A 126,409-nucleotide genomic window follows, 5' to 3' on the forward strand; every position below is an offset into this window, starting at 1 on the left:
TGCTATTCTCCAGAGCATTTTCTCAATCTGTTGAGATTTTGCTTCCCAGCGTGGTCGTCAGTTTGGCTCAATAAACTGATAAAAATTCTCTACGGGTTTGGACATTTCTTACATCGACAGTCTTCTGAGATGCCTCATAATGACTTTCTTCTCCCAGTGCATCTGGGAGAAGTAGAAAGAAAAACATATTTGCAGGCTCCTGCGGGCTAAAAATGTGGTCCTCAGGCTTATTTCCCCTGCACTTCCTTCCAGGTTGCTCACGCGGAGTGGATGCACAGGGTGTCAGTGTCAACACAGACACCCTGGGGCGGCAAGCAAGAGGGGCTCTGTGTGGCACAGAGCAAGGGCCTGTAAGGGGCACAGGGGACTCTGGGCGCCCACCAACTGGGAATGGGGGTTCATGTTTTTACCCACCAGCTCCTGTCCAGCCCTGGGAGCTGCTGGGTCAGCGTTAACCCCCCGGCACTGCAGGTCTGCTGTGCTGCGGGCAGAACTGGCTCCGGCAGCCATAGAAAGCACTCAGGCAACAAGAAGCAAGTGCCAGCGGTTGGAAGATCACGCCTACAGCGCATATAATGGGGACGTGCGCGGGTTACAGGAATGGGGCCCTGACAGTGGCACCTAAGAGTGCCTGACACGCCCTCCCTCTTTCCCTCCCTCTTTTTTCCTTGTCTCCTTCCCTCTAGGATTGTCAGATTTTCAAGTTCATCTTTCTCTCTTCTGTGGAAAGCAAACCTCAAAACTGGCTCTTCTCAGGCACATCAAGGTACTGATCAGAACAAGAGGCTCCCTCTCGGAAGGCAGGTGTGGGTTTAAATTGTCCTTGTTTTCCCTTGATTACCCAAAAAGCAGCCCTCTTCTCTGTTTATTCCAGTAAATTCTTTTCTAGTCAGCTAATTCAGTCTGTTCTGCTCTTTCTGCTCTTGAAGTCAGACAAGGAGCCAAGCTTTGGGTGTCCCCTAGAAATTTCTCACCGCAAGTCCAAAATGGAGGTATTATCCTCACATAAGAAAGCAACCAGTTCAGAAAGACATGCACTACGTGCTTGGTAACTTCTTCCCCAACCAAATTTTGGAATGCTTCTCACTGCTTTTTGTGCCTCTTCCAGCTGCTTGAGACAGTCTGGAGAATGCTTTTGGAGACTGAGTTTTCTGGGATACTTGGATGGATTAGGGGAAAATGGAGCAGCCCATTAATTTAGCTGAGTCCTGAATGGGGACAGAGCTTTGTGTTTCCACACGTCCTGATCTCACAAACTGCACTGATCCTGCGGTAAACAATTTAGACCAGCCTGGGTATGACACGAAGCTTCCTCTTGGCTATTTCTACAGCTTCACATTGAATGGAAGGAAATCGCTTAAGCCCTCAAAAACAGTCTGACTAGAGGCAAAATGCCTGGTTTGGCATCCTGTTCCTACCCTTCCCACACCTGTGCTGGGACCATTTGGACCCCTTCCAGCTTATTGCCTGGACATCCTCTCTGGCCTCCAACGGTCTGAGGTTACAGTTGCCACCTCGAGGCCCAACTCCAAAATGAGAACCCTAATGCCTGTGAACATGACCTTACATCTCAGGTGAGGTTGGTGCAAAATTAACAGTATCAATGTGTATCCATTTCCAGCCATTCATAGGGGAGAAATGTGCTGTGGGGACTTTCATCTTTAGATTTCAACGAAGTGGATGTTATCAGACACTTACAGAGAACCAACAGGAAATGAAATGAACACACAAGATCTCCCTGCCAGCATAGTAAAGGAACCTGCTGCTTTATGCAGATGTATATTGGACTGATGAACTAGACTGCATTTAAACCCACCAATCAAAATGAAGTGATGCCTTCATCCTTCAGGTAACATGCATAACTAAGGGGGACCAGGTTTGTTTTATAATAGCACCTTAGCTTCATGTTTCAAGGTAGATAGGCTTCATTTGTATATTAAACATGTAGAAATATGTCCTTCCACATCTTGAAACATGGCTCTCATCTATCTATCATCTATCTATCTATCACCTATTTATCTATCTTTTACCCATTTCTAACAGAAACATGAGCACTCAATCTATTCCACTTTTCTATTTTTTCTAAGAATAGGCAGAATGCATGTGTGATAACATATGGCAAATGATTTTTAGCCTTGGTGTTGGGGAACAATAAGGTGTGGTGGGGACAATGGAAAATTGGAGACTATTGCTTTAACCAAAGGCAATAGCCCCTTTTTGATGCCAATCAATCACTGTTGCAGGGAATATAGGTCCATGTTGCTAGGTTTTCCATAAATTTAAAAAGAAGCCAGAAATCTGGATTTTGATGTAAAATGACCTGATTGTCAAATATTGCTAACTAATTTAATTTGGAGCTTGTCACTAGGCAAGCCAAACAAAACATATCTGGGAATCCATTGCCACCAGCTCACAATCCCTGGTTGTAATTGTCAAACACAATTATAGAACTATTATATAATCATGGTTGATGTGGCTCTTTCTAAGCAATATAGAAATATAGTTCTAAGAAAGTCAATTTTGTTTCCAGTTGGTAGAGTACTTTATAAACAACAGACAAATACAGAAGTAAGAAGGCAAATTCCCTATGGTTAATAATTAATAATAACATAAAGTATGTCCAGCACAGAATGACTGCAAATGGGAGAGAATTCATGTTCACAGAGAGTGTGAACAGATTAACAAACATGCCTGATGCGGACCATTCTGTTAGAATGGTCTTTGCCTGTGTGTAAATTCCAGGTGAGGCCATCCTAGCTCTAGGGCTGCTTTGGCTGCTAGTGCCTCAACTCCTCAAGGGCTGGCGCTGGGGTCTTGCCTCTTTCTTGCCAGTCATGTCCTCTGCCAGAATATCACCACTGCCACTAGCAGGAGTGAATAACCACTGAGCATTTTCTGGCACCAGATACTCCAATAAATTCTTTATAGCTCAGTAACACCTCGCATCCTCCCAACAACCTGGGAGGAAGGAACCATTGTCACCCTCATTTTACAGATTTTCCCATGTTTCATATAGCTCGTAAGTAACAGAGCCAGGACTCACCAAGGCAGTGTGACCCCAGAGCCCATGCTCAGAATTTCTCCCTTCTTTATGACTCTTGTTTGTTAAAGGTTCTTTCTCTGCAATGACAAGGAATTCACCCCCTTGAGGGTCTTCTTACTCTATATGAACTCTCCAGCATCTGAAGACCTTGCCCATTCTCTCCTTCTGTAATGTGTTTCCCTCCTTGGCTCTGGGATGCGTCAGTCTGTCACTCACCAGGTAGGTGACTTGGTAAATTGCATGTTCTCTCTAGGTCTGTTTCTTTATCAATAAAGTGGGGATAGAAGGGAGATGGCTGGATCAGATTTCTCAGGGCTTTTCCATAGTAAATGTTCTGGGATTCCAAAATGCGCAGAGAACACCAATGATTCCATATGGTCTTCACGGCCACGTGCATAGCCATCAATCAGTCCAGCATCTCCCTGCCTACTGGTCCCCTCTCCAGCCTAAGGAGTTCTTACCCATTTACTACTGGGGTGTATGTTTCTCTGGTATTGCTTCCCCCTTCTCCTCTTTGCCCCCCAAACTCTTGGCAAAACCCAGAGCCCGGGTTAACTTCACTCCCATCTTGAAGCCTCGCCTGTCTTCTCCAGGCCACACTGATTTCTTCCTTTTCCGAAGACTGCTTGCATGAATTCCAGACCCGGCCTCTCAGATCAGCACAGCACTTTGCAGGGGACAGAGCACTGTGACATGCAAGTTACCTCACAGAAACTCACAACCACCGGCCACGTCAGGGTCATCATGTCCATTATGTAGATGGAGAAATAAGAAAACCAGACAAGGGCAGAATTTTCCCAACTTCACTCTACAGCCAGGGCCAGCACTGGACTGGAATCCAGACTTCTGACCCCCAGGCCAGAGCTCCTTTCCAGTCCTCGCTGCCTGGGTTGGCATTAACTATTTCATGCCCGAGCATCCTGGGTCTCCAGTCCAGTTTTGTTCTTGGGGGTAGGGAGTGGGTTTAATCCTCTTGTTCATGGACAGGTAGTATGAGTAGCAAAGAGCGTGGGAGTTGACACTTGCCGTGCACTAGCCTGAGCACATTTTAAACCTAAGCTTCCTCATCTATGAAATGAGGATCACTGCAGTACCACCTTTCCAGGGCTGCTAGGATGAAATGAGATGACACAGGCAGTATCTAGCACAGAGTCTGGGACATAATCAGGGCTCAATAATTGTTAGCTACCATGCCCAGCCCATCTCCTCTGCGGGGCTAATTCAAATTACCTTTCACTTGGCAGGCAGTGACTCTCCCTCCAGGAAGGGGTGCCAAATGAAAACCAGAACTGACCACAGAGCCACACACAGCCTACGGTAGCTACTTGGTACATTCAGGAAGGCCCCTGGGGCTTGCCTGGCTTCAGCACTGTTGGGGTCTCAGCCCACCTCAGCAGTGCTTCCTCTCACTGAGAGATCTTATACTACTGTGCCTGGTGGTAATCATCAACATGAAAAACCACCGTTTGAGGGTTTTACCAGTGCCAGGCCTGTGCTAAGCTTTGGGCAAGTGGGATAGTGTACCCTGTGCCCTCCCTCCGGGCTGTGCACCCTGAAGGGCTTTGGGAGGCTGAGATTGGTTTGCTTCTCCAGCATCTCATCGCAGAGCCAGGAGTGATGTCTTATTTAATATTGTTTCTCTTTGTTCATCTAGTGTATTGGCCTCTCCTACTACCAGGGATTATTTTAGGCAGAGAAGGAAACAGATATAAACCCTTGCCCTCCTGTGAGGTTACACTTGGAGATGGGGGTACAGGCAAGGTATAGAGAGGAAAACCCTGGAATATTAGATACATTAAGATTTTTATTAGGATTAGTTTTACTGCATTTAGTTATATATTTCACTTATACCACCCAATCTGGATCACTCTGGGGCATCCGAGTAGGTTCCCGGGTCATGCACGCGGGGCAGGGCACAGCAACCAAGAGCTCAGTCCAGTTGTGTGATCCTGGGACATCAGAACCACTTCTCTGAGCCTGTTTCCTAAGGCAAAATCACAGTTATTCCAGCCTCCAGGGGCCTTTGAGAGGATTCCTCTGGCCGGTGAATGGAGAGTACTTTGTCCGCAGAACAACCCGGACAGAAGTGAGGGCGGGAGAGATTCGCGTCCGCTCCGCTCTGGGTGGAATTGGCGGCTGGGGAGAGCGAGTCAGCTGAGGGGGGAAAGGGGCGTGGGGAGATCCCGGGGTGGGAGTGCGCCACCGCTGCCCCGAGGTGGGGGCGTGGCGCGAGGGGGCGCGCAGGGCGCGGCGGAGTCGGGTTTCAGAGCGCGGGTGACTCAGGGCGCGGGCCGGGAGCCGGGAGCCTGCCCGGCGTGGCCGCTGCCCAGCACCGCCTTTGTTCCCTGCAGGAAGGGTGAGCGGCGGCCAGCGCGCAGCGCCCTTCGCCTCCGTGGAGCTCAGAGGCTCAGCTCCTTTGGGGCTCGACAGACCCGGGAGATGGCGCCAAGGTAGGACCTGCGTCCCAGTGCCCCAGCCCCTTCGGCCCCTCCCGCCCACCTCACCTTCTCTCACTCGGCCACTTCTTACAGGAGAAACGGGCAGTATTGGTGCATGCTGTGGCTGCTTTGGGTCTGTGCGCTTCTCTCCTCTGTCATCCGGACTCGCGCCGCGACAGGTAAGTGACCCACCCTGAGGGTGGCACCAGCAGCCTGCACCCTGGGCAAGCTGATTTTGGCGGCGGGCGCGGCTGCGGTGCGCGCCTCATTCCTGGACATAAAAGGGAGTCCTCACCGCTCCGTGCGCATTGGCGGTTCTGCCGTGGCTTCCCCGGGCAGTGCAAGGGGTTCCAGCGGTGGATGGGAGTCCTGGGCAGCCAGAGCGGGTGGAGCACTATCAGGGCACCCAAGATATCCAAGCTAAACGCGGCCCCTCCAATCTGGGGCAGAGAGGGAGTTTGGAAGCACAGCGACAGCACCAGAGGCTCCGCGGGGACAGTTAGCTGCAGCTCACCCAGCGCCCGTGCTCAGGTCGTGCGTGCTACCTTGCTCATTGTAAGGACAGGTCTGGTGCCCTCTCTGCACGCAGGTGCGGAGCAAGATGGCCAGCACAGACACCTGGAGCCTTTACCTCGAAAGAAATAACAGTCCTAAATTGCTCTGATGCCTAACTTGGTTCTGAGTTACCTACGAAGTCCCGTCCATGGGGTCAGTGGCGCCCCAGCGAGTTGGGTAGAGCTATGGGCTAGGAGCCAGGGGATCCGGTCCCTTCTGTTCCCCGAGGCTCATTTTCCCCACCAGGCTGTTGGATGAATAGTGGGGTCTTAATTAAAATAGATTTTGGTCTTGTCAGGTTGCGTGGGTTTGAATTGTGCCCAGGTTAGGTGACCTTGGGCAATGAATTTCACCTCTCTGGACCTGTTGCCTCATCTAAAAAGGGGGAATAATTGAACCACCTTACTCCTAGGGATGCTGTGAAGATGAAGAGAGATATTAGAAATAATATGCTTTCCACATGCTGGCACATACCAGGCAGAAAATAAGTGGTAGAAGTTATGACTTGATCCTTGCAATAGCTGTTAGAAAGCAGTGCAGGCATTTTTACAGGAGAGGACAGTGAGGGCGAGAGAGGCTTAAGAAGTGGCCAGTCCAAAGGCAAGACTTGAGCCCAGACCTGCAGGCTCCAGTCCTTCCTTGCTCATCCCTTTCTCCATGCAGTTTTGTGAAAGAACTCCGCTCTCCAGACGGTAGTGCCTGAGTAATTTTGGATTTAGGAGGTTAGTACACAGCCTCAGTAAAGGTGTGGGGAGAGGGAGGAACAACTTCTGTCCTTGAAGGAAACTGGGGATTGAGTGGGTGGCCTTGGTTAACTCTTTGTGTGCTGGAGGAAGCCTGGGACAGCGCAGACCATTGTCTTCTTGGAAGCCAGACCCAAACACGATGACAGCTTTTTCTGCCAGAGCACTTCCAGCCTGGCATTTCTTGCAGATCAAAGGGCAGCTGGAGCACAGTTTTGACTTCTCAGCGCCATTGCCCATGTCGGAACGTTGCAATTTTGCGTGTGACATAGGTTACTGCCAGCTCGGCAGCAGAGAGCAGCTTCAGGTTCTGTGGTCTTTGCTGAACTTTGCTGCAGCCCACACCCCTGAAAGGAAGAAGGTTCTGGAGAGAGACACTTTGTTGTTTCTTTCCTCCTCCTGTGTGTATAGGCTGGGTCCCTCAAGGTCCCTGGATGTCAGGGCTGTGATTTCTTAGACAGAGGAAGTCCTGTTCCCATCCATGATGTAAAAGGGGTGTGCTAGGGAACCCTTAGGAGCTGAAAGGGCCTAGGGAGGGCCATTTGCAACTAATGGGTATTCAGTGTCCCTCTGGGATTCTGAAGAGGATCTTCTTAGACATGTGACATATCCTCTTGCAAACCAAATTTTATGTGCAGTTTAAGTAGGTTAACACTTATGAGCCATTTCATATGGTCAGGCAGAGGTATGAAAACATTCCTATTTCATTCATCCAACCCTCACAATTACTCCAGGAGGTGGGGACAGGGACTGGTATTGTGTCTGTCCTTCAGATGAGGAAAGTGAATCCCAAAGTCCCAAGGCTTCTAGTTTCCTGGCCCACCTTGTTTAAAGAGACCCTTGTTAATGGAGTCCTTGCCCCCCACATCTATCCTTGTATCCCTAAGGGGTCACAGCTGAATAGTAAAGTTACAGTGTCATTGCAATACCTGCTATAAAAGAAAATGAGGGTGTTGTGGAGACAGAGATGGTAGTGTCACAAGGAATTTGTTCCAGATAATAAAATAGTGATATGTGCAAATTATTTACATTTCTATAAAGTATTTGATCGTGAACTATCACATCCATTCAGAAAAGTACACACAAAAAGTGTGGTCCAGTGGTTTCTCACTGTACAAACATCCATGTAACATAGGTCAAAAGATAGCATAGCCCCCAGATGCTCCTTTGTGCCCTTTGGCTGTGTCATCCCCTCCCTCCCCTCAGAGGCAACCATTACCTTGACTTACATAGTGACCACTTCCTTACTTTTTAAAAATGACTTTAGTACCTAAGCATCTATCCCCAAATTCTAAACTTCCATTTTACTTCCATTTTGAACTGTATACATGTAGGATGTCTTCTTTGATGTGTGGGTTTTTCCACTGAATATTAAGTTTTTGAGATTTATTTATGCTGTTGCATGTGGCTATAGTTAATGCATCTTCCTTGCTGTATAATATTTCATTGTATTAATATCATGTACATTATTTATCCATTTTTCTCCAACAGTAGGGTTTTTTTTTTCCCACTTTGTGCTAATATAGTAGGGTGCCTGTGAACATGTCTCTGGGTGCATGTGTACACACATTTCTGTTGGTTCTGTGCCTAAGAGTGGGGTGTGGGGTAACAGGGTATGAAATCCTCCAACTGAACAGACACCGCATCTTCCACTAGGGCTGTGCAGAGGTACACCACCACCAAGCTGGTATGAGGGTCCTCTTTTTTTAGCATTCTCTTCAGCACTTGGTCTCATCTGAGCTTAATTTCAGCCTTTCTAATGGGTACCTATTAGACTCTTACAGTAGTCTTAATTTCTATTTTCTTGATTATTAAATTGATTACCTTTTCATGTGTTTATTGGACATTTGGATATCCTGATTTACTTTTTTTGAGGTAAAATTCACATAACATACAATTAGCCATCTTCATGTGTACAATTCAGTGGTATTTAGTACATTTACAATGTTTTGCAGCCTTTGCTTTTATCTACTTCTAAGACGTTTTCATCGCTTTAGAAGAAAACCTTAATTCCATTAAGCAGTCACTCCCCATTTCCCTCATTTGCACCACACCAACCCCTCCACAACCACTGAGCTGCTTTCTATCTCTATGAATTTGCTTATTCTGGACATTTCACATTCATGGAATTGTATGATACATGACCCTTTGGGTATGGCTTCTTTTACTTATTGTAATGTTTTTGAGGTTCATCATGTTGTAGCATGTGTTAGTACTTCATTTTTTATGGCTGAATAATATTCCATTGTATGGATATACCACAACTGTTTTTTTCATTTTTCCACTCATGGGGATATTTGGGTTGTTTTCACCTTTCGACTATTATGAATAGCAGTATTATGAATATCTGTATACAAGGATTTGTTTGAGTACTTGTTTTTAATTATTTTGCATATGTAGCTAGGAGGGGGATTTCTGGGTCATAAGGTAATTCCATGTTTAAGTTTTTGAGGAACTCCCAACCTAGTTTCCACAGTGGCTGCACCATTTTATAGTCATACCAGTGGTGTAAAAGGGTTCTGCTTTTTCCATATTCTTGCCTGCACTTGTAACTTTCCATTTTTTAAATTATAGCCATTTTAGATTTTGTATCACTGGCCCCCTGCCTTGCCTATGCCCTGGTCCATCATGAGCTACTGTTGCTCACATACCATTAGAAATTGTGATGAATATAAATAGTTGTAGTGTTTTAATTACTGGCTGCATTTTTTGGTTTTGTCTGAAGTTGGAGATGCCTGTGGTAGCCTGAGGTCCCACTTGTGTGTTTTACAGCAGAGTGAAGGCTGGAAATGCTGCCACACTGAACCACTCACAACTTCCCACGTATAGTTGGGATTTTGCAGTCTTCTTGACTTGGCACAGGTGTGAACTGATCTCACTGTCTAAAGTGCACTATCTCACATTCCCTTTCCCTTTAAGATCTAATTCTACCTATCAGCTTAAATGGCACCTCTTCCAGGGTCCTTCCCTGGATCTCTCATCACTAAACTCCTATAGTCCTTCCTCTCTCTCTAGGCCCCAGCTGCTGTCCCCCTCACCGTACAAACTCAATTCATCTCAATTTACCATGGGAGCACCCTGAGGGTTTGGGTCATGCCTCATTTGTCCAGAGTTGGTCACTAGGACTTTGGTCATTTTGTTACTATGATAGCCGTACTGCTGGGAACATCGTCAGACAAATGGCCTTTGGTTTCTTTTTTGGGTTATTTCCTTTGACTAGATTCCCCCAAACAGACTTGCCCATTCCAGATAGAACTAGTTGGATTGTTCTTATCTAATTAGATCGATTTTTCTTAGAAGCACGTTTAATCATGCCATTCCCTAGTTTAATTGCTCTGGCTGGGTGCTCGTTGTACCTAGGATGGACTCATGCTCCTTACTGCAGCAGGCCCTTTGTGGTCTGACCTCTGCCTGCCTCCTGGTCTCTACTCACATGGAGCCCCTCTTGGCTTGGGCTCACACCAAACCACTGGTAGATTTCTGAATGAGGTATGCAATGTCCCACCTGTGTCTTTGCACAGACTGGCCCCTTTTTTGAGAATGCCTTTCCTCTCGCCCACCTGACAGACCCTATTCATCCCTTAAGGTTCCTTTCTGGGAAGCGCTCCTGCTCTGCCAGGTGTACTGGGCTTTCCTCTGGGCTAATACTGTATTCACCCACGTCTCAGTCACAGGGCTTTCCAAACTAGACCATGACCTTTGATTACTTGTCTGTCTCCCCTGCTATGCAGGAAGTTCTGTGAGGCAGGGACTGGGCTTTGTCCAACTCTGAATCCCAGGACCTAGTACATTGCCTGGCACAGAGTGGATCCTCGGCAAACTTTCTCAGTGAATCAAAGAAGGAATGAATGGATAGGTCAGACCTGTGGTCTAGAGATAGTGCTCCAGTTTATCACATCCTCCATGGTATGTAAGTCATCCCAATTTTCTACAGCTTTGCCGGCTTTGGGGTGACCATGACTGAATAATCAGGGTACATTATTGAACTTTTAGTTTATCTTGCCTTTAATAACCTTCATAAGTAGTTAGACTGGAGTTTACACTATTGTTACTTTACTCTTTTTTTATTCCATCTAATTGTATAAACAAGTTTTCTAGCTTATCCCTGCTTATCTTATTCCTGATAGCCTCTGTTTCGTCCAAAGTTGTATATTTATATTTGCTCTGCAGGCTAAATAGATGAGCTTATGTTCTCATTTTCTTTTAATGTCTGCAGCATGATCCATTTAAAACGGACCATAGATAGCGTATAATATGAAGTCAGTTCTTTTCCAAAGTGGTACACTGGACTCCCCAAAATACTAATTAAAATATGAGCTGTTTCCCCATCATTTTGTTTCCTCTGGTTATCATATAATTGTTTTTCTTTTAATGATATAGTTGTTTTTTTTTTTTCCTGGAATCTCTATATTACCGGTCACTTTCCTGTGCATATGTGTTTCTTAATCCACATGATCTTGATAATTGTTGCTTTGTAATATGTTTAAAATCTGGTAAGGGAACTCACCCCTGATTCCTTCATTAAGCCATAAATTCTTTAGTTTTGATTGATTTATCACATAATCTCCTCATAACATGCTTCGATACTGGGAGTGTTGTAGTGGTAATGGACAGGTAAGAATAATAAAAAGAAGGCAATCTTACAGTAAGATTCAGTTGAAGATATTAATGTGCAGTAAAGAAAACAAATGAGCAACAACAGCAACAAAAATTTAAAAATTAAAAAAAAAAAGGCTTCAAAGTCAGAGCAGCAGATCATGGGGTCTGAGCTATTGCTGTAGACACAGGGCAGCTGAGATGAGTCAGAGGTTGGGAGGAGCTGGGTTCATTGATTGATACCTTCCTCTACTCCACGGCAACTTGAGAGAAAAAAAATGTAGGGTTAGAATAGAACCTGGGAGAAGGTCCAGATGTCTTTCTGTGCAAGATCTAATGAGGGAGATAGGAGTCCTAAGTTACTTAGTGAGTGCAACCCAACCCTTATCCCCAACAGAACCCAACTCAACTCAACCCAACTCAACTCAACTTAACCCAATCCAACCCAATTTAATCCATTCCAAATCATTCACAGTTATTGCAGGCCATGGGACTGGAAAGGGCAGAAAACTGTTCAGAGGGTCCTGGTATCTCTCTCAGGTAACTGGGATCTCTGACCTCAAGTACTGGGGGAGTCCCTGCCCAGGTGTGGGGTGCTTGGCTGGAATCTGGCTTGCAGGGAACAGCCCTGCCTTAGGTCTCTCCAGAAGTCACTCACCCCATCACTGAAACCCAATTGGGGCCCAGCGTAGAAGTCCTTCCCACCACCAGGAGGGCTTACGCAGCTAGCTTCCTCCCAAAGTGCACATCTGTTGAAGTCATCAAAACTGTTTGCCATGTGTGTTTTGGCTACTACTATAGATTTTTGTCTTTTTACTGTATTTTCTGGCTGCCTACACTCTCTGAGGCCTTCTGGGGTAGGTGTTGGGTGGCTTAAGAGTTGCACTGGACCCAGTACCCATCCTGGAGGCACTCAGCACCAGTAGTAGAGACTAATGTGTGGCAGTGGCTTGAATGCTAAGGAGCTTATCCTGAGTGTCCTAATGCAGGTGCAGGCAAGCCTCTGTGCTACCAAAGAAGGGATGCCCATTTCCACTGGAAGATGGGGGTGGCAGAGGGAGGTAAGCAAGCTTTGATAGAGGACATTTATTTTTCAACAATATTTAAAATTTTTGGTAATAATAGTCATTGTAAAAAACCTGGGAAGGGAAAAGAAGTTTATAAAGATCACATGTTATCATGTCATGACTCAGAGATAAACTCTGCTAACATTTGGTGGGGTATCTTTCAAGCTCTTTTCCATGCTTAAATATGCATGTATATTATAAACAGATCATTCTGTACAAAGTATTTTGTTGCTTGGCTTTTTTTCTCCTTTAACAACCATCTAAGCACTTCCCCTGGAACATAAATGTTCTTCTCCATTGTAATTGAAATAGTATTTCATTATGTGGATGTCCCATAATTAAACTAGTCCCCTTTTAGGCCTTTAGGCTGTTTCCAGTTGTAGACTATTATGTTTACTAGGGGAAGGGTTTAGCAAAGGAACTAATATAAATAACCCATGGACATGGACAATGGGGTCAGGATGGACTGTGGGAGAAGGGGCGGGCTGGGTTGGGGGTAGCAATGAGGGAAAAAGTGGGACACTTGTAACAGAAAAAAAAATTAAATTAAAAAAAAACACTATTGTGAGGATCTTATTCTTATAGCTCTGTATTTGAACATTTCTGTGATTATTTCCTAGCCCAAATTACTAAAGCAAATTGTTGGGTCTAGTGCATGCTCATGTTTCAGGCTTTTGGTGCATTCTTCAGAAAGATAACAGTAATTCACACTCCCTACAGCAGCACATGAGAATGCATAGCTCACCCTGTCTTTGTCCATTGCTGCTATTTTTCTGATTTGAAATGAGAAAATAACAACTAGAGAGACCGTGCCCACACTACTGCTCCAAATTGTCCTTAGCGAGTGGAGCCGGGACTTCCTTCCTCCCTTCTCTCCTCCCCTCCCCACCCTCCAATTTATTAATCCTTTTTGCATGTGCCTTGTGGTAAGGGCAACAAGAGAAGAAGGTTTTTCAGGAGATTGGAAGGCAAGAGCTCAGGCCACAAGGATCTTGGTAGTTCTCAACCCTGACAGCACCTTGGAATCACTTCGGGTTCAAAAGGAACCTGATGCTCAGCCCTCCACCACTTCCAGGATTCTTAATTCATCCATCTGGGGTCAGGACAGGCTTTTAAAGCTCTCGATGTGCTTCTCAAGTTGCAGTCAGGGTTGAGAAGGCCAATAGCTTCCCCAAGAGAAAAGTCCCTATTCATGGTTGCAACAGGAGTGAGTGGCATTGGACTCCAGAGGAAGCTTTCAGAGGGTATATATAGCTCATATGCATGACTTCTGGGATCCCAGGTCTCCTTGGTTCAAATCTCAGCTCTGTTACTTCCCTTTGAGTGACTTGGGCCAGTTACCTTTCTTTTCCTTATTGTCTTTATCTCTAATGGAACAATAATCTCTACTGTGAAGAGTAATGGGAAAAGCATCCAGGCCTGTACTTGGTAACCAGTTCAATACCTCCTTCCCTCCCTGCTCCCTCATCACTGTGGGTTTCTTGAGGGCAGAAACCGTGTTTTATTTATCCGTGCTTCCTCAACATCTGACATGGTATTAAAGGGACACAATGAGTGTTTGAATACATTAATGAATGAGTCATTCAAAGCCTGAGATTGTGGAGATCTTAGTGAAAACCCAGCATTATGAACCCTTGACCATAGCAAAGTCTGTGTGTGCCTCCAGCTCTGCTGGAAGACCACCTACAGCCATCTGCTGTGATGGATGATGGAGGGGTCAGAGCAGGGGCTGGATATAACATACACATCGGGGATAGGATACATGTCATGAAAGAAAAAGGAAGGTATGCTTTTCAGTGTTGGAAAGTTATAATCATTCCATCCCATAGAACAGAGGTGCAGAGAGTTCAAAAGCTATGACAAACTGAACCTAAATTCATGCTGTTTTAGCAATGTCATGCCCAGAACTCTGTCTGAACTTGGATCAGCCAGCTGCTTCTCCCCTTCCAGTCACACACCTTAGTGGTAGCAAGTTCTATTTTCAGACAGACAGGTCTGTCTCCTGGTCTCCATTCTCACTTGGCCTCCATATTGCAGCCACAGTAATCTGCCAGCAGCATCAGCAGCACTTGGGAACATAGTAGAAATGAAAAATCTCCAGTCCCTCCCACAGACTCAATAAATCAGAGTCTGCATTTTAACAAGACCCATGCTCACTCACGTGCACATTAAAGTTTGAGCAGCACTGTAAAACCAACTCTGATGATGTCACCCCTTCTTAGAACTCTTTGTCATCCTCCCATACTTACTACCTATAGTAAACAGAGTAGTGGACCTCTAAAGTTGTCTACATCCTAAACTCCAGAAACTGTGACTATGTTAAGTTTCATGGGAAAAGGGAATTAGGGTTCAGGTGGAATTAATATTGATAATCAGCTCAATTTAGAAGAGGATCAGGATCCCAGAATACCCAGGTAGACCCAGTGTAATCACAGGAGTCTTTAAAAGTAGAAGAGGGAGACAGAAGAGGAAGTCACAGTGATGTAATGTGAGAAGGATTTGAGCAGCCTTCTTTGCTGGTGTTGAAGATGGAGGAAGGGGCCACAAGCCAAGAAATGTGGGCAGCCTCTAGAAGCTGAAAAAGGCAAGAAAATGGATTTTCCTTTAAAGCTTCCAGAAAGGAGCATAGTAAGACCTGTGTTGGATTTCTAACCAACAGAACTATAAGGTAATAAATTTGTGTTAATAGAAGTCACTAAATTTGTGGCCATCTGTTATAGCAGCCATAGAAAAATGATTATAACACTCCTTAGCATGATGTTTGAGACCCTCTGAAGACCACAATGTGCTGTTCTGGCTTCATCTCCCAGAATATTTCTCCTCACAGCCGGATCTCAAACCATACAACCTCCAAGTGGCTGGAGTATGGGGAGGGCCACCCCAAGAGTCCAGAATGGGGTTATTTTTTCACGTATCTAGCACCATGCCTGGCCCCTGGCAGGCACTCGAGCAAAGTTTGTTGAATGAATAACCTGGTGGAGATGCAGTTTTGACATTCCCCTGTTCCTTTTTTGTCTTGGACAAATCTCTGTCTCTCTCTGGGCTTCAGTTTCCCCATGTGGGACATGAAGAGGTTGGACCAGGTAAACTCCAAAAGCACTGTTAGCATGAACATTCTAGGACACCTGAGTTCAGTTTGGCCAAACTTTGTGGCAGTTGGGAGAAGTGATTCAATTCAGCAATGCTGAACCCTGTTCAGATCCTTCACTGACATTCCATTCCATGGTCAGGATACAAAACTGTCCAACAACTGTGTATACTTGGTATGAAACAGAGACCACAGAAGCTGTCTTCCTTGATTTAGTTAAAATGCCAAGTTGCTCATTCTCCCACAGAAATAAAAAAGAGGGAAAGAAAACCATTTCTCACTGCAGTTTTTCCATGTGACACATTTTCTAATTTTACTTCAGGCTTAACTGTCTAGAGTAGATGGCTCCATTTCAGGGTCTACCCTCTCCCCTTTTAGAATACGAGCTTCCAGTTTAAGATACAGAATGTTTTTTTTAAAAAAGAAATATAACAGTTTTGTTTGCTTAGTATTTGCAAGTGTGGACTGATATCAAATTATGCCTGCTGCCTTTATTTTCTCTGCTGGGGGAAGTTCTCTACAATGCACAGTGCTGACCTGGGTTAGTGTGCCATGGATAGGATTCCTTGGTTCTGGGCTCAGCCATGGGAGCTTGACCAAGTCACTTCCACTCTTAGACTCAGATACTTATTCTGCAAAGAAAGGAAATGCTGGCTCACCATGGAGGCTGTGGCTGGATTGGGAGAAGTGGTGGGTGGGTCCCATTTCTGAGCATCCATAGTTCCATCTGAGACGCCATTGGAATTGCATGTACCTAAGTGTGTATCTGCCATCAGCGTTTACAGTCTGCACTGCTGCTCTGCTGCATGGGGTGGCTGAGAAATGTTCAGCACCTGGAAAGAGTACTGTGGCTTTGTTTCAGAGAAATTGACTCTGCCCCTGCTAGGTCTATGGCATCCAGCCTGTCCCTTCCATCCCTCTGCCCCTCCTGGGTCATACTCACTAATGGATTGTCACAGCAACCCCTTGCCATTAGGACCTTCCCTCTCTCTCTGTCTCTAGCATATGTCACTGTAGAGTGCTTGTCAAAACGTGGTCCCCTCATATCATGGCCCCTCTTGAAACCCTTCTAGGCTCTCTATCATGGCTCAATAAATTCTACTCTCTTTGGGCTGGAGCTCAAGGCCTCCTTCCCCCTCACGTCGCTCCCCATGCCGTGGTTTTAGCCACACTGATTCCTTGCTGGTCTCTGAATTTAATGAGTGTGTCCTCTTCTCCCAGCCTTTGTTAGTGTTGTCCCACAGTCTGGAATACTCTCCTTTCTGTCTTGAAATCCTCTTCCACCTTTTCTCCCTTAGAGACTTGCTGCTTCAGGTATGGTCCCTGCACCAGCATCATCGGCATCACTCAGGAGCTTGTCAGACATGCAGGACTCCAGGTCCTGCCCCAGACCCGTTGCTTCAGAGTCTGCAAGTTTCCTAGGTTCCTGGTGAGGCATGTGCACACAGAAGAGGGGAACACAGGCCTTTGCGGCATGGTGGTGAAGTGCTGGGGCTTTGGGTCAGACAGAGCTGGTTCGATTCCAGGCTTTGCACCTATTAGCTGGTGAGCTTGAAAAATTTACTAGTCCTCTTCTCGCCTCAGTTTTCTCATCTGCAGAGATAATAATAGTACCTATTTCAGAGTTCTTGTGGTGAGGACATGAAATCACGTCCCCAAAGCTCTTAGCCCAGTGCCCGGTACACGATGAATCCTTGATAAAGGGTCATGGCCACAGTAACAAGGTTCAACCTCAATACTAATGGATGTGGTCCCTAAATCCCCCTGTGGCCTCTCTCAGCATTGCTTGTACCTGATTCATTCCATCAGTGGTGAGACTTCATTTGCAAGTGCATCTTGCCTAGGACAGGGAGCGCAGCACAATGCCATCTGTTTTTGGAGTTTAGAATCATTGACCTTCCAGTCAATGATCTCCTACAGACCTGGTTCATCAGAATCTGAACCTTACCCAGACCCCAGTGCTGTGTGCACATGCGGAACTGGGAGACGCAGGCCCTTGAGGCAGGTGGTTAGTGCTGGGGCTGTGGGGTCAGACAGAGCTGGAGGGAAATAAGCAGGCATATAATCTGATGTGGACAAAGGAAAATATAGCTAAGCAAGGACTTTGCAAATGTGGGCGGGCAGGACAAGATTAATCCCAAAGTTTCTGGCTCAAAAACATGGCCACCCTGCCTGTCATAGCCTGATAGGTTTCTCATGTGTTCGTTTGTTCACTCACTTGCACTCAAATATTTATTTAATCCCTGCCCTGTACGAGGCAATGCAGTATGTGCCAGGCATATGGTGATGGACCGATAGGCATGGTTCCCACCCTCGTGGAGCCTGCAGTCTAATGGGGAACACAGACACTAAATAAAGGATTGTACGAAAACTTTAAATATTTATAAATGGTAAAAAGTGTCACGAAGAAGTACAGGGAGCCGAGAAAGCACATACCTGGCCACTCGAATCTGTACTGGGGTGTCAGGAAAGTCTCCCTGAGCAGTGACATTTAAGATGAGATGTGGAGAGAGGTCAGATTCAGCCAGGAAAGGTGGTGGGGCTGGTGGGTTGTAAGAGCAGTGGAATATTCCAGATAGATATGCAGAATGAGAGGATAGAGGCAACAGACTGTGTGTGGTTGTGCATCATGGGGGCAGGGGGTGGTGACACTGGGATGGCGGGAATCGCCAGGATGGAAGCAAACTTTTGTTCAGTAGCAGCTTTCCCGAGCCTGGCCCTGGGTGATCATTCGGGTTTCCACGGTCCCTTGGGTCCAGCGCCATGTTCATAGCTCAGGGTTTGCTGGCTAAGGGCTCTGGGTCCTGTTTCCCGCCCTGTTCCTGCCTCTACTTATCTGAGAGTAAACTGCTTCAGGGTTGGGGTACAGGGTCTCCAGCTTTGTGTTGCACAAAGAAGTGTATTTAAGGGACTTGCAGCAAAATGTTAGGGAAGCCGAGCTGGAATGAGAGCCCTGAGCCAGCGCAGAGTCTCTGGTCCTTCCTCGGCCATCCTGAGCCTCCCAGGCCATCACAGTCACCTGGTTGAGAGATCGTGAGGGTCCCATGGAGAAAGGAGTCTAAGAATCGCCCTCCGCAGTTAGACTCCAGCTAGCCTTGGCTTTGAAAGGCTTCTTTCTGTCTATGCAGCAAGGAGGTTGGACCAGCGGCTTGTCCTTCTCTGATGTTAATTCTTTAGATGTTTGTCTCTGGATCTCTGTATTCCAGGGAGCACGTGTATCCATAAACACAATGCAAAATTCTCTTAACAAGGAATAGAAATGAGGTCATGGAGGGAACGACTCACATGGGAAGTTTGTAGATATCCCTATAGAGGAGCAACTCCTTAGAAATGGTGGGATACGGTGGCGCATTACCCTCTGTAGACAATGTGGCACGCAAAGCCACATCGTTTATTTCCTGTATCCATTTTACTCAGTGGTTGTGTGGGGGCATGGGGAGTCCAGTAATAATTGGGGAATAATTTAGAATTTTTATACTAAAAGAAACAGCACAAGGCCCTGGCTGCTGTGGCTCAGTGGATTGAGCGTCGGCCTGCGAACCAAGTATCAATGGCTCGATTCCCAGTCAGGGCACATGCTTGGGTTGCATGCCAGGTGCCCAGTTGGGGATGTGCGGGAGGCAACCACACATTGATGTTTCTCTCCCTCTCTTTCTCCCTTCCCCTCTCTATAAAAACAAATAAATAAAATCTTAAAAAAAAAAAAGAAACAGCACACATGTGTTATAGAGTGGAGTGCACAACTTAAGTGCTTTTAAAGATAAAGCAGGAAGCTTTAATTACATTTCCAAGTTCTGAGGGCTCTTTGGCTAGACTCAGGCCCTTGGATATAGGGTCCCCTCTCTCATATGGTAAGATGCTTCAGTGAAGATGATGTTATGTATAAATTTGAGGTCTTGAACTTGTAGGGGAGGCTCAAAATTATTGCAATGGATGGCAGAACCAATTCTTATATAAGCATTTTTTCTGTCTGCAAATATAGAACGCATATGTGTGTCAAAGGGTTAATTTTTTTTTTTTTTCCCCCATGGACAAGATGGAGGTTGCTCTCCAAAGCCTTGTACTAGAACTGTCCACTCCATCAGGGAAAAACCTCATCTGTCACTGCTGGGTCCTCCACACCTGGGTGGGACAGTGCCTTCCACACAGCAGGTGGTACTCCATAAACACTAGTTGAATGAATAGATGTGTGTGCTCATGACTGTAAGAAGCTTTCCTCGCTCAGTCTGCATTTACCTTTTCAGGAATAAGTGTTAACAAAGGAAGGTTGGGTGGAATGTGAAAAATGCTGCTCATGCATATGCATGTGGGAGACCGACTGGTCCCACTCAAGTTCAAGGTTTCTAAGGATTGCCCTTTGGAGGCAGCCTCCTACCCAGTGTGGTCCGTGCTGCATAGTGGCTGCTTGTGGGAGAAGGCACAGTTCACCATTCATGCTCCTTGGCCAGCTTGGGCTCCTAAGGCTCCCTTGTGAAAGGCTCAATACCTCACTTCCATCAAAGCCCACTGGGAACACTGAGGACCCTGAAAATGCTGGACTTTCGGGATCATCCACTCTAGCTCTCCTCAGTGACAGATGGGAAGACAGAGGCTCAGACAGAAGAGGGACATGATGAGAGTCACACAGCTAAAATATAGAAGAACTGGGTCTAGAACTGGGTCTTCTGATGTCCAGGTGGGTGGCATCGTACCACCCTGAAGTTCCCAAGCGCTGCTTGACCAGAGATGTGTTACCAGTCTTTTCCATCCTCAGGGATGTGGGAGGAAAGACAGGGGAAGAAATTCACCTATGCTAAGGGTTTCTTATGTGTTTAGAGCTGAGCTTTGGAAACATCAGATGGGCTTCAAATTCTAATTCCTCCAGTTATTGGCTAAATGACTTGGGAAAATTGTCCCTGAAGAGCACTTTTGTTTCCTCATCTGGATGGGGTTTGTAGAGGTCCTACCTCCTGGGCTGTGTAATGCTGGAGGGGTGCCTAGACCAGAGCAGAGACAGCAGGCATTCAGGGGCTGAGGGCTCACCCCTAGCCCACGAACCCCATCCTGCTGCACAGAAGCATCACTGGGGATGTTTAAAACATGCTGAGGCCTAGAGCCTCTGATTGGGCTGGGAGCCAGGCATCAGTATTCTAAAGCTCCCAGGTGATTCTTCAGCCCAGCCAGGGATGAGGAGCTCAGTATTAGACCATGCATTCCATGAAGGAAGGCGACATGTCTGTCCTCTCTTTCCATGAATTGCCAATGCTAATAGTGCCAGGCACGTGGCGGTTGGTGCTTGATAATATTTGAGAATGAATTATGAATGGATGAACGAGATGTGCTCAGCCCCTGATGTCACCCTGCACCCCAATGCTGAGAGCTGGGCATTGTCATCTCTATGTCCAGATAAGGATACTAAGGCTCAGAGAAGTTAAAGAGCTGGCCCAAAGTCATCGGCTAGTAAGTAGTGGAAGAAGGACTTGCACGCAGGTCTCTCTGGTGCCAAATCCCGCATCCTTCCCCTGCACCTGCTGGGTGAGGCTTGTCCTCTTTGGGTCCCCCCAAAGTCACGCTCAGTCTCAGGTCTCCAGTGAGGGGTGTCTCCTGGGTACTCATTCTGGAAGGTCCGATTCCCCCTCCACGGCTCTGGAAGTACAAAGGCTCTTCCTCCGGCAAACATTTGGAGACTGTCAAGTACTTTCATCTAGATTAAACAAGAGTTAGCCTGTTTCAAAATATGACTTCAGGGTCACCATCTGTCCTGGCTGTTCCTTAAACTCAAATCCCATTTCAGAGCCAAATGGTGCTCCAACATCCTGCAGAGGGCAGGTCTCTGCACAACTGAGAAGGAAAATTGGTAAAAAGAAGCAGTGTGTTCGGTAACAGCTGTAGGACACATTTTTTATGCCATCTGTTCTCCCTGCTCAACAGCATCCAAGTCATTATACAGGGCGGGGCAAGGGCATGTTTATAGTCGTCCATATGGAAAATAATACAATAATTAATAAATTATTACGGCTCACAGTCGTAAACCTACTTTTGCCCCGCACTGTATATGTGGACCATGCAGACTCACATGCATTCATTCCCATGTCGGGCACTTGCTGGGCACCCAGCACTTTCCCATGCCTCGACTTCTTCAGGGCAATGGGTGCGAGTGGTCTGGATAGTAGAAAGCTGAGGGAGCATGACATCACGTAGGTGCTTGAGCGAGTCACATCGTCAGGCTGGGCCTCTGTTTTCTCGTCTTGGGGACATGGGACTGGGTACTGCCTGAGGGCCTTCCCAGTTCTGATGGTCACCCTGACTCTCCAGGCCTCCATCAGCCTTGGTCAGGGCAGGCAAGATTTCTCGGTGCCTGCTGAAGCCATGAGCTCATTCTGTCCCCAGGCTGCTTCTCTGCCCTGACTGAAGTCACACGAACTCCTCTGTTGGGACGCCCCGGGCTGTTCCCAGGGCAGCTTGATTCTGCCCAGGGCATAATGTGCCAAGTGCTGAGAGGCTGCAGGAAAGTATGTCTCTCGCTGTTGCCAGACTGCCGCCTTCATTCCACATTCCAGATCGCCCAAGCCACCCTCTCCTTGGCAAGGCGAAGGAAGGGCGCCCGACTCCCAGGGCAGCAGCTCGAGGTGAAGTGGTGATGCCTCCTAAAATGGTCAGCTGCAGACTTCCTCAGAAACCTGCCGAGACACCCTCTTGTCTATTGGATAAATTTTACTCGCCTTGGCTTGACATTCAAGGCTCTCCACAGTCTGACTCCAGTCTCCTAAGTGAAAAAGTGATTATAAGTAAAAAGAGCTGGGAAGGACCCCAGATGACCCACGTGTGAGTCCCAACCATCTCAGTTACCAGCTCTGTGGCCTTGATCTCCTTCAGCATCAGTCTACTCATCTGCAAAGTGGGATAGCAATAGTGCCCAGCTTATCAAATTGTGCCGAGATTAAATGAGCTAATGCATGTTGGTTTAACACTTCCAAATCTGTTTGTCTAGATTCATACTTTTTTCTGCTCTAATTCTGAGGTTATCTAAGGGTTCCATTGCTCCATCCCCCAGAACCACGCCTCTACCCCTAGTTTTCCTACCTCCTCTCCTCCAGCCCTGTGGGTTTGCTTGTGCTCTGCCGGCTCCATCATCCCCACATGTGCAAAGTCTTCCAGTCCTATCTTAAGTGCCCTCTCCTTCAGTTCAGGTCACCTGTGTCAGGACTCCATGTGTTGGTGTCCTGTTCTTGTCTACGAGGCTGAGAGCTGCTCAGACACCAAAGTCTGAGTCCTCTTGATCTCGCAGAGTCCAGCCCGAGGTCAAGTCTGGATAAGGTTGGCCTCTGGACACTGCTTGTGGGCCAGGCCAGACCTCAGCTGGGACCAGGATAGACTGAAAGATGGAGCGGTCCACTCTGCCTTCCCTTCAGGGATTCTCTCCCCCCTGTGGCTGTGTTCGCTTGGGCTGGGATCATGTAAACTATGAGTGAATTAAGGCATGTGGTTAGCAACTCTTTAAGAGATTTTATTGACCATGTGGTTGTCAACCATGCCAGAGAATTCAAGAAACACCCAAGGACATGCCTCACTTGGAGAGGCTTAAAAATTGCCAGAAATACTCTTCCAAGCTCCTGCCACCATGATGGCCCTCCCACCCTTTGGGGCTGGGGGCGAGGGGGCGGGGGGGAGATGCACCAGGAGCAGGACTCTGATTGTTCTGTTCCTGGAACCACGAGGACTGGCCTGTCCCATCCCATCTTACCTTGTCCAGTGGCCCCAGCTCCACTCTAACACCCAGATAGGCTATGAGCAGCCTCCCTGAGGCCTCCAGCCAAACCTCAAGAACGTGAATGGTGTAAATGGAGAAGGGAAGCATATGTTGTTTCTCACCCATATCCTTGTTTCAGGGAGGGGGGAAAGTGGAGGCAGCTGGAATTTAGTCTGAAGTCTAAGAGGCCAGTGTGTTTACGAGTGACACTCCTAACGCAGTCAATGGGTGAGAGCCAAGAGCAGGCATTTTGCAGAAGGCTGGTCATTCAAAGCCCTTCTGATTAAGGGTCTGCCAAAAAGGATGGAGACAGATCTCAGCTTCGAGAAAGTGAGCATCGAGCCTCTGTGAGGTTGTGAATATGGGTTTCCCCCACTCTGCTCTCTGAAAGTAGAACATCCCTGTGCAACCTTTCGCAAGCTGAAATGGCGCAAAGTGAAGAAGCCATGACCTTAGCACACATCTTGCTAATGGACACATGAAATAAATCACGATAAAGCACAGATGCCCTCAAACACAGCTCCAAGCTACAGAGTGTAGCTTCTGGAAGGGGCTTGGTGGAGGCCACACTTGCCGCCTGGGTGCACACTGCTTCCATAACATTTGCTGCAAAACCAATGCTGGGTGCTAGTTTTGCCTATTGCCTTTTTTCATAAAAGCAAAATTCTCTTTGGATTTCCCTCAGTTAGTGTAAACAGGTACTCGTATAGGTCTTTGGCATTAGCGAGGTAGCGTAAAGCAAACTTTTGAAAAGCAGGGGATACCTGCATTACATTATACCAGAGTGAGGCTATTAAGTGCCTATGGAGTGAAATGGTGCTGGTGGGATTACTATGACAATAGCTGGTATTCATTGGAATTCTTTGTGATTGATGATAATAAATGTTATATACTGAGACAAGCATACAATCGCTCTTGTCCAGAATCCATTAAGCTCATTCATTCATTCATGTGTATACTTGTCATTCATTAATTCACCCATCAATGCTGAAGTTCTGCTCAGTCTGGGCAAGGCCCTGTGCTAGAGGGGAGAAGCATAGAAGTTGGGAGATACAGAGATGAAATAAAGATGATGCATCCTCACCTGGAGGGCTCACGGCCGGTGGGAGACACAAACAAGTAAACAGGTAACAACTGAATAGGGAGCGATTGGAACCCACTGGGAAACTCAGCCACTCAACCAAGGGAGGGTTTCTTGGCAAGATGGTGACTTATTTGTAGTCAGTCATCTAGAAGGATGCACCCTCAGGCTCAGCTTCCCAGTGTGGACTTTCCTGGATGTCTTCAGGTACCTTAAGCCCTTGTACAAGGCAGGGGAGCTGAGGAGACAGGGAAGTCGCTGTCACCGCCCTCCTGGAAGATGTGGGCTCCTCCTAGTCAGGACAGGCTTTCCCTGGGGACATGCTCCCCTTGAGACTACAAGCTTCATCCTGCTTCAGATCCCTAACCCACGTGCCCAGACGGTGGGATGCAGCTCCCAAGCCTCTTTTAGTCCTCCAGCCTGGGGCTACTTGGCTGCCTCACTCCAGGCCCTACGGCCCTCTTAGTGTCAATCAGTGGAATCTACTAACTAGGGGTCTCAGCCTCCCATCAGCCTGGCTGGGATGTCACTCATCTGCTATGCTATGAGCAGAAGGAAGCCTCATCTTGGCTGGGGCCTTGCATAAGTCTGTCCCAGCAGAGGCGTCTGGATTCCTGCCCAGTCCCGTGCAGGGGTCTTAGCCCTACTGCTTCTCCGCCTGTTCATGTCTCCTGCTCCATGATTCCCCATAGCTGGCCTCCCCATTCCAGTGTTAGGCTACTCCCTTACCCTCGGCGGCACAGTGCGAGGCAGTGGGTCTCACACTTGAGTGTGCCTCGTCACTGGGAGGGCTGGTGAAAGCACAGGCTGCCGGCCTCACTACGGCTTCTGATCCAGTAGGTCTGGAGTAGAGCCCCTGAGTGTGTAACTGATCACTTCCCAGGTTGTAACCAAACGCAGGTCCAGCTATTTGCCTCTTCGAAAGCCTCGAGAAGCAGGTGCTGATGTAAAGGAAAGTGGTTTTATTTCAGGTGCTGGCAACCCGAAAGATGGGGAACTCTTGTCTCAAAGCCCATCTCCACCTCTCAGTAGTGGCAATGGTTTTTATAAGGTGGAAGAGGGCAACAGAACAAAGAGGTCAAGGAGGCTGGTTGAAAAGCTCTCTACATGCAGATGAGCACAGTCCATTCTGATAAGGCAAGTGATGGTCTGGTGTGCATCATCCTGGTTTAACCATCCTGGCCTCACGTCGTCCTGTTCCCACTGTTGAAGGTCAGCAAATGTCCCAGAGTTGGGATGCCTGAAGGTCAGAGTCTGTACCTTTTGAAACTAATTCTTAGGATTATTGTACAAACATGTTGTTTATCTACAAGCCACATATTAGTCAGAGTCAGCACTTCCAGGAACAATATCAAAAGAACGGTGGGGTGGGTTACAATTTCCCACTGTTACAAGGTACTGCTGAGGCTGCTGGTCCAAAACCATACTTTGAGAACCAGCAGTGTCCTGGTTAAGCAGATGGGCTATGGAGCCTGACCCCAGGCTGTCTCAGTCCACATTTTGTCTCTAACACTTACTAGCCGTGCGATCAAATCTCTCTGCAGCTTGATCTCATCTAAAGAATAGATATAGTAACACCTTCCTCTCTAGGTTATTGAGAGTATTAAAATGACTGAGTCTAGGTCATACTTAGCCAACAGTAAGCATTCAGCAAATGTATTAGATTTGTGGCTGCTGTAACAAGTTACCATAAAGTAGTGTTTTAATACAACAGAAATTTGTTCTTGTAAAGTTCTGGAGGTCAGAAGCGCAAAATCAAGGTGTCAACAGGCTCTAGGGGAGAGTCCTTGTTGCCTCTTTCAGGTCCTGAGGGCTGCCACCATTCCTTGACTCATGGCTACATCACTCCCATTCCTGCCTCTATGGTCACAAGGTCTCCTCCTCTTCTGTCGAATCTCCCGTCTGTGTCTCTTATAAGGACACATGCAGTTGGATTACCCACCTGGATAATCCAGGATGATCTCTTCACCTCAAGATCCTTAATTTAATTGTATCTGCAAAAGACTCTTCTGCCAAATAAAGTCACATGAACAAGTTCCAAGGTTAGGACATGGACATAGTTTTTGGAGGGCCGTCATCCAGCCCACTATAGTCATCATAGACCATTGTTTTTATTGTTGTTTCTTCCAGAAGCTGTCAGGTGAGGCCTGACCCTAGCTTCTTGCCTCGAGTTGGGGGATGGTATGGGGTACCAAACCAGTTTCCAGGTTTCAGCTCCCCTGGGTTGGCCCCATTTTCCTTAAGCTATTAGGAAACTAGGACAGGAAATTCTGCTTAGGAAGTTATATTGGTCACATTGTAGCATTTCAGTCAGTTCACATTTCACTAACCTGAGAAAATCAGCACTCTCAGCCCCACGACACCTGTTCAGAGCTCTCCATCCACGTTGTTTCTCACTCTTGAGCAGGCTACGCCTAAGGAAGCATTTTCACATGAAGAACCACATTTGATCCTCACGGCAACCTAGGGAAGGAGGTTGTATCACTCCATTTTGCAGGTGAGAAAAACAGAGAGGGAAAATTACCCAAAGCTACCTTCCATGGCAATTATAAACAATGGTTCAGGGAAGAGAAAAGTAGTATGTCATTGCTAATAATCGCAATAACCACAACCATTGTGCTTTATTAAATGCATGCTTTGGCTGGGCCCTCTGCTCAGTATTTTATGCCTATCTCAGGTCATTTTCAAAACTCTGCTGAAGTAGGGGGCATTATTTCTATGTTACAGATGTAAAAATTGAGGCTCAGAGAGACGAAGTGTCTTATCCAAAGTGGCACAGCTTTTAAATGCTGAGCTGGAATTTGAAGCCAGAGCTGGTTGAGTCTTCCTCCCCAACACCATGCAGCTCAGAGATCCCTTCTCCAGCTCTGAAAAATATGTCAGGTCTGCCGAAGTGAGAGCAGTGGCTGCCCGGTGGTCAGCACGCCCAGAGTCTCCAGTCCTTCCAGATCTGCTCAGAAGACAAAGGCCGTGAGAGATGGTCCCATGCTGGCAGCAGAGCCCTGTTCCTGGTAGCTAAAGGAAGGTGCCGAGTGCTGACTCTGAGAGCGAGGGGAAGGGGTGATCAAGGCAATGGGAACAGAGTGGAAGATGTGCTCAAGGTCCCTGAGGGCTGGGACAGTCAGGGTGTGTTCCCAGGAGTGGGTCAGCCTTGGGTTGAAGCAGAGGGAGACTCAACTTTTTGCACTGGACAGCTGAGGGTGTAAATCACCAGTTCTGGGACCCTGTGGGCAAGTTATTCAACTTCTCTGTGCCTCTGTTCCCACGTCTGTGGTTAGGAACAGTAAGACTCGGGTTGTTGTAAAGAACTCGGGCTGTGAATTAGCATCACCTGGGAAGCTGTGCAAACTTGGCATGCCCCCGCTGCTCCTGGGCCAGCTGCATCAGCCTCTCTCGGGGTGGGCCTGGGCATGAGTAGTTTTTTGTTTTTTATTTTAATCTCCTGATTCTGTGCAGCCAGGGTTGGGAACCAGTGTTCTGCAGGTAAAGAAATTGGTGTTTGGGACACAGTAAGGGCTCAATACACAGGAACTATTATTATGTATTCAGTTGTACATTCATAAAACTAACATTTATTGGGCACCTATCTGTGCCAGGGTGTGTGCGAAGCCCAAGGTATCACCTGTATAGGTCAGCTGCTCACAATTATTAATCATCCATTTCTAGCATTGCTTCCAAGAAGATGAGTTAATTGGGTTCATCACTTTGTGAAGTCATGACCCAAATTTGATATTCTGAGAAGGTTTTATTGGCAAGAGGAAAATATAGAAAATGTACCCACATCAGAGAGGCTGGAACTCTGTGTGTAGGAAGTGAGATCAAAGCTCTGCAGACCTTTAATGAGGTATCTAGAAAAGAAAGAGTGGGCTGCGGACTCTCTGTGGGTCCCTAGGCAAATACCCTCCCCTATGGTGCCCCAAGTTCAGCATCAGTTGTGTGGAAGGGTTTCTGTGGGTACGTGTGTTGGTTGGTTGTTGGTTTCTTTTTAGCTGCAGATTTGTTTCTTCACCTGAGGCTGTCATTGGAATCCAATATATTAAACATGTTAAGCCTGAGTTGCTTTGGTGGGAGTATGTGTATGAGGGCAGGTAAGTGTGTATGAATGTCTAAGAGCATGAGACAACTTGGTGGCTGAGTGTGTGAGTGCGTGTGAGTAGGTATGAGGGTAAGCTTTGGAAGGGTCAGTGTGCATGAGTGTGGGATGAGTAAGGGTGAAGATATGTGTTTCTGTGGGGGGGGAGTATGACTGAATCAGTGTGTGAATGCGTTCATAAGTCTGTTGTGAATAGGTGAGACTATTGTATGAGTGTGTGTTTATGAGTGTGAATCTGTATTTGTGAGTGACTGTACATGTGACTGAATCTGCATGTGAGCATACATGTGACTCACATGTGTGTGTTAGGGGTCCGAGGGGCAGGCCTTCTTCTTAGCCTCCCATCCCCTTGCCAGTGGCCCCCTCTCTGCCATACCCCAACCCTAACCTTGGGGAATACAGTTCTAAACCCTCTGGCCTAGCTGTCTACACTGCCTGCCTTGCCAGCTTTTGGTTCCCTATCCCCTTCTAGTGCCAAGCCTGGCAGTTTTCAGGAGCTGCGGGTGGTTGGGTGCCCCCTTCCAGCAGGTCATTTTGCGTTCCTCTCTGGTGCCCCCCATGGGGCCCCTTCTCCTCCAGGCCCGTTTTCCATGCATTTTCCTCTATGCGCCCCAGAGTCCTCCAGAGCTGCCTGCCGGGATGATGACTCATTCCTGCTGATGTCATCGTCAGGATTCAAGGCCCTCATGGCACTCAAAGAGCCTTTGTTCCCCAAATGGAAAAGGAACTTCGATAAACTGGGAGCAGTTGACTACAAAGCTCTTCCCAGGTGCCCATGGCTGCTCACGCCTGCCTACACCTGTTGGTTTTGACCTGTGATGTGCCACACATGGTCCCCAAGGAGGTTCCATACTCAGGTGTCTGGATCAGAGGTTTGGGCGGGGAACAAAGAAGGGGTCTCAAGGCCCTCACTGCAGTAAGACAGCAAGACCCATCCCGCCCTTCCCCAGGCTTGTATGACTTGCACTGCAGCCAATTTCTGCCCAAGGGGTTAATGTATGCGTATGTGTGTCTATGTTTGAGGGCTGATGAGCAGAGCTGGGTCTCAGAATGAGGGAGTCTTACCATGCTCTCTCTGGGCTGACTCCCTCAGTCCCTAGTTGCCGGGGCTCCTTATTCAATGATATTATTGGTTATGTAACAGCTAAGAGTCAGAGGGTGGCTGTGAGGGGAACTGGCCCAGGGTCCACTGCAGTCCAGTCAGCTAGGGCTCACCAGGTGGTGAGCGCACCCGCCATGCAGGGTACTGGCTAGGTACAGCCCTCCCTGTGCTATCCACTCTCACAAGGAGGCTGTAGGCCCACTGGACAGGTTAATCTACAGCACAGAGGAGGGAAGTGACTTGCCCAAGGTCACACGCCAGTTAGTGGCTGGCCCAGGACTCAAGCCCAAGTATGTCTGACACCAGGTCTGCCTGACACCAAGGGGTGAACCCTTACCTGTGGCTTCCAACTGGGAGAGGGCACCAGACTCACCCAGGCCAGACCCTGGAAGACTCTGAGTCCACAGGGCCAGGTGGGAGGGACAGAGCTCTGTCTTTTTAAAATCTCCCCAGGTGGCTCTGACGTGTGGCCAGGGCTGTAGTATTCACACCATGCTATCCCACCTATTCAGATTTGACTCCTGACTTCAATCACTTATTACCCTTATGCCCTTGGAGCAGTAGTGAACTTCCCCAAGCCTCCATTTTCTAACATGTAAAATGGGGATAGTAAAGTTACCTGCCTCATAGAGAATCAGTAGTAAAGATGAAATGATGGGCAGAAAGCTCTTTGAATGGTGCCTGTCATACCGCAAGCCCACAGTAAACCTGAGCTGCTGATGTTATTGTTTCTTGTCACTCATCCATAGGTCACCCTTGGCTGGGGACTGAGAGGTGAGTCTCCAAGATCCGTGTTTAGGAGCCCATATCTCATCATGGCAGAGAAGGAAGGGAACTAACCGCCAGCATGAAGTGAGATGATCGTGTTTGCACAGAGGGATGGACAGGGACTATGGGGACCCAGAGATGTGCAACCTCTTCCCTCCCAGGTCTCAAGGGAAGCCTGGGAGGCAGTGGGTGGTAATAGGCAGAGCCCAGTGTCGAGTCTTCAGTGCTGGCTCCTGCCTTGGGACCTCAAGGGAGTTACTTTCCCTCTCTGGGGCTTGATTCCCTCCTCTGGAAATGAGAGAATGGTCCCTGCCTTGCCTTCCTTCTGGAGGAGAGAACAGGTGAAGGGATGCTTTGGAAAGCAGAAAAGGTGCTGGGTGGGTGCCTTCCTGCTGGGGCTCTCAGCTGGGCCCAGCTCCTTCCAGCTGCTGGGCAGGGCGGCCAAGCTTGCAGGGCCCACACCTTGCCGGCCTCTGCCCACCTCCAGCTCCCTTCAAAACCATCCTTTCTCAGTTTAGGCCAAAGGCCTGAGAGAGAGAGAGAGAGAGAGCGCGCTCACACAGTAAGTTTATTGAGCAGGAAAATTCTTATGCTATATATGAAAACCGGAAAAGGGAAGGAGGCGGCCGAAGTTTACATGTAGAAAAATGCTCTTCTGTAGTTCAGAAAAATGAGGTCTTTCATTGTTGGCAAGCCCAGGTCTCCCTTCTAAGTTGATCCAGGATTTTTTCCCTGGCAGGGAAACTGCTCTTTTTCTAAGAAATGCATTAGTGGTAGGTTTTTCTAAGAACCTCCTGCAGCTTTATGGGACACAGACGGATCTCATGCAGCATGAATTCTGTTGTGTTTGCTTTCTGCGAGCAGAGTCAGGTAGAGCCTGGAGCCTCTAGGGACTCCAGCCTGGGTGGAGTGATGTCTCCTTCTAAGCAGAGCGGTGACCTTTTCCTGGGCACATCATTCCCTGCCTCTGGCAAGGCTGCCCTGTCTAAAGAAGAGTGGGAAAGCCTGGGTTTGTCCTGCTCCCTGTTGGAGTCATTCCTTCCAGGTCTGAAGCCTGTGGGCTGACGAAACCACAGTTAAGGGTGGTTAGAGAGCTCAGAAAACAGACAGGAGATGAGGGAAATGCAGAATTGGAGACTCTCAGACCTGGCAAGGACCTTTGGAAACCATCTGGTCCAAGCCTCTCATTTCACAGTTGAGGAACACAAAGCTCAGGGAAGGGAGGGACTACTCAAACTCATACACTCAGCAGGTGGCCCTTTCCACCACTCTGTGCAGTTTCTGAGAGATCATGATGTGGAAGTTGAGGCCGAGTTGTGCGTGGTCCCAGAGGGCAGAGGTTGGCCTATCAAGGTGGGTGGGAACTACAGGGAGATATGCCTAAGCTCTCCAGGAGAAGGAGCTCCGAAGACTTAGAATTGTCCCACAGTGGTCAGAGTGGTGGTGGAGGGAGTGAGCTCCCCAGCAGTGGAAATGTACAAGCATAAACCAAGTGGCCTTTTGGTGGGTATACGGCAGAAGACACTCCTTCTCCAGATGGTCAGCTGCTCTTTGTCTATAGAGTCTGGGCTTGCTGAACTCCCAGCTTCCTATTTCTCCAGGGAAGTAAGAGGAAGGGAAGATGCAGTCCAGGAGGTCTGATTTTGGGGACACCACCCTATAGGGGTACCCAAAGGGAAGGGAAAGACAGCCCTGAGAGGATGCAGGAATGTTCCCCTCCCGGGCAGGACAGACTGAAAAGGAGCAAGGAGGAAGGATTCTATGAGGCTCCCCAGCTCATGCTGCAGGCAGAAAAGAGGGAGTAGGGACCCCCTCTCTCCTCAGGGGCTGAGGGCAGGAAAATCCAGGCCATAGGGGCCTGCTGGGGTCCCCAGGGCAGTCACCCCAACTTAACCTATAAACTCTTGCCCTGTTGACTTCAGCCCCTGGACATAGCAACACGGGGTCCTTTGGACCTCCTGAGCCAGTGGGAATACACCGGCCATTTGAAGCAGTCCATGTGTTCCCTAAAAGCTGACTGTTCTGTGGTTCTTCACAGCCACAGGTGGGAAAGAGAGTTGTTTTCCAGGCAGCTGGAGTAGGAAAAGGGCAGAGGATAGAAGGCAGGCATCTAGATTCTAGGATTCTAGTCCTGGCTTGGCCACAGCTCCCTGCGTGACCTCAGACCTGCTCTCCTGGGTCCCTTGCAGACCTCTGTCTCTGGTTCAGTTGTAGGGATCCCCGTCTCCCCATCTCCCCATCTCCCCGTCTCCCCGTCTCCTGGTCTCTGGGCTTCCTCAGGCACAGGCAGGGTCCCGGGCAGCTGCAGACAGAGAAGTCGACCTTGGGTTTGGTGGAGGTGCTGTTCTCCGTAGGGCCGCCAGGGGCTGCTGCCGTGCACGAGCCTGCGGTGTCCTCAGCCTCCCTGGTTCTGCCTGTGTCTGGCTTCTCTGCAGTTCTTGTTGACCCAGAGCCAGAGGAACGCTTCTTAGCCCATATTCTGGCCTTAAATGCTAACAAGTATGAGCACTGGGCTTAGATCCCAGATGTCATCCGTGAGATGGAGCTTTGCAAAGCCAGATACAGTTCCCTAGGGAGACAAGGCTCCAAAGCCCAGGCTAGCCCCTGGTATTCCTCAGGACCCCACAGGTGGATGGGCTGAACCAGCCCATTACACAGAAGGAGAAGCTGAGGCCCAACTTGGGAAGAGAGGCATTAGAAGTCCTGGAGTCCACAGCTGCAAGGAGGAAGAGAGAGGTGTTTGCATCTGTTACTTACCTCCTCTGGGCTGGTCGCTCTCATCTATGTGAAAGGAAAACCTGAACCCTACCATGTTTATTTCTTTGTTTCTGGGATCCTGTCCTAGTTCCCATGGAAACTGGCTTTGGACCCCTGGGAGGAAAGTCGCACCCTGTGGTGACTGCTCAGATTTTCCCCTTCCCGGTCCATCTCTAAAGCAGTCTGATGCCTCTTCTGTGCCCTGGGGTGGGGCCGCCCAGCCTGTTCTGGAGCCTGAGCCAAAGGCTCCAGGGGAGTGAAGCCACGTGGCATCTGTCTGTCCCCTTTCCTCAGGCCACATTGCTGAATGCCTGCTCTGGGGGGTTCCAGCATCTTGGGGTGCAGCTGAGTGAGCCTGAAAATTTTCAGCTGTGAGAACATGGGGAGGCTGTTACTAATAGAAGGAATAGCATGAGCCGAGACAGGAACAGGGAAAGGGAGGATGCAGAGATAAAGCAGGGGGTGTCTTGAATGGAATTTTGACTTCATCCTGAAGGTACTGGGAGCCACAAAGGCTTTAGAACTTGTGAGTTGCAGGAACAGATGGCTGCTGGGACACCTGGACCCTGAATTCCTCAGAGCCTGTGTTCCAGGTACAGTTCCATTATCCCAGCACCACACAAGGCACAGTGTGGGGGCTTTATAAAGGTTATCAAATTCAGGAACTGGAAATATGTTGAAGAACCCCCATTGTAAATAAAGTTACCCTCAATCCATTAATGAAATGAGAGATTGAGACTGAGGTCAGATTCAGCCCCAAGAGGTGTTTTGAAGGCAGTGAAGATACATAGACTATGTCAGAGTGGATCTTGTCTAACTCCCTCTTACACAGATGGGGAAACTGAGATCAGGGAGGGAGAGCAGTTTGCCCAAGGGCACAGAGAGATTTAATGGCAGAGCTGGGACTCCCCTCAGGAGCCCTGCCTCCCCTGACTGGGCCCTCTTGTTGCCCCATGGCTGTGGGCATCCTTGGGGACCTCCTGGGCTCCTGGCCCCAGCATCGTGGAGATGGCAGGGAGCTTGGACCTCCAGGTGATGAATGAGCATGCAGTGAGGTCCTTGTTGGATGTGAGACCTCAGGCCTGACCTCAGTAACTTTTACCAGGGCCTCCGCTTCTATGCCTGGCACTTCCTGTGTGCTATGCATTTTAGGAATATTATTTTATTCAAGTTACACCATGTCCTATGAAACAGGTACTATTATTGGGTGAGAAGTGTGGTGCCTTCCCATGAAGGGTCCCGAGGTTCCTGAGCCCAGAGTTCCATGATCAGCCCCCCAGCAGCATGCCCCTTCTGGTTTGCCCCTCCAGGATGGTAGGATGCCTTCCCATCACCTGTGATCTCTACCCCTCCACCCCCACCCCTTCCTGCCCAGCACAGAGCCATTCCAGGTCAAGCCAATGGACCAAATTGCTAGACCTGTTTGTCTTGGCTCCCTGTCTTCTCTCTGCTCTCCTCCCTGGTGGCTGCCTGAGCAGGTGGCCCTCTCGCCAGTGGCCAAAGGGAAATAATCCAGCAGGCCCAGATGCAGCCCTGAGCATGGGTCACTCCAGGCCAGGGGTCACCCCCACCACACTGCACCATGCCGTGTGGACAGTGTGTGTGGAGGGAGGCGGGGCCTCTGAGAGCAGGGCTGGCCTGACTTCTGACTTGAGCTTCCTCTAGATTTGTGGTTTGGTTCCCTCTGTGGCTGACCCAGCGGAAATGAAATTTTTCAGCTGGTGTCTGCACCCTTGTCCTCCCTTGCGTTGCCTGAGGCCTGGGAGGCACAGATTGTGGGGAGGGACACTGGCTCAGGAGACCTGTGATTCCAAGTCACCCCAAAGCAGAATCACACCTCCCGTCTGTCCCTCCTTGCCTAGATGCTCCATCCGCTGCTCCCTGGCTGCATCTTCTGGTGATGGAACTCTCTTCCGCATGTGTCTCCCTGTCTATTAAACAAGGAGATGGGGTAGATTTGTGATTATTTTTTTAACACAGCATCTCTCTGGGACTAAGAACTTCCAGAATGGCCATGTGGAAGCCTGGGCTGTACTAATGAACCAGGTGCCCTGGTGGGAATGTTTCATCCCCTGCCCCCACCTGTCCCTGGAGCCCCCTGGACACCACTGGGAAAGAAGTCACTGGATGGGAGTCTCTGGCCCATTGACTCCACGCTTTCTCCAGACCTGGAAAGGAGCTCCCCCTCCTGTTCTCAGTGGGAGAGAGAGAGGAACTGGAGGAAAAGCTTTTCACTGGCTTAAAGGAAGAAGAAAGCATGGCTGTCAGCAGGGTGCTCACAGTTTTGTTTTGTTTTTATCTTTAAACTGTGGAGGGGAGAAAAGAAATCTCAGTGGGGTGTTTGCTTTTATTTCTATTTCTTTTCACTCTTTTTTTTTTTTTTTCCTATACAAAGCTGGGCTATATCTGAGTGAGGAAAAGCAGGAAGAAAAGGTTTTGTCATGTCTAAAGGGGGGTGGAAGGACGGAATGTCTTTAAAAATACGTGAATGTCTTTATTTTTCACACCATATACATGGTGTAAGATTCAAAAAGTAGAAAAGAGTATCCAGTGAAAAGAAAATCTCTTGTCTTTCCCTTCCCTGGAGACAATCTCTCCTCCCAGTTTCTTGTCTATCCTTCTAGAGACATTCTAACCTATATTTTAAAATATATTGTATGTATTTAATATGTATTGATATTTGTATTTCCAACTGATAATGATTCTATTATGCACCTTTTTTTGTCTTTTTTTTTTTTTTACCTAATACATCTTGTGAATTGTTTCATATCAATAACTAAGGAACCACACCATTTAAAAGGTTGCATTGCATTTCACTGTACAGATAAATCAAAAAAAAGTATTCTTTATTTAAGCACTTCCAAAAATGGACATTTTGATATGTTTTAAACCATGCTGCAATGAATATTCTTGAACATGCTTTCCATTTCACATGTGTAACTTTATCTGTTAAAACAGTTCATAGAGGTGTAATATTACTGGCTGGAAGAGGTCCTACGCACTTGTAATTTGGGTAAATGTTGGCAAAGGGCCTCCCACAGACGGTCCCCCCAGCATATGAGGTGACCTGTTTCCTCAAACCCTTGCCAACACCACATATGTCCAATCTGATCCTTACCAAGCCACTGGGGAAAACGGTACATCTTTGTAGTCTTAATTTATATTTCTCTCATTCTGAGGGAGGTTGACTGTCTTCTCCTGTGTTTAAGAGCCATTTTTATTTCTTTTGCTGTGGAAAGAATTTCTTATTCTTTGCCCAGTTTTCCTCTTGGGCTGCTGCCCTGCTGCTTACTCATTTGCTTTGTGTTTCTGGGTAATTACTCTGTGGTCTGTAATATATGTAGCAAATATTTTTGTCCAGTGTGGGGATTTTATTTGACACTGTGAGAATTCTTATTTTGCTACTCAGAGCTTTTTAAAATTTCTATGTAGTTAAATTTAGCTAGATTCATCAATCATTTTATTTATGCCTTCTGAGGTTGGTTGTGCTTAAAATTAATTTCTGTTTTAATGTATTTTACAAACTGGAGAGGAAAAGCACTGGGTGGAGAATCAGATCTGAGTTCATAGCCAGCAAACCCCTTCCATCTTTTAATTTCTCTTATGCCTTCTGTAAAATGAGGGGGTGGAACTTCACTCATTCATTCATTCCCCAGCACTGGGTTGGGTCTGGGATCATAGAGATGAAGAGTGTGGTCCTTGTCTTCCTGGTCCAGTGGTAAGAGAGCCTGACACCCAAGAGTGAAATGCCTGGGGGCTGTGGTGGAGGACCCAGGGTGGATTGAGGGGCCATCTAATACAGCCTCAGGAAAGGGAGGAGGAGGGTGTGGGTACCAGAGGTGAAACAAGGGATTTCAAGGGAGGGTGGGGCCAGGGCTGAGTCTTGATGAAAAGGAGATATTCTGGCAAAATAATTGGGTAGTATGAGGCCAGGTAGAGTAGGTGACAGAGGAAAAGTATTCAAAGTGAAGGAAGAAGACCTGCAACAGCATGAGGCACTGGAGGGACTGTACTGGGGAGTAGAGAATAAGAAACAAGCATTATCACTAAGTTGAAAAACCCCATAGACCTCTCCCAAATCACATCGCTCTGCCTTCCCTAAATATTGGCAGAACACGTTGCTGGTGGGCATGTGAGGGCACCACTGCATCTTACATGTTCTCACCACCAAAAAGGAATGATAATTACCTGACGTGATGGGGGTATTAGTTAAAGCTAAGATGGAAAGCATATTGAAATATATAAATATATCAAATCAACACACTGTACACTTTAAAGATACACAATGTTATATGTCAATTATGTCTCCATTTAAAAAATGACACAGTTGCTTCAGACATTTTAGCAACATTGAGTGAAGTTGTGGGTGTGTATCCCCATGTCACCCAATAATTCTACCCTCAGATGGTGGAATTGCCTGCACAGGTAACCACGAGGAGACATGTATAAGAAAGTACATAAGCCCTGGCTGCTGTGGCTCAGTGGATTGATTGTCCTGAGAACCAAGTGTCGCTGGTTCGATTCCTAGTCAGGGCACATGACTAGGTTGCACGTCAGGTCCCCAGTTGGGGACACATGGGAGGCAACCGCACATTGATGTTTCTCTCCCTCTCTTTCTCCTTTCCCCCCTGTCTCTAAAAACAAATAAATAAAATAAAAAAATAAAAACAAAATAAAATAAAGTAACCTTGTAAAAAAAAAGAGAATAAAAGGAAATGTATTTTTTTAAAAAGTACATAGCAGCTGTATTTGTAATATGATGGAAACTTCACTTTCCATTAACAGAAAGGTGAAGCAATCCATTATGGCTTATTTGTACCATAGAGTACTGTCATGAAAATAAGACCTAGAACCATATGTCTCAACAAAGATAAATCCCCAAAATATAGTGTTGACTAGAGAAAAAAGTGCGTGCCAACATTTCGATGCGGTTAAGAGACATACACAGTGGTCCCGCATTGTGTTAGAGACACATCCTCTTGTAGTGAACATTCGGAGACGTGCATGGGAATGACAAACACCTCGCCCCCTAGTGGCTGCCTCTGCGGTGTGGGCAGGGGAAGACGATTGGAGAGTTCATGAGAGATTCAGCTAACCTGATGTTTTCTTTCTGAAGCAGAATGGGGGGCACATGCTTGTTCCTCATTTTATTCTTTTTTTAAAAAAGATTTTATTTCTTTATTTTTAGAGAGATGGGAAGGGAGGGAGAGAAACATCAGTGTGCAAGGAAAACATCAATTGGTTGCTCCTCTCACACCCCCAACTGGGGACCTGGCCAGCAACCCAGACATGTGTCCTGATCAGGAATCAGACCTATGACCTTTCAGTCTGCTGGATGATGCCAAACCCAGTGAGCCACACCAATCAGGGCCCTTATATCATTCTTTTAAAACATTTAAATAACATATCTAACCCAATATTTCCTCAAATTATTATTTCAACATGTAATCAATGTAAACATTATTAATGAAATATTCTACATTCCTTATTCCAAACTAAGTATTAGAAATTTGTATTTTATACTTACAGCACATCTCAATGGGGATGACCCACATTTCAGGTGCTCCCTAGCCACACTTGGCTAATGGCTATTATATTGTATGGTGCAGGGTTAACATATCTCAGGTAGAGGTTGTATCAGGTAACCTCTGAGATTTCTCATTTCCAAGCAAAGTAGAATACATGTGTGAAGCATGGCCTCTCTCTCCCTCCCTGCAGGATCGGCTTCCCAGGGCCATGTGGACCTCACGGAGCTCATTGGTGTCCCGCTGCCCTCATCTGTGTCCTTTGTCACAGGCTATGGTGGATTCCCAGCCTACAGCTTTGGGCCTGGAGCCAACGTGGGCCGCCCAGCCAGGATCCTCATCCCACCCACTTTCTTCCAGGACTTTGCCATCAGTGTCACGGTGAAGCCTAGCAGTGCCCAAGGTGGCGTGCTCTTTGCCATCACGGATGCCTTCCAGAAGGTCATCTACCTGGGCCTGCGGCTCTCAGGTGTGGAGGATGGCCAGCAGAGGATCATCCTCTACTACACTGAGCCCGGCTCCCACGTGTCCCAGGAGGCGGCTGCCTTCTCGGTGCCCGTGATGACCCACAGGTGGAACCGTTTTGCCATGATCATCCAGGGTGAGGAAGTGACCCTCTTGGTGGACTGCGAGGAGCACAGCCATGTCCCCTTCCAGCGGTCCTCCCGGGCCTTGGCTTTCGAGTCCAGCGCAGGGCTCTTTGTGGGCAGTGCAGGAGCCACGGGGCTGGAGAGATTCACCGTGAGTGCAATCCCTTCAGATCACTGGACACTGTATAGACAACGGGAGTGACTGCACTTATTATTTTATCCCTATGTCCTCAAAGAGGCTGCATAAGTGGTGGGGAAAACACTGGGCCTGGAACCCAGGACCTAGATTCCAGTCCGGAGTCCTCCGTGTAACCCAATGCTTTAGACAGTACCTGGATTTTCTGATCCTCTCTGTGCTTTCTTACCTGAAAGTGGTGAGAACAAAACCTATACCGTGGGGTCGTAGAGTGAAGCGCGATGGCCTGTGTGAAAGCACTTTGCGCATATTAGGCGTTATGAAGAGAGTAGGGTTTGTTAGATCCTTCAGTGATTTTTATCCCTGAATCAGTAGCAGATGCAGTACTTTCTACAGAGCTGCAACAGGTTAGAATGCCTGCGTGAGAGAGCTGCTCTCTCTCCATTTGGACAGCGTGCCCCGAAAAAGTATCAGCAAATGGGCTTTTATGTATAAGCCATTCTAAAGAAAATCCCGAAGTTATTGTGGTTATTCATTTAGTCAGTACGTGTGCTGACCTTGGGCTCACTGATACAGGGCAGTACTGTGGGGAGGAGTTTGGGTTTATTTGTAGCATGCAAGAAGACTGAGAACTTTAAGAAGTTACAATCCAATGAACAACTTTTAAATGCTCTGGGTTGGTCATGGAGAATGAGTTATTAAGTGTGGGGAGAGTAGTAAGAGTGGAGAGAGGGAAGCTGGCAGGCAGCTATTCTTGAGGTGGGGCCTTCCAGCCTAGAAGGCCCCAGCCACAAATAAAAGACATGTTCTGGGAGAGGGGAGATACGCATTTTAGGGGCTGCCCCTGAGATGCTGGAGACCTGGGGAGCAGTTGGGAGGCTGCTGTGTTAGTCCGTGCTTTGAACAAAATGCTTCCCAAGGGGCTCTCCAGCTACTGGGGCTCAAATTACACTGGCTCCAGCAGAGAACCCCCTAAATGAGAGCGGGCCAAGACGTGGCTGGGTTGACTTGTCGCAGCCAACAGGCAGCACATTCTCACACCATCCTGTCCCTGGTTCTCCTCCTTCACAAAAGCCATCATGTTTCCACTGGTGGTTGTGCTGTTGACATGTAAGCAGTGGCTTCTGACCCCTCTGCTTTTCCCCAGGGCTCCATCCAGCAGCTTACCATCCACCCTGACCCCAGGACTCCGGAGGAGCTGTGTGAAGCCGAGGAATCCTCGGTGAGCCCCTACCTCCCCTACCCCCAGCAGAGGGCCCCGCAGCTCAGCAAGCAGTCTGCCAGGGAAGGGCTGGGTGCCCAGGCAATTCCTCATCCCTAGAGCGTCACGGGGCCTCAACGATCTTACATCTTGGCAAGTGCCTCCTCAAGTCCTATTTTGGGCTTTTTGGGTCTTTTTTTATTACTTTTAAGAGTTGGTGGGGGGGCAGTGGTGTTTCTTCTAAGGTGTTATTTTTGTCCGCAACTGTGGCAGTCAATGGCCTGATTTGCAGACTTCCTGCCAGGAAAAGGTGTCAGGATTCTAAAATCGAAGCTAAATCTCTAAGACACCCTGAATGTACATTCTTAGAAAAGTGAACCTAAATTTAGCTTTTATGCTTGACAAATGAATCAGTTCCTGAGTTGGAAGTGGGGTAGTTTTTTGTTTGCTTGTTTGAACAACACAATGTGGAAGGAAACGAAAGGGGTAACCAAGGGTGGACCCCGTCCATGTGCTCTCCTCAGTTTCACTCTGTCTGTCTGTCCGTTTGTCGCTTTCTGAGACACACGCCCACGCGTGCATGCACACACATGTTCCTCCACAGGAGGCAGTTCTCTGGCTGTCTCGATTGTACCCTGAGCCCCCTTTACCTGGCACCATCCACCCCCACACAGGCATCCGGAGAGGCCAGCGGGCTCCAGGAGACAGTCGGAGTTGCTGAGATCCTAGAAGCCGACACCTACACTCAAGCCCCAGTGAGTTTTGGGGAGCTGTGCCATGTCATCCTGGTCAGCTTTTAGGGGGCTGATAGTTATTGGAGAGTGCCCAGAGCCTCAGGTCTGGCATGTCTGTTCTCAGATCTATGACTTCAATTGTCAGGTCATCTGGGGAGGGCAGTAAAGTACTGGCCAAAGGGCATTTTACAAAGTCCCCAGTGCGGGGGAACACCAGTTACCTGAGAGCTGCCCCGCACTGTGACCGTGAGAAGGCTGCCCAGAGGCAAGCATTGTGCTCCATTCCTCCCAGCTCTGTGACCTTGGGTAACTTGCTCAGCCTCTCTGAGCCTCGTTCCTCTTCACCACAGAACAATAATTAGAGTCCTATCTCATGGGGTTGTTGAGAGGATTAGAGGAGACTGTGCAGGGCCAGGTGTCAGGCCCACGCCTGGCATGAGGGATGTGGCCCTGAACAGGGGCTGTTGTGATGTTTGCTCGAGACTCTGGCTATGAGAAGGAAGTCAGGGCCCCCACTCCTGGAAGTTGCTAAGTCCTTCCAAGAGCTCACTTCCGGCCCCATAGGAAAGTCAGCCATCATCTCAGGGGCCCAGGCCTCCTCACTCCTGGGAATGTCCCCTGTGTCCGTGACAAGGAAGTGGTGTCAAAAGCACTGAGTCAGACTATGGAGACACCAAGGAGCCCGTCTGAATGAAAATAGCCAGCAGTGTATGAGTCACTGAACACAGAAGCCCCAGCAATGTCCTCAACGCGTCTGGCTCATTCTGTAAACTCACGTCTGCTAGAAGAGCAGAGAAATGGCAACAAGGCAGAGGCTATAAATTATAGACCTCTGGCAACAGATGTGTGGGTGGGAAAGGACAGGACCATAGTCTGTCGGTGCTGGAGGGACTCAACGGTCACCTCTTTCTGTACAAAGACATGGAAAGGTGTCCTTTGTACAGAAGGCCAAGCTGAGGCTTGGTGAGGAAAAGACACTGGCTCTAGGATACATGGGAAGAGCTGGGGCTAGAGCGCAGGTCCCCTTATGTCCCATTCGGGGGTCAGGCCATGACTCTGAGCTGCTGTCCTGGGCGGTGTTGCAGAAGTCCATCCCCAGGATGGTAGCTGGTTCTTGGGCAGCTTGGATGGAGGATGTCAAGGTTCCAAGGTGGCCACCTTGGCAGTGACTGGTCCAAGCAGTGTGGCAATCCTGCGTACCCCTCAGCTTTTGGCTGCTCCATTGGCATGTCCAGGGCACAGAGTGGTGGTCACTTTGGCCTTCTAGCCCAATGCTGCTCGCCCAGTGCGTCCATTCACAGCAAGGAGTGAGGCCGGCTCGGGCAGAGATGCCAGTAACCCAAGGTGGCCCTGGAAGTGGGACAGGAGAAGGGAACAAGGATTGAGGGTGAGAGATGATCACGGGTGGGGCTGGTCAGGGAAGACTTTCTGATGGAGGTGTCATTGCAGCTGGCAGCTCTGGACAGAAGTAGAGCAATGGTAGGGGAAGGAAGTGCACTGGCCTTTCTTGATACCCATTGTGTGGTCGGTGCTTTGTATATATGACTTAACTTAATCTCTGCAACAACCCTGCAAGGGGGAGGGGTGCTCAGAAGGACAGGATGGCTTCACCAGGGTCACACGGTGGTGGCATCAGGACCCTAGCCTGGCCTCCTCTCCTGGTCTAGGGTCCTGCAGGCAGGGCAGATGTGGGTGTGTGTGGCAGCCAGGAACAGATATGGAATGAGTCCCTGAAGTGTCTAGAGAGGTGAAAAGGGATTTGATGGACCCTGGCCTCTGGGGCATCCCAAATGCTTTCTTTCCTAGACTCTCCAACTCCATTCTCCTCAGTGGCTATAAGAGGACTGGTATAGGCTGCGGTCCCACCAAGTACGAGTTCAACTCTGCCTCTTACCATGGTTGACCTGCAGCCAGTAGCTTCACCTTCTGGAGACTCAGTGTCCCTTGGTTAAAAGGGCGCAGACCGCTGCACTGGGTCAGGGAGAGGGTAGGATGAATTGATCTGTGTAAAATGCAGGGCTGACCCTGCCACACGCAGCTCTCAGTGAACGTTTGTCATTGTTAACTATTGATGATAGGCTATTGGCTATTGTGAGGATTGAGGTGATGTGTTAGAGTGCCTGTTCCTCTTGGGACCCCCCCCCCCCCCGCCCCATGCCAGACCCTTGTGGCTGCCCCCAGTCCTTAAGAGAATCCGTCCCCCCTGCCCTCACCCCCAAGGCTGTGGCCCTGGGCCTGGCGGTCCTGAGCTCTAGGTCCTGAGGCTAACCTGTCTATTACGGATATCAGAATCGCTGTGCAAACTTCTGCAGAGCCCTCGCTTCCCCTGGCCCCCTTCGCAGGGCCACGTTTTCCCATTCATCCCCCAGAGGGTAGAGTTTTGTCCAAGGCTGCCCAGGGAGCAGGCAACACGGCCAGGTCCCTGGGGAAGGGACCAAGCTCACTCAGTCATGTTACTCTGGAGCTGGGACTTCCCCTTTCACCACCTCCTAGAGGGGCTCCATGGTTGCCCTCCCTGGCCACCCCTCCAAGTCGGAGGAATTTCCCGCTTACTCTCAGACGTCCCCCTCCCCTCTCTGCCTGGCTTCTCTCTTGGAATGAATATTGCTTCCCTGTCCTCACCCTTTCCAGCTGCCACCCTTCAAGACACAAGCCATGGCCAGCAAACTGAATCATAAACTTAAAAAGCCAGCCCCTCCTCTCCTCCTTCTCCATTTAGGGTAGGAGTCCCTGCTTCCACACTCTTTCCCTGCTAAGTCAGCTTCTGCTGACACCCCATTCCATTTCTGGAAAGTTCTATCTTATGCTGTGGTACAATTAATATCCCTATAGTTCTCATCCCTGGCTGTACATCAAAGTTGTGGGGGGGGGGGGGGGCAGGGGAAGGCAGCAGTGAGAGGGGGTAGGTTTTTCAAAAAGACTTGTGACTGGGCTGCATAACGGATATTCAGACTCAGTAGGTCTGGAGTGAGGTCCAAGAATCTGTACTTACAAAGAAGTTTTGCAGGTGATTCTGACCCCCAGCCAGGATCTCTCTTCCAGCCAAACCCAAATTCTCACTGTTCTCCAAACACGCCCTGCAATTTCACCCCTCATCCATGCCTGTGCTCCTGGGTTCTGTTTGCAAAGAGGGACCATTCCTGCCCCTCTCTGCCTGGCCAATTCCTACTTATCCTCCAGGATCCAGTCCACAGCCCCTAATTGGAGGCCATTGTCAGCTTCGCGCCCTGCACTTGGCTCTCCCTTCTGCTTTCCCACGCGTCACTCGCCCTCAATCACAGTTAGTTATGTCTAGGTCTGGGTCTGTGTCTGTGTCTTTTCTTGGTTTAGCAGTTTGAGGACAGCCACCCTATCTTATCTATTCATTTCCATATCCCCAGGGATTAGCCAAGGACCTGGCACAGAGTAGGGCCTCAAGAAAAATGTGTTGAAGATCAATGGAGGCTCAGCAAATCAACACACTTTTAATAAAAGTCTTAAGACATGACATTTATGTTTTGTCACAGGCCACACTGGTTCTCCATTCACACTAACTAACCCCTGAAAACCATTAGAGCTGCCTGTTGGAGGCAGGGTACTTGACCCTGAACCTGACCACCGAGAGTCAGCTTACTAGATTCACTCTCTGCCCTTGACTGGGGATTTGTGGCTGCCTTGTTAGGAGTTTTCCACAAGAGGTTTTTGGTTGACAGACTGGAGTCAGTGATTTCATATACTCAACCTTTGCCACCTTGAGTTACAGAGCTCAGCCCACCCTCCCTTTGCTGTCCTGCGTTTCCTGCACCCTCACCTGCCCTGCCTGCCTGGCTTTGAAGCCCAAGTCCCTTATAAAGCAGCTTTGCTTCCAGCCACCAGCAGCCTTGCTCCAGGCTAGAGACGGGACTTTTGAGACCATCAGGGAACCCTGGTGAAGTGGCTGCCTTGCTAAATCCTGGCAAGAACGGGAGAGGAACTGCCTGCAACAGGCTCTTTACCCCCTGCTGGGCTGCTGGGCCACCATGCGGCTGGGAGAAGTGGGGAAGTCCTGATGGTCTTCACAGCCTCTCTGGGGTGGTCCCTGCCCTCTGCTTCCCCAGCACCACCCTGGCTCCTGCCTCACTGGGCCTCTGCAGTGCAGCCCTCTGGTCTTCTGGCCTAACCTCAACACCCCCGATCCACTGGCATTAGAGTGAACTCCCCAAAGTATACACCTGCCCACTCCACTCCCCAGTCTAAGACCCCACAGATGCCCCGGTCCCAAGCCAGACTTCTCACCACAGAACCAGCCCTGCTGCCCACCTCTCTGCACCTCCTGGTTCTTCCCTCTGCTTCTGTCGTTGACCCTCACCAAGTGCAGGGCGTCAGTTCCTGATGACGCTGTGTCCTTTCTTGCCTCAGGACCTCCCTCCATCCTTGTTTTCTGAAATGCTGTTCATTCTTCAAGGCCCACCTGCATCTCCACCTCCACCCTGGAGATTTTACAGTACAAGAAACAATATATATATATGCTGCACAAATATAACATTCTCATTATTTAAAAACTACAACTGCAGATAAGCAAAAAGATAAAACAATCATCTTTAATGCCAGACAAAATCACTATGGGGGTGCTGTTTTTTCCCAGACTTTAGAATTCCAGTGACGCTGATGAGTGGCTACCATTGGTGGGCTGGTACTATGCCCTGGCTGAGCACCTCCATGCATCTTATATCCTGCAAGCAGTTATCATGGGCCCCCTTCACAGAGGAGGAAGCAGGGGCTCAGTGAGGTTATACGACTTGCCCAACAAAACAGTGCTAATAAGTGGAGAGCTGAGATTGACCCAAGATTGATTATAAGAACTAAGTTATGGGACCCATAAGAGCCTTCCTTGCTCTGATGGACCAGAGATTCACTGTTTATATACTAGGTTCTGACATTAAGGAAATAATTTTCTGTGATTAGTCAAGATAGATTAAGTGATGGCTGCAATCACAAATTAACCCTGAGACCTTAGTGTCTGAGTTGTTTCTTGTTCACATCATTGGTCCAACACTGGTCAACAGGATCCTTCCATTCACCCCTTAGCGCCTTGAACTCAGAAAGGGATGAGACTATTTCAACAATGGCTAGTTCCGGGTCTCAGGAGCTGCTACCTGAGCCTGGGTCTGGAGATGATGTCATGACCTCTGCTGCCTAGCCCCCTCCCCCCATCAGGAATTCTACCTAGATCGCTGAACTGCTCTATATTTCCAGCTTTTGGGGGTTTTTGTTGGTTTCTTTTTTTCTAGTTGGTAAAGTTAGTTGAGATATTCACAGGCATTGGAAAAGCTACACACAAACTCAAGTGTCCTAGAAAGGAACCCATATCCATCTTTAATTTTCAGAGGAATTCGTGACCAGTGCCCATCTGGGATTGGATTTACACAGCGTTTACTGAGTGTAGCCTGCTTCGTTCATTCATTTATTCAGTCATTTCTTCATCTAATAGATCTTTCTCGAGCATCTCTGTCCTGGCCTGGGATACAGACCTGGGGTGTCTGTGCTCAGAGAGCTCAGGCAAGTTTAGCAGAGGCTCACTGTAAACTGAACAGAATTAAATTATCTTTACATGCAAGTTTTTCAGACCCTGACAGCTTCAGTGATCACCCAGGTACTAGAAGACAGGTCTAAGCTTTCTTCTGGGTTTATTCAGCACTTTGTGGATATATTATTTTCTCCAATGATATTTGCTGCCATTTTTTTTTCTGCTTTCCTGACAAGTAAATCCTTTTGGATCTCATTTTTTCCCTCTCTTCAGCCTCAAGAAGCAGAAGTTGAACCCATTAATTCACCTCCAACTCCATCCCCTCCCTCGGAGGATGTGGAGCTTTCTGGTGAGCCTGTACCCGAGGTGACCTCAAAAACCACCAACCTAAGCGTCATCCTGCACAACAGCCCTGAGCAAGGCAAGTCCTGGGTGCACCTTCACACCTGGCGGCTTTTGTATTGAGTGACGACTATGTGTCCAGCCTGGGTGACATATGGACTATAGAGCATCTTGTGTAACCTTCTGCATTTGGTAAACAAGGTGGGAAAATTGAGTCACCCAGCTGAGACTCTAGGGCTTGTAAATGGCAGGGCTGCTTTTTAATCTTGGATAGCTGACCTTCCAATCCCCAAACTCCACCCCTCCTGAAGCACCCGGGGTTTAACAGAAAAGTATGTAGTAATTGTTGCTGCTTATTAAATACCTACTATGTGCCAAGCGTTTACCTACTTCACCTCCAAACCCAACCATACGTCTTCTAGTTGCTATTATTCAATATTAGACAATATTTTATAGATGGAAACACCAGTGCTTGGAAAGGTAAGTGACATGCCCACAGTCATACAGCTAGTGAGTGGTAGGACAGGGCCAGTGCCCGGGCCTGACTCCACTATTCCCAGCCTCGGCCACAAACTCCCCAATTTTCAGAGGATCAAGCCATCTAACCCCCTGTGTGGCACATGTGGGGAAACTAACTGATGACCAGAGAAGGGCAGATGCCCAGGAGGTCAATGGCAGGCCTTGGGTGCCATCTGGCCTCTTGGCTCCCTATCCAAGGCTCTGGTCCCTGTCCAGCCATACAGAGGAGCTCTGACAAAACCCCAAGATCTGACGTGATCCCCAAGGCAGCCGCTTGACATGTGCCCAAGGCCTGAGATCAGCCTGCATTTTCTGCCCATTTCAAACTGAAGTTACAGCCAACGCCAGAGCACTGAGATTTAGGCACAAGGTAAAAAAACAGCCCAGATGCCCACAGTAGGGACTGATTGAGAAAATGGTATTTCATTCATATGTGCAGCCCTGAAATTGCTGATGTAGAAGAGTGAACGACCCAGGGACATGCTCATGGTACGCTCCATGAAAAAAGCACCTTTCAAAACTATATGTGTGCTATGACCCTAATTTTGAATATATGTTATTTATATTTATTTATAGCCCTGTAGAACAATGTGTGTGTGTGTGTGTGTGTGTGTGTACGTGCCTGTGTGTGTGTGCTAAAATAATATACAACAAAATGCTGTGAGTAATATTTTCTGGGTGGTGGGATTGTGGGTGGTTTTAATTTTCTTCTTTTGTGGTTCTATAGTTTACATGTCCTTTATAATCTTATATATTCTTTTTACTTCTGCCATCAGTAAATGAATGTTATTTTAATAACTAAACTTGGGAAGTCTGTGGGTGAGAGAAGGTATGTAGCACTGAATAGAAAAAAAATTGTATGATAATTTAATAAAATCATAATATAGCCAAGGAGTCAGGGTGTTGCTGTGGAAGGACCGTGGGGCTGGCTGGGAGCAGGCAGTTTGGATGGAAGCCTTGCTTAGCCACCTATTTGCTGTCGTGCCTGGGGCAAGTTGCTTAATTTTTCCAGGCTTTATATTCTTTAACTGTCTGCTGGGAGTGGTTTATGAATTGCAATGCTGTTCTCCTAGGTGGAATTGGGATTTCTGAGGACAGGCAAGGAGGGGCAGAGGTTGCAGGGCCCAGGGTGAGGCCTCTCCCAGACTGAGGGGTGAGGTCACAGGAGGTGGGAGCCAAATGCAGACCAGGACCCAGATCCAAGCACAACTTGCCTGTTCTGGCATCAGCCAGATTCCTTCTCCAGCAAATAAAAGGCCAAAGGAAAACAATGAACCTGGCTGAAATGTTCCCGTTCTGCTTGTTGGGTAGAAAGTCTAGACGGTGAGGGAAATGGTCCTGAACCCTGAAAGCCACCTACTAGTTTTATGCACGTTTCGCTGACACCATCTTGCCCCAGGGCACATACTACCCTCAACTCCATCCTTCAAGGGGTGGGGACTCAGAGGCCTGGTGTCCCGCCAGCTGCTTACACAGTACCCCCTGGTGGTGGGAGCAGGGAGGATGCAAGAGAGTGAGGGAATGCTCCTTGAAAAAGGTCCCTGGAACGATGCAGCATCTCTCCCGCCCCCCCCCCCCCCCGCACTGTTCATATCATGAGACATGAGTAAAAAGAGCGTACATAGAAATGTCTGGGCATGGGGACAGGTCGACTTGGCTTCTCCCAACCACTGGCTCTCTGTGGGATTTGTTTCTCCTCTGCGGAATGGGGTTAATAAATAAATAATAAGGTGCTAATGTGCAGATCAGAGCAGGACACACATGGCATACAATGCTAGTGGGGAGATTGAAAATGTGGGGTTCTGTCCTGGCTCTGCTCACCAGCTGCGAAGCGGTGGGAAAGTCCTTGTAAGTAGGTCAGATGAGCTAGCAGGAAGATTAAGTGAGGGAGGAGATGAGACATGCTTAAGGATAACAGACATTCTTCATGTTAATATAATTTCTTTTTCCTTGCTTTAGGACTCCATGTGTTTTCTACATTGCAAAAGCATTATGTACTTGTAACAGTTTAATTGATGCAGAGTTGTAAAAACCAAAAAAAATAGCAGTTTCCTCTCCTACCTACTGGAGGAAATCAATATTAAGTATTGTGGTTTAGCCAAGTATGTGTTGTTTATCTGTATACACACATTATTTCCATATATATCTATGTGTGTTATATAATAACTATATTCATTCTATAATGTTGATAAAACATGTATACTCATATACAGCTTTTGTCCCTTTACAAATTTAAAATAGAACCACACTGACAATGAGCATTTATTGATCGCTGGCTCTATGCCAGGGGCTGTCCTTGAGGCTTTTCTTGTACTCATTTATTTAATCTTTGTAGCACATCATCTTCAAAACAACACTATGAGATAAGAATTATCCCCAGTTTACAGATGAGGAATCTGAGGCACAGGTTAAATGACCTGCCACAGGTCACTAAGTGCCAAAGTGGGGTTCCAGCCCTGCAGCTGGTGACAGAAACTGTGATTGAAACCACATGTAATCTGCCTTCCGTTTGCTCAGCCAGCCCCATGGTCAGCATCAGGGCTGTTTTTTGACCTTGTACCTAAATCTCAGTGCCCCGGCGTTGGCTGAACTTTGGTCTGAAATGGTTACCCCTGGGAAAAAGGGCAGAAAAAGAGCAGGCTGATCTCAGGCCTTGGGCACATGTAACACTGCCTTGGGTTTTTGTTTCTGTTTTTTAATTTCCTCTTAATCCTGTATTCTGGGCATCTCTTCAGGTCAGCCAGGGAAGAGGTACCTCTTCTTTTTCAAGTCTGCAAAGTGCAGTTGTTAATCACAGAATGCCTGCTTCCTTAGGGTCTGGGGAGATCCTGAATGACACCCTGGAGGGGGCTGATACTGTGAACAGTGACCCCAGTACAGACACTGGCTCAGGGGATGGAGCCTTCCTTCACGCCACTAGAGAGGTGAGTGAATGGTAAATTTCACTTGATAAGTCAGCGGTAAATTTGCTTATTTCAGACTTGATGGTGACTTGTATTGGGCACCATGGAGAAACAAGAGGGGTTTAGTTGAATGTGGTGGAGATGGCCTCCCTTCTGCTGGGACAGGAGGCAGGAGTCCCAGGCCCAGAGGCTTTCCAGGGATGCACCAGGACAGGGAGAGGAGACACAGCGGGTCCTCACGACGGTACCTGCCTCCTTCCTGCCCAGTTGTCCGCTTGTGAAGATGCACAGCCTCTTCCGCTCTTTGAGCCCCATCAAGACAGAATCAGGTTAACTAAATGTGTGTTCACTCAGCGGTTGGGTAACTGACTTTTATACTCACAAAAACAAGGTTTTTAATCCTCATCTGAGGACATTTTTTCATTGCTTTTAGAGAGAGAGGAAGGTGAAGAAAGTGAGAGAGAGAGAGAGAGAGAGAGAGAGAGAGAGAGAGAGAGACTGTTGTGAGAGAGAAACATCAATTGATTGACTTCTTGTACATGCCCTGACCGGGGATAGAACCCTCAACACTTTGGTTTACAGGATGATGCTCCAGCCAAGTGAGACACACCAGCCAAGGCTGCAAAACAAATTTTTTAAATGTTGGACACCATTGGGTGCCAAAGTAAAAGAAACAATGGCCTCTGCTGAAACTTTACAGGGTTAGCTCATTCTTCCCACAATCTTGGGATGAAAATCCAGACGTTCTCGTACTTGCCCAGTTGTTATCTGATTACAGCCTGTTTTTACAGGTATTTTCTAAGTCCAGTCCACATAATATAAAAAATTCAGTCCCTTTGCCTCCCAAATTCCAAGGAATACATATCCAGTTTACCAAATGGTTTGTGGTGAGAAGGGAGGGAAAAGCCACAGCACACTTCAAATTCCCTCCAAAGGAATTCTTGCTCTCTCAGAATGAATTCTTTTTTTTTTTTTTTTTTTTTTTTTTTCTTATATAGCCTGGAGGCAGGTGAGGGGCTAATGTTTGTGGAACCAATTCTACTTCATTGTCCCTTAGCATGTCCATCATAAGTGGCCTGGCTCCTTCATTCAGCATCTGGAAGGCACCTGATGACAGTGGAATTATGCTTAACTTGTACAATTAATTAGTTAGTTATACTTCATTACAGAGCTCTTTGGGACTTTAGCTAAAGTTGAGTCAGAAAGAGTCTCATTATAAAGCCTGCGACATCATCTCTCTGTTTGTTTGTTTGTTTTTGACAGTATTCTGCAAGGACTTAATATGTTATGTGAAAAAGAAAAGGGGCTGTTGTCAAATAAGTTTAGGAAATGCTCCACTTTATATCTTCCTTATAGGCTCTGAGAAGTCCTGCAGCAAGGACATCTGTCTAACTTTGACCAGCTTTTAGGATCCAAAACAACCCCCAAATTAATAACCACCACCAACACCACCTTGGGAAACTGAGATAAGCATAGTCAGTTTGCTGGCACCAGCAGCCAAAGCTGCTCTGTTACCATTTCCTGCATCTGCTGTGTGACCTTCAGGGAAGGCTGTGTGTCCGGAAGGAGACTAAGTCCTAGGGAACAAGAGGAAGCTGGTATCTAGCCTGAGAAGGCCGAGGGGCACAGGGTGGCTGCCTGTGCATCTCCAAGTGCTATCATGGGCAAAGACGTTCCGCCTGTTCTTATGGCTTCTGGATGGGCACATGGGAGGGGTCACAGGGAGGCAGACACCTCTAGATAGAAGTGTCAGAGCTGGAGCAGGCTGACTCAAGAGGCAGTGATCTCCCAGTCACTGGTGTGTGCAGACAGGTGCCTCGCTGTCTCTCCTGTCCCTGGGACACTGTGATTCTGGGACTGTTGTGGGGCCAGGGTGAAGAACAGATGAGAAAATGCTTTGAGGGAAAGAAGCTATGGAAATGCAAATGGACAGAGGGCTGTGGACAGTCTGTTCTCTCCAGCCACGGGCACACTGACCAGGGCTGTGGGCCCAGTGACGTGGTCCCTCATGATGCCTTTGTTCCAGGGTCCACACACTGCAGAAGGTTTGGCATCAACAGCCCCAGCCAGAGAAGCTGAGATGACCGTCAGCACTGCAGGCGAAGTAGAGGCCAGCAATGTGCCCACTGGGGGGCCGGCCCTCTCCATGTCCACCCAGGACCCCGGGGAAGAAGGGGTCACTTCAGTAAGTAGCTTGGAGTGCATGCACCACTTCATCTCTTTCTGGGAGATGGTGGGCATCTCAGGTGGGAGCAGGCACTAGTCTTCCTCAACTGCCTGCAACGTGCAGAACCGCAGCCTTGTGGGGCCAAGTTCAAGTAGACAGTGGTCTGAAGGCTGAGCTGTGTGTTGACTCCTTCAGCAGGTGTTTGTGGGCTGCTGCACTGTGCTGAGCCCAAAGCAAGTAAGGTAGACCACCTCCTGGGGACCGAGGGTGAGGGGGGCAATAGGAGAAGTGCACGGGGTGCTGGCAGCACCACAAAGGGGGCCAGAACCCAGACTCATGAGCCCAGGAAGCCTTCCTGGGGAACAGATGCTGAAGGTGAGACCAAAGGGATGCTTAGAAGTGGCCTCGCAGATGGGAGTGAGACAGGTGTCCCAAGAGGTGGACCAGCTGAGCAAAGGCCTAGAGGCATCAAGACGAGCATAGCAAGACCTGAGCATTCTGCCCAGCAGTTAGGGCAGGAGTGCGTGAAGAGGGGCAGGAGTGTGTGAAGCGGGGAAGGAGTGCGTGAAGGGGGGCAGGCGTGCTTGAAGGGGGACAGGTGTGCGTGAAGGGGGCAAGCGTGCGTGAAGGGGGGCAGGCGTGCGTGAAGGAGGGGCAGGCGTGTGTGAAGGGGGGGCAGGCATGCGTGAGCGAAGGCAGGGAAGTGTGGCGGAAGGGGCCTCTGAGTCCAAGGAAGCCATGAGAAAGAACCTGAGATGTTCAGCAGAAACAGGGAGTTGTTGCGGGTATTGAAGGAGGCAGTGATGCAGTCAGAGTTGGTTTTAGGAAGGTATCTGACCCCGAGTGGAGAAAGGATGGGGGAAGCGAGCCTGGAGCGGGGTATGGTTCAGAGGCCCTGCCTTGTTCCAGGTGAGGGTGGTGCTGGCTCGCTCTGGGTTTGGTTAACACTGTCAGATCCTGCCTGGGTTCTCGGTGAGGAAAGGCTGGAAGAGCAGGGCATGAGTTTGTCCCTGTGATCAGTGCAGACCTTGAAAGAGCAGGGAGGGATGAGAGGCAGGGAAGGCAGAGGGCACTGAGCTAGGAGAGTGAGGCAAGCAAACAAACCCTTCCACTAGGGAGCTTGTGTCCCAGGACCTGGGTGCTGTCCCAACCCCACGACTTGGGTGCACAGCAGAAGCTTCGCTCTCGGGAGTGGTGGAAGATAGGTGGCAGGGCCTATGGTGAGCACCGGCCACTGAGGTTGGCAGGGAGGAATAGGAGGAACACACAGGCACCATGCTGGCCAGGGCGCTCATACCTTGGGTGGTGTGAAGGTCAAGGTTTCTGCATGGGCAGCCCAGTCAGGGCAGTGGTATAAGGTGAGGTCTTGGATGTGCAAATGCTTTGGAGATGAGGGAGCAACCAGATGCAGGTGTGGGGGTGCCCGGCCTATCGGCCTCCTCTGGCTGCAGGCTGTCGATCACTGACCTGGTCCCTGTGATGTCTTCCTCTGCAGACTCCAGACACTGAAGAAGGTTCAGCAGTGACAGCAACAGAGGAGGCTGAGATGCCCACCAGCACTGATGGGGAAGCCGAGGCCGGCAGTGTGCCAACTGAGGTTAGCACCCTCTTCATGTCCACCCAGGGGCCTGGGGAAGGGGTCCCTCTGGTAAGGATGAAGTCATGGCTGGGAGCAGACCCTACCTCGTCAATGGGCCAGTCTGCATTCTGTTTAGAAAATCCAGAGAAGCCTAAGCAGGGTGGGGGCGCCTTCCTGACCAGATACTCCCCCCTGAGGGAGCCTGTGCTGAAGCCCCTCCAGGCCCATGGGGAGCCCGCTGGAGGGGTGGCTGAGTCAGGAAGGTAGGGGTGAGTCCCAGGGCTGGGCAGGGGCCATCACCTCCACCAGCAGGGGTCAGGCCCAGGGAAGAGGTGTGCTGGGCTGTGAGGAGAATGGGTGACGGAGACCTCAGCCATGGCCTGTTTCTGGGAGCAAGCGCAGGGTGTCAGAGGGCAGCGGGGGATCGGGGTGCAGCCCCAGCAGGGTCCAAGGGCACAACCAGGACTTCTCAGCCCTCTCCTTAAGTGTTGTGAAAACACTGTTCCCACCTCCTGAGGGCAGGACACAGATGTTCCAGGACACTTGGAGAGTCTATCCCTAGAATGTCACTATAAGGAGTGTCCTCCTATAATGTCACTATAATGGGCGCCCTGCAAGTTCAAGCTCAGCAGACTTAAACTTAGACTCCTCATTTCGGTTCCTTCCGAATTCCCACCTCAAATGAGTAGGACCATCATCCCCAGTCCTAATCCAGGATTCTCTTCCCTCTTCCTTCCTTCCCACATCCCATCAACCATCAAGCCTTGTTGATTTTGCTACCTAAAATTACGGTGGACCCAACCCCTTCTACCCTTCTTCAGAGCCAACACCAAGCCCTGGACTGACCCACCATCCCCAGCCCAGGTGGTGGCTGAGGCTGGTGCCTGGCCAACCCCATCATCTCCCCTGACTCTTCCTGGTATGGGCAGCCATCCTGCAGACTCAGCTGTCCCACATGGCCTGCAAGGCTTGCTGGGTCTGGCCTGGCCGGCCTCACTGACCTTGCCGTTTTTGAACATGCCTCTTCTTGCCTCAGAATCTTCCCATACCACCTCCTCTCTGCCCAGAACCTTTTTCTCCCTCCGCCCCTCCTTAGCTCCTGCTTATCCTTCAGAGTTCGGCTCAAACACCATGTCGTCTAGGAGGTGCCAGCTCAGATTGTGAGGTCTCCCCACAGACACATTCATGGTACCCGCACTTCTCCTTGGAAGGTCTCACATAACTGTCATTAATACTAAAATTGGTACATAGTCCATTTCTGGCTCCCTCCCAGACTATAAGCCCTGCAAGGGAGGGAGTATATACATCGTGTTCATCTATCTGTCTTCATCGCTGCAAATGGCAGGCACTCGATGCATATTTGCTGAGTGAGTGACTGGAGGGAGATGTCAGGCCATCCCACACCATCCCACACCATCCCACACCATCCCACACCATCCCACACCAACGGCATTTTGAGATCATTGCACACACTGCTCCCAGCCTTTCACCTCTGGCCTAATGCTATCAACCTGTGAAAATTTACAGTGGGGGGGGGGGGGGATGCCCTCACCAGCCACCAGGCCACTGGACAATTGCATGGATTATTTTTTTTTAATGTGCTTTATTGATTATAATATTACATTTGTGCCAATTTCCCTTCCCTCTGCTCCCCTCCACCCGGTGGGCCCCCTCCCTCCAGTTGTCCCCCCCTTTTAGATCATGTCCATTAGTTGTGCTTACAGTTCTTCTCAACCTCTCTGTGTCTATTCCATTCCCTCCTACCATGATCCTTAATTCCTATATCATCTCCCTCCCTCTCCCCATTCCCCCTTCCTGTTGACCTCCCCCCAATATGTTCCCCGTACCTATAGTTCTTTTTCCACTCTCGTTGCCTGTTTAGTTTTGCCTTTGTTTCAATTCCCTAGCTTCTGTTGTTGGTTGTTGTGACACAGTTTTCATTTTAGATTTCATTGTCTTGATCCTCCTTTTTCTAAACCAGTCCCTTTAATATCTCATATAACAGTGGTTTGGATCTAATGAACTCTTTCAGTTTTATTTTGTCCTGGAAACACTTTCTCTGTCCTTCTGTTCTGAATGACAATTTCGCTGGATAGAGTATTCGTGGTTGTAGGTTTGGGATTTTCATTACTTTGAATATTTCTTGCCAGTCCCTTCTTGCCTGCAGGGTCTCCCTTGAGAAGTCAGCTGATAGTCTAATTGGGACCCCTTTTTACATAATTCTTTTCTTCTCTCTTGCTGCTTTTAAGATTCTCTCTTTATCTTTAATTTTTGACATTTTGATTATAATGTGTCTTGGAGTGGTTCTCCCTGGGTCCAGTTTTTTTGGAACTCTCTGTGCTTCCTGGACCTGTAAGTCTATTTCCTTCCCCAAGTCTGGGAAGTTCTCCTTTATTATATTTTCACTCAATTTTTCAAGTTCTAGTTCATCTTCCTCGCTCTCTGGCAAACCAATGATTCTTATGTTGGGCCTTTTATAGCTGTCCCAGAGGTTTCTGATCCTCTCATCGTTGCTTCCCATTTCCTCTCTCTGCATTGGTTGACTGCTTGTTCCTTCTCCATATTCCAGTTTGTTGAAATGAACTCTGGATTTTTTTTCCTCACCATCTGTCTCGTATGTGGTTTTGTTCCTTTCGTTATGAGTGCTTTTCGCTTCTTTCTCATCTTTTTCCAGATCTTTTGTGAATTCTGTAAGCCACCTGATAACAATGGCCCAGAACTGAGCATCTGACAGGTTTCTTATCTGTTCATCTGTCAGGTTCTCCATCTGTTGCCTGGTGAGCTGTGCCACCGGAATTTCTATAGTTGTCTGCCTCATTTTGACAGATGCGTTTTGTTTTCTTGGGCCGGCTGTAGGGGGCAGTGCCTGTGTACTCGTCACAACCCAGCGACCGGCGCCATTTGGCAGCCTTTCTCGCTGCGCCATGGTGCTTTGTCATCACAATCCAGCGACCGGTGCCTGTCCGCGACCTATTTCGCAGCCCTGTGGCGCTTTCTTTGGGGGCGGGGGTCCAAGATGGATTCACACAGTTATTCCGCTAGGAGACTGGGATCCGTCCTCCCGCCCTCCTGGGCCTCACTGTTCAAGGCGATGTGGTGGCTGCTTTCCCCAGCGTTGGGGTCGCGAGCTGCCAGGGGTTCGACTGCAGCCGGGATTGCTCTCCCTGCCGCTGTCCCAGGTGCGACCGCAAACCATGCCGCCCCCTTTCGCTCTTACCTGCCCAAAGGGCGCCGCTGGTTTATAACTTCATATGTTGGGCTTCCGTGTAGTTTTATTTTCTGGAATTTCTAGTTATCCTTTGTTTTGAAGTAGTTGTATTCCTCTCTAGTTGTAGAGGGAGACCTAGCGTGTCCGTCTAAGCCTCCATCTTGGCCGGAAGTGCATGGATTATTTTAATGAACCAAAGGATCACCACAATTTTCTCTTTTTTTTAAATAATTAATTTATTTGCTTGTTTATTTATTTATTTTTAGAGAGAGGGGAAAGGAGAAAGAGAGGGAAGAGAAACATCACTGTGTGGTCGCCTCTCACTCGCGCCCCCAACTGGGGACCTAGTCATGTGCCCTGATTGGGAATCGAACCAGCGACACTTGGCTCACAGGCCGACGCTCAATCCACTGAGCCACAGCAGCCAGGGCTTCCACCACCTTCTTTTCCTCCCTCTCCTTCATCCCTCATCCCTCATCCTCATTTTGCCCCCTCCCATGCCTTCCTTAAAGGCAAAGTCACAGGGTGAGAAAACTAGGCACCAGTTTTGACTCAGTAGAAGCTGGAACTTAACTAGCAGCGCTGTCTGGAAAAGAATGGCCACCTGCGGAGGTGGTGAGCGTCCAGTTAGTGAGGATGTGCAGGCTTAGGTGTGCTGGAGGGGACCCTGGGGGTGGGGGGACGACCTGAGGGGCCTTAGATGGGAAAGGGAAGGGGTACTGTGGCCACACCAGCTCTCTGGTGGCCGCGGCACTCTCCCCCCTGTGGTCACACAGCCACCATCCAGGGGCATGGACAAAGGGACATGGTCCCTCACAGCAGTCTTGTTTCAGGGTGCGGTCAGTGAAGGAAGTTTGACAACAGCAGCAGCTGCTGCAGAAATGTCCCTCAGCACTTTGGAGGACGAAGAGGAGGAGGCCAGCAGGGTTCCCACACGTGGCCTGCCTCCCGTCATAACCACAGCAGCCCCAGAGCGAGCAGTCACTTTTGTAAGTGTGTCCTAGCGTTCTCTGTGGCTCACCAGGGGCCAGAGATGTCAGTATCGGGAGGCAGGAGCAGTTACCACCTCCCCAGAGGCAACCACGCATTCAGCTAGTTAGAGCCCCTGTGGGGGCTGGGCTGGGGGCAGGAGGTGGGGCAGAGGGCACACTAACCACAGGGAGGCAGGATGCAATGGAGGGAGCATAACAGAGGGGGTCAGGGAAGCCGATGTTTATCCTGACCCTGCTCCCTTCTAGCTTTCTCCAGGAAGAACCTTCTCAGAGAGAATGGCCAAAGTAGGACGGGGTTGCCAGGAGGAGGGGACAGTGTGTGCGCACAGGGGCTTAGAGGAGATCCATATTTCAGAAAGGAATTACGAGTCAGTGTTTCTGTGAATGTGTCGAGGGCAATGACAGTCGTGAGTAAGAATGTGTTTTGAAATTGGGCTAGTGCCATAGAAATGACAGTCACCAAGACTCCCGGGCAGGCAGCTGTGTGCACATCGCATCATGGGTGAAGTGATGTTATTCCTTGTGTTGCTGTTGCCTTCAGGGTCCTAGTGAGGAAGACTCAGCAGCAGCCACGACAGAAGAGCCCTGTACCACCTCTGAGGCAGAGGAGTTGGGCAGCGCTCCCCCCGAGGGGCCCCCGCTCCCCATACCCACGGTGTCCACTCCTGAAACCTCTGTGACTCCTGAGACAGCAGTGACTCTGACTCCGGTCACTTCCGTAAGTAGCATAGAGACGTGAATATTTGTCTTGGTCAGTTTCACAGAGGAGAGAAAAAAAGGCTGAAGTCCTGGGAGGAGTCTTTCCCTGCCTTTCTCAGAAGTGGGCTTTCCTTTTGGTTTGCAAACTGCCCGGTTTGGGCACTGGCGGGGCCTCCAGCCTGGGAACACACAAAGAAGCTGAAGTTTGTGGAGGAAAAAGCAGGAGGTAAAAATCTAGGGCACCTGGCTTCGTGTCCCATGTGGCCTTTAAATTGAAATGAGAATTTTCTGACAGGCAGAGCTGACCAGAGACGCAAAGGCCCATCTCCAATGTCAGGAGATTCCCATCTGGAGGGGGGAAGCCCGCAAGGGCGCAGGGACTGCAGAGGGTATGAAGCATCAAGGGTGTGCGTGTGGGGAGGTGACCAAGTCCCTTCCACCTGTGCAACCTCACGCACATCCTTTCTTTTCTGTTGGCCTCATTTCCTGTCTGTAAAAGTGGATGGCTGGGTGGTCAAGTCATGATACCAATCGCTCTTCATATGTTCCACCTCCTGCTGCCATCTTTCTGGAGCAGAGCAGAGAGTAGGCTGGAGTATTTTAAAACAAATCCCAAACGTTGTATCATTTAACTCATAAATACTTTAATGTGTACTCTAATAGGTTGATCTGGACCCCTTTTCCCCTGTTACCCACAATGTCATTATCCATCTAACAAAACGAGCAGTGGTTCTTTCCTATTGTCTAATACCATAGTTTAAAAAATCCTTTTACTAATATTTGTATTTTTTTACTTATTGACTGATTTTTTAGAGAGCAAGGAAAGGAGAGAGAGAGAGAGAGAGAGAGATTGATTTGTTTTTCCACTTATTTGTGATTATTGCCTGTGTCCTGACCGGGGAGGGGGGGAGGTCAAACTGGCAACCCTGGCGTATCTGGACAACACTCTTAACCAACCAAGCTACTTGGCCAGGGCTTTACTAACTCCGGGTTCCTTGTTTGGAATCTGGATCCAAACAAGCTGTATGCGTTTCATTTGGTTAATGCATCTCTTAAGTCTCTTTTAATCTACAGTGTCTCCCACCTTCTTCGTTTAGCCATTGATTGTTGAAGAAATTGGGTCACTTGTCCTTTGTATTTTCTGCTTTGAGAAGTTGGCACTCCGTGAGGGGTTAGTGAGACCAGCTAGGCTGGTGGAAGTGTTGATAGGTTTATTAACTTCTGGGAGGTTCTATGTCAACACATATTAACAGCCATAAAACTGCATATTGTTGACCCAGAAACCTCTAAGAACCCATCAGAAAGGAGAGTCCAATATGTAAAAAGGCTTTATGTACAAGAATTTTAATCTGTGTTGCCCACAGTAGTAAAAAATTGGACATGGTTTAACTAGCCAATGGGGGTTAATAGAATTAAATTACATTCAAATAATGGAACATATGTAGCTATTAAAATTATACTTATTTGGAGTATTTAATGATGGGAGGGGGCAGAATACCATACACTGTTAAGTAAAAATAGCTGGTTATAAGCTTGAATATGCTGTGTGGTCTTAACAATATAAAAATAGACACATGCAAAAACCCTGGAAGGGAAGGCCTTCCCTAAATGTTGGCAGTTGCTGCCTCAAAGTGGTAGAACTGCGAGGGTTGTTAGGTTCCTAACACATTTTGGTGTACCCACCATCCCCTTATGACTTTTACAACGGGATTTTTTAAAGCTCTAAGAAGAAAGGGGTGTGTGGGTAGGTGGTTGTTGTGGGGGTGAGAGAGGAGAAAAGGAGACGTGAACGTGCAGTGCTTCGTCCTGGCGTGTGACTAATTGGGATAGATCACCCTTGACTGTCACAATCTGCGATGAATGGAAATGGATGCCCTGATTCCCAAGCAAAGGGTTTAAAAGCACAATAGGGACAGTCAAGACAGTATCCACTCTACAAAGTCTTTACGATCATAAAGTCTTTAGGTATATAAAGTTATTTTGCAGAAGAGGCTCAGAGAGGGTTAAGGGTTTGCTCAAGGTCTCACAGCTCCCAGGAGGCAAGTAGGGGCGAGTCTTAGTGTCTGAACTTTCCACTTTTGTTTTCTGCACTGTCCATAGCCACCCATTTTCAGACATGATCCAGAAGTTGAACATCAAATCCCACAGTGGTCCCATTTCTAAGGTCATTTGGCAAATAATTACCGAGAGCCTGTTATCTGCTGGGTGCAGGTGACATAGCAGAAGCTAGATATTAGGTGGATACTAAGGGTGTTTTAGGAATTTTCTTTTGCTCTTTGGGGGAATTGATAGCATCCAACAAGTATGTGCTAGATGTCTTCTTGGTGCCAGATCTCATGCTGGACACTGGGCACCCAGAGTTGCCTCAGGATTGGGCTGACCCTGGAGGAGTCCTAGTCTAGAGTGGCTGATGGACCACACACAGCTGAGCTTCATGTCAGGTGGTCCTGGTACCAAATCAAAACCTCAACAGAGGCCAGTGGAAATACAAAAGAAAGAGAGATAAATTCTGTCTGAAAGATGGGGTGGGGAGGGCTTCATGGAGGAGGTGACCATGAAACTCGGCCTTCAAGGGATTCGAAAAGCAGGATAGGAGGCTGAGGATAAGATGTAAAAGCCTGTAGTATGTTTGAGGATAGGCTGCATGTTGGTTGCACAACTGGGAGGTAGTGAGGGAGGAGGGTAGCTCTAGAGTGAAAAAAAGGACACCGAAAGGGCCAGAAGGCAAGGTGGCAGCAGAGGTTAATGGAGCTATGGAATGTGGGAAAACTTTAGTAACGTGGCTGATCTCAGGCAGCTGCAGTTGAAACCAGTTTGTGAGAATTTCTTTTCTCTGCAGGTGGGAGTAGAGGCTGAAGGCTCTGGCCTGGGCTGGGACTCAAACATCGGCTCTGGCTCTGGTGACCTGGGGTGCGGTGAGGATCTGTTAAGAGTAAGTGTGAAGGATGACATGGCCAGGTGTCTGGATGGCCTTCACAATGACACCAGATGAAACCAGACTAGCTGCCATCAATAATTGTCGAGGCTGATGGTGGGCTCCTGGGAGTTCATTATATTTTTCCCTTTGTATGTCTTTGTATATATTTTTCCACATCGATTACTTTTGTTTTGATTTAAGTGAGTATGAGCCAAATTTTATATTCAGGACCTCTGCTTCGCCACTTGCCTCCTTTCCTGGTAGCCTTCTCTAGCAGGTGTGGCCATAACCTTCACCTCTACAAGCTGGCTTCTTCCCCCACCCCTTATGCATTACAGAGACCTACTGGCCTCTTGTCTAGGTGGCATTTCACTTTGGCTTCCAGAATCTTCTTGAAATCCATCCTGCCCTGAGATGACCCCCTTTTCCTAGCTGTTCACACCACTTCTCCCTCTGGTGTTTCTCGCTTCTTTGGTCTCCTGCCCAAGACTGGGCTCCCACTGGCCTGTTTCTAAGTTGCCCCCCAGGGAGCACCTCCCTTCTTCAGCTACAACTGACACCATTTTCCCTGACCCCAACCTCACTTCCATCTCTTCCTCTGAGCCCCCGTGCGGAATCCCCACCTAGATGGCTCCACTCAGCTGGCCCTCTGCCCACTGGTCCTGCCAGTATTGGAACAGTATAGCATTCACTGAATGGGTCTTCTCAGGCTGATGGGATAAGCCAACCCAGACAGAGGCTAAAGAGACTAGCACATTGCAGGAAGCTCTTTAACAAGAGTTAGCACAACAGGTGGTTTTTGACTGACCTCTCAAATAATCAGAAAACTAAATTAACCAGAGCATCTCTGAGAATTACAATGAATTGGGTTTTTATTGTATATGTACACCTAAGGATAAAACATGATCTAATGTGCTCAGAAAGACCTGGATTCAAGGGCCAGCTCTTCTGCTAATTAGCTGTTTTTGTGAGAGACCCCTTCAACAAGTTGTATAATTTCACTGAGCCTCAGATTCCCCATCTGCTAAGTGGGAACACCATTCTCTACTTGTAGGATTGTTGTAAGCAAGGGAGAGAATAAACAGAGCATGTATGCTCAGTATATACTCATATCTGTCACCTCCGCTGTTGTTTCTTAACAGACTGTCTATTTTTAGGGTCCCCCAGGCCTCCCAGGCCCCCCAGGCCCACCTGGCTCACCTGGGATTCCAGGAAAACCAGGAACTGATGTTTTCATGGGACCCCCTGGATCTCCTGGACAAGATGGAGCTGCTGGTGACCCTGGGCCCCTGGTAAGCCACCGAAGTCATCTCTTGGTGGCCACAGGTCTTCTTTGAGGCGGGGAGGGGCCCATAGTTACAGTCCCTAAGTCCCCAGCACGGGTCTATGCTCACAGCAGGGAGCGAGCAGCTAGCTCTGTTTGTAAACAAAAATCCTCAGCCAAGTCACTGCTAAGACTCTTCCGAGAAGCAGCAGCTAAGAAAAACAACATCCTACACATTGTTTTGCTGCTTTATCTTAGAAGAGGAAATGCAGACTCACGCGGAGTCTTAGAATCATAGGGCCTCAGTGCTGGGCCTGGGGTGGGAGCCCCTCTGAGGCCATCTCATCTGACCCTGCCCCTGACTCCCCAACAGACGAGAAAGCATGACCCTCGTGCACAGGTGTCCAGCTTCCGCTGGCCCAGGACTGGCATTCCACCACGGACCTGGCACAAGGACCTCATCTGTGGGGTCCTCCTAGTCCTGGCCTCCTTTTCCAGGAAGCACTTGTACAGTATTTGATTCTTATCAAGGATGTTGTGGGCTGATTGTCATTGATGTTCCCAGGGCCCGGAGGGACAGCCTGGACTTGACGGAGCCTCTGGCCTTCCTGGAATGAAAGGGGAGAAGGTATGAGAAAGGTGGGAGGGTTTCAACACCTGTGAGCCACCAGGCCCACCTTGCCTGTGACGTCTGTCTGACCCTTGCCTTTTCTGTGAAGGACCCTCTAATCCCCTCCTGGTCCTCTCTGCTGGTGTCTCCATCTGGGGCTCTTTGTGCCAAACCTGAACTCAACATCTTCCGTGTCCCCAGCTTCAGTGAATGGCGCTACCATCTGCCCCATCACCTGGATTAAGAAACAGAGGAGGCCCTAACTCCTCCTTCCTCTCCTTTCCTACCCTCATCTGTCCATTGCCAAGACTGACCAGTCTGACGTCCACATTTCTCACCTCTCTGTCCATCCAGGTCTGACATTCATCTCTGCTTACACACACTGTGGCATCAGGCTCTTCACCGGTAACCCATGCGCCCACCCACAGCCCAGCCTCCACCCACCTGCCCAGGCCACTTCATACAGCGGGTTCTCCCTGCTTTCTCCGAGGAGAAAATATTGATATCTTTCTACTTCCTCTAGGACAAAACCCTAACTAGGCGCAGACCCTCACAGCCTCTTTCCATCTGCCTTTCTGGCTCTGTCTCCCACCTAGCCCTTCCATGGCCTCCAGGCCAGCCAGCCCCACTGAAGTGCTCTGAGCCTGCTCTTCCTCCACAGCCTCCTGGCCTTTGCACATGATTTTCTCTGTCTCAGCTGTCCTTTCCCTCTTCTCATTTCCAAGGCCCCATTCCTTCTGAGCAGAGAGCACACCTCCTTCCTCCGCTTCCCATGAGCACAGTATTTATTCTGCCGGGACTCCGCTTAGCCAACACCACTAAAGCTGTTAGCTTACCTGTCTGCTCCCCACCGCCACCCTGACAAACATGAAGTAACACTATTGCCTGTGAATCCTTAAAACCTAGCAAGGGCCTCACCTTTGATGAATGAATGCAACTTCTTTCGGGCAACACTTTAATCTTCCATTCCCAGAATCTTGCATGCCTTCACTGCCTTCATCCTCTGCCAGTCTGCCCTGTCTCCTGTCTGTAAGCCCTTGGTGGCACTGGGGTGGGGGGAGAGGCAGTTCCTGCCCCTCCAATGTTCCCAGCCTGGTTGATGAGATAAACCATGTCCAGCAAAGGAGAGCAATAAAGATACAGTCAGCCTCCCAGTGATGCAGTCTTGAGTTTCACTGGGGTTCAGAGGAGGCAGTCTCCCCCAGCTGGGACGGGGCGGGCAGGGACTTCTCCATACGCTACCTGGATGAAGCTGTGGAAAACTCCCAGCTACCACCCTCCTCACTGAACCGAATTTCCAGTTTCTGTCAGCTTTCACGTGTGTTCATTTTCATTGAAGCAATAACCGGATTTTCGCGCAAAGCTCATTTCTCAGAAAAAGAAGAAACAATTGTCAGCTTTACAGAACTCATTTCACATGCACCAGCTATTTCATAAGAAATTGAATTTTGCAGGAAACATCATAGACCTGAGCTCATCTTCCCTGTTTTTACCAGCTTCTCCCACCCACCCCCACACACTCGTCTGGCACTTGAAAATACCCACGCCCGTATCTGCACGCAAACACCACGCAGGCACACTGTGCAGCTGCTGGGAGAAGTGGCCTGCACAGCAGCAGCCTTGCCCAGAGGAACTGTTGGAGACCAGTCACATTTTCCCCCCCTGAAGTTTGCGATGAGTTTGCTGATCTGTTGCACTGTGCATGAATATGATGCTTTCTGATGAGGTAAAAGCAGAAGCAAACTCTAGAAAAACTTGGAAATTTGTATCTGGAGAGCTCAAAGGGAGTGGCACATGACATTTAATCCCCATAAAGGAGATCAACCAAGGAGCATGGAGCATGGTCTGGATGTAAAATAATAAAACTGTGCTAAAGAAAAGGAACAACCTCAGGGATATAAGCAGCAAAAGATCCAGTGATACATTTGATCCTTGAGTCCCCTCCACGATAGCTGTTTTTCAGCTTGCACACCTCCACGGACAAGGGACTCATCATCTGCCCAGACAGGACTTTCCATGGACACTTGTAGGTGGGGTCTTTCCTCATGCTGTGAGGAAATCAACCTCTATTCTCACTTGCAGGATGTATAGACAACTAGGCAGTTGTCTTAAGTGGGGTTTTTCCCCAAAGAATAAGGTCCAGTTTATTGGGCTGGAAGAAAATAGTGTCATATGTAATCATTCTTTTCAAATGTGACATTGTCATCAAAATGTGGATGATCCTTAAAAATTTACCAAGTAGATAATTCCATGTTGAGCTCCATGATAAGAATATTCCTTAATTTACTTTCCCAAAATTAAGATGAGCAGCTAATTCTGAGATCTTTAGTGCATGAAGGAATAGGGGAGGAATAGCCTGCTTTCTCAGATACAGAATGCTTCTGGAAAGAACTTGCTGGAAATGGACCTCTGGAAAATTCCTTTCTGCTTTTTGCACTGCAGATGCTGCCATCCAGGCCTTCAGTGCCTACCTGAGGTTACCTGGGTCATTCTTTTCCTTCTTTCCTAATCTGAATCATTGTCTTCTTCAGTCTCAAAAGGTGCCAGGGCATCCAGGTAGAACAGAGTTTGTGCTTTGAAATTTTCTTCAGGGCCCAGAATTGCTGAGGAACATGAAGCTCCTAGTTGCTGGCTTTGAGTAATCTCACGGAGCTGCTGAAATGTCACTGTTCGCATTGTCCAACTAGCTTCTGTCTTTTCTATGACATGTAAGAGAAATGCAAATAAATCATCATTACCATCTCTTTTTCCAAGTACTAATCCCAACTTGGCTTTGAGCAATTCTCTAAATCTCGTATAGTCAAAAACAGGGTACTGCTCCAGCAGTGAGCTGCTCTTAACCAGGATTCAGTCATGGATTAAGACCTTATAACAACTTATCCAATTAAACATTCTAATATTGGCCTGATTTCCCATTTCATATTTTATCTCATCGTCAAATATGTTTGGCACAAAATCTGGCCTATAGGCCACCATAAAACTAAATGTACTATAGTCACTTGTAATTGCAACATATTGAAGTTATTGGTATAACAAACACCATGAGCAAAACCCACAGGCATCCACAGACAATTAGTTGTGCTGTCTCAGAAACCGTGACAAGAAAAAAAATCCAAGTATTTATTAGGTTTTTTGATGTTCCTATATGACAAAGTCTAATTGTGTCCTCAGCCAATCCAGTTACCATTATGAGCTGAAATTTCTACAGAGTTCTAAACCCTGATTTTGCGGTATGCAGCACTCCTTCCTGCTCCTGGTTGTTTCACAGTGTTCCTGTTGCATAACTGATCTCTCCAAAATACATCATCACAGCCAGACTTGCAGTTGGGTTGGTTGGTATTCCAAGACACTGCGTAGCCTCTCCACACATTTCTCTCACTGCGGAACCAAGTATGGCTCCACCAGCACCATTTTGGGCATGTGAGGTCTTTGCTGACCCTTTTAATTGGGGCTCCAGCTTTTCACTCTACCTGTTCATGTAAATTCCAATAAGAGCTCTTCCATCCCCAAGCCGATTCGTTCACATTCCAAAATGGCAGCCACCCAATCTGTGAGCCAGTAGAATGGGCCCATATACTGTCTCTCTTTCTACAGTTCTCTCTCCCAGGTCTCTTCTGTTATTCGGCCCTTCTGCAGAGTTCTTTTCTCCTACAGTTATATATTTTTATTGCTAAGATTTCTACTTGATTCTTTTCCATAACTGCTGGTCTAATTTCATAATAGTGTTTCATGACTGTAAATATCCTCCCTTTTCTCCCTGAGAATATATATTATATACCTCAAGTTCTGATTGGACTGTGTTCCTCACTCTGTTTCCTTAGGCCTACATTCCATTGTTGGTGTTGTTGCCTTTCTCTCATAATGTTGCCTCCCCTCCGGTGTGTGGTATTTCTTGCTTGTGTATTTGCTTTCAAACTTGAAGTTCCTCATTGGTCTGTGTTCTGCATGTATTTTTACAGATTGTTGGGGAGTTGGGCAGTAGCTACTTCTGGGACATCTAGGTTTCAAGGAAGGGATGAGAGGAGTAGGATGTGCCATCAAGCAGGCAAGTCAACAGCTGATCAGCTGGTCTTATGAGGTTTGGGATACCCCTAGACCACCCAGGGTTCCCTGGCTCCTAGGGTTCTGCCCTTCTTTTTTGCTCCAGGAAAGAACAATTACTATTCTTGCACTAGCTGTGGGAGTGGGAGGGGAAGGGTGATGGGCAAGGCTCCATGGCTGTGCCCTGCTGCAGAATTTCAGCGTGTCTTCCAGCCAGAGCCACACCTTCCTCCTGGCTTCCACCACCACTCTGCCTGATCCTTTTCTCCATCTGTTTTCCCTCTGCATTCTTCGCCATTTCAGGTTCAACATGACTCTCCACTTTGAACATGACTCTTTTGGAACTATCCACTCTGTCATTTCTATAGAACTGGTATAGGAAAGGGAAGCTAGCCCAGGGAAATGGGACTGGGGAGAAGGGCACAGACTGAAATGGCAGGCACATGACAGTCAGGTGTCAGAGCCTTCTGTGTGGCCCTGCAGTTGCTGACTCCTTCTCTTGAGGGTGCTTTTGAGGTTTTCTCAGTGATTTTCCAGCTGGGGGCCCCCAGCTGCAGTCCCCTGATGTAGGACAGTGTTGTCTCCTATGGCTGACTATCCCTGACCACCAGCCCTTCTGGGTCCTCCCCTCCTCCCAGAGCTCACAACTGACTCCTTTCTGTGGAATCCACCTCTAACCCCCCAGGAAATCTGTACTGCGGCCCCCATTGGGGAGGGACATGCAACCTGCTTTAATGCAACACATCACCTCCCCATTTTGGGGGGTCTTTAGAGTTTTTAAAGAAGAGAGTCAGTCATTATTCTACATATCTCCAAAAGTCCAGTGGATTCATATCAAATTCTTGAAGCCTCTTACTTTGCTTCGAGTAGCGGAAGCATCCCTTTACTGCCATCATGGGAGGTGTGGGGAAAAGGGACCGCCTAGTACACCAGTACCTCTCCAAGGGAATTCCTGCACTACGATCTCTCCATGGTTCCTCTTCAACTTTTCCTTTTTACTCTCAAAGTAAGTGATGAGCTAGTAGTTGAAAAATGGGTTTCACAAGCTTTCAGCATGACTTGCCTAGCAAACTGACAGCTCTTGTAATGCGCTCAGCTTTGAGACACCAGCCAAAACCGAGACAGGAAGAGTCCCATTTAAATATCCTGTTGCTTAAGAGTCCATGATTCTCCATCTTCTGAACATACCTAATGAGATATATTAATTAACCCTTGTTTGTTTGTTTGTTTGTCTGTTTTTTCAGGGAGCAAGAGGGCCTAATGGCTCAGTTGGTGAAAAGGTAAAAAGAAGAAGGAAAGCTTTTCCCTCCTCCCTCTGCCTTCTCTGGGTTTACCATAATTGGACTGTTGGGCTGGAGTATTGAACATATCGGTGTATGGAGCAGAGAGAAATAGCTCTCAAAGGAGCTGCTCAGGGAAGGTAGAACAGCGGGAGATAGAGGGGTGTGAATAACCTGCCATGTTTTCTCCTTCCTCATCCCTCCACACAGATGCGCTCAAATGAGTGCCTCGGCCTATCAAGTGCAATGTCAGGTAGCCAGACAACTGTTTCTGTACCATTAAGCAGTACCGATCAGAGAATTCATCAATCTAATTAAGCTCAAGGAATGATTTTCTGACTCAGGGTATGTGTTGTTCCTTCCACGAGTGAACCCAGGGCTGAGTAGTCAGCCCGTCCTCTCCCCTACAGGGTGACCCCGGCAACAGAGGCTCACCAGGACGCCCAGGGAAAAATGGAGAAGTTGGCACTCCTGGGATCATGGGACCCCCAGGACCTCCTGGACCCCCAGGACCCCCTGGCCCTGGATGTGCAATGGGACTTGAGTTTGAGGTACTTTCATCCTTTACGTGGTTGAAAAACAATGTTCCCTAAGGATTACTGGGAAGACCAGTATGTTGATCACCAGTCTGAGGGCAGGGGCTATGCTGATTCCCATCACCTCCAGCTCCCAAAACCACACCTGGCATAAGTAGGTGCTCAGGAATTGGATCTGAAGTTCTCATTCTTCTTCCTTCCCTAGGATACCGAAGGCTCTGGAAGCAGCGGGCTACTGCATGAACCCAGAATCTCTGGAACAATGGCTCCCACTGTAGGTTGACTTTCAAAACCTTCATTTTGAGGAGTGTCATGCTGTCATGCTGGAGTAAGGAGACTGTGTGGTGCCATCCCAGGCTCTGCTACTTTCGATAATTCACTATCTCTGTGCCTCCAGCTCCCAGCTGTGTGATGGGAGGCGAGGTGCTCTTGCCAGAGTGTTTCCTTGAGGAGCAATATGGCAGTTTTGCACAACACATCCTGTGGGAAAACTTGAAGATCATCTTTCTCTCTGTCTCTGCCGTCCCTTGCCATCCAGCATCTCTGCTTCATTGCCTCCTTCTTGCTGCCCCATTCAATACTCACAGTTGGACCCATGTCAAAGCTCATGCTCCTGACAGATGCCCCTCCCCACTATGTCCAGCCCCAGGGAGGTTGGAGGTGTCATCCACCTTCTGCTATGACACCTGCTATTAAGAAGACCAACCCCTGGGACCTCATTAGCTTTGTCACATGGGACCCAGAGCTGAGCACCTAGTCCAGGAGAAGCCTCACCCTGCACAGGGGAGCATTTAGCCCCCTCCATGATTGACTAGGAAGAGCTTCCCCATCCCCCAGATGCAGAGGACTCTGAGGTTCAGTGCTGGGAGAGTATCTCTGGTCTCTTGCTCTCTGTTGGGTATGCCTTCTAACTCTGGGAGGGAGGGGAATTAGCCCCTCATCTCTTGCTTCCCTTGCCTGGGACAAAATCCACATGAGAGTGTCTGGAGAGATGGTGAGATCCATGGATAGATAGAGTGAGCAAAGTGAACAGAAAAAAATCCAAAGATATTTGTTTATTTCTCCAGGGACCCAAAGGAGAAAAAGGAGAGCCGGGACTCAAGGTGAGGTCACAGATCTGCAGTGGGGTGTGAGGACTGTCCAGCCTGGTTCTGGGGGTGTTATCCATGTACAATGAATTGTTTCTCCATTCTCACTGTTGTATCCAGGGTGAAAGAGGGATGGATGGAACCAGCACTATGGGACCCCCTGGGCCCAGGGGGCCACCAGGGCGCATCGAGGTCTTGTCTAGTGTGAGTATCAGTCGGGTTAGAACATAACTGTTTATTTTCTGCCTTTGCTAAAGGGGAAAGAAGATTGTCCACAACTTCAGGGCCGTCAGGGCTGCTAGTTATGCAAGGGGGCACGCAGCTGGCATCTGGCTTTGTAGTTCCCACCTGCTAGTGTGCCCTACCTGTCTGCTTCTACCCCGGTACCACTATTCTCTCACATGGTGCTTCCAGAACATTCTCTTCTGGCTGGCAGCATTTGCATTCATGACAATGGCTGTAACAGAGAAGCAAAGGAACACAAGTGGGGATACAAGGGAAGAAAGATGGTTTGGGATATGATAAATCAAAGATGACTTTCTGGAGAAAGTGTCTTTGATCAGGGACTTGAAAGCTAAGAATGATTTTACTATGTAAGCATGGAGGACAGGACCTCCAGAATTCAGGTGGCAGAGGCGCTCTGAGACAAAACACAAAACTATGTGTGTCCAAGGCACAGGGAGCTATGGGCATGGGATTGGGTAGAGAGTGATGAAAATCTGTAGAGAAGATGGGAATGTAGGCTGGGACCAGATCCACTTTATATTAGGACATTGCATTTGTGACAAATTGTGGCCCTTCTGAGAGAAATGATGTCATATGGTAGACAATAGTCAAAACATCCCAAATGATTTTAAAAGAAGATAACCAGAGTAAAAGGATGATATTTATATATATACATACATATATATATATGATTTAAAATATGTGTGGTGAAATAGATAATATCACATGCTTTGATGGAAATATAAAGTGTATGAACCCTTTAGACAGCTTTTTGGCAATCCGTTAAAACTAAAAGTGTCTATACCCCAAAATTCCACATGGGAAGATTTCCATTCTATAGGGTTGAGTGAAAAAAGCAAGGTGAAGAATAACATATACAGCCTGGTGCCATTTATATAAAATAACTACATGGAAGTACAGCATAAGGAATACAGTCAATACTGTATTGTATTGTAATGTCTGGTGTCAGATGGGTACTAGAGTTATTGGGGTGGTTACTTTGTAAGTTATATAAATGTCTACTCATTATGTTGTACACAGGAAACTAATATAATATTGTGTGTCAACTGTAATTTAAAATTTTTTAAATTTAAAATAAAATAACTACATGGACCCATACATATGTACACACACACCAATACTACATGCTTTCTGTGAGCATACATACACACATATATAAAACTTTAAAAGAGAAGGCATTCATGTATTGTGTAGTTTTAAGATTGATTGAAAGAAGAAAGTAATGAGGCAGCTCTGAGTTATTTCCTAAGTAGTGGGAGGAATGGGGGGTGCGGGTGGTGGGTTTAGGGCGTTATTAGTCTGCTGTGGTGCTGCCATGCTGGCTGACTTTAATTAAAGGCTCGCTGCCAAGAACATGGTGGAATATGTGCCTCCCTTCATCTCATTGTCTGATTTTTCTCTTTTCAGTCTTTGATCAACGTCACTCATGGATTCACAAATCTCTCAGACATTCCTGAGCTCACTGGACCTCCGGTGTGTATCCACAGCTGCACTAGAGTGAGGTTCCTACCCAGATGCCCCAGTTGAAACTAAGTTGGGTTGGTTTGCAATCCTTTTAGCTGCTGAAGCATAGAGCTAGACTATATTAAAGTAGAACAGAAAAGAGAACTTTGCATTTCTGAGAAGCTGCTCTCACATTCATCTGAGCATGCAGGGAGTTCTGTCCAATAAGGTGGAAGCGTCCAGTTCCACGCATCAGAAATGTGAGCAGTGGAAATCAGACAATCATAAATAATAATCCAGTTGACATCTGTGCAGTGCTTTTGGCCTGATTTTACTGATGTGATCTCATTTCACAGAATAGCAATAGCCTAGAGAGACCTACCCTTGTGCTAATGGACAAATTGGCACATGAGAAGGGAGCGTGACCTGCTTCGGTCTTTCTAGCCCCATTTTAGACATCAGGAATGCACAAGAAGCTGCATTATTTCTGCAAGTCCAGAGTCAGACCACAGCACAGTAGGACCTAAGAGGAGGGAAGCTTCCTCCCACAGCCTGTGCAGTCAACCCCATAGCATCTTCTAGCATCTGCTCATGACAGCTGGGGAGAGAGGGAAGAGCTCCAGCCATAGGAGGCTTGGGGTTCCAGCCCCATCTCTGCTACACACCACTGAGTCTCTGAGCCACTTCTCTGATAACACCTCACCAGTTTGGGGGGCAGCTTATAAAGAGGTTGTGGATGTGAAACTGCTTGGCAAACTGTGGCACTGTGTGTAGGCCGACGTGGAGATTAAGGCTTATAATTCTACAGCTCTGTGGTCCAGATGTCTGCTGGGGCCGCCACTCCTGCAGGCCCCGGTGAGGCTGGCCTGACCCCCCACCATTCAATGCCTTCAGCAGGGCTTCTGCAAATATCTAGGAGGTTCCTCTAGAGCCGGTTTCTTCTGCTGCTGAGTGACCTCTGTTGGCAGGTCTTGGCAGGTCATTGACTGTCTCTTCTGTACTATATCTAATGGGATCCCCTTTCCTTGATTTCTACTAAAATCATCTCTAATAATCAAACCCTAAAGCAAACCAGCTAACAAGCAAAAGTTAGTTCACAGAGGGTCTTGATTTTCTTCAAACTATTGGAGGGTTAGGGTGTTAGTGGGTTGATACTAAAGCAAAACCCAGACAGCCTGCAATTGGAGATTTGGCACCTCCACCTGCCTGCATTGCGATGCCCCCACCTCTAGATCCTCCTTCCTCCCCAGCCCCTGTCTTCTTCAACAAATCCAGGCCCCCTCCCTTACTCCTACCCAAGGAAAAGACCCAAGTCTCACCCACATGCCCTCACTTCTGCCCTCAAACACTCCAGAACACCCTTTGGCCCCATTCCTCAGAGTTTAGGAACCTGTTTCCTGCAAGTATTTCTTGAAGTCGAATGATGCATTCATCCCCCAGAGGTTTCAGATGCTGAGTGATTTCATGGAGGAGGAGGAGATGGCCGCTTACAATGCAGACAGTTCTGGCTCTGGGGGGTGGGGGCTCCGGGCGCCTGGGCACAGTTTCCAGCTCTGCCACTGACCAGCTGTGTGACTCTGCGCGGTTCTGTCCTCTCCTGGACTTGCACATCCTCTTCTGCACAATGGATCGTGAGCCCCACTGTGCGGGAACATGCTTACGCCTGCGGAAGGTGCTGGGAGGGGACGGGCCCCTGAGGGGCCGCACTCCTGCTGGCTCTGGAAATGCTGCTAAACCACCTGCTCTGTGTTTGTTGTGTCACAGGGCCCGGCAGGCGTGCCTGGGCTGCCCGGGTTTCCAGTAAGTACCACAGTAGCCATCTTCCCTCTGTGCCCGTGGCCGTGCTCACCCTGTTTGTGCTACCTGGAATGCTGCTCTCCAGCCACGTGACCAAGTTCTAGCGCCATGTTGTCCGTGTACCCTTTCCTCATCATCTCTGGCCTGGAGTGGTCCTTCCCTCCATTCTGTTCCCTTCATTCTGATCCTTTTCTGTCTTTAATACCAGGCATTTGTGTCCTCGTCTTTTTTGTTTGACTGCACTGTGACCACCTTGTGGGGGGTTGGGTCTTACTCATGTTTCTCAACCCAAGGGCCAGCCAGTGGTTGGCTTCCTATGAATGGGGGTGGATAAGTCAAGCATTTCAAACAGATGCAGCAGATAAAGTTCCTACAGAGCGAGGATGGTGGCAATGGAGGCTGAGGTGAGGGGAAGCATAGACTAGACATCCAATAATAGTCTGTGTGCCCCACACTCTGGGGCTTCCACCACGGGAAGGTGAAAGTGCACTCCTGTATAGAAAGAGCTCTCATGGGTATCTCACCCTTTAACCCAGAAGACAAGACAGGGACTTGTGAAAAACCAAATAACAGTAGTGTTGGAACATCTTTGGGGGCAGATGTCTGGCTGTGTGAGTCATTGTCACACATAGTGTCTGTTGGAGTTGAGACACCCTTTGACTGGGTGTGCAGAATTTGGCTATACAAAGGGTGGATGGGCATTCACGCAGGAGGAATGGCATGAACAGAAGTGCAAAGGCAGCTGGGAGTGCAGAGAGGGTACGGGGAAAGGCTCACTCCCGGGGGTGTGGTGGGGAGTGGAAGATGAGGTGCTGAGGCTGGCTGGGATGGGCTTGGGTATCAAGCTAAGATGTTTGGATACCATCCCACCGGGGTCCAGAGCAAGGGTGGGAGTCATGGAAGGTGAATAGTGGGGGAGGTGGGCTGCAGGGTGGCCCGGAAGACCCATGGGGAGGCAGAGGCAGAGGGACCAGGTTGTTTCCAGAGTGCCCACTGGAGGAAACAAAAGTTCAAAGAGGCATGGGACTCAGTGCTGTCTTCTTCCTACCAGACCACAATTTCTAGACTTAAAATCAGGAAAATATTGTGACTACTTGTGACTTCCACCTACCAAGAGAATGGCACTCTCTATTCCACTTTTTGAAGAAAAAAAAAAACTTTTAATTTGGACAAAGCACTTCATCTTAACAACAAAATACTCCAATGATTCCTTCTAGGGCCCTAGAGGACCAAAAGGTGACACTGGCGTGCCTGGATTTCCAGGACTAAAAGGAGAACAGGTAAGAGGGCCCCAAATATCTGGGTGGGGTCATGCTCCAGAATTTACTAAACACTTCAATTGGCTGAAAGTAGCTGTTAACTTTAAAAAAAATATTTTTTTGAGGCATAATTCACATACCATAAAATCCACCCCTTTAAATTATAAAATTCATTGATTTTTTTTTTTTTGTATATACACAAGGTTGTACAACCATCACTACTACCTAATTACAGAACATTTTCACCTTGCCCCAAAGAAACTCCATACCTATTAACAGTCACGCTTCAGGTGTTCACTTTCAAAATCTCAAGGTCCCTCCAGGATGAAGGTGGGTTGTGGGTAGAGAAATTGATTTTCATCATAGTTTGAAAAAAGAACTAAACCAACACTCCCTTGAATGCTGTTATCACGTGTGCTCTGGTTTGTCTAACAGCCTGTTGGGCACCCCCATGAGAGTGTGTGTTCCTTCCCTAAGGGAAGACCTCAGCCTGTTTTTGTTTTTTTTTTTATAACTCAGTACTTAGCACAGGGCCCGGCACACAAATGGCACTCAAATGCTCTATTGGATCGAAGAATGTATAATTAATGGAGCCTTGGTCCAGCATATTTGGAATAAATTTTTGGTCTGCAGAGCACGTCCTGGGAACATCCAGAGCACTAAAACCACCTTTGTACCCTGCACATGTGCCTCTCAGAATTAACTTCCCAGTTGGTGTTTATAGATAAGGGGGAGAAGTGACATCTATAAACAGATTGCAAAGATGACTCTGGAGTGCATACATTTATTCACCCACCCATTTATGGACTCAATCATCCTATATCCTTTCCATAAGATGTACCAGCCAGGTTCCTATACTGGGCACTAGGGATATAGAAATAAGATAGGAGGAATAGACATGCAAAGAGCCAGCAGAATGTGTGGTCATTGTTGTAATGGAGGTCTGTGCAAAGCTAGAGGAAGCAACCACTGAGCCTGCCTTGGGAAGATAAGGAGGGTGGGGTGTCTCTAAGAGAAGGGAGGGTTAGGGGGTGTTAGGCTTCTATCTTTCCTCCCTCCCCCCACCATTCCACACTAGCCCCAAGGCAGAGAAGCATATGGACTAAAACCCAGTGTCTCTTGGACCACAATACCAGGATGTGGAGGGTTCAGTGTGCAGGGCTAAGGGGTCTAAGTTTGGTGACACATGGGCTGTTGTCTTGGGATATTTTTTGCTGCCAAGGGCCTATGGGGATGGCTTGGGAGGGAGCCTGGTCAAGCAAGAGCAGCTCTTGCTTCAACAACTGTGTTTTCTATGTGATGAGATCAGATGGATCTAGAGGGACCTTCATGCCATCCCCTCCCCTAACCCCTGCCACTTTGAAAACTGGGTTGGGAACCCAGGCAGCTCCGCTCCAGTCCTAACAGAAAACTCGCTTTCTCCTGCTCTGCCTCTAATGCTTTTGTACTCGCTTCTTCTTGCTGCTGGCGTGCTCAGGACTGCCTTTCCTCACCAGCGGAGTGGTAAGATCCTAATATCAGGTGTGGGCTTAGCGGGGGGTGGAGAGAAGAGGCTGCTGTGCTTGCTTTGGCTGCTTCTGGCCCCCATTGAAGGGAAACTGGAACATGGTCCAGCCCAGTTCCCCAGGGCTCAGCATGGAAGTCTGGGGCCCAGACCTCAGAGCAATACAGAAGGTTCCTCTACCTGGCCTTTTCTCATAATGCCTATCTTCTCGGAAGGCTTCTGGTTTAGTAGATGGCTCTGCTGAGGACAGGATCCTGTGTCCCTGTCCCCCAGTCTGCCCATCTTCCCTGAGTGCCAACAACTTAGAAACTTTGCCTGGTCAGGCTTGCATAAGAGCCTGGAGTTTGGAGGCAAAGTTCTACATGAAGACACAGGGCCCTTTGTTATGAGAGGCCTCTAGAGTTCATACCTTCATCTCTTTCCCAATGTCAGATGTTTTAACAAGAATAAGGATCTTCAGTGGGAACAGATCTTGAGTCGAGTTGTTAGGAAAGCGGGCTACCAGATATATCAAGAGTCAGAGGTTCCCGGAGGGGTGCTGTGCTGCAAGAGGTGGGAAGGGCCTTGTTGGGCCTGCTCCTGGAGAGTGGGGATGCCCATCGGTCAGCAGTGGGAGCCCTGGCGGGGCTGCAGGACTCCAGCCTGTGACAGTGCATGGAGGGAATAGCCCAGAGAGTGTTCAGTCACGTAGGGGGCTGTTACAATACTCTAGCTAGAGTCATGTCTGAGCCAAGCAGTGGGATTGCAGAGGGGGGACAAAGGCAACAGGAACCATGGCGGCGGGGCTGAGAGGCCTGCGTGAGCCTCTGGATAAGGTGGCGAGAAGGAGCCCCGCTTCATTGAAAGGTTCTCTGAATTGCAGGGCGAGAAGGGAGAGCCAGGCGCCATCCTGACAGGGGACATTCCTCTGGAAAGGATGAGGGGGCAAAAGGTAAGTATGTCGCCAGACCCTGAAGGCACACGTCCTCATTGGTATCCCATCTCTATTTCTGCCACCAGCTGTGTTCCTCTGAGTGACAAGTTTGTATCTCCCTGTTTTAGGGTGAGCCTGGAATGCACGGAGCCCCGGGACCAATGGTAAGCAGAGTGCCTCCCTGCTGGGTCTGGGCTGGAGTTTGAAGCATTTCTCATACTTTAGTTCAGTTAGACTGAGTTGTCCCAGTTGTGAAAATAAAAAGGATGTGGCAAAATGTGTGTGTGTTGGGGTAAGCTAACTGCAATTAAATAAAAATTTCAGTTGCTAGACACAATAGCGGCTTAGTGCTCACTGTAGCTGTTCCTAGTTGGGTGTGTTCCTTCCAAGAAGTGACTCAGGGATCCAGGATGCTTACAGCCTGTGACTCTGCCATCCTTTTTTGTTTTAAGTTTATATTTATTTATATTTAGAGAAAAGGGAAGGATGAGAGAGAGGGAGACAAGCATCGATGTGTGAGTGAAACATCAGTTGCCTCTCACACACCTGACCAGAGACCAGCCCGCAACCCGGGCATATGCCCTGACCAGGAATTGAACCAGTGGCTTTTCACTTTGTGAGATGTTGCCCAACCAACTGATTTGCACTGGTCAGGGCTGACTCTGCCATCTCATGGGGTCAGGGCCACACTGGCATCTTCTAGCTGGTAGGCCAAGGTTGAGGAGGGAGAAGAAATCATAGAAAATGATGAACATCACTTCTAGCACATTCTACTGGACAGAACACACATGCCTGGGTGGGTGAGGCCTCAGAAATATGGTTTAGCTGTATGTCCAGGAAGGAGAGGAGAACCAGATGGTGGGGAGCACCAATAGTTATATCACAGGTTGTGCCAGCTAAAGATTGCCACTCCCCAGGGAACCCCTCAAAGGAACCCCAGAAAGCTGCTTTGGGCTCTGTGGGTTCTGCACGTGGATCCGCTTCTCATTGGCTGTGAGGCCTTGAGTAAGTTCTCCCCTCCCTCTGGGCTGCTTTTTTTCCCATCTGCAAGTGAAGGTATTGAGTTAGAACTAGGTGACATGGTAGCACCCTTCTTGCCTCATTTCTCAGGAATCTGTAACCCACTTGGGCTGCTGAACAGTTTTTAAGCTCCCAGTTCTCCCCAGGATGAACATTAAACTTCTCTGTCATATACTTCTCCCCAAAGAACAAAGAAAACTCAGGTGTAGAACATCCGCTATGTGTGAGACACTGTACTGATATGTCACGCGGCTCATTCATTTTATCCTCACCACCATCAGAGGTGGATATCAGAACCCCCATCGTATAGCCCAGGAAACTGAGGTCAGTGAGGTTAAGGAACTTGCCCATTGGCTCACAGCTTGTAAGTGGCCCGGTGGGATTCGAACCCAGCCTGTCAGACCCTGCATCCAGGTGTTCCCTGCCACACCCCACTGCCTCCAATAAACACCTTCATTCTTCTGAAACATTTTAGGCTGCAGAATTGCACAGAGGGTTTGTTTGGTTGAAGCTGGATCTCAGGCCTGAGGCAAAAAGACCTCCCATTGCTCTAACAGACACATGTCCTTGATGAATGGCCCATAACATCCAAGGTGCATTCTTTCACAGGACCTTCAGAGGCCTTTGGTCCCTTAGGTCAGGCAGAATGGATGCCCTGGAGAGGGGTAGCTGAGGGCCAAGGCAGACTGGGAGAGTCTTGTGTTACCGGCTAACAACTTAACTATCATCCAACACCACGGGAAACACTGCTAGTCAGCAACGTTGGCCACAGTCTATTGCAGACGGCCATGGAAGTTGTTCCCACCATGGCCCTTCGTGTGCACAGATTGCCAAGCACAGACAGTGAGGGACATCTTCTAATTTGCATAAAGGTGCCTTATGGGCCAGCTGTGGCCCTCGTGACTAGTGTAGCTTCTAAGTCCCTTACAAACTCACTAGAGCCCTGTTACTCATGGCCCGAGGATCAGCTGGAAGCTTGTTAGAAATGCTGAGCTTTAGGCCCCACCCTGGGCTCTTTCAACTCAGTCTTTAGTTGCTACATTCCAGGGCAGGACTATCTATGTTAATGGCAGCAGGAAGGAGGGCCCCAGGCTTGAGCCAGTCATCCCCTGGGAGACAGGGCAGACTGGCTACAGGAGGGAAGATGTAGCCTAGAGGTAGAGCTTGTTCTGTGAGAGGTGGCAAGTTGCATGCATTCCAGACGCCAGAAGGCAGGAGAGTTCCTGCAGGAGGTCAGAAGAGGGCAGTGCCTCAGAGAGCATGTGGGTGTAGAAAACCAGCCTTGGAATGAATAAGATCCTGGAGTCAGGGACTTAATCTGGAGAACTGGGGCACCAGGCCAAGAGTCCGGTCCTTAGGGACAGGTAGGAACAAGGCAGAAACTAGATCCTGGAGCAGGTTATCGGGAAGGGGCTAGCATGAAGAGTGAGGCAAGGTTGCATCATTCCAATGGGGGATGTGGAAAGCTCTGGGACATAAGACCTGGGGCAAAGGTCCACATTCTAAGTTGGACAGCATCTGGCTACCTGGGTTCCTGCACTAGCCTGACTGAGAAGGTTGGGTGCAGAGTCTGGGATGGGGTGAAGCTTACAGGGGAGGGTGGGGTGCTGATGGTTTGAGCAGGTGGTTCCCGCTGAGCAAAGAGAGGCTGGGAGACCAGGAGCCAGGCAGGTGGATACGTCATACCAGGTCCTGGCCCTCCTTTCTCCTCGGTGGTTCATCGTCACCACCGCCCACAAAGGCAGGTGTGATGCCCCCATCTCCCTGGCCCTTGAGTTTCTGTTCTTTTCTGATCTGGTTGGTGTTTGTTCTGCCTGCAGGGGCCCAAAGGACCACCAGGACACAAAGGAGAATTTGGCTTCCCTGGACGGCCTGTAGGTGTTGGTGCTCCTCCGACTGGATGTAAGAGAGGACACATGGGCCAGGCTGGCCCGTGGGCAGTGGGTTTACTAAGGTGTCTTCTGTGGGTTTCAGGGTCGCCCAGGACTGAATGGCCTCAAGGGCGCCAAAGGAGATCGAGGGGTCATGATGCTGGTGAGTGCCACACCCCTGTCCCCACACCACCCTGGGGACAGAGCCCCAAGGCCAGTGTCCAGAGGAGGGGTGAGAGAGTGCCGGGTCCAGTGAGCGAGGCTTGTGGACAGAATGTTCAGGAATGTTTTTCTTCTTCCTCCACTGTCACTTCGAAATGCCCTCCAGCCCAACCCTGTCCTCAAGCTCTGGAGGGTGCCTGCCACCAAAAGCTCCTTAGTGGAATGGAGCGTAAGCTTCCTCATCCAGACCCCAGAGGGAGGTTGGGAGACCCCCACGTGCGCATACTCAGGAAACCTGGTTTCAAAACCCAGGTCTCCTGACTGGGGTGACACCCCGTCTTCCCTCTGTCACATAGTCCCAGTGATTTTGCAGGTCTCCAGGGCTTAGTAAATGCTTGTGAATGAATAGTAAAGGTAGATCAGCTACTTAGGTGGGGCCTCACAGGATGGCAGATGCTGGGGGCATCCGCTGGGGCCTGACACTGTACTAAGTGCTTTTAAGGACAGTATCTCAGTCTTGATCATAACTACCGTGATAGACCCTCCGTGGGGCCCTTATTTTGCACAAGAGGCAACTGGGGCCTATAGACATTAAATGACTCACTGAAGGTCACCAAGCTAAAATGCAAAAGCAGCTCTAAGTCCGTTGCTGCTTTGGTTTGCAACATACTGTCTCTGCTTCATATGTCCAGAAATCCAAGAAAGCCATTTTACTGAAGCTTTGGGGAACTAACTTACAGTCATCAAGCCTGCTGGAGCTACTAGGAAAAGCAGACAATGCTGCCTTCACGTAGCATGATCAGTGCAGCTTTGGAGTGAGCTAGACTCCTCGTGCCTGCAGTCAGAGCCCAACCCCTCCGGCTGCAACATCCTGTTGAGCTCAGAAGAGCAAACATTGCATGATATTAAGGCCAGGCGGACTTGGCTTTGAAAATGACTCTGCTGTCTAGCAAGAGTTTTGCATTTACTTTCGCGTTTATGAGCATTCTTCAAGATACCATATCGCCTGAAGGACCCCCACCTCACTTGCTGCTCCGTGCTGGGGATGTGCAAATAGAGAGGTGGCGGACTCAGTGTTGGCTGAGCACTGCCCTTGGAGTCAAAATCTGGGCTCCAATCTCAATTCTGCCATAAGTTGCTGTGTGGCCGTGAGCAGGTCACTTCCCCTCTCTGGGCCTCATTATCTCCATTTGTAAACCAGAGATAATACTTGTTGCTCTGCTCTCTTGCACATGGGTTGTTGGGAAGAGGCAATGAGGTCATATATGAGGTCTGTCCAGAAAAAGTCCAGCCATTGTTTATATAACAAGACGCTTTGCATGACATCGATGTAACCTGGCAGCCAAGGAGAGTGGCCTGGAATGCCCATGTGTGAACAATGATGACTTCACTGTACTAGTCAGTGGAGATGGTAGACACCATTGAGTGAGCACGTGTACTGTGTAGCCATCACATTCAAAATGACTGAGGGAGTAGAGCAATGAGTCGGCATCAGATTTTGTGTTAAGTTCAAACATTCCTCCACAAAAACTACTTGGATGATTCAGAAGGCCTCAAACTACGGGCAACTAGTGATTGGCAGCTTCATCACGACAATGCACCTGCTCATGCATCACATGTTGTGCAGGGTCTTTTGGCAAAACATCAGATCACCCAGGTGACTCAGCCCCCCTACAGCCCAGATTTGGCACCCTGCGACTTCTGGCTTTTCCCAAAACTAAAATCTTTGCAAGAGAAGAGATTTCAGACTGCTGATGACATTCAGAAAAATACAATGGGGCCGCTGATGGTGATTGGGAGAATTGTGTGAGGTCCCAAGGTGCCTACTTTGAAGGGGACTGAGATGTCATTGTCCTATGTACAATGTTTCTTGTATCTTCTTCAATAAATGTCTCTGTTTTTCATAGTACATGGCTGGTTACCTTCTGGACAGACCTCGCATGTAGACAAGCTCCGTAGAAAGGGCTGGCTTACCCATGAGAGAAATTAGTTGGCTTAGAGGACCCTCTTTTCCTCATTGTGTCCCCAAAACCTGGGAAAAGTATCCTGCAGCTGCCTCTGCTTTCACAACACCCTGAACTCACAGGCGTGGCCTTTCTTGTCTCCCTGCAGGGTCCACCTGGCTTACCTGGGCCTCCAGGCCCCCCTGGACCACCTGGAGCTGTGGTTAACATCAAAGGAGTAAGTGGGGGGAGAGACCTTTGTCAGGGAGCGGATGCCAAACTGACCTAAGCCCAAGTCAGACGTGCTGATGGCCTCACTTTTCTCGTTCTCACTTCCCGCTTCCCACAGGCTGTCTTCCCCATTCCAGCCCGGCCACACTGCAAAACGCCCGTAAGTAGCACGTAGTCCCTGCCGTAAAGAGCAGGCTTTGGCCTAGAAAGCAACTTGGAGAAGGCGATCGCTCTTTGTCTGGAGCCCTTTCTATCCATCAGCATCCTGATGTCTTTTTATCACTTACGTATAAACCCTTAAGTGACTGGAAGCTTCCAGATAACAGACCGTGACCATGAAACATACAGGATCTTCTAAGGGGGTACAGGCTGAAAGGGTTTCTTTTAACACACACAAAAAAATTGTTGCTTGTTATTGTAACCATATTAGATTCATGCTTGGAACAGTATATTAAGGGAAAATAGACATCTTTAAAATATAGATGAGACAAATAAAAAGGAGTGGGGGGCAATTCTAACCAGTGCTCTTTGCATTGGGAAATTTGAGCTGAAGTCTGTAACTGTGTGCAGTCCTTTCCCAGGCGTTATCATTGCACAGCACACGGCCTGAGAGGCAGATCCTCTCCCCCTCTCCTCATAAAGAGGCAAACTGTGACTCAGACAAGCTCCCTGACTTGTCCAAGATCATGGGACCCACTGAGCTGGGACTGTTACTTAGGTCCCCTGACCACCAGGCAGCAGGTACAAGCACTGTAACGCCCAGGGGTCAGTCACGTGAGTGGTCACCCAGCTAGTCAGTGGCACTGTGCCTTAGGTCTCACCCGTACTAGGAGAATCCTGTTTCTGTGGGGAAACCCAGGAAGGCTGGGCCTCTCCATGTGCACGAGCATTAGGCACACAGCTGTGCTTAATCATTCTCTCCTTCATTCACAAATGCTAACTGAGTACTTACCAAATGCCACGTACTCCGCTAGGCCCTGGGGACAGTGGGGTTGGGGGTTGGGGGGAGAGCTACAGGGGTGGTGTCTGTTCTCGGAAGCTTGCAAAGTCCAATTTAGAAATATTCCTTAAAAAATAAAATAATTATTTTTTTAAAAAGATTCCTTGAAGGGGGGTTCATAATGGATGCCTGTTGGGGGTAGTGATGAGGCTTGGGTCAGAGGCTCCACAATGATACCGTTTCACTGTGTGTTTGCCTGGACATCTGTCCACATCTAAACTTTGAGACACCCAAGTCTGCTGCCCAAAACCTGGGAACTCTGGCCTGGAAGGCAGAGGACAGGACCCACCTGTATAAGGTGACCAAGGGGCCTGCTGACTCCCAGATCTACATGAGAACAGTGGCAACACAGGTCATATTTATGTCGATGGCTGAAGGGAAACATGAAATACCGGTGCTGGATGGACCCTCTGGAGCAGTGGCTGCATCCCACCTCCCGTACAGAAGGGGAGACTGCAGCCCCGAGAGGCAAAGGCCCACTCCACGTCCTACCATAAGTTAGGGCCAAAGGGCCTCCCAGGTGACATGATTTCAGGTTCTAATGGACCAGCCATGGGGCCACACTTGACAAACTTGAGAGTGTTGTAAAAAGTGTGACCGTAAATACCATGACCTGGACCAAGACCCTTCGCAGTAACTATGGCCTTTGCAGAGGTCATGAGGTTATGTCAAAGAAGCCAAAGACGCAATCAGAGCATTTTTGCTGAGTTTTTGATTTCGTGTTGCTGGAAACCATGGCAGCTGGGCCCTCAACATTTCTTGACCAGCTCTCAGAATGGACACTTGAAAAAGAAATGCTTCATTTCACACCCAGTGTTTCGCAAGCCCCTCTGAATGTCAGTCCCTTTCCCACCATCACGATGTACAGCTCATGCCTGGAGTGGAGGCACTTTATCAGCAGAGCTCCAAGGTACCAGCATGGCGCTGCTGCCTTCATCCTTAACCTAGAAATGTTTTTCTTGAAAGATTCCCATTCCCTACCCCCCTGAGCAGCTTGTGGTCCTCCACCCAAAAGCATAGGGGAATCGTGGCACCAGAGGACTCATTCTGATCCCACATATCAACTTGGAAAAAGGGGAAGGTGGGCCATTAAAAGCATAGAAGCAGGTGGATCTGTTTTAACAGATAAAGAAATTCAGGAGTCTGGGAGTGAACTGGGAAGGAATGTTATCTGGGACAGCTTGGACTCCAGACCCCTGACATTTAATATGAAGTCCAGAATAGCCCTCCCACCTGATGACAACCACCTTCCCCACCCCTGACCATACACAGTAGCCAAACTAATGGCAACCAGCTTCATGGCAGGGCCCATCACCAGCCCAAATGCTGGACCTCTCACATCGTCGGCAGCCGTCCGTCTCGAGAGACGATGGTGTAGCTTCTTAAGAGTCTATCTGCACCGCCGAGAATGGCTGTGCAGTCTGACTCAGGAGTGACACGGTATCTGTCTCCTCCCGTGTTGAATCGACATCTTGCGATGACGCTGGAGTGTCCTCTCCAGTGAAGCTGAAGCTACAGAGCCTGGGCAGGGTGATATGGAGGGTCTGCTGTTGCCCATGCAGCAGACCCCCCCTCTCTTCGCAGCTGAAGGGTCCAAGGGAAAGACGGAGTCAATACAGCTTGGCTTCAGGTGCGCCGCAGGAGTTGCCGGTGTTGACTACAACGTCAAACCGCCTTAGGGACTCCGGCTCCGGATTTTCTGTCGGGGTTTACTCCCTTAGCCTTTCCCCTGAAGAGGTATGCCGCAAGGCAGCGGAGGTTTTTTGGAGTCAGAGTTTTCCTTCTCTGATGTGCCCTGACCTCTCACATACATCAGTCCTAATTGACAAGAAAGGAGGTCGACCATACTCATGGCTGGCCTTTCCCTTTGCTGAGTTGTTTGGTCAGGAGGTCTCAGTCATTCCACCCCAGCCTGGCTACCTGTTAGGCACGCCAGTTGAAGGTGTGGGATTCCTGTGCATTGTGAGCAGCTGGGGGGCTCAGGGCTTTGGGGGACCCCAGAGCCAAAGGAAAGCCTGACTTCCATGACACTGCTCCTCCAACCACATGCCTTCTAGGCCAGGGGACAGTTGCCACCTGTGCATGCAAGCACCAGGACAGGGTTTGCAGTGTATGACCTTGCCTTTCTCTCTCTCCAGGTGGGTACTGCTCATCCTGGGAACTCAGAGCTCATCACTTTTCATGGTACGCACCCCTTTCTTCACCTTATGTTTTTCTGGAATAGTTCCAGACCCTTGTGTCTCTCTGGGGTGGTTTCTATTTGCCCATGGGCACGGACTAGCTGATCAGGAAGACCTGGCTGCATGTGTTAGGAGGGGGGCTCAAGGCTGAGCAAAGGCTGTGGGACTGGGCATTTCTGTTTGGTTTTGTCACCATCTGTCTTGTCTACATGTCTTGGCCGAACCTCTTAGTTAGCAGGAAACACTCCATTTGTCCATTCATTGGTTAGTTTGTTCATAAATATCCCCTGATGCCCTTCTCTTTGCTTGGTGCCGTCCCACACACTGGACTGAGACAGGCGAGACCTCCACTGTTCCTGCCGCCCAGGCCCTTAGGCTCTGTTAGGTGAAAGTAGCTTAAAACCCACTACGAGGCAATATGCCATGAGTTAGTACAGGGCAGGGCCATGGGAGCTCAGAAGGCCTTTGCTGCAAAGCGCTTCTGGGCCAGCAGCACCTTCATCTCCTGGAAGTTTGTTAGAAATGCAGAACCCTCGGCCTCACTGCAGACCTGCGGAATCAGAAGCTGCATTTTAACAAGCTCCCCGCAGTAGAGAAGAAGACCTGGCTCTGAGCATGTGACCAATATATGTTAACAAGGTTGAGGCCTGTAGGGACTTATCTGCCACACATCAGAGGGGGGAAAGGCTAGGAAACTGAGCATGAGGTGAGCGCTCACTCTGCTCTCTGTCCCCACACACCCTTTTGTCCCTCCCACCCCCATTTAAAAAAATCCTCACCCAAGGATATGTTAATTGATTTTAGAGGGAGAGGAAGGGGGAGCGAAAGAGACATCAATGTGAGAAACACCAATTGGTTGCCTCCCAAACACCCCGAGACAAGGGTGGAACCCACAATCTCTTGTGCTCCAGCCTGGGAGTGACCTGACCCGGGCCATCCCCCTTTTCATTGAGAAGTCCAAACACTTGCAGTTTAAACAGGGAAAGGCGTTTTTTTCTTTCCAGTCCTGACCTCTAGCTGGGCTCTGTCACCCCTGGCTCGCCAGGTGGTGATCTCCCCGATGATATTTGGCCCCATGGTTTTTCTGTCACTTTGGTTAAGAAGTCCAGGCTGTTTTCAAACTCCATGCTCAGATCCAGTTTGAGGCTTTTCCTTCCTCCTGCTGCAAGATGGGCCTTGGGGAAGAGGGGGGGATGTGGCTTTGCTTTCTCAGGTCCCCAGTGGTTCCTCTACCTCAGGGGGTTCCTCTGGGAGGAGGGGGAGGGAACAGACCTTTCCGCGTACAGGCCCTAGTGAGCCAGTTGTCTTATTAGCTTGCGGGTCTGTTCCTGCTCCCTTGGCTGAGCAGCCAGATGGGCAGCAGTGAGCTCACTGTCCTCTCCCCTGGGCAGCACAGCTGTCTGTGGTCTCACTGTGGGCAGGTGGGGGCCCCGAGAGCCCCCCTCTCCAGTTCGGTGAGGCCTTGCCAGGTGTGATTGCATCTCCCACGTCCCTGCGGGCAGCATCATGCCTCTGACACATCCCTTCTCCCGCGCTGGGAAGCCTGAACCCCAAACTTCATCTATGCTGTGTGCCCTCATCTCTAGGCTCAAGAGCATTTCATTGATCGGTTGACCTCTCATACTGCTTGGGAACCAGGGATTCAAAGATCTAGTCTCCACCACTCATCAAGGTGGGGGAAGGGGATAACCTCTCTTCCTAAATGCCGAACTCCCAGAAGGAGTCCATGCCTCTCTCCCTTATAAAGATTTGGGGGAAGGGGATGCCTGTCATGCCAGTTCTACAGAAAGGATGCTTCTTACAAGCCCTGCAGGGACTGGGGAATCACACAGTTGGCATTCTCCCAGCCTTGTCAATGGAATACTTTACTTCCCTCCTTGTCCTCTGCGGGCCCCCCCCCCCCCAGGAGATCCCCAACTGCCCTGACACCACCATGCTGCCCAGGCGCAGATGAGAGGGGACTGCAAGCCTGACTTGGTGTGGAGCCTCAGGCATGTGTGTGAAGCTGTGGGAGAGGGTTACCTGGAGTTTCTGCTGGGCTCCTGTGATGCATTGCTGCTATCTTCATGGTGGCCCTTATGTCATCTGGCCCGCCATGACCCTTCACTGGGTCCATCTCCCCAATGAGACTGAGCCTTTCAAGGTCACGGTTATGCCTGCTGCACCTACCTCTGTCTTCCCCATCAATCAGCAAAGGATTTTACACCCGCAGTAGGCCTTTGTTGGATGGACTTTGCTAAAGGGGCTCAGTTTGAAAAACTTGCCTCAAAAATGTTTTCTATAGGTTGGAAGTGACTTTCCAGTTTTGTTTTGTTTTTTTTTTTAATATATGTGTATTTGGTGGCAGGTGTTAAAGGAGAAAAAGGATCCTGGGGTCTTCCCGGCTCAAAAGGAGAAAAAGGAGACCAAGGGGCCCAGGGACCACCAGGTATTTCAACCCTTAAGCTAGATGTTGTCTTTGATTTTTGATCCTGAGAAATCCAAATGAGGTAGAAAATAAGACTGATTATATAACCACCCTGACCACAAGCTCCACAGAATTCAAGAAAGACCCAGTCACAGGTGATTTGTGTACAAGATGGAGCATTATCAAGAGAGATCAGAAATTTCAATTATTCATGCTTTGTATGCAAAATGAGGCCTAAAGAGGGTTAGGGATGTGCCCAGGACCCCACAATGTCTGGGATGGGGGTCTGGATCAGGACTGGTTTCTGCCTTTAAGCCCTGTGCCCACTCTGTTAGCTAAACCAATGTGGAGCCACTTCCACCAGGAAATAATTATGGTTGCCAACTTGGAGACTTTTAGTTGTAAAAGTCTGAGATTATGATTGCACATTTTATGAAGCATTTCTTTTTTAGGCCCTCCAGTGGATCCAGCTTACCTGAGACATTTTCTGAACAGCTGGAGAGTGAGTATTTCTCCTCTAAATCTGGGCCTGTGTTTCCAAGTTCTTGGGCTTATGTCAGAGTCTGGTTCATTCTACTCTTATTAAATGTTTTTGGAATGCTCTCTGCTTCCAGGGGGAAAATGGAGACAGGGGCTTCAAAGGAGAAAAAGGAGACTCGACCAGCGATTTCATTGTGTCTGGGCCTCCAGGCGCGCAAGGAGTAGTGGTGGGGGTGAGTAGCGACCCCTCCACGTCACTGTCCCTGAAGCCCCCCTATGTGGCTAGGCAGTTGGAGAGTCAAGGGTCAGTCATAGCACAGGCTGAGGCAGGACTTGGGCATTGGCCTCTTGTTGACTGATGGGGAGCTTGGCTGAAGCCCACGGAGGACAGGGAGCTGGCCAAGGCTATGTGCACTCCAATAACTTCTAGGTCATTAGCTCTGGTGCCTTATTCATGTTCATGGTGGAAAAATTGCTGAACATGAAGAGAGATTCATAGTGAAAGCACCAGCTAATGGAGGCAGAATGGAAGGTGAGGGAGATATTTTCAGAGGGGCTATTTGATTCCTTTGAAATTTCATCAAAGAGGGAGCTCATAGACAGGCTTGGTCTTCTTAGGCTGACAAGTCTCTCCAGGCCATGAAAGAGAAAATTGAGGTCTGCCTCTACCAAGATTATGATGCAATCATTGACCCTCGGGGACCATAAGCCAACTCTGGTCCCAGAGCTTGCCATGAGGGTAGACCCAGCAAAGCCAGGAGACCAGGATTCCACTTTTGACTCTACTGCTAATTTGCTTTGAGGCCTTGGTCAAGTCATGTCCTCAGTCTAGTTTCTTTATCTGTGAACTGCAAAGTCTGGACAAGATGATCTCTAGGGGTCTTCTGTGTGCGGGGCCCTCTGGGGTTCTCTGGAGTGCCGTTCAGCATAATGAGTGGGCTGCTGCCCTGTACATCATATATTACCCGAGTTGTGCCCCAGATTGAGGATAATGATGACAACAGCTGATATTCTATTGACGTCTTACAAATGTCCTCATAAAAAAATATAGACAGGACTTCTAGTGATTAATGGTGCTTTCTCTCTTCTGTTCCTGTGCCCTTGCCTTGACAGGGCCAGAAAGGGGAGACTGTCCTTGGGGTCCAGGGACCCCCAGGTGTTCCTGGCCTGCCTGGGCCCCCTGGCTTTGGAAGACCTGGTGCTCCTGGGCCACCGGGACCCCCAGGGCCACCAGGACCTCCGGCTATCCTGGGAGCAGGTTAGTACTGTGAGTGGTGCCCTCATTTATGTGGCTGTTGTGCTCAGGGTCACCTCATCTGGTGGCATGTCCGCCACACTAACAAAGGGTTGCTTCCTAGATGGAACTTTCTCTCCTGCCACCTCTCCTTTTCTTTCTTGAAAAATTGAAATAATTCACATGCCATAAAATTCACCCAATTAAAGTGTACAATTAAATGATTTTTAATAGTCACAAGGTTGTGCAGCCATTACCATTCTCATTCACACGCTTACCGTTTTGTTTTGTGCTAGATAAATAAATTGTGAGGCTGACCTGAAGTGGCCTGACCTTTCTGGTGCCCTAGTTTGATGTAAAGAATAACTTTTTCTTGGGGATTTAGGAGGATTGAGTTAGATACATGTTAAGTAGCGGCCTTTTCTGTCTCTCCGTGGTTATAAGACTTCTCTCCAGCTACTGTTTGGTTAGTTATTCCAGATGATTTCTCCAAAATTAAATTGTAAATCCAGACTGGTCCTGGGAGGAGATGTATAACAAAGTGGTTATGAAATCATGTACTTTACAGAGTGGTCCCTCCACTGTTTCAAGTCCCCACTTGGACCATACCTATTTATCTTGATATTATTGACTACATTCTCCGCTGCCTTGCGGCATACCTCTTCAGGGGAAAGGCTAAGGGAGTAAACCCCGACAGAAAATCCGGAGCCGGAGTCCCTAAGGCGGTTTGACGTTGTAGTCAACACCGGCAACTCCTGCGGCGCACCTGAAGCCAAGCTGTATTGACTCCGTCTTTCCCTTGGACCCTTCAGCTGCGAAGAGAGGGGGGGTCTGCTGCATGGGCAACAGCAGACCCTCCATATCACCCTGCCCAGGCTCTGTAGCTTCAGCTTCACTGGAGAGGACGCTCCAGCGTCATCGCTAGATGTCGATTCAACACGGGAGGAGACAGATACCGTGTCACTCCCGAGTCGGACTGCACAGCCATTCTCGGCGGTGCAGATAGACTCTTAAGAAGCTACACCATCGTCTCTCGAGACGGACGGCTGCCAACGACGACGACCATTCTCATTCCAGAACATTTTCATCACCTCCAAAAGAAACCCAATACCAATTAGCAAACACTCTTCTTTCCCTCCTCTCCCAAGTCCGCGGTAACCAGTGATCTACTTTTTATATCTATACATTTGCCTATTCTGGACATTTCATATCAATGGAATCATATGTTATGCGGCCTTTTGTGTTTGGCCTTTTCACTGAGCACAATGTTACCGCGGTTCATCACATTGCATCACTTTTCAGGGCTGTTCAATATTCCACTGTAACATTTGGTTTATCCATTCATCAGCTGATGGATATTTGAGTTGTTTCTACTCTTTGGCTGTTTTGAATAATGCTGCTGTGAACATTCAAGTACACGTTTTTGTGTAGACATATGTTTTCAATTCTCTTGAGTATATACCTAGGAGTGAAATTGCTGGGTCATACATGTTTAACTCTTTGAGGAACCTTATCAGACTCTTTTCCAAAGTGGCTGCAACATTTTGTGTTCCAGCCGGCAATGTAAAAAAGTTTCAACTTCTCCTCATCTTCATCAACACTTGTTATTATTATATCTTTTTTTATTACTGTTTTTCTATTACAGTTGTCCCTCTTTTCCCCCCATTGCTTCCCCCTATGCTGCTATATCTTTTTTTTTTTTAATTATAGCCATCCTAGTGCATGTGAAGTGATATCTCATTGTGGTTTTGATTTGCATTACCCTGGAAAACTAATGATTTTAGTATCTTTTCATGTGGATGGAAACTTTGTGACTGCTTTGCCTATGCCTGGGCCTTAAGAAACTTGAGGACCAGCAGTGATTCTAATTCTCTATGTGAAAGTTCTTTCACCATTGGTACCTCACTTCCTCAAGTGAAAAATGGGTGAAACAAAAGAAAATCTCTATTTATCAAGCGCCAGGAACTCTGCTAGTCACTCTACTACATTACTCTATTGAATTCTCACAAAGCCCTTCAAAAAAAGTATCAGCATCCCTGTTTTGCAGGTGAAGAAAATGAGATTCAGAGACATTTGAGAACCTTTCCAAGGTCACACAGCTAATAAGTGGTGCCAACAGGGTTAGGACTCAGATCAGTGTAGCTCGGAAGCCTGTGCTCTTTCTGCTGTGCCCATGCTAGAAACTAATAGCATGACTGCATCATTTTTTGTTGTTAGGTTGGAATGAGCCAGGTGTGGGGGAAGCACACCTGAGGAGACACCTGCAATGTCTGGGGCACCAGGGAGAACTTTACATAGGAGATGGCTTTGGGACTGGGGCTTTGACTTAATCTCGGATCTTTTGGCTGCCAGTGACAGAAATATAACTCAGACTAGATCAAGCAAGAGGGAAATGTATTGGGTGTGAAGGAAGGGGTAAACAGTTAGTTCGTGAGAGGGGCAGACGTGCAGCAGGACCTCAGCTACAGCCAGAACCAGAGAGTCAACCCCCGTGAGGATTCTCTGGCAATCTCTTATGTCAGCTGCTCTCTGTATGCCAGTTGGCTTCATGTTTCTTCACCACAGACCACATCCTCTGCACGGTGGGAAATAAGCTTACTGACAACTTACAGCTTCTACCATCAGCTGGCAATCTCGGTCTTCCTTCTCCATTTTAGTTTAAAAGTCCTGGGATGGGGCAAGTCCTGGGAAAGGATTTTGATCAGCCTGACTTGGGCCAAGTGCCCAACCTTGGACTAGTCACCTGTGGCGAGGAGGTAGAATGACATGAGATTATGGCAGTTCCTTCTGAAACCAAATGGTTGTAGAGGTGAAGGGGAAGATCCCGAGAGAAGGTAAGGATACAGGTCCTGCAAAGAAAGAAGGTGTTGGGTGGATAAAACCATAGGTGCCCATTCAGCCTTGAGGGATGAGCAGGACTTACAGGAGGTGAAGGGACATTACAGGGTGCACATGGGATGCAGAGAATCTGTTGTCCATAGCAGCCCTACACTAGGGTACCCCGGGATCCTTGCTCAGTAGAACAAAGATTGCCCCTCACACAGTGTACAGCAATTCACCATTTACAAAAGATTCTCATATTTATTACCCCATTTAATCTTCATAGCAGCCTTAGGAAGGAAATGGAGTCTGTACTATTGATACTACAAGACTCACTTCATGCATGAAGACACTGAAGCTCAGAGAGGTTAAGAGACTTGCTCAAGGTCCCAGATCCGAGGCCTCTGACCAACTCTCCACTAGACATTTATCACCTCTATATAGATTGTGAAGTCCCAGGTCAGAACTGCAGACTTACTTGCAATGACCTGAAGAATCTGATGCAGTAGTGTTCCTGGGACTTGTGAGAACACCCTTAACTCTGCAAGAGCCTTACAGATTTGGGGGGCAGGGAGATAGGAGATTAGAGAGGTAGAAGGAGAGGAAAAGCTATCATAATATTTCTTTATGCTTGCCTAAATTTGGGGCTTTTGGTTGGAAACCATAAACTCCTTGAGAATTCAAGGATGTGCCCCCAGGGAGCTGTTACCCACTAACATTTTGTGTGGAACTGTGTGTATGCAAATGCATTTTCCTGGCGAAGGGGGCGGTGGCCTTGATCTGACTGTAAGGGCACTGTGACTCTCCCAAAGCTAAGCACTTCTGGCTGAATGCTATGCAATTTGCAAAGCACCTTCCTAGCTTGTATTTTTCTCAGTTCTCACCACAGCGCAGTGAAGAAGAAATACCTATTTACATTTCACAGGTGAGGAAACTGAAACTAGGGTTCAGAGAACTTGCTGTCTCCTCAACATCGCAGAGCTGAAATCTGACAAATCGGGGACTTGAAGCCTTGTCTCCTGGCCCAAAAGCCAGGACTCCCATCACCTCACTTCCTTTCCTCCTTCTGAAGCCTGGCACCTTCTCTTCCTCTTTCTGAGTTTGCTTCCTCTGTTCCATAGTTACCTGCTTGTCTCCTAGGTGAAGTAAGTTGTAGGAGTCAGGACATTTTTAGATGTCAGTGACAGAAAACTCAACAGTTGTCCCATCGTTAAGGCCCAGGCAACAAGGGGAATTTATTCACTCATAAAACTGAAAAGCCCTGAGCAGGGCTTCATCTAGTGCTATATAATCAAGAAGCCCAGCTCTGCCTTGACTGGGTGGCTAAGTTGGTTGGAGTGTTGTCCTGTACACCAAAAGGTTGCGAGTTCGATTCCTGGTCAGAGCAGGTACCTAGGTTGCAGGTTCGATCCCCGGTCAGGGTACCTACAGGCAGCAACTGATGTTTCTCTCTTATAGTGGTGTTTCTGTCTCCCCCCACCTCCACCCCTTCTTCTCTCTCTAACATCAACAAGCTTATCCTCGAGTGAGAATTTAAAAAAGAGAAGAAGAAGCCCCCTCTTGCTGAGTCCTGTGCTGAATCCGGACGTCCCAGATTCAGATGCAGCGTCCACGCTTTGCAGCACTGTGACAGGGGTTGCACATGCTTCCCTCAGGGACCAGCTGACATCTGAGGCATTGCTTCAGAGTGCGACTCTTTCTAACTTCTCTTTCCTGCTTTGTCTTAGCTGTGGCCCTGCCAGGCCCACCCGGCCCTCCAGGACAGCCAGGGCTTCCCGGATCCAGAAACCTGGTCAGTATAGTTGTCGGCATGTATTCATCCTCTGCTATAGACGGGTCTACCTAGCACTTCGGCTGCATGGCAGTAGCACTGCGGCAATTCCACTAACAGAGGGTCTTTATTATCTCTTTGGATGACTGAAAGTAAAAAGATACAGAATATAAAATCCTTTATGACTTAAGCTGTACCCTTTTAACCCTGAATTCACTGAACTCTAACTAGAACCAATCCTATTACATCAAAAAACTGAAGCACTAGAGTGTAAACAACATCATAACAGGCCCCCTCTGTTCTGCCTAAGAATGTCTCGCATACACTCCTTACCCTGCAGGTCCCAGGAACAGGGTGGAGCACTCAGAGGTTATTATGAGGCACCAGCAGAGGGACACAAACCTGGCAAGGATGTCAGGAATCCTAGGGATGCTCTATGATCATTGTGGGCTTTTAGTTGGAAAATTGGGCTGCCGAATGAAAGAACAGTCCAGCAGATGATGGAACTTTGATAGCTGGTGCCTTTGAGAGATTTCTAAGCCATTTTTGAGGCACACAGTCATTCTCTTCAAGGTTAGGTAAAAAAATTAATTTTTTATAATCCTCCTCAGTTGAAATGAAAAATAAAAGCTTTCTTGGCTGTTATGTCTTTGAGACTTGATACTTTTTTTAAGTATATTTTATTGCTTATATTGTTACAATAGTTCCAATTTTTTCCCCTTTGATCCCCTCCGCCCAGCACCCTCCTCCCCCAGCAATCCCCCCACACAAGTCCATACCCTTGGGTCATACATACAAGCTCTCCTGACTCACTCTTTCATATATTCTTCTTCTTTTTTAAAAAATAAATAAATAAATATTTTAACAATAAAAAATAACAATCTCACCCTCTCAGACTTAAGACCCTTTATAATCTTATAAAGGACAATGGGCGAAGGTCTTGTACTCCTCTAGCTGCTTCAAGCTGGACATGGTCGTCGTCCTACCTACCCTTGGGTCCAGAAATTCCTAATAAGTGTGGGGGTGTGGAGGGGAGGGTGGCCTTTCCACAAGGGGAAGGGTCGTGGAGACTCCAGTTCGGTTGGCTGTCCCCAGACAACGGCATGCTTGGTTTAACAGGCTGGCATCCTTGTTGTATTCTGGGGACAACAGATTTGGCACCAGGGTTAGAAGGCATCATTCAATCCATAACCACTAGATGACAAGAAGCAGGGATTAATTTTTCAATGTCCCACATTAGGAAAAAAAGGGCTTCTTTGGATGAAGGTGTGCCAGGCACATCTCACCTGTCCAAACCCTTTTGCCCACTATACTTAGTTTGGGATGAGGGAAATATTTTAGGTTTCCCCCCTCTAAGACTTCTGGGCCCTTTCTGTCCAAGCCATTAGGATAGAAAAGAGAAACCAGTTTTAAAGTGAAGCCCACAGACCACCCCATACTTCACCAACCCAGCCAGCCACTTAGTTCAGCCAAACCATTGAGTCTCAGGAGGCAGCGATGCAGACAGGATTAAGTGAGGCCTATATGTACAATCACTCAGGTAATGAGACAATAGGCTTATGCCCTATGAAAACAGAACACACATGTTAATTTATGTAACATAACCCACAAACAACTCTCTAAATCTGTAGGACTGTCTTATTGGGAAGACATCCAGTTGCAAGGCATTTGACATTCTTCTTGCCTATAAATTAAACATCTTTAATGATACCACAGACATAGCTTAACTTTCGAAACTTTAAAGATGGTTATCTGCACTACTTTATAGTCTACCACTGAGCATTGTGATTTTCCTTGAATCACAATTTTTCTCCCTAAGATTACCCTCCTTGTCATTAAAGGGACTGCATTAAGTCCATTTTTAATTTTTCCTGTTTATTTGCATAAACACAACAAGAGCAGCAAATGTATGATCTTTAGTTCTGCTTTGCTGGAACTTACGCAAGGAACATTTAGGGTGACCTTCAGTCTGCCCCTCAAGGCACAGAAGCTGAGCCACATACCTGGCATTCAGCCTTGCCTATACGCACTTGTCTTTTCCAAGTCCTTCTGGTTTTCCATTGTGCCTTAAGGTCCCTTCTAGCCATCTTTCAGGAAAACAACCTTCATTCCTTCCATGGAAAGATTGCTGTGGACCACACAACCAACCAAGGTACCAGGCCTTTTATCTTGTGGGCTTTTATTACCTTCAAAAGTCAATCCCAGTTCCTCAGGTCTTTTTGGTAACAACCAGAGCCCAAGCATGTCTCCTTTAGGCATGACATTCCAGTCAAAGTTGAGACTTGATGCTTTTTGATAGAGTTTTGCAGCTTTTATGTCTGGATAGGCCAAGATGTCTATGTAACCTTTGGCAGCTTTCTAGACACAAATGACAGAGCCTCATTTTCTATTGGGTATTTAATATTGTAGCTTCCCAGTGAGGCAAAAAAAGATTCAAGGCCTAAGTAGAATTCTCCTCTTGCTTCATTTCTTGTTCCAAGTGAAAATAAAGGTGAAACTCTTTAAGGAGCTGCATGAGATAACACGTTTAACCATGTCACTGTCACTGAGCAGCTCACACAAATGGAAGTGGCAAAACTTACCGATTGTTTTGCTAAAACAAGCACCCAACAAAGGCAGCTCTTTCTACAGCTTATTAATGCTTTATACTCACAAAATATTATCCTGTTGTTTTAACATATGTGTTATAATTTAGAGTCGTGTTCCAAAGCAAGTCACATTTTTGTTTTATCAAAAAGATGGTCCTTTGGTCATTAAGGAAGTTATATAAGGCACAATAAGCCTTTTCATGGATTGTCCGGGGATGGCTTATTGGACTTGACTACCTCATGATGACTAAAGTGTTTGGAATTTTAAATTAAAGGTCACAGCCTTTAGCAACATGGATGACATGCTGCAGAAAGCACACTTCGTGACAGAAGGGACGTTCATCTACCTGAGGGACAGCACAGAGTTTTTCATTCGCGTCAGAGATGGTTGGAAAAAGTTACAGGTGATTCTAAAACTCTCTTTAACAAACTGCCCCCAAATACCCTCGAAAAATAATAATCTACTCCTGTAAATGCTATTTTTTCTGTTTTGAAAACAGGCGAGCCATTTCTAGTTGTTTCATTTCAATGCACTGTTTTTTCTTAAAGCTGGGAGAACTGATCCCCATCCCCGCCGACAGCCCTCCACCCCCTGCGCTCTCCAGCAATGTGAGTAGCTTTCCCGCCTTACATCTTGCTCCTTCCTTCGTCAGCATTTACAGAGTTCCCTCGGGTACCCAGCACCAAGCTCTCCACACTCTGGCCAGCCAGCTCTGCATGCTTCAGTGTCTGCTGGAAGCCCAGGAATGACCAGGTGCTGACAGAATGTTCTCACTGTAGCGTGGGGGGAGAATTGGACCCAGAGGCTGGAGATCTGTCCCCATGTCGTACCTGAATCCTCTCTTGGCCTCAGTTTATTCATCTGTGGTAGCATGGTTGGCATATGCAATTTAAAAGAGCCATTTAGTATTTGACACTCGTTGGCAACTTACATTGTCCATGTCTTAACCCTGCAGCAAACTTTGAGGCAGGTATTATCACCCCCATTTTGCAGATGAGGAAACAGGCCCTGAAGAGGTGACTTGCTGTGTTAAGTGAATGAGTCTCCTGCTCCCCCCATTCAGTGCTCCTTCTAAAACACTTGAGACTATTCCCTCCCTTTTCTGAGGATTATGTTTTCACTCGATCATGTAACTCTTCCTAGTTACGAGTGGCCCAAAGACCATGACAAAGTAAAGTATCTTCCCAAGAAACATTGCACTTGCACCTCAATGTACTCTGAAGAACAGATTGAATGAAACGAATATATTCAAAACTGTTTGTTTTCCTTTTTTACATAATAGCCACATCCACTTCAGCCTCCACTGATGTCTGTTTCAAGTGCCCATTATGAGAGGCCTGCAGTAAGTACAACTGATGCATTTACTCTGCAAATGTGGAATGTGTGTGTGCTGTGTGCTAGTCCCATGCTGGGCACACAGCTCCTTCTCTCAAGTTGCATATAGACTAGCAAGAAAGGCAAACAAAAAATAAGTAACTACAATACAGTGTGGTAAGTCATTTGGGTAAGGCAAACACAGGATACTGGGGGTGTGAGGAAGGTCAAAGAAGTCTGCCTTATTTAGAGGAGGTGACCTCCAAATTAAGACCTAAAAGGTAGTTGAGAGCAGGAGAGAGCCAGGTAGGAGGAAGAGAATGGGAATTCCAGGCCCACGGTGTATGGAACAGAGGGAGGCAAGGAGGAGTGCTGTGCATTTCTGTAATCCTGAGGATTTCAGTCTGGCTGAAGGACTAGAGTTCAAGGAGCTCTTCAGTCTGCAAAGATCACGGACTAGTCATCAAGAGCTTGTAAGCAAAGCTAAGGACTTTGACCTTCTCTAGTGGGCAGTGGAGAGCAATGAAGGGTCTTAAGCAAGAAAGGGATATTATAAGATTGGCATTTCAGAAATTACCTTGGGTACAGGGTACAAATGGATTGGAGGGGATCAGACCAGAGGCGCAATGGCCAGTTAGGCAGCTACTATACTATCTGGACCACGACCATAGCAGTGAACATGTAGGAAAGTGGGCAGATTGGAGAGACATTAAGGAGGCAAGAGGGACAAATTTGGTTATTGATTATAAATAGGGAAGTATGGATGAAGGAGATCAAGAATGATGTCCAGGTTTCTGTCTGAGTAACTGAGTGGTAATAGTTTCCTTTCCAGGGTCATTTACAGGAAGTAGAAGTCTTATCCCTTCTATTAGCCTGCTCCACTATCTCTACAGATCAGCTTCCTCAAAGGTCTTTCTTCCTGCCTCCCTTCCACCCCCACCCCAACGCACAGACATAGGTTATGTCTACAAAGCTTACACACAACTTTGGGTTGCCATGGCACTGTTTCTGGCCCCAACTCAATGTGATCAGACTGCTGCAGAGCCCAGGACTACCTGACTTAATTTGGAGTTGTGAGAGAGATGGTCTATATAGGTCATCTTGGGTTGGTCGCCCACTCCCAGACAAATCAAAAGTAGCCAAGAGTGCATGGCCTAACAGCACTCTTTTTAGCAACTGTCATGGAGGCATTTTAGCAAAGAACAAGGCACTGGCTTGGCAGACACCAGAAGCATGTTTCCTATAGCGCTGTCGTTCACCACGCAGGAGCTTGTGTGGGGCCTAGTGAGTCAGAGGCACCTACCTGTACGGTATCTGAGTGGAGACTTCCAGGAGGAAATAGGTTATGAAGATCTGAAATCCCACAGTGCATCTGGTCTGGAGACAAAGACTTAGAGTCTTCAGCTGTGCCACGGCAATGATGACAGGGTAGTAGGATTCCCAAAAGAGAATCTCTACAGTAAGAAGAGATTGGACCATAAAGAGCCCCCACCCCAAAAAAAAGAACTGATGAAGAAATACGAGAAAGAGAAGGAAACTGAGATACCACAGCCAGAGAGCAAGAAAGAACGACAAGCAAGGTAGAAGCCAACAGTGTCAAATGCCGCCAGGAGGCCTACTGAAGGAACTAAAAGGTGTCTTTCAGCCCTGGCCAGTGTGGCTCAGTTGGTTGGAATGTCATCCTGTAAACTGAAGGGTTGCAGGTTTGATTCCTGGTGGTTGGAGCACATACCTACGTTGCGGGTCCAATCCCTGGTCAGAGCACCTACAAGAGGCAACTGATCGATGTTTCTCTCTCATATCATTGTTGCTCTCCCTCTCTCTCTCCCATCTTTCCCTCTCTCTAAAATCAATAAGCATGTCCTTGGGTGAAAATTTAAAAGAAAAGAAGAACTAAAAAGGTGTCCTTCAAATGTAGAAACCCGAGAAAACCTTCCTGTGGCCTGCAGAGATGCCAACAAGAGTCTCGTTGGTTGAGGAGGAAATGGGAAGCGAGGTGAGGAGAGAAAGTAGCAATAATAGATCATTCTTCAGAAAGGTTAGCTGTGAAGGGAGAAGTTAGGGTAGTAGCTAAAGGAATTTTAAAACAATATTTTATAAATTCTAAAGTAAAACATATTCATTGTAGGAAGACTAAAGAAGAAAACAGTAAATCACCTATAACTTTACCGAAACTACAACCATCCATAGAATCACCATTTAAACACTTTGATTATTGTAACATTATTGTCTTCATAAAAATAATACATATTCATTATAAAAACTTCCTAGCAATTAGGGAAATACACACAAACATTAGTGCACAAAAGCCACTCATCCCACCACTCAGAAACTGCCATCATTCCAGACATTTGTCCATCTGTGTCCTGAACGAAGGAGAGGTGGAGATGGGTGGGATTAGAGGCATGGCCAGGAAGCCCTGAGCCACCACATCTTTCCTAGGTGTCCCCCAGTATCAGGGAAGCCAAATGCCATCAAGGCTTCTTGTGACTTCCCTTTAGTGTAGACACCATAAGGACACTGGCTGGATGGTGATGAGACCATAGGGCCTCTTCCCTTGGGTACCACAGTCTGCAGATACATGAAAGGGAGGGAGATGGGTAGGGATAGTATAACCAGGTAGCAAGGACATCAGAGGACCAGGGTTTATATATGGGGCCGGAAGTCTGGTGACCTGGAAGTGGTCATGGTAAGCAAACATCACAGTGAAGCCCCCTCCCCACCCTAAGGGCTGGGAATGGAGGAGCATAAAACACTGCAACCAGAGGCTACAGGGAAAGCCTCATTTCATTGGGGGGGGGGGGCGGAGCGGAGACTAGGGGATGGGGATTCCTGCTGGACTTCTCCCTAGCATGATGATAAAGGCAGAACCAGGGACAGATAAAAGAAATAAATTGAGGAAGTAGCAGGCCTGGTGTCTGTCCTTTTCGAAATGGGGAAGGAAAGGGGTAGTGAAACAGAGAAAAATGTACAAAGAGATGCAAGGATGCGTGGGGCAGTCTGGACACTGTCGTTCATGGCCAGCTGTGGGCAAGTGGCCACACACTTGATAAGCAGAACACCAACATGGTGTGTACTGGGGACATTCAGAGCTGAGAGGCAAAGCAGAAATGGGGAGAGAAGCACCGACCACCTCCTGCCTCACCACATGGGGCTTATTTCATGTCCATTGGTTTAAAATATTTTAAAGTATTTTCCTTTTCTGGAGACTTGGGCCCAGGTCTTGCACCAGCCCTCCCCCACCCTACACTGATGAGATAAAAGTTGTTCCTGAGATGAGACCGTGGAGGGAGATGACTACTCCTTGATTGTGGAAGTAACCCAGAGGGTACACTAGAAAGGGCTGGCAGAGAAGGCTGGGTTTGGGGAGCAGAAGTGTGGGTGACAACAGACCATGGAATGACTTTTATTTTGGCTGCTGACCTAGGTGGCAGGGACGGGAGGCTGGAATGACCATGTGACCCCATGTTTCCAAGAGTCTCTCTCAGCGGTCTTAGTAATAACTGTCACGACTTTCTCCTTTTAATGTCTGTTCACTTTGGCCCCTCGGGACCAGTGCCAGTCCTACTCAGGAGGTAGAAGAAAGGTCAGAAGGCAGATAGCTTGTTGTAGATTCAGGATCCAGGGCCAAAGCCAGATGAAAACCCTTCTGGAAGCTGAACTAGAGCCAGGAGTCTCCAACGAGTGATAGGCAGGCTGGATTCAGACCTCTGAAGTGCGGTCTTCTATGTTGTTTTTCTCATAGGGGAGAATTCCCCACCTTAAGCTGTTCAGAGAGCTGGCATGGGCTGCTTTGGGAGACCTGAGCGCTCCTTCACTGAAGCCGGCCAAGCTGGGGCTGGAATTCCATTGGCAGTGAGAGATGGAATAAGACGTCCTTGGGTGTGTCTTCTACTCTAAGAAGGAAGTCTGGGATCTCATCAGGAACATGAGATAGTCATGAGACTTGGGGTTTGCCTTTAACTCTTTAACTGCTGCACTGTCTTCTCTCATTTTCTTCAGCTGCACTTGGTTGCTCTGAACATGCCATTTCCTGGGGACGTTCGAGCTGATTTTCAGTGCTTCCAGCAGGCCAGAGCTGCAGGCCTGTGGTCCACATACCGAGCATTCTTATCCTCCCATCTGCAAGATCTCTCCACGGTTGTGAGGAAAGCAGAGAGATATAGCCTTCCGATAGTGAACCTGAAGGTAAAAATAAATATCATCCCCACTTCCTCCTGGATGTGCTGGTCTCCCTAGGGACTGGTGGCAGTTTCCACTTTCTGACATCATCAGAAGTAGCTGGTTCAAGGCCCAGCCTGTCCCTGGTTGGCTCTGTGACTTTGGGTGGGTGGCTTTACCTCTCAGAAATTTAGTTTTCGAATAGTTACAGTAGCCCCTCCCTCTTGGATGGTATGACTCATGGAGCAGACAGGAGAAAGGAACAATAACCTCTGTCATCCACATAGTTCTTTAAGTGTTTACAAAGTACTGTACTTTACGTTCATCATTTTAATAGATACATCCAATAAAAATGGGAGTTATTTTTTTTGTCAGATCAGGAAACTGAGCCTCAGAAGGAGAAAGAAGTTTACTCAAAGTCACTGCAATCTAGAATCAGTTTCCTTGACCCCCACATCTGGGGCTCCTGGTTCCACCTGAGGATGCCTTATGTAGGGCATGGGCTGCGTGGCATCAGAGGACAGCAGGTTAGCATGGGTCCCAGAGCAGAGATACTTTGTTCTGCACCCTGGTTTGGTGTCCTTGGCACATCTAAGCTGCCAAAGTCTAGATGATATTTCTCTGCCCCCATTTGGGGGTGAAATAAGGCCTCATAGGATCCCGCACTGGTATAATTATACCATGGAAGCAACCAATTTCTTTAAAGCTACAGAGGGTGAGCTCTGTTACTGTTCACACACACCCTGGGTCCTGACCTCCTGCTAGACCCTAAAGGTACTTTGAAACCATCTGGTCCCTGGAACCCTGGTACTCCAGCTGGGAACCCTGAGGCCAGCATGTTCCCTTCTGAACCTAGCTACATCCAGTGTTTCCACCTCCTCCCAAGGTTCTGTTCCAACACATTCTGCCACTCAAATTATTTGTATGCTTAGAATACAAATAAGTGAAGGAAACGGGTCTCCTTCCAAAAAAGGAGTGAGAGCTTCTCTCCACATCAGCCATAATGTGGACTAGCACAAAATTGAAGCTCAGTGTATGAATATAAAATTTTTGAAACAATAATTATAAAGACCTAAAACATACTTTTGATGGGGATAAGACTTTGTATACATATCATAAAAGAAATTACCTCAAGAAATAAGACAGTAAAACCAAAAGAGTTCAAGAATGGTTGATAAAATCAAACCACAAACTTTTCCTGAGTTCCCACTCTGTCCAGACTCTATGATTGGGGTTGGTGGCTTCAGTGTGAGTTGACATCTGGCCTTAAAGAATGAGTAAATAGCTAGTCCATTTGTAGGCTGATGCTATAATGATTCTAATGTGGCATGTTTGTCTCCATAGGGCCAAGTACTTTTCAATAATTGGGACTCAATTTTTTCTGGCCATGGAGGTCCGTTCAGTACACATGTTCCAATATACTCCTTTGATGGCCGAGATGTGATGACAGACCCTTCTTGGTAAGTAGGGCTGGAAGCCTCAAAGTATATGGCATGATAGTTTGGGGAGACATTCTAATCATGGGAGGCTTTTGTCCACTGCCGCTTTGGGGTGTTGTCAGCATAAAGCCTCAGTGAGGCAGCTGAGGGCCATGGAGAGAGCCCCTATTTTTGGAGCCAGGAGACCTGGGTCTAGGACCTCAATATGGTACCTTGGACAAGACACTTCTGCTCTCTGAGCCTCAGCTGCCTCACCTGTCAAATGGGCAAGATAATCATATCTATCCCATAGAGTTGTGGTGAAAATAGAATAAGTATGAGTACATCTAGAATGTAGTAGACACTTAATAAGTGGCAAATGCTACTCTTGGTAATCCTTTAACCCTATGCTGTGAGCTGCACTCAAATCCTTTGAAAACTCTATATGCTATTAAAAGTAGAACAATTCAGCAAACATTTCCCCAGATGCCAGGCCTTGAAAACACAGAGATAAACCTACACAGCTTCTTACCCCTATGGGGCTTACAGCCTACAGGGGAAGACAGGCCCAGACTAGCTATGATGCTAGACAGAACATTGTAACTGTAAAATGAAGAAGCAGATAACATAATAGGAGCACAGAGAAAATATTCACCATTAGTTAGGATTGAGAATCAAGAAGGCTTCCTGGAAGAGGAAGCATTTAATGGACTTTGAGAGATGAGAAAGAATCACTGTTCTGAAAATGAGAGAGAGGCTGCTCCAGACTAAGGAGCAAAGGTTCAGCTTCACACAGCACAGAGTCTGATTTGAGAATAAGGACAGGCCGGATATGGTTAGAACACAGTGTGTTCAGCTGAGTGGAAAGAGCACTGAGGATAGAGAGGTGATGGGGGTTCAAACCATGGAGGGCTCAGAGGTTTGACTTGATTCACTAGACTTAATGCCAATCTGTTCACTGAGAGAGGGCCACAAAGAAGAAAAAGTAACATGACAAAATTACTTTTCAGGCCCCAGAAGGTCATTTGGCACGGCTCCAGCACCCATGGAGTGCGTCTTGAGGATAACTACTGTGAAGCCTGGCGCACCGCCGATGGAGCAGTCACGGGATTGGCCTCCCCCCTGAGCACGGGGAAGGTTCTGGACCAGAAAGCATATAGCTGCGCTAGTAGGCTAATTGTTCTCTGTATTGAAAACAGTTTCATGACAGATGCTAGGAAGTAATGACCGTCCCATGATCCTGAAGAGTTTCCCAATTTTCCTTATGTGAAGACTTGACACTGAAATCTAAAATGTTTAAACATTGTAAATATTAGTTTTTTTAATTACACATTCATCACAACAGCAACCAAAGAAAACATACCTCAGTACACTCAAAACGGAAGACATCAAGGACTCAGATCAAAGATAAGCATCTGATCCATATACTGGTGCTAGATTCTGCAGGAACTCCCCAACCCCTGCATTGTGAACACATCCTAGTACGGTTAACAACAAGTTGAAAACCAAGGTCTTGGCATTCTGCCTACTGCATCCTTCAGAAAGTAACTTCTTCCTTTTAACCATTGTTGTTAAGTGTAAGATGTCCTTCATGTCTTCTTACAAAGTCAATGTTTAGAAATGTTACCCCTTTTTAAGTTATGTGCAGACCAAATGCTTTATTCTTTAATGTACATCCATCATCTGCAACTGCTGTTCATAAACAGATACAGAACTGCTCAAATGATCCTATTTGTAGTTTCTGATATTATCAGACTTTAATGTTTTTCCCCCTAAAATACTGTCATCATGCTTTAGGAGTTTATATTTTTGCTACAATCGTATTTTAGTATGGCATCTGTTTATATCCCTCTGACTTGCTGGAAAAGTTTAAACTCCCAGTTATCTGAAACTAGAAAAGAAATAACACATAATTGCTGCCTTTCCTTTGGTAGCCCTTTCCTCCCACCCCCACCCCGATTTTGTGATTTCCATTTGGAAACTCTTGAATTATAATGGCGATTGAACAAACAAGTTCATGAGGATGTATTTTCTGAGATACCTGTATCTTCCTGCTGTATACTTTGATTTTTTTTTCCATGTAAGTGAGCATTAAAACATCTTTTCCAGGTGCTTCCTTTTGTTTGACTTTTTCCCTGCTAGTTCCTTTATTCTCTCCCACGGGTGTGGAAGTGGCCCTGGGGTGGGTTTACTAACCTTGTCACTGCCACTTATGTCATCCTTGGGGGATGGTCAGAAAACAGGAAGATTTTCCCATCATGCTCATCTGCTCCTGCTTGTTCTCTCCCACTTTGGGGAGGGGCCTGCATGGGGTGGCAGAAGAATCCCAGTGTGGGAAATAGGATGAACTGTGACTGTCTCAACACCTGACTTTGAACAAGTCTGTTTTTTTCTCTCAAGAAGGTTAAGGTAAAATAAGCATAATATCAGTTCCCAGCTGTTACCCATCATACTTATTATAAGCCCCATTTACCTTTCCTCATAACTTGGCAAGGTAGGTATTTCTAGCTCTACTTCAAAATGAAAAAAAAATAAAAAAGTTGAGGGTCAGGAAGTCACTTGTTCCAGGTCACACAGCTGGTGAGTGACGGGGCTGGTTTTCGACTCATGGCCCTGCTCATTCTAGCACCCAGGATGTGTTCAATGAACTGCTGTGCAAGGCTGCCTACCCTTCCCTCCCAGCTCCAAGTCTGACTCCCTGCCTCTTGGCTTGACGCTGCAGAAGAAACAGCATCTCCAGGCAAAGGGCATGCTGGACTGTTTCTGTTCATTCAGCTGGGCTCAGAAACTCGGCAAAGTGAATTCACACAAATAGTCCTTGAGGTAGGAAGGAAATTGACCCTCCCCCCCCCCCAAAAAAAATCCGAAACCTCCACTTAGGGACTTCCTACATGGAGGAGTGATGAGATTCTCTCTAATGAGTCATGGAATGAAGATAGTTATAGGTTGGAAATTCCCGGAGATGGATTGTTGAGGACCAGGGAGTGACGGGGGGTGGGCTGGGGGTGCCTGGCATGGACAGGAAATGTGGCGGGAGGGCAGTGCGGGCCCCTGAGGCTCCTGAGGCTCCTGAGGCCATAAAGTGAAATGCCATCCATTTTGATCAGAGCCCGCCATGGCCCTGGGTCTCAGAGGGGCTGGGTGGGGTGGGAGTTCCAGGAGAGCCAAAAGGAGAAGAGACCCCTTTCGCTAACCCCAGGAAGTGGTGTTGAGGTTCACATCCTGACTTCTCAGTCCTCTTTGTGCACCAGAGGAGGGTATAACCAACTGGCCCTCCCAAGAGAGACTGAATCAACCCCAGTCCCTTTCAGACTCTGAAAATGACAGTTAAAATCCTGGGCCTGGCATTCAAGACCCTTCACCGAACCAGCTTTCTGGTCACTTGCCAAGCCACATAGGCCCCTTTGCTGGGCTGTTCATACCCTACGCCATCCTGAGAAAGCCTTAACCACTCTAGGTCTAGCCTGGCTCTCTTGCTAATGACCAGTGCGGACTCTGCTTCCTCTGTGACAACACCCCTTCCCCTGAACGGCCTACCTTTTGTCAGGCTCCCTCCGCTGAACACCTGGTGTGCTGAGCACCTGGATCTTGTAACACAGTGGAAACACAATGTCTGAAAGGTCTCTAAGCCCCCACCCTGCTCCTGAATGGACCTCAAGGCTGGAAAATAGACTAGTGCTCTCTGACATAATAAGGGAGGGAAAATAAGTCACAAGGAATTCATTGTCACCATGTGAGAGGACTTTGGGTCCTTGCTGAGTCCATATTGTAGACACTCAAGGTTGAAGCCGGCAGCACTCAATGTCCCCTGTTCAGAAGCAGAACAAGAAGGACAGAGTTGCTGTCCTATATGAACCCATATTGGGGCCAGACCTCACAAGGAGGCAGACTTTGAAAGGCACAAAGAAGCAAAGGGACTGAGGAGAGATGCGGGCCGGGGAGATGGAGCCTGAAGGAAAAGGTCCAGGGGAATCCTCCAGCAAGAACTGGAGCCGAAGATACGCTGAGAACCGCTCAGGGAAAGCTTGGGGTGACTTATGCAATTGCTGACAGCACCTTAAAGAGCTATCAATCCTTTTTAGTATAAACTTTCATCTGTATAAGTATCAACAAACATTTGATTGGCAAATCTCCTCAGTCATCTGAAGAGGTTAAACAGTCTCAAAAAGGGAACCAGCAGATCAATCAGAGCAAATGATTTTTGTTAAAAAGAATTATTACAGAAAACAGGAACTAACTTTTCAAAAATTCAAATTTGTATTTTGGTGAAGTGTCAAAGGGTAAAAGAAGTGTGAAATGGAATACTAGAAGAAAAAAAACAGTTCTTGAAAATAAAATACATGATTGCATGCATCTCAAAACAACAGCAGCATATATACTATTGAAAACTGATTTAGTGAATTATCAGGTAAACTCATGAGAATTATTATGATCCTTTTAGAACACAGACAAAAAGATAGGTTGATAAGTTTTTAAAAAGAGAGAAAGAGGCTGATAGATATAATGTCCCAATACTTATATAACAGGAGTCATAGAATAAGCAAAAAGAATGAATGGAAGTGAACAATGAACAAAACAATGAAAGAAAAACTCCTAAGCTAAAAGAGTATTGTCTATGGATTGACTCTCTCTAAACATAAATAAAAAAAATCTTTTTTAAAAAGTCTTCCTTTTCCTCTCCCCCTCCCTTCCCTTCTCTAAAAATAAATAACTAAAATCTTTTTAAAAATCTATAGATTGAAGTGGTTCACTAAATTCTGGGCAGAATTGTTGTAAAAATCTATCCAAGGACATATCTGGTAAAATCTCTGCATTTCAAAGGGTAATGTAAGAATCCTATAAACTTACATACAGAGGAGATTTAGACTGGCACTGGAGTTCTCATTTCTAATATTAAAAATTAGAAGATAATGTAGCAATGCGTAAAAAGTCTTGTGGATTAAGAATTATGATCTTAAAATATTGCAGCCAGCCAAACTGAGAATAAAAGAAAGATGCTTTTAGAAATGTCAAGACTCAAACTTTTAGCATCAGGTATTCTTTCTGAGAAACAAACTTTGTGGAATAATTACAACCAAATAAAAATGATCAGAGAACTGAGATCTTACAGGATAGAGGGCATTGCAGTATACTAGAAATCTCATCAGAAATTAAGTCAGGATAATCTATAGTTATATCAAATCAATGTTTCCTAATATGTAATACATGTACCACACATACAGATTGAGGTGATTTTTTTTTAATAGTTCTATACTTATTTTCATATATGTTAGAAATATATAGGTATAGTAGCACCAAAACCATAACAACTTCATGTTTATTTTAGTCAATCTGAAGTTTAAGTAGATATTTAAGTTTTAAAAAGTGTGTTCGTTTAAAGAAGACTGTTAGATAACTAATTGTACAAATGACATGTGATTAAGGTAGTAAGCAAAATAATGAGTTTTGGGAAATGTTTGACTAAACGATTGTTGATAATGTGGTTGTAAAATATTATGTTCCAGACTTGACCAACTTGTGATGATAAAATAGGTTCACATATCTTTTAAAACCTAAATTGCAAGCCTGATCTCCTAGAAGTGAAATTAGCACAAAATCCAGTCCTTTTCTTCCTCAAATATTCTTCATTAATTCTACCTTTACATATTCCAGGGCTGCTTATATTATCCCAGAAATCAGATTCTACTCATTTAACACACATACAATAAAAATGAACTCAGCCCCTCTTCTTAAGATTTGACAACCAAAGTGACATCCAGCTCCTGGAAGGTGAATGTCTCTGGATCGTGTTCATTCCATTCCCCAAGGTCCTAATGCTGGTCAGTCAGTCACAAATTATTTTTTGAGCATACATGGGTACCAAAAAAAGACACAGTAAATACCCTCAAGGATCTTATACTCCAGTAGAAAGGGAGATAGATAATAAACATGCAAACAAACAAGTAGATAAAATGAATTTGGGTATTGAAAATTGCTAAAAGAAGATAAAATTGGGCAAGGGGTTTGTTTGGGGGAGGGGGATACTGAGATACCCTTCTGAAGACATGACATTTGGGTTGAGTTGTTTGAAACTGTTATATTGAGATGTCTTGATTAATATAAATATGTTAATATAATATAAATATTAATATAATGTAACATGAATATATTATAAAACAACTTGCTTACAAATTGCTTACAAATGCTATCTCCAACAATGTTATATTTACAGCATAGTTTCTTAGAACATGGACCCTTCTAATCCTGTGGGGAAGTATATTAGTTAAGGTATATGCAAAAGACAAAAAGCACTTAAAGTATTTCAGACAGAGGGAATTGAATGCAGACTATTAGTTCCACAAGTGATGGAAAAGCTGAGAAACTGAACAGGGCACAGTAAGAGTCTCCAGATATTCTCAAAAGAGGGGCACATGAAAGAGGATGTGTTCCCAGTGCCCAAGGGTGAGGATCACTGCAGAAATTGGACTGTGCCGGACCTGGAGTGAGAAGAGAAGAAGCAGCCACAGCCAGAAGCTGCACTGGAGGCAGAGAAACAAACTTGAAGGAAAGAAAAATGCCTTGATTAATGTTTTCCTCCTGCTTCCCAATCTCTCACCTACCAGAGGCAGCGGAAGTCAGCGGAACCAGCAGCCTGGGCAGGAGGCCTGCAGGATCGGGTCCCCACCTGAAATATGGGCCGGGTGGGGACGGGGGAAAGGTACCTTGAGGACAAACAGGCCCAAGACAGACACCTGAAGATGCCATGAGTTCCTAGTCACTAAAAGTCCAGCCTGCTTTTTGACTTCGATCTCCAACTCTGATCAAATCTCTTTTCCCTTCCCTCACATAGAATATTCTTGAGCTGAGATCCTGCCCACTAAAAATGCATGTGGGAATGGAGGAGATCAGTTTCTGAGATATCCATCCCCACCTCTTCCTTCTTCAAGGCCCACATCGTCTGTTGTTTTGGAGGGTGGACAGAAGGAGAAGAAGGAGAGGAAACTGGACATGCATTTCTTACTTCCTGACCACAGCTGCCAGCCTTTCTAGGTTGGCTGTTCCTTCTTCTCTGGCTAACAGTGGCCACTGATGCCCTCTCTGTGGCAGGCATTCAAATGCTGGTGACTCACCTGGAGGCCCTGAGGGGCCCAAGCCTTGCTGCCTTCAGTAATGTCCACTTAGCCCAACCAGAAATTCTTCTATTCTTGCCAAAGCAACGGGAGGAATTCACATAGCTCCCCTTCTGCCCCTACCCCCATCTTGACACAATGCCAATTTTCCTCTACCTTACCAAGGGCAAATTAGAAAGTGATATCCAACTTGGGGACAGCATGCCAGTTTCCCCTTCCCTCAGGGACCCCCTCTTTACGTCTGAATCTTTGGAGCCTCCCCAGTGTTTGACTTAGGGAGAAGGTCACCTCTCTCCACAAACAATGCACTCCCCACAAGGCAAATAATTCTAGCTCCCTCTTTCTCTTTTTCTGAGTCATCTCATGAAAATTAGGAAGGAGGGGTAGAGGATGGCTGGTAGTGACATTTGGACACTTTTTAGTAAGCCCCAGGAAAGGACTCTGGTGTCATGGTGGACAACTCGGTTGAGAAAGTGGTGTGCTTATGTGTCTTTGTCTTAATCTAAACTTTAGCTGGAATTCCTGGACTACAGGAAGAGTCCCATTGAATATCCTGTTACCTGTGAACAATGAAAATCAGGCAGGCTTGCAAAGGTCTGGGGGAAGGGCCTCCCAAGCAGGAGGCGCAGCAAATGTAAAGGCCTCAAGATGCAAAGTTGCTTGGTGTGTGTAAGCAGCAGAAAGGAGTAAGAGTAAAGGTGAGTGAAGAAAGCAAAACCAGGAAGACCAGGCAGAGCCACAGAGCATTGGCCTCTTGTAGGCCAAGCTCTGGGGTTGTTCTTTTATGTCTGGTTGCTCTGAGAAGCTACTGGAGGACATCAAGCAGGAAAGGAACGTGAACTATTTTTGTTCTTGTTTTGTTTTTGAGGCAGCAAATTATATAATTAGATATATCGCCGTGACATTTTTCACTGTCAGAAAACAGAAAACCAGCATTAACTCTTTACAGTCACAAAGAGGACCTCACCAACCCCTGCCTCCTGCTGCTGGCGTTCACTTTATTATTGAGATAGCTACAACTATCCAGATTTTTGTTCTCACCAGATCTGTTCCGTTAAAAAGTATACAAACTGATTGTTGTTTTGAAACAAACACTGTGACTTCCGTGTGCTGGAGACTGTGGGGGCAACAGTGAAGGCAAGCAGACCAGCTAATGATGTGCTGTGGCGACTTAGCTGACATCCCAGGCTACAGCTGAAGCAGAGGAGATGGTGAGAAGTGGGCAGATCTGGGATAAATTTAGGAGGAGTCCAGCTGAAAGGACAGTTGTGAGAGAATGATTCCTGGGATTTTGGGCCTGGCCAGTTGCCTGGATGGTGATCCTATTTCTTGATATGGAAATGAGTTCATAAGTCATAAGTCCGTTTCGATTGTTCATTTTCTTCATTATTGTATCCTCAGAATCTGGAAGAGTATCTGCTACTTAGTAGGAGCTCAATAAATATGTGTTGAATATTTGAAACAGCAATAATTTGGCCAGGTTATAGTTGAGGAGCCTATTGAATATACAGTACTCATGCGCTTGCCATGTGTGCCTGGACAGAGACAGCAGAAACTCTCTTCTCTGTCAGAGGAGCAAATTCCTCTGTCCTCCGAGTGGCCCTATCACAGGGGCGACTTAGGAGAAGTCCACTGATGAGGGGCAAACTGGACCCCATAGTGGAGGGATCTCTGCTTTTCACCACAGGCCTAGAGAAGGATCCATTTTCTGGGGACTGAGCTGGAGCTGGCTGGAAGCTCTGAGCGATGGGGAAAGTTCACACAGGCCTTGGGCTATTCCAGTCAATGTTGCTGTAGCATGAGATGTTCCCTCTTTACTCTAGCTCCCTGAGGGGAGCCCCCTCCCCAAACACAGAATTCTGCTTTTGCAAATCTTTAAGGAAAAAGGCTCTCTGCACGCTTTGAATCCTGCTGCAAGGAGAGGGAGCCTCTCTCTTATTGCTTGCTGTTCCCTTCTGCTTTCAAACAGCCCAGCCTCAATGGAAGCATCCTTTTTAGTAGCACATAGCCAACCCATCCGAACATCCTGACATCTTCGGAGTTAGACCTCCTGTAACAGCTGGAGGAGATTTGCCTGGAATGTCAGCTTCTCCCCTGCAGGAAAGAGAAATCATGGCTCCTTCACCATTTTGCCCAAGCCATTCCACATTTTAGGGCCTATTACCTTCTTATTTACAAGTTCCCATTTGTAGGTATCAACTTCTCTGTTATTTGGGCTTCTTTAATTATGCCAAAGAAATCCAAGTAACATTAGCTTAATGAAAAAAGGAGAGTCATTGGCTCTCATAAAAAGGGTGGGCCTGGCATTATGATCACTGTACCCAGATAAATAATTTTGTCAAGTCTTTCTCCCTCCTATTCCCATCCCTTTCCCTCTTTACTCATCTTGACTTTCCTCTGAGCTCTGGGCTCATTTTCTCTCACTTGGAGTGGTTTTTGCCCTGGCAAGGACACAAGAGGTAGGGCCACCAGAAGCTCCTGGCTTATATTATTTAGCTCAGCTGTGCCAAAGCAACGAGAAGACTTCTCTCTCCTCCCCCATTTTTACTGGATTTAAGTCTCAGCTGATTGGCCCAGCTTTTATCCATCACCTCATTCAGTCTCTGAGGCTGGTAATTGGTTGGATCTTGGCCGGCATCATCTTTGTGGCCTCGGGGCTGGAATCTGTGATTGGCAGCCCCACCAGAATCAATCCCTACACAAGGGGAGGAGCAGATCTCTAAAGGAGGAAGGTAAGGGGCTGTCCCTGCTAAGAAAGAAGGAAGGAGGATCTGGACAGGCAAGCAAAACAGATTCCTTGTATAAGAAATCAGATTTAATGCCACGAACCAAAGAAGGGTTGTGCATTCAGAGGCGGGTTTTGTTTTCTCTTCTAACCTAAACAAGAAGTGAACTCTGTGGGCAGGAATTTTCAGGAGGAAGTAAGAAGACCGCCTTCCTCTGTGGAGAAATACACTAAAGGGGAAGTGTGAGAATAGGCCCTACCTTCGCCCGGGCCTGCAGGGGGCTGGTGAAGAAAGAAGCCATCTCGGGATGACTCAGTTCTGTGGCTCACGCCTTCCTCAGCTCTGGTCTGTCCAGTTCTCCAAAGCCAAGTAAATAGGAAGTGTGGCAGACTGGATTCTTTTTAGCAGCAGTCCACTTGGGTTTGTTTTCGTGGGCATGAGTCCACTGGAAAGCCATTACTTTCTCTTGCCTCTGTGCTGCATCAGAGCAATGGAGCCATTTGAAAAAGAATTTAAAGAAACAATTTTGTCACTTACAAAATGGAAATCACAGAATGTGACTGCCAAGTTGGTTGTGCTATTATGTCATGACTAGTTCTTTTTTTAACATGAAAATTGTATATATTTAAGGTGTACAACTTGTTTTAGTATACATAGTGTAATGATTACTACAATCAAGCTAATCAACATCATCTCTGCATAGTTTCAATTTGTGTGTGTGTGTGTGTGTGTGTGTGCATGTGTGTGTGTGGTGAGAGCACCTAAGATCTACTCTTAGCAAATTTCCAGTATACAATATTTCCAATACACGCTATTATTAACTCTAGTCACCATACTGTACATAGATCTCTAGAACTTATTCACGCTACATAACTGCGACTTTGTACCCTTGACCAATATCTCCCCATTTCTCCCACCTTTCTGCCGCAGTACCCATCCTTTTACTCTATGATTTTTATGCATTCAATTTCTTTAGATTCTAAATATGAATGAGATCGTGCAGTATTTTTCTTCCTATGTTTAGCTTTTTCCACTTAGCATAATGTTCTTCAGATTCCATGTTGTTGCAAATGGCAGGATCTGCTTCTTTTTAAAGATGGAATAATATTCCATTGTGTAATCATAATTTCTTTATTCATTCACCTTTCTTCAGACACTTAGGTTGTTTCCATGTCTTGGCTATTGCGAATAATCCTGCAATAAACATGCGAGCACAGCTCTCTCTTGAAGGTACTGATTTCATTTATTTGGGATAGAGACCCAGAAGAGGGATTGCTGCATTATATGATAGTTCTGTTTTTAATTTTTAAGGAATCTCCATACTATTTTCCATAATGACTGTACCAATTTACATTCCCATCAATGGTGTACAAGGGTTCCCTTTTCTTTATATCCTCTCCAAAACTAGTTATCTTTTGTCTTTTTTATAATAGCCATTCTAATCGGTACAAGGTGATATCCCACTGTGTTTTTTATTTGCCTTTTTCTGATGATTACCATCTTCTTATGTACTTGTTGGCCATTTGTATATCTTCTTTGGAAAAATAACTATTCAGGTCCTTTGCCAATTTTTAAATTGGGGTTTTTGTTTTTTCTATTGAATTGTTTGAGTCGCTTATATATTGTGGATATTAATACCTTATCAGGTATGTGGTTTGCAAATATTTTCTCCTATTCTGTAGGTTGCCTTTTCATTTTGTTGATTGTTTCCTCAGCTGTGCAGACCTTGTTTAGTTTGATGTTGTACTAATTGTTTATTTTTGCTTTTGTTGCCTGGTTTCCTATCCAAAAAATCATTACCAAGACCCATGTGTCAGAATTTGTCCGATAATATTGTTTGTATGAAAATGTTAGCATGCCAGAATCAGAAGAGATCTTAGAGATCACAGCCAACCCTCTCATATTACAGAGAAGAAAATCAAGGTGCCCGGAGAGGGGATAGAGGTGATTCAAAGGACCCAATGAGTTAGAGGCAGTGTGAAGTCTAGCACTGAGGTCTTCTGATTGTTGCACAAGGATCTTTCCATTAAATCACTCAAGGATGCTTAATAAGGTAAATAATAGAGTGTCTGCTATGAATTACTTCGAAATATCCTTGCAAGAAGTTGATGTGAAATTTCAACCTGCTGCTGCAAGAGAAATTGTTATATGGACTTGATTCTTGCATGCCAAAAATACCTCTGCAAAAAATGTGACTTTGTCCTGATTTAAACACAGGACATTTGAATTCAGTCATCGAGGACATGATCTCACCTCCCGATGGCTGCCTCTGAATTCCTGTGGTCTGATGGTTGACTTCCCGAATCCACCGCTTGACTGCGTCTTTATTATCTCTCATACCTCCTGGTTTTCCCATTTGACTGCTAGGCTATGCTGCTCAGGACTGGCCCCCATCAGCCTTTTTCTCACCTTCACAGAGAGGTTGTGTGGCTCAATTGCTCCTTCAGATGCATCTGCCTCTGTGTCCTGCCACTTGATCAGTCTGAATGCAGCCATGCTTTCCTTGCCCTTTGGCTCCTAGTTAGGTTAGGCCACCTGGCTAGAGATGGGAGGGAGGGAGGGGAGGGACTGATACAGGGTACCTGTTTGCTGCTTGTGTTCCCTGTCTGTGGGATCTCCAAGGTCTGGCTGCATCCCTCCATCGAAAAGCTTAGTTTCCTGTCAATCAGCTCCCTTCACAGAACTCTCTCTCTCTCCAGGTACCAGTAGCTCCTTTGGGGTTCTGCCTTCTCTCTTGTGGTCTCTCCACACCTTGCATCCCCTTAAACAAATCCTTTTATTAAAGGCTCCTCAAATTACCCCATTTTGGTGGTCAGCTGGGATCTGATTGATGACTACCTGGCTCTGGGACATGTTCTATCCCAAGAGAGACAATGTTCAGAGCCTAAGTTCAGGAGTCGGTTTATGAGCAGGGTCCTTGAACCTGGACTCCTAAGCCTGAATAGCGAGTTCTCACCTTATTCCTGAGAACAAGCCTCCAGGACCTTCGGGTGGAACTCTTCCCATGGAGGCAGCAAGGAGTCCGAAATCAGGACCTTGAGCAAGGAGCCAGCAGAGCTGCGCTGGCTGTCTGGGCTGGAGTCAGGTGTCTCGCAAAGAATGGTAATCCTGAAGGAGGACTGACTCTGGCAGCATCAGAAGCCAGAGTGTTCCTGTGCTTTCTTAGGCTGCTGGGAGCTGGGGGAAGGGATCTAGGTCCACTTAGGCCAGGACACCAGGAGGAGCAGCCCCTGCCAAGGTGCAGTATGACAGTGGCAGTGGAAGTCTGCTAAGTGGACTGAAAAAGCCCCCAGGGAAGGTGAAACAGATTACTCTCTTCTCAGCACTGACAACCGCCAACCCCCCTCCCCGCCCCACCCCCGCAAGAGCCCATTAGTTCGAAGTCCTTGTGCCTCCTCACTTCTCCCTCTAGCCATCCCATGGGTCTCTGAAGCTCCAAGTCCCTGTTCTGGCAATTGCAAGCTATTCAGTAGTCGCCAGTGTCATCTTTATTTCTATCCTTTATTGTGCTAGACACAAAATATGTTAGACTGAGAATAATTTATAGTCACTCACAACCTGCTTCCTTCAGACTGCCACTTGAGCACAAAACTGTGTGGGAGAGCAGTTTCACAGAAGAAATAGATATCCAAAGTGATAATATTATCTCACATTTTTTACAGTTTTTCAGACGTTTTTCTCATGCATTTTATATTAACCGATTCTCAGAATAAACCTATAATATACGTGTGTGTGTATCATCTAAAATTATCTGAGTGGAAAAAATACAATAAAAAAATAAACTATTAAAATAATACAAATATAATATATCTGAAGAGCCTCAGGATTCAAGAAATAAAACGACTTACTCAAGGTCATATAATTAGCAAATAAATTGTTTCCTTATATTTCTTATGATCTCATTGTACAGTATATTAGTTGTAATTGTATGTGTCTTCCACTGTGTCTGTGAGGTCATTAAGCATAGAGTCTATGGCTTATTATATTTCTGTAATACATACCAATAAGTGTATATATGCATATGTGTATGTACACTATATCTGATGTTTAATGAATAAGAAAACATTAATAATCTAAGTGTCCACCACTTAGATAAAATGTTTCCATAACTATGTCTTTTCCTTGTTTCTTCCTCTCAGTCTCCCAGCCACTATTCTGAATTTTGTCCTCATCATATAAATGTGTCCTTAAAAATATACTATTTTCTTGTATATGTCATTTAACTTTATATAAATGGGCACATGGTCTATTTATTCTCACTCCTTCCACATACACAGACACTATTCCTCACACAGTAGGTGCTTGGGCTATCCTGGCCCTAGCATGACCAAAAAGCATCTGTCAGCTCATGGTGATTGGCAAAGGGTAGAAAAATTCTGGTCAGAGGCTGCGGTTGGATTCTGGGTAAAAAAATCACAGGACAAAACATCTCAGGGTACCCAACTGTATGCATGTGCATAGTGGTCCTTGAGGGGTGTCCTTGGTAGCCCCAGATCTCATCTACTAGGGGACAAGTCTTGGTGAACTGCCTTACTACTTAAAGTTGGAACCCCACATTAGAGCTCAAAAATCTCTTCTCTCAAGGCCTTTCTTCTAAGTCACAAGACTGCCCCTGTCTGCTTAGTGATCCTGTACCCTCCATTAACCCCATTCCACTTCCTTCTAGACTTCCCTCTTATATTTCTAGAGAACTTATGACACATTTTAATAACTATTTAAACAATGCAAGCAAGTTATGTGAGCCCTAAGAGTGGCATTTTTAAAACTGTGGGTCATGACCCACTATTGAGTTGTGAAGTCTATCTAGTGGGTTCAGACCAGGATTTAAAAAAATTAAAATATATATAATTATGTATTACCTGATCAAGAAGTCAGATGACAAATATCAGAGTTTGTTCCCAGGAGCAAGGGGTAAATATTATTTTATAAAAGTTTTGTTCCAGCTGTGTGTGTGTATGTGTGTGGGGGTGGGGGGGCGGTGCTGGGTCACAATGTAAAATACATTTCCTACTATGGACCATGTTCCAAAAATGTTTGCAAGCCACTGCTCAAGAGAAAGTTTGTAGCCCTGGCTGGTGTGGCTCAGTGGATTGAGAGCCAGCCTGCTGACCAAAGGATCACTGGTTTGATTCCCAGTCAGGGCACGTGCCTGGGCTGCAGGCCAGGTCCCCAGTTGGAGGCACACAAGGGGCAACCACACATTGATGTTTCTCTCCCTTTCTCCCTCCCTTCCCCACCCTCTAAAAATAAATAAATAAATAAATAAATAAATATTTGGAAAAAAAAAGAGAGAAACTTTGCAGGGGACATTGGTTGCTTACTCACCTACCATCCATCTCTCTGACCCCTGTAGTGGGAGAGCCTCATGGTTTGGATAGGCTTTAGCAGTGTCCATGACTGATCTAAAGCAATTATCGTAATTTCAACTAAGTTTATACTGGACTGGTTCAGGAGGGGGAAGTAATCCTAGGCCTAGGCTAACAGGACATGTGGGGAAAACGTGACCCAATTAATTCAGGAATCTGTCTCTTAGAAAATTCAACCAAATCCTTGTTAGGTCTGCAAACTTTACAAATGAATGCTTTGGAGAGCCCTACGCTAGTATGAAACACAAAAAGACTATTCACTGTCCACCCCACCCCCACCCCAGACCAGAACTTGCTGGAAAGGAAGAGGGAAAGACCAAACAACAAACAAATAAGACACAGGGTAGTTTCCAAGTTACATCATCAATAACCTACCTATGAAAGTCATGGTTTTTGTAGCCCTAAAGAAAGCTTTGTAGGTGACCACAGGTTTCTCTCAAGCTCTAGGTTCCCCAAGGAGTAGCTTACACATTGAAAGACCTGGGCACTTAGGAGACTGAATTCCTGGGGAACAGGGATTTGGGAGTCATCAGCATGCCCGTGGTAACGGGAGGCAGGGGAGCATTTGAGGTTGTCTAGAAAGAGGTGTGAACTGTGTCAAAGTGAGAAGATCTGGGACAAACCCCAAGGAGCAATAGTGCTTGGGGATAGACACAGGAGAGGGTGGTAAGGGAGAAGACCACAACCACCTCACTTGTTCTATTGCATCATGGTGACGACAAACAGGAGCAGTTGGCCCTCCTGTGCTCTCTGGCAACCTGCCAAGACCTGCTCCACGCTCTCCCGCCAGACTCCCAAGGCTCTAGGGCTAGAGATCTGGGTAGTGGGAGAAGCAGAGGGAGAAGTCTAGCTGGGTATATGTGAGAATGGACAGAGGGCATCTCGGTAGGAGGGAAGAGGATGGGTTGGCACAAGCCTTATTTTGAGAGATTTAAATGCAATCCTTGTGACACCATTAAGTACTTTCTTTTCAGTAAAAACTTTTTTTGTGATTTGGGGGAAGTCAGACGATTGTTTGTTTTGATGAAACATTATAATGAGGGGATTATGAGTTGGTCCAGCTATATTGGGGTTACCACACCCTGAGAGGTAATTCATTGTGTGCAGTCACCTACCTCACTAAACTGCAAGAAAAAAGAGCCGAGCTGAGAGGCAATGACCTACCCATGTTTGAGGAAGGAAAGAAGAAAAGTTGAGTGGAGAGATCTCCTACTGTAGCCTTGCCCCTCCAGGGGCACCTGCCCTTCCCCCTCAACCCTGCCCCTGAGGGCAAGGAGAGGGAAAGCAGTGTATCCAGGGGATCAGACAGCACAGTGGCTTTCAGCTGGAACTGGGAGGAAGGGCCCACCTCAGAAATGAAATGAAGTCATTCATAAATGGAACTCTCATATGGATGTGGAAATGAAACTTCCAGAAGTGAAGACACAAATTCTCTAAGTTTGGTGGACTTTCAGCATTTTCCTCTTTAACTTTCTTTAGCTTCACAGTTAGATTCCTTTGGAAAGTACCAAATTGTCTCAATTATTTTACTGAACATGAAAAAGGAGGTTGGGTTACATTCTGGAGCCCGAGGAGGAGTCTAGTACTGTCCTCTGAGTGTGATGACTCAAGCGCAGGTCTGTCCCTGTCTCAGCAGTGCTCACCCCATGCTCAGGCTCTCTGAACTGTCTCCTAAAAGTGGGCCCCGCAATTTGCTTTTGATTCACAGGAGACGCTTCCCAGAACCTGACTCCCGCAGCTTCATGCTTCATCAGCACGGCTCAGCTCTGCAAGGGGAGCTGTGAAAGCACTGGGGTTCTTCAAGAAACAGCACTGCCTTCCATTTTTCTCGGAACTCCAGAGATGGCTGGGCTCTGGGCCTCTCTGCTCTTTCCTGGAAACGCCAGGAGGCCCAGTTCTGATGAGCTCACAAGTGGGAAACGGCACTTGCCCTGGGTGTGATGGGTTCACACAACCTCCCTCATTGGCCCTTGTTTGGACTAGGGTGTTTAGTCCAGCTGACTGTTGGTGCTGACTGGGGACATAGGGCACCTTGACCTTCTTGCAGGTCCAAGTTCAGGGTACATGTGGGGAGCTCAAAACCACAAGGAATCAGGAGGGCCTTGAGGCAAGCTTAACAAGGATCCTTTTTTGAGCTAAAGGCCTGAGATTTAGGGTGCAGAGTGGCTGAGGCCTGGGGGCTGGTGGTTGGGAGGAGGCTGGTAGTCTTTGCCTTTGGGAGCACTCACTGTTCTGCTCAGGGACCAAAGTCAAGGCCTGCAATCAACAGCTGTTGGTCTTTGCGCAGCATTCGTTCTGGTAATAGGAACCTGGTAATAGTTCCTCTGGGAAATGACTCTTCCTCAACCACTCGTGCCATGTGGGTCTGGGGGGAGGGGTTGCCAAACATAGTGCCCTCTCCATTCTGATCTGCACCACAGGAGAATGCAGCGGACCAGGCTGAGCCAGTCACAGTGCCCCAGGACCCTGGCTTCAGCAGCTGGTATGAGGCAGTGGTTCTCCACATAAGGTGATATTGAATCCCACACCACTGTGCTGGAAATGGGGGTTCAGGTGCAGTTTTGTTGTTGTTCTCATAATGATTGAGGAGCACTTTTGGCATCTAAAGTCCTGGACAAATGCCCCAGGACATAGAATTGTCCTACTCAAAAGGCCAGTAGCTTCTCTGTTGAGAAACCCTGACCCAAAGGATGGGCACCTGCCCCCAGCTGGGCCAATCAGAGTCTATCCCTAGGATAGACGGAAGAAGGTATTGGCCATTCCCTCTACCCCATAATACATTCAAGAAGATGTCTGAAGGAGAGAACAGGACGACACAGAGAAAAGACTGAGATGGAGAGATGTGAGAGAGCTAATGGCATCATCTGCCCTGTCCTCTGTTATGACAACCAACTCCTTTCTTTCTCTTTCTTTCCCCTTCCTCTTTCCTTCCTTCCTTTTCTGCTCCTTCTCCTCCTCCTTCTTCTTCTTAAGCTCTTCTAAGTTGGGTTCCTTCCTCTTGCAACACAAAGAATTCTGACCAACGTGAGGCTTCAAGAGATCATATTCTTCCTCTCTGGCCACTGACATAGGGGATCAGATTTTAGAAAGCAGCTTTAACTCTCTCTCTCCGTTCTTCCCAAACATCCCTCCATAGTTTCTACAAATAAGGAAACAGGTTCAGAGAAGGACCACAGAGCAACTTAGTGACAGAGACCTGACTAGAAGTAAGGTCTCCTGTCTTGGAGCTCAGAATGAACAACCTACTCTCATTTAATAAGATCAAATGTAAGTTCTCGTCCTTGGAGTAGAGGCGCAATTATGGGAACGGTGAGGGGAATGCTGAGATACACAAAGGGGATGTTCAGTCCTCTGGAAACTTTCAAGCCAGTTGGGGTCACCCTGGATCCTGTTGGTTTGCTTAAAAAGTGGTATATGCAGATGAAACTGGGGACACAGTCACCCAAGCTAAAGGGCAGAGAAGGTCAAGCTTGCTAAGGCTCACCCTCCTTCTTCATAGTTTTTCCAGTTCAGGTAATGTAATGGTGCTCTAGAATCTCCCATTTCTTCCACAAAAGACCATCAGGAGACAGTCGGCATCTCTCTTTGGCCCAGAGAATTTTTCGAGGCCCTTTGTGTCCTAGACACTATAATTAGATGAAGATGGGATCCTTAGCCCTTCCCCTGTAAGTAGAAAGGATCTATGTAAGGCCGGCGCTTGCCTGACTTAGGTGGGTGGAGGCTGCCCTGGGGGCAGTGGGGAGCTTGCCTGCTTTGAGTGCCATCCTTGATCCTGAGCTGTTGGGAGATCTGATCCTCTGAAATAACCACTATCCACCTTGCCCCCCCCCCCCACCTTGCCACTCTCCACCTCCATGCCTGTTACACAGATAAACTGAAAAGTCATTGTCAGTGTTTTCTGGCAGTAGAATATTTGCTATGGATATCAAAGGGAATTCAAACAGAAGTTACTGGCAATAGAGTACGAGAGAAATTCAGCTTCTGGTGTCATCTCAACTTCTCCAACTGTGAGAAAATGTTCACAGCTTGTCCCTCTTCCTCTTTAAAGCTGATTTTTGCAAACACTTGGTCTGCTCTAGGAAACTTTTAAAAAATAATTTATTTACTTATTTTTAGAGAGAGGGGAAGGAAGGGAGAAACACCGATGTGAGGGAGAAATGTCCATCAGTTGTCTCTCATATGTGCCCCAACCAGGGACCGGACCTACAACCCAGGCATGTGCCCTAATGGGGGATCAAACCAGTGGTCTTTCACTTTGCAGAGCTGCTGTAGGAAAATTTTTAAGTGTTTTTGAATATTTTCTTTTGTTTTGTTTTCACCTGAACTTTTGTTAGGAATGTCCAACTCCAAACACAATGGGGATACAGGATTTATCCTCTCCTGTTGCTTCTTTAGAGGAAATTCTTCAGGTTTCTTAATTTACGAACAATTTTGTTAATGTCCCATGGGTACTGGAAAACAGACGTGGGCTCTGTTGTTTGTGCGTGTGAACCTGTGTGTGAGTGTGTGTGTGTGCATGTGTGCACATGCATGCTTACTCTTGGCAGTTATCCTTGCTTGTTGTTTGACTGCTGGACCTGCCAACTAGTTGCACTAGGCTCGCTCCAGTGCTGCTGTGTTTGGTTTGAATCCTCTCACCGCATGTGGACGCCGTTGTTTGGGATGCATAATTCTAAATGTGCCTGTGAATTTCTGTGTGCGTGTGTGCATGTGTGTTTGTAAAATTAAACTTGTGTAGGTCTCCTTACATAGAGGCCACATAGGCATGCATATGATGTCTTCTGATCTTTTTTTCCATTTGTATTTTTTCAGAACATGTGATTAAAAGAAGATTTGAGCCAAGGAGGAAGGGTAGTGGCAACCTATTAAAAACCATCAATTTGTCTTGACCACAGGGAATCTTCCTGGCTGGCCAGGGGAAAGCTAGGCGCCCCCTGAGACAATGCAGCTGGATAGGGCAGACCCACAGAAAGAAGGGTGCAGGGTCATAGTGCAACAATGCGACTAGTCAGGCTGCAACCAAAGAAAGAGTGACAGATGACATGCAGGCACTCAGCTCCAGAGATTCTAGCAAGGAACAAGATGTTTTGACAGATAGAGAACAGCAAAAGGTCCCTCAGAAGCAGAGACAACCACATTAGGAGGTTGGTCTGGGGTCATTTGGGGCCAGAGATTCCAGTCTTGCAAGGGGGAATGATAAAAAGGAGGCTGGGCCAGATGGAGGAATTGCGGACCACCTGTGAAACAAGTCCTGCAACCTAGACATGGGAACACAGCAGGAGCCTCGTTGTCAGCCCCTGGAGGGTGAGTCTCAGAGAGTGAGGCTGGGACAGGTTAGGGTCAACTGTCTGATGGCAGGACTGGTCCAAACAGAGCCACAGTCTGTAGCTGAGGGACTACTTCTCAGGTCAGAGAAAAGAAGCCCGCTAGCCTACAGCCCTAACTGACAGGGCCAGAAAGTCGGTATTACTTTTTGGTTCTATGATGATGTGAGAAGGGTGGTAAAGTCCACATATTGTGTCTCCAGGGAAACAGGGAAAGCAATGGGGAGAGCTTAATGCATCTCTTTCTGTCTTTGCAATCAAGCCATCAAAATTAAGCAAAGATTAACTACCAGAATGAAATATACATTCACACACACTCACTCACAAGTTTGTATGCACAAAAAGGAGTCTACTTCTGTTTTCCAGTATCCATGGAGAATTTATAAAATTAATCAAAAATGAGTAAATAAAGGAAGTCCCCAAAGCAGAGAAAGTATTTATCTATAGTGTGTTTAAAATTAGACAATCATAACAAAAGTCTAAGGAAAACAAAACAATACAAAACACAAAACATTTCCTTAAAGCAACCCAAGCATTTGGAGAAACCAGCTTGACAGAGGCGAGTGGGGAGAGACAGCCTGTGAGCACATTTTTAGTGTTTGAGAACAGCAGAGACAATGCCAGAAGCGGAATTTCTCTTGTACTGTATTGGCAAAATAGCTTTGTTTGAATTCCCTTTGATACCTATAACAGTTACACAGCATTCTGCTGCAACAGAAAATTTGATGGCAATTTTTAAGATGTCTATGGATGGAGGAGGTTCGGTAGTAGGAGGTTCATTCCTGATAATTGGTGGGTTGACTCTCCCATGGAAAAAAAACTAAAAATGCTGGGGAAATATATCTTCCTAAATGTGCTTATAAGCTGGCAAGAAAGTAAGAGATTCTCAGGCCAAAATATTAGTGAAAGAAGGAGCTCAGCAGGGTAACTGGAGCCCCACAGCTGGCTGTTGCTCTGGGGATATTTATTGAACCAGATGAATTTGAACTTCTATTGTCTGGCCTCACAGAGTACAAGGAATCACAGAGGAGTACGAAGACCAGGGGCCAACCAAAGCCTCTGCACACCTCCCCCATAAAAATGAGACTCCAAAGGTCTACCCCCAGTGAAAGGGTGAACCATAAGCAAGTACTAACCCCATCACCCACCAGGGGATTGCAAGAACCTAGATGCTGAGTAAAAGAGAACATATAACATCATCACTAAAACTCTAGAGCCACAAGGCATCCTCATGTAGTTTAAAGA

General features: G+C 47.5%; 1 protein-coding gene across 1 annotated transcript; it reads left to right on the plus strand.

The window, feature by feature from the left end:
* Positions 1 to 5,304: 5,304 nt before the first annotated feature.
* COL15A1 (collagen type XV alpha 1 chain) lies at positions 5,305 to 106,752 on the plus strand. The gene is made up of 40 exons (XM_090274486.1): positions 5,305 to 5,493; positions 5,575 to 5,660; positions 38,779 to 39,326; positions 40,459 to 40,533; positions 41,187 to 41,267; positions 47,005 to 47,152; positions 50,407 to 50,516; positions 52,522 to 52,680; positions 54,158 to 54,259; positions 58,283 to 58,438; positions 58,983 to 59,159; positions 61,980 to 62,072; positions 63,215 to 63,349; positions 63,887 to 63,949; positions 69,217 to 69,252; positions 69,663 to 69,803; positions 69,994 to 70,062; positions 70,856 to 70,891; positions 70,997 to 71,080; positions 72,530 to 72,595; positions 74,330 to 74,365; positions 75,580 to 75,642; positions 77,988 to 78,056; positions 78,167 to 78,202; positions 80,879 to 80,932; positions 81,033 to 81,092; positions 83,204 to 83,272; positions 83,384 to 83,425; positions 86,404 to 86,449; positions 88,793 to 88,873; positions 89,305 to 89,354; positions 89,467 to 89,565; positions 90,446 to 90,590; positions 95,114 to 95,178; positions 98,021 to 98,149; positions 98,295 to 98,354; positions 99,029 to 99,088; positions 103,063 to 103,248; positions 104,566 to 104,681; positions 105,650 to 106,752. Exons 1-40 carry the CDS (start codon positions 5,483 to 5,485, stop codon positions 105,861 to 105,863), a joined length of 4,056 nt encoding a protein of 1,351 aa, XP_090130612.1. The 5' UTR covers positions 5,305 to 5,482; the 3' UTR covers positions 105,864 to 106,752.
* Positions 106,753 to 126,409: the final 19,657 nt, after the last annotated feature.

This window comes from Furipterus horrens, unplaced genomic scaffold (genome assembly GCF_987537825.1).
Source record: "Furipterus horrens unplaced genomic scaffold, mFurHor1.1.pri manual_scaffold_4, whole genome shotgun sequence".
In the NCBI taxonomy this organism is placed as follows: Eukaryota; Metazoa; Chordata; class Mammalia; order Chiroptera; family Furipteridae; genus Furipterus; species Furipterus horrens.

Bases quoted from the DNA above. Each gene is read 5' to 3' on its own strand.
- COL15A1 (XM_090274486.1), top strand. The intron at 70,892-70,996 runs GTGAGGTCACAG...TGTTGTATCCAG, and splicing joins AAGGAGAGCCGGGACTCAAG to GGTGAAAGAGGGATGGATGG. The intron at 95,179-98,020 runs GTCAGTATAGTT...TTTAAATTAAAG, and splicing joins TTCCCGGATCCAGAAACCTG to GTCACAGCCTTTAGCAACAT.